The sequence below is a fragment of the Myotis yumanensis genome, unplaced genomic scaffold (assembly GCF_028538775.1).
Source record: "Myotis yumanensis isolate MYYU_CA2020_CCGP unplaced genomic scaffold, mMyoYum1.0.hap1 SCAF_1, whole genome shotgun sequence".
In the NCBI taxonomy this organism is placed as follows: domain Eukaryota; kingdom Metazoa; phylum Chordata; class Mammalia; order Chiroptera; family Vespertilionidae; genus Myotis; species Myotis yumanensis.
The window spans coordinates 207,427,087-207,571,265 of record NW_027223752.1 but is presented as its reverse complement, the minus strand read 5'-3'; the positions used below and the strand labels follow the sequence as shown (position 1 = coordinate 207,571,265).

The following is a 144,179-nucleotide window of genomic DNA, read 5'->3' as shown; positions in this document are numbered from 1 at the left end:
AACAGCAGCCAATACTTCTTTCCTCTTCCCAGGGACCTCTGAGGTAACACCTTCTATTATTAACTCCAGCCTGTTTCAAAAGGATTGTGAATATTAAATGAGATGGTGTGTACAAGCATGTAGCACACTGATCTGCCCAATAAGTGCAATTAATAGTTGGCATTAATAGAAGTAACTGGATCTGGCATTCAGAAGGCTCTGGTGACTGTAAGGGTGATAGACATGAGGAAGGGCTACCACAGACTGCAATGGATTGAGAAGTGACTGGGAGATAAAAAAAAAAAAAAGAGGAGTATAGACTACTCCACAGAAAAGTTTGGTGCTGTGACCTTGTTCCTAAGTACAGTGTTTATGCACAGCTGTAGGCCCCAAATAAATAGTAGGATGGAGGAGGACATATGGAAGCTTAGGAACTAGACTGGAAGTAGCACACAGCCCTTCTGCACCACTCCCATTGGCCGGAGTTCAGTCACGTGGGCACAGGAGATGATGAGAAATGAAGTCAGCTTTGAAATAAGGAAAGAGAAGAAAGACATTATGGAGAACAGATCCTTCGACTGTCATCCTCCCGTAAACGTATAAAGCATGGGGATGTAAGACATTAGCTTCTCCAATTGTCACTGTGTGGATAAAATAGAAAGACATGACAATTGGGTTCATTGGTATCTTCTTCACTTCCAGAGTTTCTGATAGGCTGGTTTGTACTTAGGATCAAAACTGATAAATGCTGATAGTTAATTTAGAGTTCTCCTCCAAATCTTTACGGGTTCCAATTGACCTTTCTCCTTCCCCTCAAATTTATGATTGAAAGATAGGTGCTGAAAACTAGATAGCCTATTGGTGTAACAGACAGAGGTTTGGGTCCAAACTCTTTCACTTCCTCACTCTATGGCCTGGGGCAAGTCAGTTAACCTCTTGGAGCCCCAGTGACTGATTCTTAATTATAAATTAAAAATGCACATATCAACTCCACTGGGACATCTATCCCCAGAAAAGTATAAGTCATTTCCTACACACAGTCATATTAGGACCCTCCCAGGAGGATTCATTTCAGAGCTGAATTCACATTGTTTACACAGGTTGACAGTGTTCTGTTTGGGGGCTGGAGGTGAGGAGGAAGGAAGGCTAACTCAAACAGGCCATCGAAGCGTCACACTTGAATAGGGCCATTTCAGTGAGCCATCTATCTTACCTAAAAGTTGATAGAAAGACCAATGTACCTACAAACTTAGTATTTTTTCACAATTTCCAAGCTACTGGTAGTCTGTCTAAATTTGTACTCATTTTGTGTTTGAGTCAGTTCTTAAATTAAGGTGCAAGACAGGGCATAGATTTGGAGAACTGGATTATGTACAGAAAAAAATCAGTGACACTAGTGAAATATGAACTTGGGGTATATTTGTATTTTCCAAGATAGCAAGTTCAGTGATTATTTTTTTTTTGGCATTAATGATATAGCACTGATTTAATAAGAATGTAAATAAATACTTTAAATATTTTTTTTTATTTCCTTAATCATTCTGCATATTGAGAGCAAAGGGTGTGGTAAAATTGCCACACTACTACAGTTCTTTTCTCCCAAGAGATTCTAACATTGTGCTAATAATGCAATTTGTCCTGGACAAAGTGAGGTGATACCCAAAACATCCCAATTTAATAACTGAAAACACTGAGGCCAGGAGGGGTACATTCCCAGCTTGTCAAATATTAGGTACAAATATTAGCTAGATCAGGCCGACTAGGATTTTCTGACTTCCATCCTGTAGTTTCATGTATTCATTTACACACTCATTCATTCACTTGCTCTTTCATTCATTCAGAGAACACGAAGGATATAGCAGTCCTAGGGGCTGTGGAGAACACCAAAGAAATGGAAGACAATTGTCAGAGTCAAAGATCATAATCAGGTTGAAGAGACAAAATCAATTCAGCAAAAGCAAAAAGCAACAAAACCTAGTCCAAATGATTAAGTGCCTGGGACCTTAGTCAGAGAAGTGCTCCCAGAGCTCAGAGGGCATCCACTTCAGTGTGAGGTGATCTGTCAAGGGAGGTTTTGCAAAGAAGGTGGAACTTGATCTCGGAAGTGAAGACACGTTTGGTTTTGTTCCTCACTGGGTGGGGGCTGAGGATGAAGTGGGTAGGGGTAATAGTGGTTAAGCTTGTCAAAGAGGAAAATTATGAGCAAAATAGCAGGAAGGCAGAAATGAACACAATTTATTCCATTTTTATTATTTTTTTGTTAATCCTCACCCAAGGATATTTTTTTCCACTGATTTTTTTAGAAAGAATGGAAAGGAGGGTGAGAGATGGAAAAGGAGAGGAACATCGACTGGTTGCCTCTCACACCGACTGGTGCTGGGGATCGAGCCTGCAACTGAGGTACATGACCTTGACCGAAATCAAACCCGCAACCCTTCACTCGGCGGGCCGATGCTTTAACCATTGAACAAACTGTCTAGGACTGAACACAAGTTATTAAGAGACAATGAGAACTGGTTTGATTAATGAACATGTCTTTTGTAAAGGAAGTAGATAGGAAAAGGGAAAGAAAATCTAGGAGAAAGGAGATGAGGGTCTGTTGCACAGCCACTCAGGTGGCATTCAGGACCCATTTCTATTGCCTCCCAGTATATATGTGCACTGCAGAAGCCAGAAAGCACGGAGGTGGGGTTGTGGGTGATAATTGGGTTCCTCCACCAGCTGGGCCAGCTTCTGGGCACGCAACCCGTGCAGTTGCATAGGGCCCCTGGCTCAGAAGGATGCCAGGCTTGGTTGAATGCTCTGCTGTTATGGCCTTGAAATCCTGAGTAATTTTAGCTGTGAACTTGTGTTTTATAAATAAAGGCCAATGGAATGATGGAGCATGTGTATGAGCAGCGTAGATACACACAATATGGGTGTCCTCACTGTTTCTTGCTGCTTTGTCCCATGAACACAGAATCTGGAGGACCTGCAATGTGTGGGAGTTCAAGGAAACTCAAACTATCACACAGTGTCTGACCTACACAACTGAATAAGCAGGGCTGCTCTCAGCCCCGAGAGGCCACACTTGCCACTAGAGACAGAACTTCCTTAGAACACAGAAGGTCAAGGCATTCTAAGAAACATAAAGCACCAAGCATCCTTATCATATCTCCTCTCTCCTGTCATTAGCCAACCACTTATGCTGAAAATAAAGGTGTAGAAGGGAAGGCAACCCAAAGTTCCTTTTCTTTTCTGTTCTTTCTTACTCATCAGTAAGCTGAAGGCACAGAATTTTAGTGGGATGTGTGCATGTCAAAAAGTGAAATAAAAACAGCTGAGTTAGTTGTGTGCAGTATTTTCATTGTTCTGATAAGAACAAAATGCATATGCATGCACAAGCTACGAAATACAAAGTGTGTGATTTTGGTGATTCTACATGCAAATTAAATGCTGTTATATTTGTATTTGAAACTGGCATTCCACAATGTAAAATGGTAAAACTCGTGCTAATAATTTAAATTTTTAATTTTGCCTTTCTGAGAAAGATATTAAGTAGCAAATAAAAAAATACTGAAAGTTGAGAGAAGGACTGCAGAAGAAAGGAAAGGGCTTTATATTTTAGTACCTTTAGCTGCACTTTTTTCCTTCTTTCTGAACAAGACCCCGCATTTTCACTTTGCCCTGAGTCCCACATATTATATAGCAGGCCCTACCCACCACTGTGATTCCCTGGTGTGAGGTCTGGAAGGCAAAACTGTTATAGAGGCCATCTTCCTTCAGCCTCCTGCTTTCACGACTTACCTGCCACTGCCCGAGGCCAGCCATGGCTGGCAGTTTGTGTTACTGAAGGATAAAGAAGTACAAATTGGTTGTTACACCATAGTCATGGGGATGTAAAGTACAGCATAGGGAGTATAGTCAATAACATCATAGTAACCATGTACGGTGCCAGGTGGGTACTGGAAATACAGGGGGAAACACTATGCAAAGTATATGATTGTCTAACCGCTATGCTGTAAGCCTGAAACTAACACAGAATAATATTAAATGAAAACTATAATTGAACAATAAAAATATTTTTAAAGGCTAATAGTAATAATAATAGGAATCTTAGAATAAGGTTTAAATTATATGTGGTTCCTTACCTATTTCAAAGGTAATTCAAGGTATTGAGTTCAATTTTTATTGAGGTTAATAGTTTAGTATAATTTAACATTTCAAATAGTGTATGCCTTTTATTTTATTTTGTTAATGCTCACTCTGATTTGAGAGAGAGAGAGAGAGAGAGAGAGAGAGAAGAGACATCCATGTGAGAGAGAAACATCCATATGAGAGAAACATCAATTGGTTGCCTCCGTACACACCTGACCAGGAATCAAACATGCCACCTAGGTATGTGCCCTGATGGGGAATGAAACCCACAACCATTTTGGTGCACGGGACAACACTCTAACCAACCGAGCCACCTGGCCAGGGCTAGTGTGTGCTTCTTAAAATGAAGATATAATCACACGCCATAAAATTCACCCGTGCAAAGTGAATCTTCCAGGAGTTTTTAGTATATTCACAAGGTTGTACAACCATTACCAGAATATTTTCATCATTCCAAAAGGAAACTCTACAGCTCTTGGCAGTTACTCCACATTTCCTCCCCCTCCAATCCTCTGGCAACCGTTAATCTATTTCCTCTCTATGGATTTGCCTATTCTGGACATTTTATAGAAATGGAAACACACAATATATGCTCTTTTGTGACTGACTTCTTTTACTTAGCATAATGTTTTCAAGGGTCATTCTTTTTTTAAAAAAAAATATTAAAGTACAGTTAAAAAACAATATTGTCTGAGTTTCAGGTATACAATGTAGTTATTCAACATTTGTATATCAAGGCTCATTCTTTTTGTAGCAGGTATTAATTCTTTATTCTTTTTTAGGCTGAATAAGATTCCATTGTATGGCTATACCACATTTTGTTTATTCATTTATCCATTGACGTATAAAGTTTAAATGAAAAGAATAATCCCTTTCTCCATTCTCTTCTTCTCCACCCCCACTCCTTTTCTCCCCAGAAGCCACTTTCTACTCTTTTACTTATTTCTCCTGCTATGTACCTCCCTGTTTCCATATATCATCTTTATACTGCTATTTATATATACTTTTTAGATATTTATTATATTCCTACTTTAGAAGATAATCATGTGTCATTTTGACACCTCCACACATACCTATTCTTTCTCCTTCCTTTTTTTTTTAAAATATACTAGTAGTTACATGGACAATTTTTGGTTAAATCAACATTTAGCAGTTAGATTGCTGTGACCATGTACATTACTGTTCACTGCTGAGCCAAGAGTTATATCATCATTACTCTTGCTATTCTGAACCAGGAGAATCAACTCTCTTCTTGGTCTCTGTTGTGCCCAGATTTCAAGATTCCCAAGAAACCACATCAGGGAGCCAATTCGACGCAAAAGCATAAGAATCTGTATTTCAAGCTAGCTTGGGCTCCCCATCCACCAGGCTCACCGACATCAAGGCAAACCAAATGGCTGAGCGAGCGAACCCCGCCTGAAGACCGGTTATATAGGGGGGGTTGAAGTAAGGGGAGGAGAAAGAACTGTGCTCTGCCGCCTGGGTGTGGCTAGCAGAGTAGGACGTAGCCCCTACCCTGGGGCAACCTAGCCCTCGCCCTTTCATTCCCCCCTTTGTCTTGGAACTTCCGGCTCAATCATGAGACGGACTGATTCCACCGTTGCTAGAGGCCCGTAATGGGCATATTTTAACAAATGGTCTGGTGGAGGGGAAAGAAACCATTTTAGCTTTAACAATTTCTATTGAAATAGGATTTTTCTTCTTAAAATTCCTCCATGGCTATCAAAAAGCCAAATCAAGATTAATTTATCTACTGTCCTGATGTTTGCATAAACACAACAAGAATGGTAACTGACTACCTTTGCTGGAATCTCATGGTTGAATCTTAATGTGCCCCGTAGGGCCAGGAAGCCACGCCACCCAGCTGCCATCAGGCCCTCCTGCAGTATCTGCTGAGTTAGGTGAATCCTTCACCTGTAGCAATTCCACCTGAGCCCACGCTCCAGGCTTTAAGCCCATCTCAGTAGCTCTCCTACTTGTTGCGGCCCAGAGCATGTGGGGGCTCCGCAAGAACGCAGAGGCATCCCTACTGCTCCCCTTCTACTCTTACCAACCGCCAGTGATGGTAGGGCATCGGCCTGACACTCCAGCGCCAGCCATCTTCAGGGCTTCCAAGCAGAATACCAGGCTTTCTTCGTGGCATTTTTACTGGCTTCAAGTCTTATAGAGCTCAGACAGGGCTCTTTAAAACATGATACTCCAGTCAAAGTTTTCCGTTAATAAAACCACTATTAGGAACCGGTCTTATTGAATCTATGCAAAGAAACCTATTGCCATGTTAGCATTGCCAAATTTTGGAGGAATTACATAAGAAGAAAGACATACTGATCTACTCTAAGATTTTCTGACTTTCCTTGCCAATTCCTTTTAATTGTTGGCATTAAACTTTCTTTCTATGTATAATCATGCCTCAGACCTTCTATTCTAAACAGGCTTTTTTCAGACTACCCCTGACATGGGCATGGTCACAAAGGCCTGCAAGACAGTATTACAGGCTGCCAACTGTTAGCTGTCTCTCAACAGAGACCAAAACCTGATGGGCACCATTCCTGCCCATTTGGGCACCTGTCCTCTTGGCAGCTAGGCACCCTTTACTTTTGGGGGTCAACCCATATAGTTCCCTTCCAGGAAAGCCAACATACATTCAAACCTGCAAGAGAACTAAAGGTCAATATAACATATCAATACAATGAAACATAATATTGGCATTATGGCCGCTTCAGGCAGCCACATCTTCTGCTACTAAACATGTGATACTAAAGTCTATTTTTGACCTTTCTATGAATTGTCCTTGTCTTTTTGGAGCCATGTCCATGAAGATGCAGGCATTATCTAAGTCTATTCAATGTTACCAGCATCAGGCAGGTCGAGCACGCCGTAGCTTGCTGCTGACCAGACGTGGATGTGATGGACCCAGGTCGCGACGCCATCTATCTTGAGAGAGGTGGGGGTCATCAGCACCACGGAGTTGGGTGTAGGGAGACCCAATCTCCTGGTCTGTGCTGATGAGGAGTTGGGGTTGGGCCAGTCTCCTGGGTAGCGCCGAGGCGCAGCCAAATGTCCTCGTGTGCCCTCTGGAGCCCTCTCAAGAAAAGAGACAATTCTTGCAGCAAGAAAGTCAGGAATGATAGGGGGTGGGGCCTGCCAAACATGATAGGAGAGCCACCCATTCCCCGCCAGTTTCCATGACCAAACCCTTTCAGTACATTAGACCAGCTTCCTATCTTTACAGATTCCAAGGCCCATTGTCTTTCTTAATCAGTACTGGCCTGTTTTATCTAATTCAGCACAGGCAGGGGGAAGGGCCCATTAAATCTTTGCCTTGAGGAACTGTGAGCTCCATCCTTAAATGTACAAATACCTTTTAAGTTTACTCCAGAATTCCAAAATCCCAACCCAGCACAGAATATCATATAGCAAATTCCCAGCAAACAAACAGATAGAGATGTTTACTAGTTAGGCGGGCCGATTCCACCTCTGGCAGAGAGCAAGCGCCCTTGGAGAAAGATCCCAGCGGCCGCTCAGGGTGCTTTGCTATCGGTCAGAGCACTCAGCCTTAAGAAGTCAAGCGTGTGCTTTTCTTTTTTTTTTTTTCAGACTTTCATATGTATATGAACAAACAATTATATCCAAGTAGATATACAAATATTAAATAAATATTTATATTTACATTCTTTCAGTGAACAAGTCCTTGACCTATGTTTTATCCAGATAGAAACGGCATTCATCACAAATAAATAAACAAACAAATCCAAAACCAAAACCCAAGAAAACCAAGGCCAGAAGTACCCTCTGACATTTCAGGGGTACCAAGGGAGGAGAAGTTAGGCCACGTCCAGTCCTTCTCACAATCCACCAGTGACCAGTCCCAGCTCATTGGCTTATCATTTATTCATACCAAAGCCATGCCTTCCAGTTAGAACTCTTGGCCTTAATTTTTAGGTGTCATGTAAATAATGAACATTTCTCAGATTAGTAATACATTCAAAATTTTTAAGAGACACAGAAATTTTACTAGTTATATATATTTAAGCAATAAGGACAGATCAATTTACAGAAACCAGTTTCTACCTGAAATAATCGTACTTTAGAAATTGGATTACTGCTATCAGTTCCTTTTAAAGACTTGGCTATAACCTTTAATTGTCTTTAGCTTAAGGAAAGCAGGGTTTTCTAGATTTAAGAGATTAGTTTAAAAATAAATCCACGAAGCAAGCACGCTTGCAGCTCCATAAAACTCCACCTTAAAACTCCACCCCTGACTAAATCAGAGGGAGGGGCCTTTGCTGTTTCAAGATGGCGGCCCCCAGGGGAGAGGCAAACCATGCGGCCAACGTGGCGGCTGCTAAGTCACGCAGCTCAGCATTGTGGCTGTCTAAACTGTTCTCTGACAGAAAAGATGATTTCTTTATTCTCACAATAAACAAGGGAAGAGCAAACCAAAATCCCTAAAAGATAGATGGCCAACATTATATTGTAGACAAACAGAAATCTTATTAACTGTTTATACCTTTTATAATTGTAAATTTAAACTGGTTTTTGTATTAAAAATTCAGTTGAGATCTTAAAATTAATTCCCTTTTTTTTTTTAATCAGACCAATGGGTAACATATTTTGACCTTCAGAGCCCACAAGTCAAATATTAGCAGTTTTTTTGACTTTAAACCTGTTCTTTAGATTTCTCATGAGGCAAATTAGAGTAAACTGCTTGCTTTTTTTTTTTTTTTTTTACTTCCAATGGGCTCTGGAAAACCACATTTGAGCCCTGCAAACAGATTCTGGCCTTCCTGGTCTTTTCAGATGTAAATTGACCACATTCTTTAGGACCATCTTTTTTCCCTTGGAAAAACTGTTCAACTTCCTGGTGGTATTTGCCTAGGGCGGGAAATTTTAAAAGAGCTATTTTCCTGCATTTCTTTGTCAAGTTCTTCTCTGCCACTTTTTAAGGCCAAAACAGTCTCGGGTTTTTATTTTGTACACAGCAAAAGGTCAGGTTCAGCTCAAAACTATGCGCACTCGTTTTTAAACTGGCCTTTTCCCTTTACATGTGCACAGAAATCCCGGATGCATTTTAAAACTTTTACATTTAACTTCTATGGGGCGACCTCCTCCCGAACCCGACGCCGCCGGGGAGGGCCTCGCCGCTCCCGCCTCCCGTAAGCGACGCACCGGCCCCGCCCCCCCGCGCTCCACCGGGCTCCACTCGCTCGCCACATGCCCAGGGGCCGCTGCCCGCCTGCCGCTGCCGCCAAGCCACCTGGGCCCGCGGCGCAGCCGGGCTCCGGGGCCAGGGCTGCGCTCCTGCACACCTGCCCCCGGGCGCCCGCCCCTACTGCGCAGCAAGCAGCCTTGGTGCGCTGGCCTCAGCCTCTGCGCGCCGGCTTCAGCCTCCGAATCCAGGCGCATCTTTCCTCTCCTGCGGCCCGAGGCACAGTGATTCCCAGCTCACCTTCCCTGTCTGGGATGCGCTCGGGTGGGCGGGGATCTCTCCCCTGCCTTTACATTCACATACTTTTACCAGACATTCATTCAGAGTTTAAACAATCCATTCAATTCCTAACAACTTCCCAATTCCTGAGGGAGCTCTAAAGCCTCCCGCAATCTCCTTGAACTGATCAATCACAATACCCAAAAGAGCAGTCTGAGTCCATTCCATAATGTCCGTCCAGTAAGTTCACAGAAAGAAACATACAAACATAGAAAACTAAATCGGCCCGAAAATACAGCCTTCTAATTCTATGGAAGCAGATGGCGTTATGCCAACCCGGTGGGCGCTGCCCACCTCGTCTCAGATTGGGGTTTCTACAGACCTCCCGACTCGGCAGAAGCAAAATTACACCCCTACAGATACAGATGGAGGATCGAGGCATCCCCCGACTCCTCCCGCCCTTTGACCCCCATGTGCGTCCACGGTCAATGTGGGCGAATACAGATTTCAGAAGTGAGCTCACACAGAACAGATAAAGCACACAGAACAGACAAACACAATACACAGACACTTACCGCGGCCATGCAGATTCTACGAATTGGGGGAGTCCCTACATGGTCTTGGGAATCCCGGACGAGCCCCCAAATGTTGTGCCCAGATTTCAAGATTCCCAAGAAACCACATCAGGGAGCCAATTCGATGCAATAGCATAAGAATCTGTATTTCAAGCTAGCTTGGGCTCCCCATCCACCAGGCTCACCGACATCAAGGCAAACCAAATGGCTGAGCGAGTGAACCCCGCCTGAAGACCGGTTATATAGGGGGGGTTGGAGTAAGGGGAGGAGAAAGAACTGTGCTCTGCCGCCTGGGTGTGGCTAGCAGAGTAGGACGTAGCCCCTACCCTGGGGCAACCTAGCCCTCGCCCTTTCAGTCTCCACATGGAGTGCCACAGGGCCCAGGCCTTGCACCACTTCTTTTCTCTATTTATACTCACACTCTAGCCATCCCAGTGGTTTTAAATATTATCCAAATGCTATGGCTCCCAAACACATATTGCCATCCTCGTCTTTACTTGAATTTCAGACTCATGTTGCCCATTGCTTACTTGACATTTCCACTTGGTTGTCCAATGGGCCCCATATACTTAACTTGTCCAAAATAGAACTCCTACTTCCCTTACCCTGGAGCCACAACCTTCCCATCTCAGGAAATAGCACTCCATTCCTCCGGTGGGTTAGGCCCCAAAACTTGGAATTATCCCTCTCTTTCCTTTTTTCTTTCATACCTTATACCCAAACCACAGAAGATTCCGTGAACTCTACCATCACAACATATCCATAATCCAACCACTTCTCACCACCTCTGCTTCTACCATCTCACATCCAGGACACCATCATCTGTCACCTGTACTATTGCAATAGCATCTTGACTGGTTTCCCTACTGCCATCATTGCCCCATTACAGATAATTGTTCACAGAATCATCATTTTAAAACATAAATCATATCCCATCAGTCCTCTGCTCAAATCGCGCTAATGGTTTCCTGTCTCACTCAGATAAAAGGTGCTGTAAGATCTGGCCCTGCAGTGTTTTTGACCTCTCCTTCAACTCTCCCCTGCTTACTCTGTTCCGTCAGCATTGGACCCCTTGCTCTATATGGAACTCTTTAAGTTCCTTCCAACCTCAGGGCCCTTGTAATTGCTATTTCATTACCCAGAATGCTTTGTCTCTTCTATAGCAGTAAGGCTTACTCCATTCTTGTAGGAGGCATGCTTCCATGATTTCATCTTCATAAAAAAGAAACAGCATGTGGCCAGTTGGTTTCTGAATTTCCCCTAGGCAAACAGGATGTAGGGAGGGTGGGGATGGGTCAAGGGTATGAGAACTGTGCATGTGACTAGTAGCACATTTTCCAGGAAGATTCCCCTAGGCAAAGGGAGGTGAAGACAACTAGAAAAGGCCTTAGCCCATTTTTTTTAGATAATCCAATAGGAGACCATAGACCTAGTCGACGTATGGGATAAAATGTAAACGCCATAGTACTCAGCCAATGAGGAACTGGAGGAGGGACTCCCGTGCAATAGGATAAATATTGCCTGTGCTAACTAATTCAGGAGTGCCTGTACCAATGGACACCCACTCTCGAGAACGTGTTAAAAATCTCCTTTTCGCCATACTTCTGTCTCCAAGTCCATTATTTGAATTCGGACAGGTGAGCATTTCTCACAATTCTCTAATGACTTCCCTGCTCAAATGTCACATTATTGGATTGGCTGTTCCTGACTAGTCCTTATAAATTAACATCCTGCTATGACTCTCTCTACACACCTTGTCTTGCTTTATTTCTCCTCACAGTATTATCTTCACCTGTCACATTATATATTTCCTTGTTTATTGTCTATTGTTTTCCCCTAGAAGGCAGGGATTGTCTGTATCTCCTCTGCCTAAAATGTGCTTGGAATAAGGAGGCATTCAATAAATATTTGATGAGTGAATTAATTAATTAAAAACTCAATAAATGCATGTATTCAATCTACAGGTTGAATTTGGAAGCAGAACTTTATATTCTGCATTTAAAATTTGCCAAAACCGGTTTGGCTCAGTGGATAGAGCGTCGGCCTGCGGACTGAGGGGTCCCGGGTTCGATTCCAGTCAAGGGCATGTACCTGGGTTGCGGGCACATCCCCAGTAGGAGATGTGCAGGAGGCAGCTGATCGATGTTTCTCTCTCATCGATGTTTCTAACTCTCTATCTCTCTCCCTTCCTCTCTGTAAAAAATCAATAAAATATATTTTAAAAATATAAATAAATAAATAAATAAATAAATAAAATTTTATGTAATTTTCTCTCATAAATGTTTCCCTAGTTGGTAGAACTCTATGTTTAAGCCTCATTCTCTTCCACTAGACTGAAGGTCTTCAGAGGAATTCTCTGGAAAAGGGGTTAAATGAATAAATAGATGAATGAGGTTGTAGAATCTTCTGTCATTGGTGTATTGTATCTGAGAGATGAGCAACACATCACCTGGATGAGTAGCTATCCCCAGTAGTGACATGTTGCTCATTGCTCAGATACAGTACACCAATGACAGAAGATTCTACAACCTCATTCATCTATTTATTCATTTATTCATTTAACCATTTGATCTAATAAGTATTGGGCACCATCTCTGTGAAGGTTTCTAGTTCCTAAATACTTTCTTTTCTTGTATCTAAACTACCTGCCCTCCCACTTACTAATCTAAAATGTTCTTTCTTGTTCTGACCTCAGTGGAGCTGACAAACAGCTGAGTACCAGCATCTTTATAATCACCCTCATCCCTTGGCAAATATTAAGACATTCCAAGACGCTCTTTGCTGATGTCTCTCAAATTTAAAATGGGGGCACTTGGGTATTCAAAATAGAGGCCCTTGACATTTAGAATACAATAGTTTCCCTTATCTGTAAGGGATACATTCCAAGATCTCCACTGGGCCTAAAATTGCTGATAGAATCAAACCTTATATATACTGTTTTGTTTTTTTTTTCCTATACATACACACCTTTTCAATTAGAGGAAGAACTTTACGGCTTCTCTTTGGAATATTCAAATTGCCAGCATCACTACTCTTGCATTTAGGGTCATTATTAAATAAAATGAGAGTTATGTAAATACAAGTATAGTAGGAACTTAGAGAGACATGAACAGAGCAAGGATGATAGGCCAGGTACAAAAAGTCACCAGAGTGGAAAGCCCTGGTTACCTAGCAAGCTTGGGACCTCACCGTTAGGGTGACCTTTCCTCCCCTGGCATATCACTGGTCATGCAGTTTGGACCCCCTGACCTTTCCTTCCTAGAGATCACATATAGGCCCCAGTTGTATTTCAACTCCAGGTCCAGAAAAGCAGCAAATCCAAATACTGTAATACCAAGGCTGACCTCAGGACCAACTGCATTGGATAATGACCCCTGCCCTGGTGCTGACCAATCAATCAGTGGAGGCCTAGACCCTGAAAAGATACACCTGGAAAACTACTGAATAGTCTATTGCAGTGGTTCTCAACTTTCCTAATGCCGCGACCCTTTAATACAGTTCTTCCTGTTGTGGTGACCCCCAACCATAAAATTATTTTCATTGCTACTTCATAACTGTAATTTTGCTACTGTTATGAATCCTAATGTAAATATCTGATATGCAGGATGTATTTCCATTGTTACAAATTGAACATAATTAAAGCATAGTGATTAATCACAAAAACAATATGTCATTATATATGTGTTTTCCAATGGTCTTAGGCGACCCCTGTGAAAAGGTCATTTGACCCCCAAAGGGGTCTCGACCCACAGGTTGAGAACCGCTGGTCTATTGAACTCTTCCCCAAGGACCTCCCCTAAAATCTCCACCCTTAAAACTCTTAGGATGGAGAGCCCAAGGCGCTCTCCCTCCCAGGAGCACAGATATGCCTTCCCCTTTCCCTCCTCCCAGAAGCATTACCGTTACCTTCCTTACTCTCAAGCTCCAAGGGCCCTTCCCTTAGATCTATAACTTGTTTCCTAAGCCCATTTCTTCTACAGATTACTTCTATCTCTGTGATTTTTCAAATAAATGTTCTCTTATAGTTTGAGACTTGGCTTTGAATTCTTTCTTAGCCAGAACTCAAGTGCCGAGGTTGCTGAACCCAGGTCCTGTCTCAGGGTAGGGCAGGATGGTGACAGATTTCATTCATACAGCTCAGAACGATGCACAATTTAAAACATGAATTGTTAGTTCTTTAACTTTCCATTTAATATTTTCTGATGGCTGTTTATCGTGGAAAATGAAGCAGCAGGGAGTAGAGGAACATGGCACCTTCCCCACCATTTTCTTTGTGAGCAAAACACCTGGTTGTTGGCTTTAGGGTCAGGAATGGGCCAGCCATCCTTCTACAGGGCTGAAGTTTGGATTGGTGGACTGATTTTTGTAGACAATGGGCACGTTTTTATAAGTCATGACACCAGAAGAAACCCACATACTTGGAAGCAATGTGTGGTAGTGTGATAAAAGAGGGGTAATATTTTATGTAGAGAATTTGAATTCTATTCAGCTGGTAGGGAGCAATTTTAAAAATGTGGGGAAAGAGATGAGGCCAAGTTGGAAACAATGCCCCCAAGTCATACAGAGGGTGCTTTGTAGTCAGGTCTTTAGAATTTTCTACAGACTCACTGGGCTCACTCTACATCCTTCCAAACTCCTTGCTTTAGTTGGAATGAAAAGGTGTCCTTGGAATGAGTTTCCTGAAACTCTGCTCTGTTGTGTAAACAAGCCTGTTTTATAACAAAGCCTCTTAGATGCCTTTTACCACAAGGCCTTGTTTTTATAGGTCAGAGGTCAAAAAAGGAAGCCAGGTACCAATCAACATTATTGTTTTGCAACAATTATTCACTATTTTTGTAAGCATCATTTTTATTTCCCAAAGTAAAGTACTTGCAGAGTAAAGGTATGTTTTACTTCAACAAACAGGCAGAAATTCATTTTTAGAAAAACACACACATAAACAAGAAAAAAACTGAACCTAATTTTTTATCCCAAGCAGGGAGCCTTTGAAACTGTAAACTCTCCTATTGTATTTAAATGATTCAGTTTGCACATGCAGGTGTTACATACATACCCTGTCATCTACAATTTGATTTGCAACCAGCTTTTTTGTTGTTGTTGTTGTTTTGTTTTGCAGGCTGTTTCTGAGCTGTTATGTGAAAGGAAACTCTAGCCACCCATTTGCAGGTGGGGTCTTAGAAGGGGAAATGGGCTCATCTGTCTGGAAAGTGAGCAGGGACTTAGGATACAAGACTGATTGTGACAGATTCCTATCCGGTGCATTTGCCTGTGAAGTGACCCATTCAGCTGTAATGAGGTGAGTTACTGCCTGTGGCCAGATTGTTGGAAGATCTCCCTGGAGTCACTCTGGACACAGGTGGGGTGAGGGTGGGGTTGGTTCCTGGTACAGCTCCTGGGTTAGACTAGGGCTTCCTTTGTTTTCCTCTGGGAGAGTGGCTTAAGCCTCCAGAACCTGTTTGTGGCTGGTTCTCCTGCCAGGTGATTCGTCCTTGGGAAGGTCTGGGCCCTGAACACAGGGACAGCTCAGGACCTACACGATTGTAACTTTTAGCTGATGCTGCATTTCTCCAGATAGGCATAGCCTTTCTTAAAAATCATGTTCTAAAAAAGAAAAAAAAAATCATGTTCTCCCCTCAACATTGTCCTTAGAATTTACTTCTCTCTCTCTCTCTCTCTCTTTCTCCTTCCCTCCCTCCCTCCCTCCGTCCCTTCCTCCCTCTCTCAGGTATTTTCAGAATTCTGTGTTCATTAACCTAAATTCTCTGTTTCCTACCTTACCCATAAGCCCCATATCCGAGCATTCCACCCACCTCATGCCCTCAAATTTCCACATGAGCCACATGTCTTCTTAGCAAAGATGGATGCAGGTTTGGGAATCTTCCAGATCGACTCCCTCAAAGTAGGTGTGCAGTCAAGTCACCCATTGATGCCAGCTCAACAAGCACTATGTTGGTTTTTGATGGAGATAAATGATCAGGAATAGAAAAGAATCAGCTTCAAGAAGTTAAGTAACAGATAGGTGGCTGAAAATTCCTTTCTTAATTCTACCATCAACTTCCTGTCTGACCTTGAGTTTCTAAGACTTATCATAAATACAGAGAACCTCTTAGATAACTTCCCAGGGCTATTTTGAGCAATACACATTAATTAGTTAAGTAATTCAGTGATAACAAATCATTTTGTAAATGCAAAGCTTTATTTATACTAAATAATTCTCTGCATGACTTACTAAATGACTGGAGTAGAAACAACAGAGAAAAGTAAATTATTTCTATAATAATACAGGAATTGGCAAAAGTAGGTCTACAGTTGTCCATATGGAAAATAAAACAATAAATAATAATGCAAGAATCAACTCTGTTTCATGTTCTCACAATTTTAAACCTACTTTTGCCCATCCCAGATATATATAATATATAACATATCTTCTTATATAATAACTAGAGGCCCGGTGTACAAAAATTTGTGCACTCGGGGGGTGGGGAGGGGGGTCCCCCAGCCTGGCCTGTGCCCTCTCGCAGTCTGGGACCCCTCAGGAGGTAACGACCTGCTGGCTTAGGCCTGCTCCCGGGTGGCAGAGGGCAGGCCCAATCCCTAGGTGCAGCCCCTGGTCAGGCTCAGAGCAGGGCCGATTGGGGAGATGGGGACGCCCCGTCATGCACAGAGCAGGGCAGATCGGGAGGTTGCAATGCCACCCTCAGTCACGCTCAGGGTAGGGCCGATCGGGGGGTTGGGGCACCGCCCCCTGTCACACTCAAGGCAGGGTCGATGGAGAGGTTGCAACACCACCCCCTGTCACGCACAGAGCAGGGCGGATCAGGGGGTTGGGGCGCTGCACCCTGTCACACTCAGGGCAGGGCCAATGGGGAGGTTATGGCTCTACCCTGTCACACACAGAGCAAGGCCCATGGAGGGGGGTTGGGGCGCCACCCTCTATCACCCACAGAGCAGGGCCGATCAGGGGGTTGGGGCACTGCCACTGTCACACTCGGGGCAGGGCCGATGGAGAGGTTATGGCTCTACCTATCACACACAGAGCAGGGCCCATGGGGGGGGGTGTTGGGGCGCCGCACCCTGTCACGCTGATCCTGATGCCAGGAGCCTCGCTGCTCTGCTGATCCCGGTGCTGGGAGGCATATTACCCTTTTACTATATAGGATAGAGGCCTGGTGCATGGGTCGGGGCTGGCTGGTTTGCCCTGAAGGGTGTCCTGGATCAGGGTGGGGGTCCCCACTGGGGTGCCTGGCCAGTCTGGGTGAGGGGCTGAGGGCTGTTTTCCGGAAGCGGGTGACTGAAGCTCCCAACCGCTCCTTTTTTTTTTTTTTTTTTTTTTTTTATTCTGGGCCAGCTTTAGCTCTGAGGCCTCGCTGCTGAAAACATCGATACAATGTTGCGGTCAGGCTGGATGAATCCCGGCTGAATGAAAGCCGGTTTCTGGGGTTTTGTTTAGCTTCTTATTTGCAACATAGTACATAGTTGCTTAGACTTGCAGCTGAGAGACTGGCAAGTTAGGCGGGGAATGTTGGAGTCTGCAGTCACTGGAGTAAGGAAGCCTCCCTGCTTGCTTCAGTGCATGGCTGCCGGCCGCCATCTTGGCTGACAGTTAATTTGCATAAGGATATGCTGATTAGCCAATGGGAAGGGTAGCGGTCGTACACTAATTACCATGTTTCTCTTTTATTAGTGTAGATAAGAGCTAACAAATATTAAGCTTTTATGTACCAGGTGCTGAACTCAGATTATCTTGTTTAATTTTCCCAACAACCCTTACTGGTCAATACATTTTAGGGTTGAGGTCATTGAGGCACAAGAAAGTTAAATAATTTCCCAATCTGACAGCCAGAAAGAGCCAGAACTAGAGCATGAACTCCAACAATTCATTTCTGTGACTGCTCTTACCCACTCTGCTGTAATTCCCACCTATGTCTAAAAGTCTCAAACCACAGTAGAAGATCTTGGTCATTCTGTTTCATTAGAATCTTCAGTCATTGGATGACATAATAATGAATAATTAATACTTGTGGAACATTGACTCTGTATAATTATACATATTAAACCATTTAACTCTCACACCAACCCTATGAAGTTGGTACTGATATTATCCCCAGTTTATGGGTGAAGCACAGAGAGGATAAGAAACTTGTCCCTGGTCACACAGTTAGCAGATGGCTGAGGCTGGCTTTGACCCTAGGAAAGCTGGACCCAGAGTTGTGCTCTTTATCAATGAGTAACCCAGTCAATGACTGAAAGTGTAGAGCAGCAGGTAGAATCCTGTTATTAATTCAAAAGACTAGACTTGTTCACTAAACTAACTGTGTGATCTTGGGCCTCAGTTTCTTCATCTGTAAAATAGGCATTTTCCAATGAACCTGCCAGCTCTGTGATTCTGTACTTTAGCATGTCTGGAGAATAATCATTGCAGCCTCAGGAACAAGTGGGTAGCAAACATAAAGATTTTAGGAATTTGAAGAGACAGAAAGTTGACCCAAGTTTGGAGTTTCGTTCAGCAGCCCTGGGACACTTGAATCCAGAGGAGCTAGGGAGACTTTCGGGAGGCAAGAGAATGGTGTGGTGATTCCAGGGCGAGTGAGAACTGGTGTAGGGTCTAGAGCAGGGCTCCTCAAACTACGGCCCGCGGGCCACATGCAAATACAAATATTGTATTTGTTCCCGTTTTGTTTTTTTACTTCAAAATAAGATATGTGCAGTGTGCATAGGAATTTGTTCATGGTTGTTTTTTTTAACTATAGTCCGGCCCTCCAACGGTCTGAGGGACAGTGAACTGGCCCCCTGTTTAAAAAGTTTGAGGACTCCTGGTCTAGAGACATGGTAGAGGGGGAGGGGCCTTGGAGGACTCACCTAGAGTAGAAGGTAGAAATAGGTGGGGATTTTAAGTACAAACTGGCATTGCATTTGTGAATTTGGAAATGACGTTGGAAATGGAAGAGAAGTCAGAATTTTACCACTCTTCAACACCAGTCTTATAGTAAGGGCAGCTCGTAAGGAAAGAGCCCAAGGGCATGGGGATGGGACAGATTCGGGTTTGCTTCTCACGGCTGCCACTTTTCAGCCAGTCCTCAGTAAGTGCCTTGATTTCCTTCTTGGTAAAACAGGGGTCACACTAACACCGAGTAGAGACTCAGTAAATGCTGCTTTCTATTCCAGCAGGCCAGGAGTGCTCTTCCCACCTCCACCCCAAACCTAAGAAAGTCAATACCCAATTAATTCGTAGCAGTGATGAAAAGCTTTGATCTTAAAGAGGGATGAAGATGTTATATCTGTCCCTGATTTTTCTTTCAAGTTGCTTTAGACTTCTCAAAGAGCTTGACCCTGATCTCCGAGACAGAGGAAAGGGAACACAGGGATAAGGAGCAAAACAAGCAACTCCAAAGTATAGGAGATCAACTTGCTCCCAAAGGTAAAAACACAGTAGGGTTCTGCTAAAAAAAGTCCTAATAGGAGTTTCCCCCTCTAAGTCCTGACTGACTTCACTAAAGAGAGAGCTAGTCAGAGGAGGAGACTTCATTATACCTCTCAAGGTCCCAACCGGCGGAAAGAGCAGCCTTAATGTCACTCCACGGGGAAAGTGGGAACAGGCAAGGGTATCACATGCCTAGATTCAAAAGAGCCTCCTGTATTATTTCCTGTTAATTCTGTAACAAATTACCTTGAGCAATGGGTTAAAATAACACAAATTATTACCCGATGGCTCCGGAGGTCAGAAATCTAAATGGGCTAGCAGGCCAGCCTTCCTTCTGGAGGCTCTGTGGGGGGAGAGAGGGGGAGAACTCATTTTCTTGCCTTTTCCAGCTTCTAGAAGCTACAGGTTTCTTGGCTCTTGGTTTTAGATTAATCCTCTCTCTTCTTCTATCTTCACATCCCTCTTAAAGGCCTCCTGTGATTACGCTGGGCCCACCTGGATAACCCGGGCTACCTCCCTATGTCAAGGCTCTTAATTTAATCACATCTGCGAAGTCCCTTTTGCCATGTAAGAGAACATGTTCAAAGGTTCTGGAGATTAGGACATAGGCATCTTTAGTGCACACCATTCTTCAATCTACCAAGTTGCCTAAGCTTTGGTATCCAGGAATCTGCCTTATCTCCTTATTAACTCTGTAACTTTGAACAACTCACTCTTCTCTAAGCCTTGCTGTCCACACGTGTAAAATGGAAGTAGCAATAATTTACATGATTCCTTTAGGGCTCATAGAAGTCATCTCTATCAGATGTGAGGGCTCACAGTGTTAATCTAGGTAAGATGAGGGCTCATGGGGTAATCCACTGTGCCTGGTGTGGTGTAAGGGCACAGTAAATGTTAGTTTCCCTCCCCCCTCTCTTGTACATGATGAATAGGCATGATGGAGTTAAGGATTGGGCGAGGGCACTGGGATGCTTGGCAGCTGTAGTGGAATAAATTCCTGGGAAAACAGATTTTTGAGATTGAGATTTGCATGCAGGAAGCTTAGGGGGGAGTGGTCTTAGGATCAACACCTGTGAGGTGTATGGGAAGCAGAGGGAGAAGGTGGGCTGCAATGAAGATGCAACAAAGGCCTCAATCTATCCAATGGGGGAACTCAGAGTTGACCAAGTTAGGATGAGGGCTGAGCTTTTATATCTCTGCATCTAGTCATGATATGTGGGTTGCCCTGGGGAGGAGCATGATGTTGACTAAGGTAGCTCACTCCCACCAAGGGTATCCCTGGTTAGCACTTCCATCAGCTGGGGGATGCATGCCGCAGCCCTACAGCAGGGACCTAAGGAGTGCACCACGGCATCCATTACAGCAGCCAACCCTCTTGCTTTACTGAGTGAGGACTGGAGAGAAAACAGATGGCAAGAGTCCTAGCAGGCTGTGGAGCTCACAGGCTCAGAGGCTCGGAGCTTGTGCTTCCAAGCAGGTAAGACTGCTTTTATTCAAATCTTAATTCTATTTCTTCCTGTTGTATGATTTGGGGAATTCACTTAACCTCTCTGTGTCTCAGCTTCCTCATTTCTAAATTAGGGGGCAATAGCATTTCTCTCTTAGAATTGTTGTAAGGGTTAAACAGATAGTCAGCGTAGAATTCTCAGCACAGTGCCTGACATCTGGTGGGCCCTATATATGTTAGATTTTGTGGTTAATACTATTCTCACAATCCCTTTCCTATTTTATCCTTTTGACCCAAATCCAAATGTTTAACATGTGAGCTGGAAAGGAGAGGGGAAAATCCTACAAGAATACTCATGATGGCTTAAGACATATCAGTAAAGCCAGGGGCGGGACCTGGGATTGGGGCTTAGAGGGTGGAAGGAAGGGCGTTAACAGCACAATCCCAGAACTAGGTGCCTCAGTGAGACTCCGTGCCACCACCTAGCTGGATGACCTTGAAGGGTCATGGTGAGAACTAAATGGACAATGCGAGTAACCTTCTAGGGACACTCACTGCCTGACACATAGTAGGCACCATATGTATTTGCTATTATCATTCTGATACTATGACACATACACAAAGGCATCATTAAGGGAGAAGCCCTTGATTCAGACCTTGCAGGTTTCCCAAGAAGTTTAAAACACTTGATACATCAGACTGAATTCCTGAATTGGCCACAAACCCTCTGTTTCCTCTGTTACTAGGTTAACCCTTCACTACCACAGATCTCTTGGGTTAAGTTCAGTCATTTCAAGTTGTAACAGGGTAGTCAAAGGGGGTGTTGTCTTTAGTGTGAGGTGGGATTGGATGGAGAACAGAGGTTTAGGAAAAAGGATTCTAAGAGAATGGATGTGCTTTGAGAATCAAGGTAAAATAAGTTGTGGTAAGGTAGACGAAACTCTTTATGCATTATATGACCTTTTCTCAATTCGTTTTTCACCTGGGAAGTTAAAGCTTGAGGAACTTGAAACAACCCAACCCTAATAAATTGGCTATTTTCTCTTGTATTAGAAGTTCTCCAATTTTCATTCTCCCAGTACCAGCCCATGCTGGAGAGGGTTTCAGAAGATGTGAATGATCGGAGTAAAGTGGGGAGCACACTGTTTGGATTGGGAGACAGAGAGAGTGGGTTTAAGAGAACAAACTCCCTGCAGATGGCCCAGGCTCCAGGCTGGGAGATCCTGCCCCCTTCTCTGCTCTCCTCTCCTTGCTCCAATCTCTGTATCATGTTGAAAAAACATCAGATATTTACTTTGATTTTCCTCTTCAAATGTGCTTGGTTCTCAAGCCCAGCTTGTTGGAGACACTGCCCCACTGGGCCCAGGCTGGCATCACTGGGTTTCTACCATATGGAGTAAAAAAAAAATAAGCCACAGGAATCTCAAGTCACAGAGCAAGTGACTTTGTTGGACTCATTTAAACTTTCTCCAAGACTAATGCCTCGTGAGTTTTATTTGGTTAAGCGTTGCCATAAAGTTGCTTCTGCAATGATGGTGTCAGGGTTTTTTGTTTTGTTTTTTTAGCAAGTAAGCAATAAAACAAACACGCAAAGTATTTTGATAAGAGGAGCAGTCGTGCTGTTCGTATCTTTCAGAATCCAAAGAATTCCAAGTTTTTGGCATTAAGGCAGACACTTAGCAGACAGGATTGTGCCCTTGATTTTTATCTTTGTGGACATGAAATCACTGAAAGTCGGTTCACAAAAATGTTATTACTAGGCCAGAATCGTCTGTGCATTTCCTGCACTGACTTTTCATATCCGAAGGCCTAGCGGACTCTAACCTTGTGTTTTTATTCCCCAGAAAGAAAAAAAAAAAGAAGAATAGGCAAACAAGGAAAGCCTGGGACTTGAGGACAAACCCCCTAGACAAAATATATCTGAAATCCATGCCCTTCTTCCATCTCCAATGTCACTATCCTTGGGCAGTCAACCATTACCCTAATTTATCTCCCTGTGTCAATGCTTGCCTGACTTCTGTGTGTTTTTTGCACGCACAATGGCCAGGGTGATTTTCAAAAGTGTAAATCAGTTCCTGTCACTCCCCTGCCTAAAACTCTCTGGTGACTTCCCCTGCAAGTAGGATAGATCTGAAGTTTTTACTAAGCAGAGTTTTCACTGTGGACCCGTGGCCCTGTTTGTCTCCAGACTCTACCCACTGTCCTCTTGTCCCACTAGAATTCAATTCTGTAAAGTAAGCTCTTTCAGGCCTCAGGACCTTTGCACATGCTGTTTCCTCTATTTAGAAATCTTTCCTCTACCCTATCCCCTTCTCTCAAGTGACTCTCTCTTTTCATTCTTTCGACTTCACCTTAAATGTCACTTCCTCAGGCAGAAGTTCCCTGACTACCCTATTTAAACCAGGTTTCTCATTCTGGTCATTAGTCTCTATGTTATTTTTACATAACATTGATCATGATTTGTCATTATTTTTATTTTATTTTTTAAAAAATATTTACTGTAGCCTTAACTGGTTTGGCTCGGTGGATATAGAGCATCGGCCTGCAGACTGAAGGGTCTCAGGTTTGATTCTGGTCAAGGGCATGTACCTTGGTTGCGGGCACATCCCTAGTAGGGGTTGTGCAGGAGGCAGCTGATCAATGTTTCTCTCTCATCGATGTTTCTAACTCTCTATCCCTCTCCCTTTCTCTCTGTAAAAAAATCAATAAAATACATTTTTTTAAAAAACCTTTATTGTTGAAAGTATTACATATGCCCCGTGTTTCCCCACATTGACCCCTTCTAGCCTGCCCTGGCCTCCACCCCAGGCCTTCACCACCCCATTATCTGTGTCCCTGGGTTATGCATATATGCATACAAGGTCTATTTTTTCCAGTTTATTTTGTTTCTTACACTTGAATGCAAAGGGCTAAAATTATGTTTTTCTTGCTCACCATTGTATCCTTTCCGTCTAGCAAGGCACTTTGGCACAAAGTAGGGCCTCAACAAATATCTGTTAAGAAGAAACACTTTATTCTTCTGGAGGGGGGGCGAGTTTAAACACAGCTGCATTTTCCATGAAGTAATCTGCTTTTAAAGTTTTCATCGTATTAAACTCTATATGACTTGCTAAAGAGTCTGTTAAAATCATCGAGTCCTAAATTTCTTTGAGATTGTTCCCATCCCCTAATTCCTCGCATTTTCTTATTTCACCCTTTGTAAATTCCGTGAATATAAGTGGATGCTAGAATGCAAGCATCATTTTGTGTTTTATTCAATGCTGAATCTCCTATATGTGCGTGGCACATAGTAAGCATTGTGCACTGCTGTTACATAAAAGCTATTCAAGGTGAAATTTCTAAAGTGACTGAGCACTAAAGACTATACACCCACAGAGCGATGATTCTTATAATATTGATTTTGCCAACTGGCAATGTGTTAGCCAGCAGAGTCCCACAGAAGTGTATTGTTTGACCTGCGTAGTATTTTAAATCAATTGCCTATGTTTAAAAATTGGGATTTCATATAAAAATCCTGACACCAACTTTTCTTGCAAAGCCAGAAGATCTAGTCACACCTGGTCCTCCATCACGTGGCATAGTGGGCTGTAGCTGGGTAGCACCTGTCCCTTTTGGAGGTCCATGTCCTCTCTGTTTGCTTTTTTTAACAGTCTGTGTTGACCCAAGAACCCTTCCCCATACAGTCATCCTGAAAACAAAAGTTGGGGCTTTTAAAACTAGTTAAATAAAGAATTTCATCAGAAAACCCATCAGAAATGAAGAACCAACTCAGGGAATATTTGTGCAAGACTGAAATGGAATTAGGCCTGATTAGTCCTTCAGAGAGTTGTTCAAAGCTCTTCGCAAGTGGTGCAGTAGGTGGTGGCTGGAATAAAAATTATTTACCCTGGAGATTTTCTGTGTTGTTAAATTCTGGGCATGGAGTAAGAAGCTAAACTAATTTCTCCCCCTTAGGACCAAGCTAACTAAGCTCATAAAAATTAGTCAGGGGTACCATGTCCCCAACTTCTAAAGAAGGGAGAGGCATTATTTAAATATGTTGCTGGGCCATAGGCCTTGAACATTGGCAAACAACTACCTGACAAGACAAGTAAGTCTAAGTACTTATTCTTTCAACTGGTGATGAGTGAGCACCAGTTGAAATCTGAGTTTTCATCAGGTCATTTGAAAATAAGTTAAGCCCCCAAACAATGTAATCAGCTGTTTGAATTTGATAAAAAGAGGCTCCAGATACATTGGATCAGGAAATACTTTGGCCATGTCTGTAATAAGGGTCAAAATAACAAGTGGTTCATGAGATCTAGATATGAGTTATTGGCCTCAGGAAATCTGGGCTGATTTCAGAATGATAATTGTTTACTATAAGCATTTTGCATTTAGAATTTTATTTTTTGTCACTCTTCCCTTATTGTTTTGGTCACAGTGGAAAAAACTAGGCCTGATGTGCGTAAAAAAATCCAAGTACTGCAGAGTTAGATTTAGCCTCATAATTAGATACATATTTGGAAGTGCTACTAATTGTCCCTTAAAATAAACTGGAATGTTATGAAAATGGATGCCAGAGTCTAAAATTACTCATCTATTTTGAGATTTAATTCATAGCTTCCCCTTAAATGTTTACTGATTACAGTACAAAAATAAGAACTATTAAAATTATAAGATATTTAAGGATAATTTATAAGGAATTTATCATTCATGATTTAATTAACTAATTCATTGCAACTGTTAAGTTTCATACCTGAATAAAAATATCTCACACCCAGCCCAGCCAGCTTGGCTCTGTGCTTGAGTATTGATCTATGAATCAGGAGATCACAGTTTGATTCCCAGTCAGGGCATATGCCCCGATTGTGGGCTTGATTGATCCCCAGTGTGTGGCATACGAGAGGCAGCCAATCAATGATTCTCTCCCTTCCTCTCTAAAATTAACAAAAATAAAAAAAATCTCACACCCAGCAGTACTACTGAAAACCAAAAGTTTACCACAACAGAACTAGCCTTTCTTCTTTTTCCCCCCTAAAAGTGTGAGAAAACAAGAATGTAGGAAATTGGAAAAGAACACTTTTTAAAATGTGTAGTCACTCGCTGGAAGGGTGTAATGCTCCATCTATCTTGGAAGGGGGTTGATCTTGAATTCCTGGTCTGGTCCACATTGGCCCCCTGCTAGGGAAGCTGTGTTTTAGAATTCTCGAGGATCAGCAGTGGGGCTTATTAAAATACTAGTAGCCCGGTGCACAAAAATTTGTGCACTCAGGGGTGAGGGTGAGGGAGCCCGACCTGCACCCTCTGTCATGTTCTGGGACCCCGGCCACTCCTGGCCTAGGCACAGGCCTACAGGCTTGGGGCGGCCTGGCTCCTTAGGCTCCATTTTATCAAGAGAACAAAGTCGGCGTTAGTTACAGCCCTCACCGAACCCAGTACACTGCATCTGTACATACAACTGCCTCGTTCATGTGCCTGCTTCGCCCTACTGAATTACTAACATCTTGAGGACATAGCTCTGTCTTATCCTCCTTCACCTTCAGTGCCTGGCCTTGTGCCAGGGACCTGAGAGGGTTTGCTGAGTGAGTGAATGAGTGAATGAATGAGCGAGTGAATGAGTGAATGAATGAGCAAGTAAGTGAATGAGCAAGCAGCTACGGTACGGGAACTTCTCCCACGTTGCCATGGCAACACGGCAGAAGTTCAGGCCCCACTCCTGGCTGCCTGAAGCCCACCCCAGGAAAGTTCCCGCCCTGCTCCCAGCTCCTGGCGCCCCTCTCCTGGCTGCATACTGAATTACTAACATCTTGAGGACATAGCTCTGTCTTATCCTGCTTCAACTTCAGTGCCTGGCCTGGTGCCAGGGACCTGAGAGGGTTTGCTGAGTGAGTGAATGAGTGAATGAATGAGCAAGTAAGTGAATGAGCAAGCAGCTACCGGTCGGGATAGTTCGCACTCCGCTCTGGGCTGTCTGACGCAAACCCCGGGCAGTTCCGCCCTGCTCCCAGCGTCCCCACTCCCCTCTCCCAGCTGCATAGTTTGCGCAGGGCAAAGGCGGCCCGGATGTGCGTGTTGGCAGATCGGTGCATTAGCACCTGCCAGCCTCGGATCCCCACGGGAGGGCCATTTGTGGGCATGGCCAGTGGTGGATCTGTGCTTAGCACCCGCCAGACCGGGATCCCCACGGGAGGGCCGTTTGTGGGCACGGTGGGTGGCAGATCGGTGCATTAGCACCCGCCAACCCAGGATCCCCTCGGGAGGGCCGTTTGTGGGCATGGCCGGTGACAGATCACTGTGGTCCCACCCGCCACCCCTGGGTCGGGTCCTATACCGGCTGCCTGCCGCCCAGGTCGCAGATAGCAGGCCTGGATGGCAGCAGGGTAGGCGGGATGGTGCTGTCCCGCCCTGCCTGCAGTATGCAAATTAGCCGCCATCTTTGTTGGCGGTTAACCGCCATCTTGGTTGGCAGTTAATTTGCATATCATCTTGATTAGCCAATGGGAAGCGTATTGGAGGTACAGTTAATTACCCTATTTGTCTTTTATTAGATAGGATACATGTCCCTGGAGCTTTGGGTTGCTTAGTTCTAGGCTAGAACCTGGAAACCTGTAGTTTGTAAGGTGTCCTGGATACACCCAATGGTTACCATGTTAAGAAGTCCTGGTCTCGTTCTAGAGGATTTGAGAGTCACCATAGGGACCAGAAATGGACCTGACATCCTGTTGTCCCTCAAACTCAAGTGGGCCTGGAAACTCATGTTCTGAACCAGGTACTTTGGTCCCTACCTCCCAATGGTCTGTTTCAAATGTGTGATCTGAGGTGAATGATGACAAGGAAATTGGCAGTCAGAGGATTTGGGTTCTAGTCCTCTTTTTGCTTCCAACCAGTTGTGTGAAATCAATTTCACCTGCAGCATCACCATCTGTAAAAAGAGGTGGGCCCCGAATTGAAGATTGCAAACTAGTGGCCCCAGGCCACATCCATCCGACAGATTGATTTTTCTTGGATCTATATGATGTCTGAAAATGAATTTCAATTAGTTTCCCATTGGGAGATTTACCCCACTAAATCTAGATTTTCAGCTTTATTGGAAAATTTGAAATTCTGGACAACCGTGGGTCCCTCATCCTTACCCAGCAACTATCGCCTTGGGAGAGTAGGATTAATTCCTTGTAATAAGGGTCATGAACTCTTATATTCCAACACTAGCCAAATTTCTCACCCACCAGCCTATACATGGTGGAGCTGGTAACTCCTGCCCCAAGGCCATTTTCAATGCCAACACCCCTTGATTCTCTAGATTGCTGACTCGGGGCGGATCCTTTAATCAGGCCCGTGCCTGTCCGTTAACCTCAGCAGTTGCTCATTTCTTCTTAATTTTGAGTCAGGAAAGACATTTCTGCTGTCCCCTTTTCAAGGCCTAGGGAATCTTGAAGGAAGAAGCAATCTCTAGGAGCCTGAAGGAATGTGATGGCTGCTGCGTCATCAAGATACAAATGTCTATGTTTATAAATTCCTAAGCACAATGTGCCCAAGTGGGCCTTCCCAGTATTTAGGTTGAAGGTTTGTAACACCAGTTTATGTGCAGTTCCACCAAGAATAAAGGCATTGCTAAATTGCCGGGTTTTTGCAAATTATAATGAAAATTGTATGTCACTGACTCCAAAATCCTTGTACAAATATAATAATTACTGTGTGACTGGCATTACAGCAAGGAAGTGGTTTTTCTGGGAAAACAAAAGTGGGAAAAATTCTTTTAGCTTTTCCCGAAGCATCTTCAGCCTGAGGTGGGACGATAAGGATTGAGGAACTTGGAAATGCTATTGAACTGATATAAACCTGCTAATGAATTCATCAAATCTCACAGTTATTGGAGGGATTGACCTATTCAGAATATGTTTTGCACACCACGTCCACCTAAATTCCCTTCAAAATACATCAAATGTAAAGAGTGGACAGGGTAGATATTAATCTCAACTTCCCAAGGCACATAGGGGTCAAAAGCATACTTCCTTTGATCACTTAATTCAATGAAACATTTTTTAGCCTCCATGGTCCTGACTTCATTATAAGAGATGGATAAAATTTGAGCCCAGAAGCTAGTGTATGTTACAGATACCTATTCAAGTGATAAAAATACCCTTTGGTTGTTTCCATTGTTGAGAAATGAACAACCTGCTATGGGACAGGGAGGAGGGTGTCACTTAGGCTCGATCTAGGATAGTCTGAATTGGGTGAAGTGAGAAGGAGCATTTAGGCAAAGGGCCTGACAATAGCAACACGTGTTTGGGGAACCCTGAGTGGTCTGCTCTCACAGGATTGAAGCTTCTTGAATGAAGAGAGAAATAAAATGGAGTGAGAATTGGCAAGGCTAAGGCTAGAAAGCTAAATTACAGCCAAATCGAAAAGGCCATGCTAAGGCATTGGCACATTATTTTTAGGTAATGGTGAAAGCCACAGAAGCTTTTTGCGACAGGCATGAGATTTTCATACTTTTATTTTAGAAAAATAATTCTCCCTGTGGTGTGCAGCAAGGATTAGAGAGGTGGTGTGGGGAAGAGGTAGATTTATTTTAAGGTTTCTTACTTGGGTTTGTTGTGATCTTCTTCTGCCTTAAAAGATAAAACGTCTATTAGTTTATATTTTGTTCAGTGGTGTAGTTTAATGTTCATTTAATGTTATATTTGAATAACAGCCATCCTATTAAATTGAATTATTTTCCTAAAGTACATAGATATCATTTTATTCTAATATACTCTTTCATTAAAAGGTAGTATAAATAAAAAATAATCACAGTTCAATTATTTAAGAATTTCCCCCTCCTCTTCATGACTTTCCTGGGCCTTTTCCTCTTTTTTTCCTCTTTCACTGTATTTTAAGCTGTTTTGCAGTAACTTTGGAGCAGTATTACAAAGTCTGGGTATGGAAGCTGGGATGCTAATTCCTCAGATACAGTTTGGGGGTCTGCATGACCCTCAATATCCCTGTTCTCTTTTGCTACAGACAGCCGAGAGTGCCGTAAGACATACGGGATGGAAACTATCAAGTCAAATGTGATAATAAGCCAGTAAACAAGAAATCTGATTATGTCAAGATGTAGGAATGAAAAAAGCATAACCCACTGAGAAGGGGACAAAACATAGCATACATATTAATGCTTCTAGTATGCTTTACATTGGTCCATTATATGTAGACCTGTTTCAGCCTCATGGAAAATAGATGCTTTCCAATAGAGTCTACTAATGACAGGCCTTTGGGGATTTTGAAGGGAAAAGGAAACCCTTATGTATAAAATACAATTACAGCCATGTGAAATATCTTATCGCTGGTTCTGGTATTATTGCTCTACACTGGTGGAGACATGCTTAAATGTTCAATTCTCGTAAAATATGGAAAATGACAGCTGATAAGGAATATAAGGCTTTCCATGAATTTCACATAACTTGGGACACATTCTGCCCATTGGTATGCGCGGCTGAAGAAAAAATCCACAGAATGAGGAAAGGCTGGATTTAATAGTTTTATTATTTGGCTAGTACTTTTATTATTTTGGAGAGCTATTCACAAACTGCTTTATTAATGTTTCTATTGAATATTATTTTTACTAATTATAACTCAATATCATCTTAATAAAAATACTACAGTCTCAGAGTGTTTTGGCTGTTACGATGGCAAAGAGCAGTAAGTACACTCACAGAATTCACATTTTGAGCAAAGAGAAGAAGAGGCGGAGCTGAGGTTACCTACCTGCAAGTTCCTACACGGTGTTGGTGACGGAGGCAAGGGTCCTACTGCAGTACGTCTCTGTTACGGAACCAGAAATCCACAACTAACCCACGGTTATCTGCTCCTTTCCTATCCACACACTGTAGTCAAGGTGAAGACCTCCAGAGTCAGACAGGCTTGGGTTGGAAAGCTGCTCTGCTATCGAACCTTTCCTTGCCTCTGTGTCCTCATCTGTAAAATGGAGACAATCGCTTAGGGTTGTTAGGAGTGTTCATCGAGATGATGCATGGGGAGCAGGGTTTATCAAACTTGGCACCATTTCTATTTTGGGCTGAATAATTCTTTGCTGTGGGAGGGTTGCCCTGTGCACTGTAGGATGTGTAGCAGCCTCTCTGGCCTCCATCTGCCAAATGCCAGTTATCACCTCCCCATGCTCACCTCTCTGTAAGTCGTGACAATTGAAAACAACATCTCCAGTTATTGCCAAATGTCCCCTGCTCTCCCATCCTCAACCACCAATCTTAGTAAGGTACTTGGCGCATGGTAAGTGCTCAAAATATATTATTATTATTATTATTATTATTATTATTTTGAATTGCTAATTAAGGAGCAGAAACTTTGTGCTTCAAATTCTCCATGTTTCTTTCCTTGGCCTTCATAAGAATGTGCAGATACATGGTCAGATGGGAGGAGTAGGAAAGGATGAGCCACAAACTGTATAATCAGCTCCTGACAGTTTTGTTAAATGGGGTAATTTTTTTTCCTCTGTCACCAGGGAGAAGAAAGTGACCCAACCCTTGGATCTTTCCTGCTATTTTTCAGATTTTGCCAGGCTCTGCAGATGCCCGAGTAAAGAGAATATTGTCACTTGACCAGGCCTGCGGTAAGAGAAAAGGGGGAAAGAGAACATGGTTAAATCATTCTCATGCTATTATACATGTTGCGCTCTGGTGAGCCAAGCTGTCTCTAAAAGTAATTTCCTTGTATTTCCTCACCTCTCACCTTCCACCATCGCTATTACTTAACCCACTGACCCAGATAGCTGCTTATTAACATTTAATACATGTCCAAGTGTTAGTGGGGTTTGAACAAAACATAAAGAAGTTTCTGACTTGCTTTTAGCTCTTTGCCCTTGAACCATTACATGAGTAATTCTTTAAAGCTCTGCACTGCCATTGCTATTCCCATGGCATGTCTTTTCTTTAAGATGAAAACGGACAATTCATGAGAAGAGTTGGTCCCCCGAATGCATGCAAGCGTTCACTCATTTTGCAAATGTTGATGAGCTCCTATTGTGCTGTACATTCTATGCTAGGGAGGCTCAGGGAGCAGACATGGTGGTTGTTTTCTAGTAGCTTGTGGTGGGGGAGAGCAAGGGAGGCTGGGGGGCGGGGGGAAAGACAGGTAAATGGGCGATTACAATACAGCCGCGTGCTGCTTAATGATAGGGATACATTCTGAGAAATACATCGGTAGGAGATTTTGTAATTGTGCGAACATCATAGAGTGTACTTACAAAAACGTAGGCTGTAGGGTATCGTCTACACACCTGAGCTGTATGGTATAGCCTCTTGCTCCAAGGTTACAAGCACATTACTGTACAAAACAGCACGAGATTAAATCGAGCACAAGAGAAAGTGAAGATAAACATGAGATGTATGAGGCTGCTGCAGGCGTAACAACAGTTTCACAGCAAACTTTTTTTTTATAAGTAGGAAGAGTAAAACAAGGATAAAAAGTATGGCATAGTAAATACATAAATCAGTAACACAGTCCTCTATTATCAAGTATCCTGTACCGTACATAGTTGAGTGTTCTGGCAGCACAATAGATTTGTTTACACCAGCACCACCTCAAACACGTGAGTGAAGTGTTGCGCTAGGACATCACTAGGTGGTAAGGGTTTTTTCGGCTCCAGCATAATATCATGGGACCACACAGTCATGTATGCGGTCCACTGCTGATGGATACATAGTTATGCAGCATGACTGTACAGAGTGAGAAGTGCTAAGCCACAGGGGGTGTGTCAGCTGTCACGCCACTTAACATACATGGTGGAGCCCTGAGCTCCGTCTTTGGGGCTTAGAAATGTTGCTTCTATTTAAAAATAAATGAAAAGAAAATGATGGTCACTACACTACCCTCGCTCACTTCCTAAACAAACAAATAATGTCACACTGATGAGAAAAAAATTCAATCAAGGGGGGACCCTGGACCTTTGTGACATCTGACGTGCGTAGCCCTGGTACTAGTCTATGCCAAATGCAAAAGTATCCAGGACAGGAAAGTTTAATTTGATGATAAATGAATATTTATTCATTTCTAAGTGCATACCAGAAAATACTTGACAAAGCTAAACTTGGCAAATAGCCACTTTTTTGTTTCTAGTTTTTAAATTATGAAAGTAATACATGAACATAGTTGAATCAAAGTTCAAATAGCGCAGAAAGAAAAAAAGGAAGAAGTGAACTCCTCTATTTACACATCCCTTCCCCAAGTCCACCCCCTTGCCTAAGATGAATAGTGACCAGTTGAGAGATGTAGTTATATATTTGGTGAAACCATGTAAAATTACCGTTTTTGTTGGTCAAAATTAATTAAGTTATTAGCACCTTTGTATAATGCCACTTATTTATTTAACACACATTATTCTGTGACTTCCTCTGTTTCATTAACAACTTATCTCTAAATTCTGTGAACACATAGAGATCACTTTTATTTCTTTGGAACATGACAACTCTAAATGGATTATTTAAAAAAAATAATCTTGCAATGATAGATTCATACCACAAGGAAGAGGAGAGACGAAAGATGGTAAGGCTGCTGGAAAAATTACTCACACTATGCTAACATTTGAAACATAAACTGGCTGCCTGAGGCCAGCGTTCCCAGAGGGCCCAGTTCTTTCTAAGGGGTCCAGTGTGAATGGGTAAGAAGCTTTGCAGTTTGCAAACAAAAGCACGCCCCCACCCTTGTCACTGTGCGGGGCTGGCTCTCGCTGCCTCATATAATTTACCTTTCAGCCACCCAGCAATCTCCGACTGCTCTGTGCTGGGCTCCACGCTGTCTGGGAGAGAGGCTGGCTGGCTCCAAGACCCAGAGGCCTTAGTCTGCAACTCAGACTAAGTTTTTTTGTGTTAACAGCAAATGTTAACTTCGTTTCTGATGACTGCTGGAGTCTTAGGATAGTAACTAATTCTTCTAGATTGTTGTCTAGTATAATTCTTCATCATTGCAATTTTTCACAATAATGTCCCCAGTGGAAGCAGCCCTGATTTATGGTCAGAAAACTTGCCTTTAAATGCCTGCTCCATTGTTTATTAAAACTGATAGACGTTAGCTAAATCACTTCTCACTGAACCACAATTAGTTTCAGTAGCTATAAAATTAAGATAGTAAAAAAAAATCTATCATTTATTGTGTGTTTACTATATGTCAGGTACTGCTTTTCGCACTTTACATATATTAACTGATGTAATTGTCATCATAGTCCTATGAGATGGTTGTGACCCTATTCACACCCCATTTTACAGATGAGGAAACTGAGGTGCAGAGAGAGATCACATAGCTTGGGGGTTGAAGAAATGAAGGCAAGAGCTGTAATGCTTGGAGAAGGGTAAAGAAGAAATATGAAAGGTTTTGGCATCTTTTTGGCTACCAGGGCAAAGAGTTGGTGATGTCCCCTCTCCCCCTTCAAGTATTGAAAGGAGTTAAAGTAGAATTAGGTAGTTAGGGTGAGGGTTGGAAGAAGGAGGAATGGTGGAGCTAGCTGAAATAAACAACGAATGTGTTTTGTAGGAAATAATATGTTTTTTTTTCCTTGGGAGTGAAAGAGAACAATCTTGCAGAAAGGCCAGGAACCAATCAGAGAGCGGCACAGGTACACAGAGAGCAGGCCTTTAGCAGGTATATGGGGAAGAGCAGAATGCTTGGGGGCAACCCACTTGAATCTCCCTTGGGAATGGGGAGCCTGTGTTTGTTTACAATAAACTCCTGCCTTGTTTGAACACCTCTAGTCCTCGGCTTCATTCTTCCACCCCAGGAAAAATTCCTGCAAATCTGTTCCGGTATCAGTATTGCCCCTAAATCAGAGAATCATAAGCTTGTAGAACTGGGTGGAACCTGAGAGACTCTCAAGGGCAAACCTCTTGTTTTAAGAGAGGAAGATGCTGGGTCCACAGCCTTTAAGGGACTTGGGCAAGGGACAAGCTTGCTGATGGGTGGGGGGTGGGCACATAGATTTTGCTACTCATGGCCCTCAGGCATTCCCATGTTTTTTCCCATTTGGTTAAATACTGTAAACAACTTTAAAAAACTGTTTATTGTGGAGAAAGTTAAACTTCTACAATAGTATAATGGAACCCCATGTCCCACCACCACCCAGCTTCAACAATCATCGACCACTTGGCCAGTCTGGCTTCATCTAGATTTCCACCCACTCCCCACTTCCCAGCCCCCACTGGATAATTTTGCAGGAATCCCGGGCATCTTGCATTTTATCATTAACACTGCATATATCTCTGAACTATCAGGACTCTGTTTTTAACAGTAGTACAATAGGATTACCACACCTTACAATAAAAGTAGTACTTAATAACACTTTTTTTTAATAGTTGGTTTGCAGCAAGCAAGTTTTGAACTTTCAACAAGTGCAGAGCACTGTGGAGGACCCAGGGATGGTGAAAAGCAGTCTCTCCCCTTTGGTTCTGAACAGTCCGGTATGACGTTGAAAGCCTGCTGTTGAAGTGGTGCAGAGGGAGGCGCTTGCTCCCTGGATGCCTGGGTTCTAAGCCTACCGCACCCACTACCCAGTGACCTCAAGTAAGTCACTTGAACTATCAGTGCCTTTCTCTGCTTATGTGCAAGATGGGCTAATAATAGGCCGACCTCAAAGGGTTGTTTGCAGAAGAAATGGGATAATATAGGCAAACACTTAAATCAGCACATGAAGCATCATAGTTACTCAATAAACATTACCTATTATTGTGATATCTCAACATGGTCATGACCCGTTACTAAGTCATAAAGGCACTTCATAGGAGAAAGGTGGGTAGTTCTGGTTATTATGTCACTAATAATAATACATAATAATACTTATTATGGATGATGATGATGATTTTGGTCAGGATTTATTTTTTTAATGTGCAAGTCAATTAAAATTAATTGACTTTAATTGTTCATTATAATTAATGTGCAAGTGTTTTTGCACTCATTCTCGTGCGCTCTCTCTCTCACTCTCTCGCTTTCTCTCCCTCTACTCACACCCACCTCCAAACTGAGTTTGGAAGGACTCAATTCCAGCAGCATATGTTCAAGGTATTTCTTTCCTAAAAGACCTAAGGTATACAAGAGATCTGATTCCTAATTGACATGGGATAGCAACAGAGCGGTTACTATAATCTCCATGCTCAGGAGAACCATTCATCCTGGATTGCTTGGTTCATGCCTGTTGTCCCCTTTCGCTCCCCAAAGTATCCCAGTTTGGATGATAAATTATATGATCACCCTACTATACCCAACTCAAGACATCAGGCATGGTTAAAAACATTTATCTCTTGCCTACCCCACTCGCCCCTCCCACCCCACTGCCACCTCTGCCCCCCTTCCACCAACCATCCCAGCCCTCCTCTTCTGTGCTTTCATCTCCACAGTCAGTCTAACTGCTGGAAGCCAGTGGATACGCTATGACTAGAGCTACGTCTGTTGCTGGGAATGGTTTACGCTACAGCACTGGTGTAACAAGGGCCATGCTCATGTTGTTACCCTTGCCACTGTGGAAATAGTTTCTATCAATCAAGAGTGGGGGGCGGGTCCCTAATCTGAGCCCGTTTTGTTGCAAATTTTAAGAACTGCACATAGATTAAACAATTCTACTCCCTCCCTCCACCAATCAGGGTGCCTGATTTATCTGTACTCTTTTTGTGTTAAATACATTTTACCCCTTGTATTTATTCAACCACTTAATACTTTTAATCTTAAGGCAAGTTTTTCTTATCCCTGCAATGTGACTTTACCAGATTCTAAGGAAAATGTAAGAAGGTGAAAAGGTCATGGCACTCAGCATGAGATTAAAACAGATTTGGATTATACAAATTTATGACAACAATAATAATTTTCAAAACAAACAAAAAAGAAACTGCATTTCTTGAGCCCAAAACGAATCCTGATAAAAATAAAAGTCATAGGAAAAAGCAACCAGATGCACGGCTTGTCAGTAATTTCATTTTGCAGACATGCGGTACCTACTGTATACATGGCTGTGTCTGGGGCAAGCCCTTCCGTTGAATTACAGCACAGTTTCTTCAAAGAATATTTAGTGGAGAGGCTATGACAGGGTTACAAATAATTCCACTATAAGGCAATGAGAGATATATGACCTCAGAGATGTCAGCCCTGTGCTGTGGGATTTATGGAACACCAACGTGACTCTGAAGTTTAGAAATATTCCTAAATTCTGGGAAGTAGCATGGATTTAGATAAGAGGCCCTATCAAGTTGTTATTTATTTATTTTTGTACAGTGCCCCAGGCATGGGAAGTTCTCAGCAATGGTTGTTGATAATTATGACAAAGTAATCTTTTAGCGTCTTATTTTAGCTCCAGGGTTTTTAGATGAACCCCATACACTTCTTCCATTTCTCACTGGACTGTCCCTGTTGTTTTCTCTTGTCCACTCCTCCACCTTGGTTTTAGACTGTGTTTCCATTTCCCCTTTTCAACCCTCCTCTGCCACCAGCTGGGCCTTCTGACTCTCCCTCTTCTGGTGCTTCCACTTCATCCTACAAACGGCTCAGGGCTCCGCAATCTCCCCGTGGTCTCTTGCCTCACCCCCTCCTTTCTTATTCCACTAAATTGCTTGAAAACTTATCAAACAATAAATTCTTGGATTCACCTCTTCACTTGTAAGGTATTGCTCAACCCATGGCAGCCTGAATTCTGGGCCTACAAACTGTGTGTGTGTGTGTGTGTGTGTGTGTGTGTGTATGTGTCTGGGTATGAGATTGTGTGTTTAGTCACCAAAGATCTCCAGGTCAGCTAGGTAAGTGAGTTATTACGGTAATTAAGCACAGGGGCTATGCAGTCAGCCTGCCAAGGGTTTGAATCCTGACGTAAATTTGTTCAAGTTACCTAACTTCCTCATGCCTCAGTTCAAATTGGGAGACTAAGAGTACCTCCTAGGTAGGATTATAGTGAGGATTAAATGAGTTAGTGTATATAAGGGATTTAGAACTGGTTAGGTGCTGTCTGTTTTTAATCATGATTACAAACTCCAATCAATGCATTTCCATCCTTATCTTATTTGACCTCCCTAAGAAATAGGATACAAGGGAAGACTATTTTTAAAAATATATATTTTATTGATTTTTTTACAGAGAAGAAGGAAGAGGGATAGAGAGTTAGAAACATCGATGAGAGAGAAACATTGATCAGCTGCCTCCTGCACACCCCCTACCGGGGTTGTGCTCTCAACCAAGGTACATGCCCTTGACCGGAATCAAACCTGGGACCCTCAGTCCGCAGACCAAAGCTCTATCCACTGAGCCAAACCGGTTAGGGCAAAGGGAAGACTATTACTTTCCTGAAAATCTTTTGCCACAGTCCTCTTGGGTTCCACCTTTCTGAGTCTGACTTATCAGGATCCTTTGTGAGATCTTTTTTCTCCTGCTTGTCCATTAAATGAGGTTGTTTCTCTAGGTACTGATTAGCCCTCTGCTTTTCTCATGGTGTACTCTCTCACTCTGGGTGACCTCATCCAAATCCTACAGCCACCTTCCTCTTGCCTGGCCCTCTGCTGAGCTCTAGGCCTGTGTGTCTAGCTTTGGAGAAGTTCATGAGCACCTCAAACCCAACAGACTCAACTCCAAATCCTTCCCCTTCCACTACAAACCTAGCTGCACGTCTTGCTGAAGGGACACACATTGCACCAGAGATTGGTGCACCATGCTAGAGTCCCTCTTCCCAGTCACCTTCCCCAATACTGTTAGTGATGAAGGCCTCCTTAGCATACTCTCATTCACCCCTCTCACCATTCTCACCACCACAGACTTAATTCCGTTCACATTCTCCCAGGGATCACTACATTAGGCTTTTTATTTTCTTCCTGCCTCAAGTTTTGACCCCTTTCAATTCATCCTTCACTGAGCTTCTCACATCTGGCCAGCAGCCCAAAGTCCCCTAGTGACTCTTCATAGCTCAGGAGGTGAAGTTCAAGTTTCTTGGCCTGAGTGGCTCTTGTTTATCTCTGTGGTCTCCACTCTCCCCGTCCACGACAGGCCCTGTTTTTCCCTAACTGTGTCACACTCCTGTGGTGCTTCCTCTTCCCCAGGCTTCTCAAGCCTCTCACCCTTGGCATGTGTGCTTCCTACTCTGGAACATTCTCCTCCCCGCGTTGCCTTCCTCTCCTCCTGATCCCTCGGAATCTAACTGCCACCTCTTTGGGGAGCCTTATGGAGTCACAGTACAATCACTTAATGCTCCTCTGTGTTCAAACATTACCCTGAACATAGAGCGTTCTTAGAGGATGTATAACAATGTAATCTTTGACTCCCTGTGTGTGTCTCTTTTTTGTCTGCAAATCCCATAAGGGCAGCATTTGTATTTTGCCTAACTTTGCACTCCCTGCACCTATGGGAGCATATCTGGCACAGAGATGTTCAATAAACACTAAATAAAAGCTTGAACTAAGAGCATACATCACCTTTCAGCTTCACAAACTGTGAGAAGGTTGTTTGTATAGTCTATTCACTTCTCCCATTGTATGGACAAAACACTTTCAAATGGTTACTGGGAAAGCAAGGACTATTGAGTAGCAATCTTGACAAGGATTATACCTTTGGCATAGTAATTTCACTTCTAGAAATCTATCCTAAATAAATAATCAGAGGCAGGAACATTTTATTCAACAAGATGTTCATCACCAAGTGATTTATGTAGACAAAAAAACTGGAAAAAATAGAGAAATTAAACATTCAGAATTACGGTGCATTCAATTGGACATTATACTGCTGTTATATGTTATGTTTTCCAAAGTATTTTTAATAGTTTGGGACAATGCTTATGTCTTGTTTAATAAAAAAGCTGGGTAGAGGAGGAGGCTCAGGTGCAACTTTCTTCGGTCCTCCTGAATCTGGGTTCATCAAACACCAGCCGACTCCACCATGCTACCGACATTTGACCCCAATGAGATCAAACTCATATACCTGAGGTGCACCGGGGGGAGGAGGGAGGAGGGTGGGTGTCACATCTTCCCTGGCCTCCAAGATCGGGCCCCCCGGGCCTGTCTCCCAAAAAGTTGGTGATGACATCACCAAAGCAACTGGTGGTTGGAAAGGTCTGAGGATTACAGTGAAACTGACCATTCAGAACAGACAGGCCCTGAATGAGGTAGTGCTGTCTGCCTCTGCCCTGATCAGCAAAGCCCTCAAAGAACCGCCAAGAGACAGAAAGAGGCAAAAAAACCCAAAAAAACCCAAAAACAAACAAACAAAAAAACATTAAGCACAGCGAAAATACCACTTTTGGTAAGATTGTCAGCATTGCCCGACAGATGCAGCACCGATCTCTAGCTAGAGAACTCTCTGGAACCATTGAAGAGATCCTGGGACTGCCCTGTCTGTGGGCTGCAGAGTTGATGGCCGCCACCCTCATGATATCACAGATAACATCAACGGTGGTGCTGTGCAATGCCTGGCTAGTTAAGAACTACAAAGGAAAATGTTTCAATTAAAGATTATTTGACAACCAAAATAAAATAAAATTAAATTAAAAAGCTGGGTAGAAAAGTAGCAAATATTATAGAATCTTAAATTATGTAGAGAAAAAAATCCCCTTAGAAAAAAGAAAAAGACTTGAAAGAAACATAACAAAATGAATTCTTCAGTAATTATATCTTGGTGATTTTGTTTTGCTTCATTATCATTTTCAGTATTTACTAAATTTTCTAAAATGATCATTTTATTTTTACAGTCAGAAATATAAAAAAAAAATTAGAGATTCGGGCTGTGTGAGACTATAATGAACATCTTTTGTTCTATTTGTGTAGCACCATCCCTCCTCCTTCCAGTGAGAGTACATCAATTTTGGGGCACACATCCCTCTCCATTAAGAATGGCCTCATGATGTGGACAAAGTAGACCCCAATCCTGGCTCCAGGGGTGGGTATGTCACTTGGCCAATCATCATATTCTATCTGGCTTTAATAACTGGTTCCAGATGGGCATGTCACTTAAGCCAAGTCAGTATTTTTATAGGAAATGTTCAGAAAGGCAGAAGAGCTTTGCTTACATTGGTACTAATCCTATATAATAAAAGCTTAATATGCATATCGACCAGTCGGCAAGGGGGCGGGGCCGGCTAGTGGGTGGTGTGATGCCAGCCACGGTGGGTGCCAGCGGGCAGAGGGAGGGGACCATGATCAAGGGGCAGCGGCAACTGGTGGCAGCAAAGGGGCAACCGGGGGGGGGGGGGGGGGCAGGGCCAGCTGCTCACCAGCTGGTGCCGGCCCCCAATTGGCCTGCTGGTCGCCTCCCGCAGAGGGAGGCCAGACTGAAGCTTAGTCCCGCTTCCCCTGGGTAGTGGGCCTAAGCCATCAGTTGGACATCCCCTGAGGGCTCCCAGATTGCAAGAGGGAGCAGGCAGGGCTGAGGGACACCCCCCCACCATGTGCACGAATTTTTGTGCACCAGGCCTCTAATATGTATATCTATGTGTGTGTGTGTGTGTGTGTGTATAAATAAAAGGCTAATATGCTAAATGTCCCTCCCTCCATCCCACTGGTTGCTATGATGCGCACTGACCACCAAGGGGCAGACGCTCAACGCAGGAGCTTCTGAGCTGCAGTGACTCGGCAGTGGCACTTCTTGGGTGATGCACCCCCAAACCAGAGAGGAAAAAGTCTGATTGCTCACAGGCCACACGATTCCATCTTTGGCCATGGGTTATGTTGTCGCTGGGGCACCGTTGGCCCGAATCTGGTTTACTGCACACTTGCATTTGCATTCCACACCCTATACTACAGCAACTTTGTGGAGAGCCAGTTTCAGGCCAAGCTGAGGGATCCGGCAGGTGGGATCCCTCAGATGCCTTTTGAGCCATGGTGTCACCCCAGGTGCAGCTGGCCCAGGAGGGACTGTGGGAGTTTGGCTCCAGGGCATGTTTGGCCTGTCTCACCCAGGCCCGCCCCACCCTCCACCTTCTAATTAATTTCCTTTCAATGTGCACGAATCCATGCACTGGGTCACTAGTGAGCTATAAGCCTAGAGCTGCTTGAGTGTACACAAGTATAGGGAAGCAATACAGGAAAGTACAGAGATTGTTCACCAACAATGCATGTGCGCACACACACACACACACACACACACGCACACACACCACCTTTCAAGGCCTGATGACCTTGAGTTCCTGAATCTAGGGAAGTCTGGAACACTATCATTCCTGGACTTTCCAGTTATAAGAGCCGACACATTTTAGGTTTCTTGTTTGTTTGCTTAAGTCAGTTTGAGCTAGGTTTCTACAAGTTCCAATCAAGAGTTAATACAATTAGCCATGGCCGGTTTGACTCAGTGGATAGAACATTGGCCTGTGGACTGAAGGGTCCCCGTTTGGATTCTGGTCAAGGACGCATCCCTGGGTTGCAGGCTCCATTCCCAGTAGGAGGCATGCGGAAGGCAGCCAATCAGTGATTCTCTCTGGTCACTGATGTTTCTATCTCTCCCTCTCCCTTCCTCTCTGAAATAAAAAAATATATATATATATTTAAAAAGTTGTTTTTAAAAAAGAATACAATTATGAAAATAAAAAATATAAGGTATAATTCATGAAAGGGTCCAGGGCTATTACAAAACAGGGTACAGAACTGGGCCCACGCACCCTACCTGAGATAAAACATTTCCATCATTGCAAATGTTTCTGTTGGACATGATCTAAAATATTTCATTCCCATAGCAGTTAACTCATAGTGCCTTCTAGATGCCTTCTTTAGTACATAGTGGCAGGGAGTATTATTAAAAATAGCTAATAACCCTAAAGGCACAGGGACTGGAAGCCCTCTCCTGGACCTGGCATTAAACCTTTATGGCTCTGAGGAGATTTGGGGTATCTCAAGAAAGGGGTTGGAGTGAGGGGACACTTAGATATTAGGGGAATGGCATTTTTCTAATAAGTGCCCAAGGACTTTAATATTCTAACTGATATGGCTAACTTGGTGTGTACTGGCTGCATCCAAGTCCTGTTAGCAGATATTATAGTTTCTTGTTTGGGTATCTGCCCCCCCCCCCCCCCCGGATGATTGTTGTAGGTCTTGTGCCTACCTAGGTGTTCAATAGAGGTTTATTGAATGGTGAATATGAAAGACAGTCCAGCATTGTTTAATTCCCTATTCTGGTATTTTTTTCTGATAGTTTCCTGCCTGAAATTAAATTGCAATATGGTCTCTTTTCACCCACTTTTCTGAAAAGACTTTTTATCCTTTCCAATATCAGTTGATTGAAGAAGAAAATTGTAAATTTTCTCTCTCAGGCATATTGTTGATATTTTAACTCACAGTGATTTTTTTTTCTCACTACAAAATGGATTTTAGAAATAAATCAAGATCCCAGAAACTTGTGATTGCTTTGAGTGGTAGCTTTTATCTCTGCCATCCTAAGAGATACGGTCCAATGGCCCAGAACACAAACAGAGAACTTTGAATTTCAGTTCTCCCACAGCTGTATGATTTGAACCATTTGCTAGGACATTGAGGTGTGGGTTCCCACACTTGACTGTAAAGACTGTGGTAGGGCCCACATCTATCTATTGACAATGGTATTTTCAGTGCCTAGTGCCTCCTTGTTCACAGTAGAAACTGAAATACTTATTGAATAAATAAATTTATATAGAAGCAATCATACATATTGACCGATTAGGGATAATTTTTAAGCGATTAGCTTTAAAAATCATTTCTCTTAAACCACACAGGAGAGCTTTCAATATTAAAGTGGGGGGGCTGGTTATTTATAATTTTTGGATGCTACTTTAGAGGAGAATTTAGGTGTATCGAAATTATTCAATTGCTTTTTCAGATGGCACCTCCCATTTATTTTCCATTCTTAAGTTCTCTGAAGGGATGTTTTACTTGTTTATTCGACTGCATTGGGAAAGCTCATCAGACCTGAAGTCAGTCTTAAAATGTCTGGGTTTCCCCTCTATTAGCTGTGGGGTCACTTTTGGAACTAAAATAATAAACGTATCTGCTCTACTTCACAAAGCTGCCACAAGCATGAAATAATATTCAGCATAAGAAGGAACTAGAAAACCCTATACAGATACTGTTGTCGCCTTGGATAAAACACTTCCTAGGCAGTGGAACCTGGCTTAAGAGAATCATTTTAATGAGAATATTAAGAGAATAATTTTGCTCTTGGTACAGCTGAGAGGAAGCCTGAGATCCCCACCCCTCTAACAGTCGCAGTCAAATAGAGAGGCAAAGAAACTGGAAGGCGAGGGGAGGGAGGGAGGGAGGGAGAGAGAGAGAGAGAGAGAGAGAGAGAGAGAGAGAGAGAGAGAGACACGCCCAGAGGGCTTAGCAAAGACTTTAGTGCAAAAGGGTTTAAAAACTCAGGCTCCCAGAGCGAACTTCACAAGGCACCCCTCCCCCACGCTAAACCCCGTCCCAAAAAAGGCTCAGCAGGAGCTTGTTGGGCGGAGGCCACGCAGACCAATAGAAACCAACTGTGCTCGTACAGGTTACGGAGCAGGTGGAGAAACTGAGCATAAAGAATCACATACGCTCAGGCTCAGCCTTTCACCGCGATGCCAGGTGTCCTCTTGGTCCCCTTCGGCTAACAGGAATGAAGAACATCGAGGCCCAATCCCACCCCCTTCCCCAATCCAATCTGATCCCTGCACCACCTTCGCCGCCTGCAGCAAACAACCTGGAGCACGTTCGAGGGCCGGGCGGCCGACCTTTATTGTCTGGGGAGCACCTGCCAGGTGGCGGGCCCGTGTCCTCATGTGAGCTGGGTGCCCAGCTTCACAAAGCGAGCCGGCAGCACCCCCTCGCCCGGGCACCGCCTCCGGCGGCCGGAGCGCAGCACAGGGGAGAGAGGTGGAGAGAAGGGGCTGGGGATCGGGAGCGGGAAGCACATGCCGGCTTGCTACCCTCCTCCCCGCGGCCTCAGCCCCCGGGGATTAAACGGGTCGAGAGAACTGGGGCCAGAAGCGGACCGAGGGAGCGAGATCTGGGCGCGAGGGAGGGCCGCGGGAAGGGCAGGCGAGGAGGGGCGCCGAGAAGGGGCGTGGCCGGCGCGCAGGGGGAGGGCGCTGGGAGGAGGGGCTGCTCTCCACGCTCGCGGCTCTGGGGGCTCGGCTTTGCCGCGCTCGGTGCACTCGGGCGAGAGCTGGAACCTGGAACGGAGCTCAGGTCCCAGCGCAGCCACCGCGATGAGAGGCGCTCGCGGCGCCTGGGATTTTCTCGGCGTCCTGCTCCTTCTGTTCGGCCTCCAGACAGGTGGGCGAGCGCGGCGGCCACGGGGTCGCGCCCCCTCCGCTGCCTGTGCCCCGGAGAGCTCCAACTCGCTGGGGTGTTTCGGGAGAGGTGGCTCCCGGCTCCCAGTGCCCGTGCGTTACAGCCGCCGGAAAGATTCGAGGCGACCCTGGAACTCTCCTGCGTCCAGCCTCGCTCACCTGCGCGAGGAACCGCCAGCCAGTGGTGGTGGTGGGGGTGCTAAGCTGGGGTCTCCCCGGAATGGGGGCAGCGAGCGGGGGGCTTCGGCGTCAGCGAGGTGCAGGCTGAGGGCGCAGGTTGCGAACTAGTTTGGGGTTTGCTTTTGTGCCCTGGGTGCGCGAGCGGGTCGGGGGTTCGCACCCAGCGTTATCTCCGCCGTGCGAGGCGCGGCCGCCGCTTCCTTTTGTTAAAAGTTGAGCGTGTGTGACCAGCCCACGGGAGCACCGGCCCGCAGGTTCTCAGCCGCGCCGAGGGGAAAGTTGGAGAGCCTTTTCTCTGCTCCGTGTCTGCTGCTTTCTGACCGCGGCCGTTCTTTGTGCCCCAGAGCTGGGGACCGACCCGCTGCCGTCTCTGCTGGCCGCGTCGTCCGTGGACACGGGTCGGAGGCTGCGGTGTCCCCCGGACGCCCTGCTTATGCTTTTGCGCGGGGCGCGCGCGCGACGGGGAGCTCTGGGGCCGGACCCCGCGAACCTGGAGGTGGCGGCTACAAGGACAAGTTGGGCAGGGTGTATAGCAAGCAGCCGCTAGGTTGCAGACTTTGTGCTTTTGGAAATCCCATGCCGGAGGCTCGCCCCTTTCTACGGAGGTGCCGTTTCTTTCTTGCCACGCGCCTCGGAGCGCGGGCCGCCTGCTCTCGGGGCGGGCAGGGCCATAGCGCTGGGACACTTCGGTCCCTGACCCCGGCTGTCTCCGGCGCCCGGCCAGCGTGCCCGGCCAGGTTGGCGGGGCTCTGCGAGCCCCTCGAATCGGTGTCTGCGACCTGTAATTGTAGGTCCGTTTTGTTTGGGGATTTTGAGATTTGCTACACCCCTTCCCACGTGATACCTGTACTTAAGAGTCGCTGGAGGTCGGGGGTGGGGGTGGGAGGTGGAGTGGAACTTTCAGCAAATCTTGGATGTTAAAGCTGTTGTGAAAATCCGGTTATATGCGCTTGGGAACTTGGGTGTTAAGGTGGAGGAGGAGGATTGGCAGGCTCCTGGGAGCCCCCAAGCAGATTCCTGCCCCTTCCCCTTTTCCTGGGTGTCGCTGGTGCGTGAGTCAGTGCAGGTCGCCCTGCCAACCCCAGGAAGACCCGCTCTCTCCCAGGTCACTTTTTTTTTTTTTTTTTTTTTTTAACGTGGAGGCTACTCTGATGATGTAAGGTTAGAAAGTGAGTCTGAGCTGGAATTCAAGGGCTCCAAAGGAAGCATCGCTATGAACTATTGTGGGGCTCCCTGGACTGCTGCTCAGTTTTCCCATAAAGTCTCAAGATGCAGCCTCCTGCTTCCCGATCTTGCAAGAAGGCATTGTGAGGGCTTTCCTGTGGGGGAAGAGGCCTTGCGTCTGGACCCTGGTGAGGTAGGAGGGATCCGGAGCCAGTGCTCAGATTCCTGAGGTATTTGACCGCCTAAGCTTCAAATGACACGTTTGGTCCTGACATCTTTGTGTCTTGGCATTTCAAATTTCAGTTAAGATACGTGAATTGAACCTCCAGGAGGGCACTAGAAAGACAAACCACACAGAATAGTTCCCTTTTTTAAAAAAACGAAATGAATTAATTGCTTCCTTCTTCCTCATAATTAGCCTGCGCCATCCAATAGATTTTGGCAAAGGGAATTTTAAGGTCTGGCTTTGGGGAAGGAGGCGGGGGCCGTGTGGTGTAGTGACAAAGCCTTCTGCTGCCCTCTGGTTTTTCTTTTCTCGGCGAGGTATTGGCTGTGTGCCCTTGGCAGGTTGCTTCAATTCTGGGGAGCCCTCAGAGGACAGGGAGGCAGCCACATCCCAAAGGATTTTTTGGGTCTGGAATTCTCTTCCCGGGTTCTCGGGGTAGACTCTACACCTCTTCTGACCTCTTTCCCTGATTCCTTTGTGCCTCCTTGAAATTCCTCTGCCTCTCCCGGCCACAGGGACCATTTGGTGGTGTCCTAGTCTACCTCTGGCTAAAGCAGGCACATGTGGCTTGTGCTGTCCTCTCCTCAGTCCACATGTGCCCATCTACAGTTTTGCATTGAGGTGCCAAACTCCACAGGACCCTTCATCCTCTCCCCTCCCTCAAGTGTTTACAACTCCTGTGCCCAGCAGGATGAACCTGCAAGGAGTAGTGAATCATGCCTTCCCCTCCCTCCGCTCCTGCAGGTGTAAGACTATAGATCATCCCCAGCAGCTGCACACCTTCTGGATGATTATCCTGTTGGAAATAATATGATGGCCTTATAAAGGGAACCAAATAAGTCATCTATCCCCACTCCGGTCTTTCCCAGTCACCCACACATTTGTTCTTATGGTTTTATAAAGCATGTATGCCCTGTCATTAGTATACTTTTTCTGTGGCGTCTGAAATTCACATTAGGCGTATGGTACATCGTTGTTGATCTACGATTGGAAACGGTGTGCCCAGCTCTGTACTGGGGTCTTTACCTGACACCTCCAGTCCTCTCAACAACAAGCCCAAGAGGCATCCTCCCTACCATTTTACAGCTGGAGGAACTGGCTGGGCATCAGTCAGTTCCCCAGATAATCGGCACTGAGGCCTGAGGTTAGTCCCTCAGAAAGGAAGATAAACTGTCACTAAAATGATGGCATCAGTTTGAACAATTTTCCATCCCCCATGCCAAAAAACAAAAGTGGTCTTAGCGTTCTAAACTTTCGGCATACTTGTGAAAGTGTAAAATCCTCAGTGAGGGGTAACGGGCGTTGTGCCATTTACCCTGAATGAGCAAGATGAGCTGTAAGGGCAGGTTGCCACTCACAGCTTTTATTCTCTAACAAATTCTGTGGGGGAAGGTGCCAAGTGTTTTGTGGCTTCCCTGGGAGCACGTTTATGTACAGATGTTGTTGTGGTGATGGATTTTGCTGCTGTTGTTGACAGCCACTAGAAGTTGCTCGTAGGATTTTGACTCATTTCCTCAAGCCTTCCCCCAGCTGATTAAGGAAGGACAGCAGGAAGTGAGCCGCAGTGTTCCTAAATGGAGTTCTTGAAGCTGGACCTGCAGTGTGGGGACCCCTCAAAGGCAGCGAATTTTCTCCAGGATGAATTTAGTTTTAACAATCGACAGGTTAGGACATGGAAGTGCTTTATTTTGTTGTATTCAGGTGTGGTAACTTTTACAAAAAGGGATTGAAAGACATTTGAAGGAATCTTAAGCAAAATTTCATATGCAATCTCTGTAACTTGGATTTTTTTTTTTTCATGGCTGCAAATCCAGAGTGGGGAGGGGCCTACAAGGGAGTTACCGCAGGTAAAGGTTTGTAGGGTAAATCATTGTTGAAAGGAGAGGGCACTTGTGAGTAAGCTTGGCTTAGCCCCTCTAATTTCTGATACTTTGGACATGAGACAGCTCATCTTTGGACTTTAGACTCTTAATAAATAAAGATAAGTTGTAAGCTGATAGCCCATGGACATGTTTTGTTTGGCCTACATGATGCTTTTTAAGAAAACATTGAGGCAATATTTAAAAAATATGGAGAATTTATATCCAAATCTCTTGGAGAATTGAAAACTGCCCCTTTAGATAAGACCTGTGCTCTTCAGGTTGCTCAAGCATGTCAAACTTGCGGCCGGCTGCTGCTAAACGAGGCATGTAGCTCCCCCCACCCCGCCCCGAGTTTGACATGTTTGCTCTAGGCCAGTGGTCCGAAAACTGCGGCTCTCGAGCCACATGCGGCTCTTGGGCCCCTTGAGTGTGGCTCTTCCACAAAATACCACGTGCGGGCGCGCGTACAGTGTGATTGAAACATCGTGGCCCATGCTCAGAAGTCGGTTTTCGGCCTGGGCGACTCTATTTTGAAGAAGTACTGTTGATATTTGGCTCTGTTGACTAATGAGTTTGCCAACCACTGCTCTAGGCAGTACCGCTCTTTACTGCCAGTCCTTGGGCGTTAAGGCATTTAGCTTGGGCCCTGGTAAGCCCAGGGGTACCACACAGCTACCTAGTAGAAGGAGTACAGGCCCAAGGAGTGAAACAACTTTGAATTAGTCTGCCGGCTCTGCAGCTGCCAGTTTTGTAGCTATAGAACAAGTTGCTTAACCTGCTGAACTTCACTTTTTCATCCTAGTTTTTTAGCTGTGTGACTTTGGGAAAGTTACTTAACCTCTCTGTGCCAGAAATGTGTTGCTACATATGAAATTTTTAGAATGGTGTTGCCCGGCAGGCTCATAGTACAACCTTAATATGTGTCAGCCATAATTATCTGCAAAATAGGAATTATTATTATTCCTAAGATGGGAGTAATGTCTTCACTAATATGATTGCCCTGAAGAATAGAAAGAGATTCTTGTAAAGATGCTTGGCACAGGATCTGGGATAGGATAGGCACCTAACACATGCGTAAACTCCGCTAGTATGTAGAATTTGACTGCTTCTCTTTTTATAATCCTCGTACGCAGGTACCAATAAGTACTAACTTGACAGCTTATAAAACGGGACAAACTTTAATTTTTGCCTTGAGTTTTATACAGCTTTTGACATAACAGTTGGGAAGCACTAGTTTTAGAGATTGAACAGATCTCGGGGTGAGGGAACCAGATTTCTCCAATGAAAACATTTATACCTGGTGATTTTTCCATTCATCTTATGCATACATTTTGGTTATGACACACTTTTGTTAGATCTCTTCCATTGCCTACCTTTCTGTCAGCTAGATTTTCAACAGTTTTGCAAATTTGAAAGTTTAAGTTGAATTGATATTCAGGGCCAGTGGCATTAGAGTTAGTTAACAGCTTGGCTTCTGAAATTGACAACCTGGGATTTTATTCAGTCCCACCACTGGCCGGGTGTGTGATCTGTAAAATGGGCGTGGTGGCACAGGGCTACTGAAAGGAGTAAACGAGTTACGCACATACAGGCGTAGCACAGGGTCCCTCGCAGGGACGGCGCGGTACTGCATCCTGAGGCTGATTTTATGTTCTTCTTTCAGCTTTATCTCTTATTTAAAAAATGGGAATGGTTTAAAACCAGATTATCTAGAAGTATGTTTTGGTATTAAAATGAAGTATATACATTTAATGTCTAGTTTTTTGTTTGTTTGTTTGTTTGTTTTAAGCCGATAGTTCGTAGTAATGCATACTTCTCTCCCTTGCTTTTTATTTAACCTTATTTGACCTGCTTTCTATGAAAGGGGATACAGATTACTAGATACGAGTTTAGGAGGGGAAAGGTCTGTAAATGGTCATTTTCTCAAGGTGAATAAGTAAGTGTAGCTTTCCTGGGTTCCACGAGCCCTATTAACCTTGAAAGCTCCTTGAGGCCGGCTTTTCTGTGACTGCCTTCCCTAGGAGTGAGGGGCCACGCTGAACTTGTCCGTTGCTCCAGGCTGGACACTGAGTGGTGCTCAGTAAATATTGGTTTAACATCTCTCCATTTCTGCAGCTCTTGCAGAGCACTTTGAATGCAATAAATGCTCAGTAAACATTTCGGATTCAGTTTAACAAAGATTTATCAGTCTCTATGCCTTGGTCCTTGCAGGGACAACAGGAACTGGCTAGGGATGGGAGAGGGACAGGTAAGAACACAGCCATGATTCAAAGTAGAATTGGTGTCTTAAGAAGTGGAAGGAAGGGGGAGGCAGGGGAAGGTGGAGGTGAGCCAAGGCAGGGAGGAGGCCTCCTGCAATAATGTCAACATTAAAACCATTTTAATGAAAAAAATAATAAAATAAAATATAAACAAGTGCAAAGTGCTTGGGCAAGATTTAAGAGGGGAGGTATTTCTGTCTTGGTGGGTGGGTGCTAGAGATCAGGGATCAGTAAAAGTGTCCATTTGGGAGATAACATTTCAGATTAATTTCTAAACCTTAAAAGAGAGAGGGCAGAGTGTCTGTAGTTGAGACTTCAATTGGAAAAAGCTACAGAAATAGAGAGCAAGACATTAAGATCTTATTTGCGGCTTGTCCAGTCTTTCTCTCGGTGTGATGGTTGGGGTAGGAGTTGGAGGGGTAGACTCTGGTTTAGCTTCAGGGAACATTTAATGTTGAGTTCGGTCCAGATTCTAAAACAAGGTTTGAGGTCCAGGCCAGGGTGGAGGTGACTCAGTAGTGGTCCTCGGCCTGTGTTATTGGTACCGGGCTGCTCGCTCCATCATTCCGTCCAGGTAAGCCCTCTCCGCAAATGTTCCGAAAACTTGGACACCCCCAGTGGGCAGCTGAGACTAAGGAAGGGATGTGTGTTTAAACTTTAGTAAAATAAACATAATATAAAGCTTACCATCTTAATCATTTCTAGGTGTCCTGCTCAGTAGTGTTAAGTACATTCACATAGTTGTGCAGCCAGTCTCTGGAACACTTCAGCTTGCAAAACTGAAACTCTGTACCCATTACTCCCTGTTCTCTCCCTCCCCCAGCCCCTGGCAACCATCATTCTACTTTCTGTCTGTGAATTTGGATACTCTGGGAACCTCATATAAGTGGAATCATTCAGCATTTGTCTTGGTGACTGGCTTATTGCATTTAGCACAGTGATTTTCAATTGGTATGCCGCAAGAGGCATGCTGGTGTGCCACAAGAATTTTTAAAATATGCAATACCTGACTAGTCAGGGGCACTGACCTCTTTTTCCTTAGGTTGTCAAATAAAAAAATGACAACTTCTAACACAACAAGAGCCATCCGGTGTGAATAAATCAAAATTATACCCCCCCTTTTTTTTAATCAGATTGGCAAAAAATGTGTTTTTTGGTGTGCTGCAGAATTTTAGTAATTGGTTTGTGTACCATGAGATGAAAAAGCTTGAAAATCGCTGACTTAGTACCATGTCCTCATGGTTCATTCATGTTGTAGCCTGCTGTATGTAGATGTATGTGTATGTATATATCCCATTTTACCCATTCATCCATCTAGGGACACTTGGTTGCCTCCCACTTTTGGTTATAATGAATAATACTGCTGTGAACTGGAACGTACAAATACCCAAGGGAGAGTTTCTTTTCTGAGGGGCCTCTTTTAGGGTGGTGGAGCTCATGGCCAAGGCAATGAGTTGGTGGGGAACTGGGCCCAGGGATGACCAGACTCTTTAGGTGAAGGAGTGAGGGCCTGGGTGTGTGAGGGTGCGGGCCCTGGAAAGGAGACAGCACATAAGGGATGGGAGAAAGATAAAGGTGGCAGACTTAATTCAGTTGGCATATTACAGGCACCTTGGATGTGTCAGGCACTAAATTTTAGTGACTAAAGAGATCAAGGGAAGGGGAACGGGAGTTATTGCAGGGTGGAAACTGGGAGAACTGGTGGTGAGGTGGAATTAATGGAAATAAACAAACAAAAAACAGGAGGAGGGAGCAGCCCTGTGGTGGTGGAAGGATTTGACATTGGACTCTGCTGTTTTTTCATTGGTTATGTACAGGCTGCATGGACTTGAAACTCAGTACTGCAGGTGGTAGACACGCGTGAAATTCTTCCTAGGGTCAGGTCCATGAAAAAATAAAAGCTAAACCCCAGAGGTATGGAACATGGCTCTTTGGTAGGATTTAGGGATTATAAAGAATTGTATGTTAAAAAATAAAAGAAAAGCAACAAAAGAATTGTGTGTTGTGCAGCAGTGATATAATAAAAAGTGAATTTTCATGAAAAGAATACATATCAGGAAGATATAACTCTGCCTGTATTCTCTGCGTTAGGCCATTTAAAAATTATGTTTATAGGTTTCCTCAGATAATAAAATGGACATTCTGGATATAGAACAGGACATAGAGTTAATTAAAGCTTTGGGAAATAGTTGCCTTTGAAGGCAACTTAAAGAAATTGGATTTATTAAGCCTGGAGTAGATAAGGTGAAGGAAGGTTTAGTGAATGACAGTCTTCAAATATTTATAGTATGTGAGTGAAGAGTGGGACAAAATGAGAGTAGTTTAAACTGCCCCAGAAGACAAGATTTTTTAAAGGAAAATTCTTTGATTAGAAGGGTTGCCATCTGTGATGCGATGTGTGGTAGTTGTAATGTGGTCAATTGGTAGCTTACTCAGAAACAACTTTAAAAGATCATACTTTTGCATGTTTTACCTAGATTATATGCTCAATTCAAATCCAGAGCAGGTTCCAGATTATGTACTTTGTGTTACTTTTAAGTTTAGGACGAATTACAGTGCCCACCCTGCCTACCCCTTCACTCCCAGCTGAAATAACAGGTTTTGTAGATTCAACATCTGATAGTGGCAATAGATCAGTGGTTCTCAACCTTGGCTGCACAGTAGAATCACCTGGGAATCTTTTTAAAATCCTGGTTTCTGGGCCTCATCCTTCGGAAGTTCTGTTTCTTTGTTACTAATGTGGCCTCACCCCATAACAAGGTTGAGAACCACTGCAATAGATGATCTTTGACTCTACTTATTAACAGATTTTAAATATTTATATAAATGATAAGCGGGGTATGTAGCAGTCTGCATAAATTCATTTGCTAAAGACACACACACACACACACACACACACACCACCACCAAAACTAAGCCAGCAACAAGCAAAACTCCCAACCCTTGATAAAGGCCCTGTGTGGTTTAGGACGTCTTAAGACTCTATCCTGGGTTCACAAAGGCTTGCATTAGGAAGTAATTAGGGACACTGGTTACTGCTCACAGCTAAGAGGCTGGGGGAGGCACAAGCCTATCATTTCAAGAAAAGGTGTGAGTGATGATGACACTTGCCAAGGAAAACCTTGCTCACAATCAAGGGGGAAAAATAATAAGGAAAATGAACCAAGGAGAAACCATTACTCCTTTTCTAATTTTCTAGTGAGGTGATGTCAGAGGGTGTTAAAACTTCAAACAACCCAGGGCCGCCAGTAATTTACATATAATGGCCTTTGTAGAGCCTTAAGCAGAGGAATTACTTAGCAGAGGTAGAACAATGGAGGTGTTATCACAAAGAACTTTGGAAATGATTTGGTGTCTCTTTATTGGAAGGAAGTATTTATAGAGAAGGATCTAACATAGATTTGGCTTCTGGGGAAAACTGGTGGATTTTAAAATTGTGATAGGTGGATGGTGGCATTATTTATTTGTTATTTGGCTAGTGAGTGTTTTTTTTTAAAAAATATATTTTTATTGGTTTCAGAGAGGAAGGGAAAAGGAGAGATAGAAACATCAATGATGAGAGAGAATCATTGATGGACTGCCTCCTGCAGGCCCCCTACTGGGGACCGACTCCGTAACCCAGGAATTTGCCCTTGCCCGGAATCGAACCCAGGACCCTTCAGTCCGCAGGCCGACATTCTGTCCACTGAGCCAAACCGGCTAGGGCTAGTGAGTGTTTTTAAGAAAACAAGGCTTAATGTTTTAAAAAAGTTCAGGAGTAGTCCATTTTGAAAGACTATGGGTACTTGTAGAGTGATAATAATTTTCAGCTTGTAAAATGTTTTAGATGTGTTTCCAGTGTAATTTTCACAATGTAGATTTCTCTCTCTCTTTTTTTAATAGCTGATGTTGAATATGTTCCTTGGGAAGATTTTCACTTTAAGAAATGGGCTGGTAAAGCCACACGGGTCTGCCTTTAGGCTTTTTTGTCATTAAATTAAAGCAGGCTTCTTAATCCAAAATATGTCTTTAGAATAGCCACTTGAAAATGGTTAATTGGGATGTTTAAATGTTTTTCTACTTATTTTAGTGTAGTCGGTATATTTACTGCAGGGAAATAGACACATTTTTAGCTTGACTAAAATGCACGAGTTTCATAAAAAAGAACCACCTCCCCTCCTGCTTTTTAAAATAAACTAGCATATGTAGAAGGACTTATGCATTTTTTTAGTAGATCTGAATGTGTAGCCTAATTTACATGCCAGCATTTTGAAGGGACATTATTTAGAACGATCACCTCAGTTTCAGAATGACTGCCTTCTACAGAGAGGCTGGCCCAGGAGTGGACGTATGGATGGGGAAGTGTGCCTGCCATCAGGTGAGGCAAGCCCAAGGCAGGGCCCCCAGCTTCTCTGTGTCCTTACCAGAGACCTGGAGCAGCGCTGGCCATGCATCTGTAGTGCTTAAGATTCACAGCTTCACTCCGTGGTCCCTTGTCCCTTTTAAACTGACCCAATACCAGGAATTCATCGATGGGTTCACAAATACTTACTGAAACATCAAGGAGGCTATAGCAGCGAGCACACCAGGCAAACATCCTTGTCCTCTTGGGGCTTATGGTTTAGTGAATTCCTTTCCTTTCATAAGCCCAGGCCCACAAAGAGCCCAGAAAGGGAGGGCGGGGGAGCAGTGGTTCTCAACTTGTGGGTTGTGACCATCGGAAAACACATACAGCATATCAGATATTTACATTACGATTCATAACACTAGCAAAATTACAGTTATGAAGTAGCAACGAAAATAATTTTATGGTTGGGGGTCACCACAACATGAGGAACTGCATTAAAGGGTCGTGGCATTAGGAAGGTTGGGAACCACTGCTCTAGGGTCTCATAGAAAGCAGCTTAATTTAGCTTTATTTCAGTTCTGTATTATGGTTAATGAAGGAAGGGAGCTGAGAAAGGCTAGGTTTCTCAGGCTCAGGAGGGACTGGGTTCAAGATGGGAAAGAAGGGCCAGAGAAGGCAAACCAGGAGCAACATGGATGGGAGAGAGATGGGCAGGGACTCAGCAGGAGCTTTTGAGGTTTAAGTCTCTCTGCCATGAATCCTGCCCTGGGAAAGGCTGGGCATTCTCCCTCTGCTCAGCTGTCCTGCTCCAGCCTTTGCAGCTCCTTAGCAGGTGTTCTGATGGAGGATCCCCCAGAGGCGGTTGGGTAGTGTGTGCAATCAGGAGCACAGACAGGTGTCTTCACTTTCAGGACGTCATGGAGCCTTGAATGTCACGTGCCCGAGTGGTGTGTTTGGAACCATTTTCCTCAGAAAATACCAGAATGCCTCTTTCCAGCTGAGAGAGATGCTTCAGGGGTCCAGGCTGCATGCTCTTCAGTATGTCTCCAAGGGCTGGAGGGTCTGCACCTCCTTTTTAAATGGTTTCATCTTTGTCTTGTTAATATCTGACCATCTTTGGTTTTAATAATGGGTTCAACCCATAACACTTTGTGTCTGACACAGTGACATTCAGCCACCGCCAGTCACACTCTGCGTCACGTGTCACCTCTCCTCTGTCACTAACTGGCCCAGGTTGACGTCATCTGACTTTTTACATTTTAGCCTCAGGGTAGCCTTTGTGGGGCCCATGAATGATAAGCTCTTCAGTTTCAAATCAAGGACTGACTCCCCAAATAACAGTTGGCACTTGAATTACTCAGGACTGGAAAGGTCCTTGTCTGTCAGTTGTTGGGCATGCAGTTAGGACTCTTGCTGCCTTGAGTACTGTTAGGAAGGAACTGAGATGAAGAACATTCAGGACAGAATAGAAGGACAGCTTGGGAGAAGGCCTTAGGCGGATTCCTCACCTGCAAGGGATGATGATGTCAATTAAGGATTTTGAAGAAGCTTCCAGCTTTAGTTATGCAAGTAGGGGTGCTTAAGAAATAACATCAGTTGCTTGAAAGTACTTGCTCTAGGGTTGAGGAAAGGCTAATGTTTCTAAGCCAGAGTGTTTTTTGTGTGTGTGTGTGTGTTTTAAATCTAGTGTAATCATCATTGATAGTCATTGGTTAGCACCTATTGTTTGGGGTGAGACTTTGGGGGGGTGCTAAATTTAAATAGGCTTTGTTTAAGTTTGCTATCAGTTGAGACTAGGCGCAGGGGTGGGCAGGGGTGGGTGAGGGCCACAATGGGTTCTTAAACTGGACCGGAGGGCCGGAACAAAAGCATGGATGGAGTGTTTGTGTGAACTAATATAAATTCAAAGTAAACATCATTACAGGCCGTGCTGGACTAGGGAATAGTAAAAAAAGAAAAAAAAAAAAAAGAAAAAAGTAGGGGACCTATAACTTCTAGGCTATTCCCTGCATTGTTTGAAAACCTATTACCAGGCATTATTTTTCAAGATGGAGGAATTGAACTTCACATTAACTTAAATATATATATATATTTATGATGGGAACATTTCACACATAGAGAATAGTGCAACAAACCCTTATATAGTCATCATTCAGCTTCACCAGTTGGATCAACAACAAATGTTTGTGCTTTACCTCTGTCTACTTCATCCTCTCATTATTTTTGTCATCCTCTCATTATTTTGAAGCATTATCTCGAAAGCATCATCAAAATTTTATCTGTAAATATTTTCAGCATGTAACTCTACAATACAGAGACTCGCACCCCTAAAATAACGATAATGCTAATGTCACACCCTCCCAAATCAGTATAACTCCACAGTGTCACTGAGTATTCAACATTCACGTTTTCCCTACTAAAGTAAATATAAAATATATACAAACATATAAATATTTGATATATACAAAAAAGACCCACGTATAGCAATTGGTTGATAGGGCCTTTAAGTCGTTTTGTCTTTATGGGTTCTATTCCCCTATTTTTTATTGAAGAAACTTCTTATTTGTCCTGTGCAGTTTTTTAGTCTGAATTCTGCTGATTGCATTTCCCTGTTCTCTGTATTTCCTATAAATTGGTGATTTAGAGTTTTGATCACAAATTTTTTTTATTCACACAGCATACAGTTAACCTTTTTTTTTTTAAAAAAAATTTTTTATTGATTTCAGAGAGGGAGAGGGAGAGAGAGATAGAAACATCAATGATCAGAGAGAATCATTGATCGACTGCCTCCTGCACTCGCCCTACTGGGGATCGAGCCCGCAACCCAGGCATGTGCCCTTGACCGGAATTGAACCTGGGACCCTTCAGTCCGCAATCGGACACTCTATCCTTTGAGCCAAACCAGCTAGGGCCAGTTAAGCATTTTTAAATTAACACAGTTTTACTCATTTCCCACACTCCATCCCTTTGGCAACCATCAGTTTATTCTGTGTACTACGGGTCTTTTTCCGATTTGTTTTGTTTTTTTTAGATTCCACATATCACATATATGATTTTTTTAAATCAAGACTACTTAATAGATGGTGTGTTCTATTCAATTTTTTTTCTCTCCCCCCTTTTTTGTATACCTTGGGGACTTAGATTTGTATTTTGTTTTTGTATTTTGTTCTACTGGTTGACTTTATATAGATGCCTTTATATAATACCCTTGGTTGCTCTTTGGAGGATGGTGGTTATTTTCTATTAATTTTATACCCCGAGTAACATTTAAATTAGCTAGTAGCTTGTTTTTCCTCTTTTCTTCCTCTTGCTATGATTCGAAGATCCTTTTACTCCCAGTTACTATCTATAAGGCAATCAGCAAGTATATTATGTTTTTCAGGTATGTACTCCTTCCTCCTCAAATTTTTCTGATAGCTGTACTATAATTATTTTATCAACATATATAGCAATCACATGCTCTACTATTTCTTTGTTACCACCATTTAATCTTCATTCTATAGGTAAATATATATTTAATGCTTGCCCTTAGTCCTTAGGTCTTGTTCTTGACATTTTGTTTTTCTGAAGCACATCCTCTAACAGATGTCTTAGGAAGCCTTCATGGGATGTATTTTATGAATTATACTAGGAGCCCAGCGCGCGATTCGAAATCGTGTGGCGCCGCACACCTTCCAGTCGCCAGTCCGGCCCTCCCTCGCTCCCCAGCCCCGCAGCAGCCATGGCCACTGCCGGTGCAGCCCTGCCTCCCTCTCCAGCCCTTGAAGCAGCTGCTGCCACTGCTGATCAGGCCCTCCCCCAGCCCAGGTGGGCGGAGGCTCCTGCCGCCCCGCCCCTGATGCTGCACAGGCAACCTCCTCCTGTCCAGTCTATCCTTTTCCAGCTTCCCGGTTAATTAGCATATTTCTCTATTTTATTTTTATAGATGTTTACAACAAATTGTCCAAAGCCTTTACGCTTAAAAGTTAGGTTGACTGATAGATAAATCCTTGCAATCTTTTCTTTGCTCAAGTCTCTTTAATAATTTTACTGTATTGGTTTTTGCCATAAAGTGTTGTCAAAGTCAGCTGACAATCTGATTTTCCTTCCCTCCCATTAAACTTGGTTTGTTTGCCCAGATACCCAAAGGAATGTTTTTTACCTTCATTTTTTGAAGTCCAGTAGGTTTATAAAAGTGTTGCTTGCTCTGAGTTGATTTTTTTCCCCCAGTGGCATGATGTGCCAATTTAATATCTAATTTCAAGTGTACTTTTCTAGTAAAGTTTTTTTGTAGTATAGCTTTTGCTATTCTATTCTTTGTTGACTTTAGGAACTCCCATTATGTGTATGTTAGATCTTCTTTGCCTGTCTTCTATATTAATCACTTTTCTAAATCCTTTTAACATCTTCATAATTTGTTTGAATTTAAGTTTTTCCCTCCTTTACTTCTTGTAAGACACTATTTTATTTTCTCTTTTCTAAAATATATATTTTTATTGATTTCAGAGAGGAAGGGAAAGAGAGAGAGAGAGAGAGAGAGAGAGAAACATCAATGATGAGAGAGAATAATTGATTGGCTGCCTCCTGCACACCTCCCACTGGGGATCAAGCCCGCAACCTGGGCATGTGCCCTTCACTGGAATCGAACCTGGGACCCTTCAACCCACAGGCCTATCCTCTATCCACTGAGCCTACCAGCTAGGGCTATTTGCTCTTGTTTTCTTTTTATTTAACATTCATTTCTAAGATGACTTTTTTCCTAATTATTTACCTCCATTTTCAAATATTTATCTTCTCCAACTTATTTCTGATTTACTCTGTCCTTTTATAGCTTTTCGAATTTATTGAATTTCTTTGAGCTCATTTTGAAATGTTATGTTATAGTTTTCATTTGTTTTGTGTCTTTCTGGCATGATTTTATTGTCTATACTAGGGATGTCATTCTGTTTCTTATTTTTTCTTTAAATAACACTTTGGAATTCAGCTGTGATTCTATTCTGTTGTTTACTGTGAGTTTTCCTATATTTTTAGTAGGGCCAGTACAGCTTTTCTACCTTCACAGTTCTAGAGTGCCCACTTGCATTGTTTTCACAAAGTGGTAGAGAAGATGGATTCTACTTTTCTACACCCTAAGATCTTATTCTGTGTCCATTTTCACCACCCCCACCCCCAACCCCTCTTGAACCTTCCCTTTGTCCCTATTTTGCTCATCTTAGCCTCATCCGCAGCAGTTTCTCCTCAGTATGGAACTGTCCTAGTTTTAGTTCATAGGGATCAGAACTCCCCTACCCCGGCACATTCCAGCACCTTAGACATACATGGGTAAGATCCCCTCTGCACTCGCTAGTGAAACTGAAACCTGCCAGGTCCCCTGCCAGTTTCTGTGGGTCTTCTCAGCAGGCCCTCTGGGCTCTCCTGCGAGTATTTACTGGCAATTCTTGAAGCTGTTGGTAGCATGTCCCTACCTCCTCATACATAGGGTTCATGGGAATACCTTATCACCTCATCTTGTAGATTGTGTCCTTTTTGGTTCCGCTCTATTTGTGTGTTTTAAGGTTGGGTGGGGGTTGGGTTCGGGAGATTCAATAATTAATGCTGCCACTACCATCTTGCCAAAATCTATATGGACTTTTTAACATAAAATTTAGTAATCTCTGAGCCTATCAAATGGGGACCAGTGTAGCAAAGTCTTGACACATTAAATCACTGGTAGTTGCCTTTAAAAATAATTTTCTTTCAAAATAGTTATTAAAAATGTGTTGTAGAGAGAAAAGTCAGTGGTCATAACTATCTGAAAATGGAAATTGAATATTGTGGCCTATGCAGCACTAGCTTCCAAGCTGATTATTTATGACAAAAGGTTGAAATCATCTGAATGCAAGGGAGCTTATATCTGAGCTAGTGTTACTGAGGAAAATGTATAAAAAGTGACAGATTTTTGCCATTGTTTGTTTGGTGTGATATTCCTTGTGTTCTGAAAGATAATAGTTTAAAAGCTTTAAACTAGAACTATTTTACTTTGAAAGCTTTAAACCTCATTTATATTTTTAATACCATCTATTAAAGATAAAATCATTACTTAATTAGGTGGGTGCATTTTTTTCCTTTTAGCTTTTTCCCCCCAGTGAAAAATTTGCATATCTGTAATTATAGTGATTTGGAAAAAAGTGCTGCCAGGGTTTGACATAATATTAATTTAGATTTCCAAAAATACTAAATTTCCTTCCTCCAACTTGCGTTTCCTCCAATTGGCCATTGATTTAAATTACATACTAAAAGGTTACAATTTTAGGATAGGTCTCTTTCCACCACCCCCCCCCTTTTTTTTAGGGATAGCCATTATTCTAGAGCCATATAAGGACGAAGTAAAACTTTCTCAATGGACATATTGGAAACTTTTTTTTTTAATTCTGGAAAATACAGCAAGATCATTTTAAGACATTCGTCTTTCTTGAGTGAGAAGAAATCATCTCAAACATGGGGCTGGTCAATTAGGAATTCTTTGCAGAAGGGTAGCAGGCTTAATGTATCGCTCTAAGTGAATGTCACCCACGAAAAATTAAGGGAAAAGTGAACACTCATTAAGCAAATTGACCAACAAGTGTTCTAATGAATGTTACAACAAATTTGAATAAACTAATTTTGTCCATTAGTGTGCTTTTAGACCAATGTGATTGTTTCGGTCTAATTATTTTTTATTTTGTTTATTCAAATGTGGAATGGATGCAGAATTAACTGTTGCTGCATTTATCTGATTAGCAATTTAGGAAATTGGCGAAAGGTATGGGACTATTCACCAAGGAATGCCGGGTATTCGATGGGGCTGTGTGCAGGCGCACTGACAGTATAGGAGAGGCCTGTGCTGTTTTCTCTGTCTCACCCACTGCACGTGGGACTCCGGCCCTCACTGGATTAGCACGGGCTGTGGACGTGGGCTCTGGGTGCTCAGACGCAGTGTACCAGATTGAGGTCTGATGTGCTGCAGGAGTTGTCTTTGCCACCCGGTGTCACTCTTCTAGAGTCCCGTCGCTGTGGCTGGTGAATTCTGCAACATTTCCCACTTCTAAAGCTTGGGGATTCGAGAAATCTGTGCCCGGGTGGCTGCCAAAGCTTGTCAGGGGGACCCAGTGCGAGGCCGATTTCTAGGTGTAAAAGCCAGGCAGATTTGTTCACTCAAGACAATCTGTTTTTGCAGGTTTGCTTTGATTTCCAAGACACAGATACTGGTTAAAAATATTTTCTGAGGCACTAATGCCATGGATTTCTTCTGGCAGCTGCCTGTCTTGTGGGGAGGGGGGCCCCTGGTTATCCATGTGGGGCCTGCAGCAGCCTCATCACTAGCATCACCTTGGACTCATCAGAAGTGCACGCTCCCTCCGCACCCCAGAGCTAGTGAAATCGGAGATTCTGGAGCAGGACCCAGCAGTCCATTTTGACAAGCCCTCCAGGTGATTCCTGGACCAGCCAAAGTTGGAGGGCCACCCGTCCAGAGTGTGAAAATGGCTGAGCTTTGTCTCAGCAGTGGGCTGTGAGCATTACAAAGTTAAAGCTCCTGTGGTCTCTCGGAGCGTCAGTGGAGGGTGCAACTCTCAGTTCTCCTTCTGCTGCACCAAGAAGATAGAGTTTCAGTTAGTCCAGACAGGAAAACAGACAACTGCAGTACCGTGGGAGAAGCCTTCAGAAAACGTGTGTGTGCGCCTGGGAGAGGGGACAGGAAGGCCCCGCTAGAGGTGGTTTTTAGAAAGGACAAATATGATTGAGGCTCCTTCTGATTAAAACCCAGCACTCTCAGAATAAAATGTGTGCACGCGGATCCAATTCAGGGCCTTCCGTGTTTCCTTTTGATCTCCATTTTGCACCCACGACCTGCCTTATCGATTGGTCTCAGTGCTTCTTCTTACTCCTTAAAGGCGTCCTGCTCCATCCAGCACTGCAAGGGGCACCACGTTCCCCCCGGTCTCCTAGTGCACTTCTGATCCCAGCTTATGTTTCCTTTCGACCCCCCAGGGTAGGTCAGGTCAGCTCTCCTTGTGCAGTGCACGCCTGTGTACTCATCACGTTGTAATTATATAATTACTAGTTTATTTCTCGTGTGGGGGAGAGACGTTGCCTTGTTCAGCTCTAGCAGGAGAGCCCAGCACACAGCAAGCATTCAGGAAATATTTTCAGATGAGTGAATGAATGATGGAGAGGGGGTGGGCAGTCCCATCTTTCTCCCTATGCTATGGGGCTGGTTAATGTATGAAATTTTGATAGAGATGTCACCTAATGAGTTTTATTTGCAGGAGCAATTGCCACCACTATGCAGTCCAATCACATTTGAAAGGCAAGTTCCTTGCACAGTGGCAGCAACATTTCATAACTTGGTTCTAATTTGGGGTCTGGCCTCTGGGATACCCCAGAGAAGTTCTTGAGTAATATTATTCCAAGGATGTGAGAAAAGAGAGAAAGCCTCTGATCTTGGAAATGTTCATAGTGCATGGACCAGAAGCCGGCAGCCAGGGTGGTAAAGGCGGCACCTGCGAAGTTTTCAAGGAAATGACTTGTCCAAAAAGAGCTGCTGCTTGCAACTCACAAAGTTGATGTTGGGGCATCATATTCTTCCCACCCACTTCTAATAGAGGAGCAGATGCACTTCTTTGCCTTACTGTGGTTCCTTTGTTTTGGCTTGGAGAAAGCTAGAGCTTTTCATTCCTGTTCTACGTGAAAGCATGGGGTTAGCCTTCCAGAGGCAGCAGCTTCAAGGTGGGGCATCTGCCTCGAATAAGACACTGAGTAAGCCTTGTTGATATTTAGTAGAAGGATTGCCAATAACAAACACATGTGTAATTTATAAAATTCATATATTTAGAGTGAGGGAGGACTCAACTTTTTTTTAAAGATAGGGGTTTCAATGGGAATATTGCTTTCAATAGAGGAACTGATGATCATCTGTTGACTAATGTGTTAAATTAGTTGATTGTTGTGGGATTTTGTTTGTTTGTTTTACATTTGAGGTTCAACATAGTCTTTTAGACCTATTGTAAACTCCTTTTAGAATAAGTGAATGTGATAAACACAGTAAATGTTGGAACTAAAGTCCTAAACACAACTTCAGATGAGAGAATGAATGATGGAGAGGGGGTGGGCAGTCCCATCTTTCAGTGTCACAACAGCTATAATCTGCTGAGTTGGCTAGAAGTGTTGATGGCATGAATGGCTATAATTTTATGTTTTAGTGCCTATGCCTTTATTTTATTTATCTTTATTAGATGCCATATTCCCTCATACTTCAGTCATTCCACATTCCTCCCTCCACCCCTCTGCCTTCCCACCCATCCTGGATCCCAGTGTGGCTCTCATCCTTTCTCTGGTACTCTCTTACCTACCTTTGTTACTATCGAGCACGGTAATTATAGCAGTAGTAATAACAGGACTGTTTATTGATTGCAGGCTACATAAAGGATTTAGAGATGATGTAAGAATCCTGAAATATTTTAACCCCAATTTATAGGTGTCAGACTGAAGCTTGGAGAGGTCAAGTAACCTTCCTGAAGCTCATAGCTTAGATTGGAATCCATGGTTGTCTGGCTCCAAACCCCGCACCAGTTTTTCTATATTCCTATTGCTTTAGCAGCACCGTCTTCTCCAGACTCTGAGCTTGCCCGCAGGCTGAAAAATGCTGCTAAATAAAGTTACAAAAGTTGCAAGAGTAGTACAGAGAACTCCAGAATGCTTTCACCTAGACTCACTGATGGTTAACATTTTACTTTGTCTATGTATATGCATGTTATTTTTTCTGAACCATTTTGAGAGTAAGTTGCTAACCTCCCCTTCCCCCCAAGACCAATGCCAAGGAAACTCAGCTTTGTATTTTGTGAGAGCATTGAGGCCAACCAGAATGAGTTTCCTCTTCTGCCCTCCACCCGAGTGTGGCTTTCCCCCCTCCAGGGTCGAGCCCCCTCCTGGGAGGTACACTCTGAGCCTCGCGCTCTTCTCCTCAATCTTAGCCCTAGTCCTTTTAATTCAACTCAGACCCTAAAACTCATCCACTGCGGTCTTGGAAATTGGCTCTCTCTAGACTCTATAAAAGCGGAACCTCTTCTCTGGCAAAGTAACACAAAGGCGAATACATAAAAAAGGGCTCCCTGTAGGTTTCTACCTGTTCTGCGAAAAGAGGGGCAAAGGGGCCCTTGCCTCGGCCTGTTATCCGGAGCTGCAGCCAAACTGTTTTGCTCCAGCTCATGCAAGTCTGTCTGCAAGACAGTTATCAATGCTGCTAACCTTTTCTCTGGCAACTGCCTCAGATAAAATTCCTTTGTATTATTACTGCTATTGATACTTTTGTTCTTACTTTTACTGTCTCGTGGCTATAAAATGAAAGTGTAAGTAGAAGGAAAACAAGCATTCTGTCCGTTCTCTGTATGGAATGGAGGAGAAGATGCAATTATCTGACAGGTCAATTAAAAGCTGGGTTTAGAGTATACCCACCAGTAACATGTATTGATTTACCCATTATGGTGAGAATTAGCTTAAATATCTGTTTAAGCCAAGTAGGATTCCTAGCGTCTTTCAGAACTAGAAAATCAGAGAGGCCTTTCAGCAGTGTAGATCACATTTGAAGACAGATTTTAAAAAATAAAAGGCCTCAGGCAAACAACCCAGATGTCAGAATGAATGGGTAAATAAAGATGTGGTGTATACATACAATGGAATATTATTCAGCTTTCAAAAGGAAACTCTGACACATGCTGCAGATAAACCTTGGAGATATTATTTGAGTTACATAAGCAAGACACAAAAGGACGACTATTGAACGGTTCCACTTATATGAGATCCCCAGTTTAGTCAAGTAGATGGTGGTTGCTGGGGGGTGGGGGTGGGGGCCAGGGGTGGCAGAGTGGGGAGTTATTGTTGAATGGGCAGTTTCACCTTGGGATGATGAAAAAGTTCTGGAGATGGATTGTGGTAATGTTTGCACAACATTGTGAATGTACTTAATGCCACTCAACTGTACAATTAAAAATGGTCAAAATGGTAGACTTTATGTTAGGTATATTTTACCACATGAAAATAATTCAGTGCCTAGTTGGCATATATTTATGTTTGTGTCTGTAAATGCTGACTACCTAGCCCTTAACTTTAGGGTATTTCATTGGATGTCATTAGAATGCGATGCTGCAGAATTAGAGCGAGAGCTTATGGAGTCAGGTATTTTTACGTCTTAAGGTTTTCATTTGCCGCTAGCACAACCTCATTTCCTGCCAGCACAACCTCATTTTTCCTCCTGAGCCTGGGAATTGACATTTTGAGCAATTCTCAGTTTCCTGGTAGGAGGAAATGGTAGGGTGATTAGTTAGTATTGGAGTGCTGCCCACACTCTCCACACGTGTGCAGGACAATGCTAATGTGAAGGCAGCTTACACCGGCAGGTCCTTCTGTACTATCTTGTGAGGATCCGGCTGTAGCCCTCCTCTCTGGAGTGTGCAGCCAGGAGGGTCTTCTTGGAGGTGAGACATGCACACACAAAGATTTTCCTTGGTGCCCTGGCTGGTTTGGCTCAGTGGATAGAGCGTCGGCCTGCAGACCGAAAGGTCCCAGGTTCGATTCCGGTCAAGGGCATGTATCTTAGTTGTGGGCACATCCCCAGTGGGGAGTGTGCAGGAGGCGGCTGATCGATGTTTCTCTCTCATCGATGTTTCTAACTCTCTATCCCTCTCCCTTCCTCTCTGTAAAAAATCAATAAAATATATTTTTTTAAAAAAAGATCTTCCTTGGTGCTTGGTAGGTAGGTCTCAGGGGAAAGCTGGCCTTTGACTAGCATAGCTGACCTTGGCCATGCTCATCTTGCTTTTTTTTTTTTTTTAAATCCTCACCCGAGGATATTTTTTCCATTGATTTTTAGAGAGCTAGAAGGGAGAGGGAGAGACAGAGAGAAACACTGATGTGAGAGAGACACATCGATTGGTTGCCTTCCGCATGTCCCCCGGCCAGGGCCGGGAGCCTGCAACCGAGGTATGTGCCCTTGACCGAAATCGAACCCGGGGCCCTTCAGTCCGCAGGCCGATGCTCTATCCACCCAGCCAAACCCACAAGGGCTCATCTTGCCTTTTTACTTTGTTCTTTAGTCCTTCTGTAAGTTAAGGAAGTTAAGGTTGAAAGAAGTCAAGAGCTCCCCGACCTGCACCCCTAACTTCATAGAGAGTGTGGGTCTTGTTCTGGTGTTGACTGGACTTGAATCCTAGTGCTGCTTATCTGGTTCAGGTTTCAGTAAGTGCTTCCCAGAGCTCAAAACATGGAAACCTCCATATTCACAACAGGACCTGTTCTGGGCTATTGGGAAAAACCCACTGGAAATGAGAAAGTTCCTCTTTGCTGCAGGGATGGATCCTAATATATTGTGCTTGTCAAATCCAGTCCTTATCTGACTCCCCAAAGACCGACTTCATAATGGCAGATAAAGGTTTTCCTGTCGGTACATATCTTTGGCTGAGATCAAAAGGGGAAGTCCTGCTTCCTCAAACATGGGGCTGTATTTTTCTTCGGATGAGTGAGTAGGAAATATATTAAGTAGCCTTTGGTGCTGGCGATGTGTGCATGTCTAGAAGACATTTTGCAAGATAATATACTGAAGGGGGTCCTTTCCGTGTTGAATGATATGTTTGTCACAGTTGTTCACTTTATAAGCTGTAAGAGCCAGGGATCAAATTCCATGTTTAGGTCTTTATTCTGTGTTCAAGCAGCAGTTTAAAAACAAATAGGTGGTTAGTTATATTATTGATGCCATGAAAGAATCACTGCTATTCATTCTCACCACAAATAGTTCAGTACCTTTCATGTCCTGCCACTGGATCTTTATAAGGGGCTTTCTCTTGACCCTTTTATGGCCTACGTGTTTGATTACAGATCCTAGAATCTTCCCGCTTTTGATGGCTTTTACTGGGCTCTTTGTAGTTTTTCAGAAGGGGAAACCATGGCCCAGAGGACCTAAGTGACTTGCCCAAGATTTAGAATCCTGAACTTCTCCATGGCCCGCCCCATCATTGCATTTCTTTCCTTATGCCTTCCACTAGCTACTTTAGAGTGAAAACATGCAGTTACACATTTCATCTAAAGTGTACAAATATTAGATATCTCGGCAGACACCAAACAATCACTAATTTTTCCCTCCTTCACCCGGAGGAAAGCTGTGACAGTTGTCACACCTTTAGAAGACATTGATTGGCAGCTTGAAGTTCTGCTGTCCAGTCCTCTAGTAAGTTTCCTTTAGAGGCATGTAGAACGTTTAACACCCCCTTGATCTTGGGTGTCCTTTTCAAAAGGCAAAGCAGCCAGAGGGCGTCTTCTCTTGCCACCAGATGGCATGCTTGTGAATCCGGAGGAAGTAGGAGGAAAGCATGGAGGGTTCAACTGCAGAGAAGACCCCGTGGGCCAATGTGGAGGGATCTGAGGTGGGAAAATGCTTTATAGCAGAGCCTGAGGTCTGCATGATTTTCCCAGGGATCTCAGTAACCGCCAGAAAAGCTGCAAATGCAAATGCTACAGGAAAGGTGTGCTCAACACAGGTGATTTATTAGCATTGGGTTTGTCCATGTGGTTAAAGCAGAAAATAGAGGGCCTGACTTGGTCCCCAGGAGGAAACCACTCTCAGTAGCAGAGGCAGGAAGGGCCCAAACCACAGGTGAATCCACCCAAGCTGAAAACCCACAGAAAGGTGAGCAGGCGAGAAGGTGGGGTGGGGGTGGCGCCGCCTGACCCTGCCTCCCCCGAGGAGGGCACCCCATTTGCTGTGGGACATCCCTTTCTAGTACCAGGGAGTCTGGTGCACCCACTCTTCCTCCAGTGTCCGTGGGAAATGTGGTTCCCCTAGCTGCTTTGTGCCACTCATGCTTTCCTGAAAAGAGTAGGTCCAAAGAAGGAGGGCCTTAAAAAATGGTATCCCCCCCGCCCCGCCCCGCCAGCCTTTGATGCCTTTGAGCCAAATGGGGTCATGGACCTCATGGCCACATTCATCAGACCTTAGGAGCTTCCAGGCAGGCCTGCTTCGCAGCCTTCTCTGCCAGTCACCTCTCTGTCCCCGCTTCCCGTTCCTTTCTTCTTTATTGTTCTCCCTGGCTGCCTGCCTCTGTGGATGTTCATCTCCCAACTCTTCATCCGAGCCCCTGTGTGCACCACCCGTGTCTTCCCCTCTGCCATTAGCCACAGCCTTCCTTGATCACTGATTCCAAGACACTCCCCCTTCCTCCTCCTCCTCCTCCTCCACTCCACTCTCCTCCCCTCCTCCTGTTCCCCACAACTCGCCCGGAAGTTGCTGTCTCCAACAGTACATGTAGTCAAGCTCCTCTCCCACATCCTACAACTTGCAATACCATCAGAGGTTCTGCTGTGGTTGGTGTGGGGCGGGGTGGGGTGGGGCGGGGCATGGCTGGGACATTGGCCATTCTAGTGTGCAACCAGGGATGCGAGTGAGAGATGTCAGTTACCTGACTGTCCCTCCTCACTACTGTCAGTGACAACCCTCCTGTGTGCTTAAGACTTTGGGGATGGTTTTCTGTCCGTTTCTGCTCCCCTGCCTGCTGCCACGTCTTCAGAGGTTCCGCAGTCCATGTAAAAGGCCCTCTGCACCATCTAGCCTGGAATCTCCTGGTTCTCATTGCCATCTCTACCCTACTCTAGCCACCTTGGGCCGTGTCTTTTCCTTCTCTGCCCCTTTATCCTTCATATTCTTCACTCCCTCCCTGAGTGACTTCATGGAGAGCCCCCATTACCACCCCCTGTGAGTATGTCTGTGGTCCTGGCCTCCCTTGTACCGCCTTCTCCCCCCAGCCCTAGCAACTCCCAGCACCTGACAGTTGCCATCCGCTGGTTCACATGTCTCTACATTTGTTTTTCCTCCTCCAATCTGTTGGCACTCATCTCCCCATCACATAAGCAAAAAAACAAGGATCTCTTTCCTCCTCCTCCTTTCTTCTTCATTGCCAAGATCCAGCCCATCCCTAGGCCCCCTATTCACCTAGTAAACACCCATCTCTGCTCTCGGTCTCCACACCTCTGGCTTATGCTGTCATTCGCTCTTGTCTGGATCTAGCTGTCCTTGTCTCTCGTTCAGCCTGTCAGTACTGTCCTTCACTGCTTCCAGAGGGCCTCCCCACAACATACATCAGTAGATCCCAGCCAGAGAGGTTCACCCCCTTACATGACAGAGGAAGTGCCACTGTGGTCCTGCCCTTAGTCCCTCCTAACCTCACACCTCTGTGCTGTCGCCATTCTGAGGGATGCTGGGACCTTAGAGTGCTGTGTTAGTAGCTCTTGTGGTCCTCCCATCCAACAGACCTTTCTCTCCCTCTGCTCCAAGCTTGGCAGGTCACACCATTTTCTACTTTGAGCTCTAGGAATGCTTTTCTGACCCCCCTTCCTGCCCACCACCTCTGCTTCATTGTGTGATCATTATCTGTGCCATGATCTCCCCCGCTGGGCTGGGAGCCCCAGCTCTGTATTCCTGGTCCCAGCTCCACCCAGGCTAAATGGTAGGAGCTCGATTACCATGTCATCAATGAAGACCCTTTCAGAAATGCTTGCTTTGTTACCAAGCCATCTCTCTCTGCCACTAATGACTAATGCTCCAGCTTTTATTTCTCTGTCCTTCCCTTTGCTTCTGTCAATTAGTTCATAGTCTTTACACCAACACTGCAATGTGCGTAAGGAGCTGCTTTTTCAAATACTTTTCTGCAGTGAAGTCTTTGTTATTTTGTGATTTTTTTTTTTAAACTGACTTTCAAATGGCAGATCATTTATAATGGTATATTGCTTGAAACCGTAAACTGTCTCAAATATGGACATGGATTTTGTATGATCATTAAATATCTGTACCTAATATCCTTATGAGACCTGGCATGCAGATAGAACATTTCTTTCTTTTTGAAACACTAACTACAAATTGGTGTTGTACCAGGGAATTGTTCTCTTCAGGCCCCATCACCGGAGTATTGCAGTGGGAGACTTAAAATGCAGTGAGGAAATCATGTCAAATACCTATTATTTACCTCCTGTCTAAATTTGAGTAGATTTTAATGAGTTCTACCCAGATAAGAACTTTAATCTCTGTATTGCAAGATTAAAGATACATCTGAACTCTCTCTTACCCAGAATCCTCTGGATATAGAATTATGAATCCAGATTCACATGATTCATTTAGGCTGTTCTCAAACTTGTCCATGGAGGCAGTGTTCAAGGCTGGAGGCAGTCGGGAGGTGGGTGGTGTGTTTGAGAGTATGTGGTTGTAAGGTAGGTCAAGTTCTTTGAAAGATCATGGGTGTCCCCCCGTCCCCCCCACCTCCGCCGCCGAAAAATGCATTTGATTTTACTTTCTATTTTATGCTATATAGTGTAATATAAAAGAATGTTTAAAATTATTTGCCACTGACTGAAACTGACCTTTAAGAAAGTGAGTTAGAAACACTGTAGATCAGAGAAGCATGCTCTGTAAGATGATGTCCCAGATGATCTTCCCCTATCCTGTACCGCACATTTCCTAGATGTAGTCATTCCCTCATGGAGCTCTTACTGGGCATACTCTGTATTCCTGGTGTGTGAGGATTTGAGACTAGAGACGGATACAGACCTTGCTTTGGGTTATGAGAGCTCACAGTTGTGTGTGTGTGTGTGTGTGTGTGTGTGTATGTGTGTTGTTGTTTTGGTTTTTTTTTGGGGGGGTGGTCCTTATAGTACCTGCTTTTCCTGAATCACTTACACCTTCTGAGAACTTTGCCTTTGCCTCTCCTGTCCTTGATTATACCTGCCAATAGGACACACGCAAACACAAAGTCTTCAGGCTCAGCTTTCATAGCCTCTCCCCTGGAGCTTTTTATGGTCCTTTCAGGCAGAATAATCGCTGTCCCTTTGAGTCCTGGGGACATATTCATCAACTTTCAGCATTTTTATTTCATTTGCATTGGATTTGTCTTCTACACAAGGCTGCCCATCAGTGTCTAGTTCACTGCTGCAATAGATGCATGTTGAAGTGACAGACTTGCATGGCCGTGGTGGCCATCTGGGGGTCTCCACAGCATGGCTTCCTGCAGTGTGTGTGGGTGATCCAGAGTGGATTTGCACCTCCCTGCTACTGGGCAAGAGCATTTTAAGGACATGAGTAGTTTTCACTGAGCTCATAATGCTGCTCCCCCAGCTTTATTCTATTTCCAGTATCATCTACTGTTGGAAAGCCTCATGGGTGTTGTGGGCAATTAGTAGGACCCTTCCATCTTGCTTTTTTATCTAGTTTATTCCTATGGGGGTATAGAAGTATGTCAGAAACAGCAGGGTATACAAATCATTAGCTTTTTTATTACAAATTGTGGTTAAACAGTACATGAACCAAAGAGTAGTTGAACTCCAGTGGAGTTTACAGCTCCGCCTTAGTCACAGTTCTTGCTCTACTTCCCCAAAACTAGAGGAGGCCTCTCTATGTGGGTTTTCCTCCCCACCGTTATTTTGCTTGATTCCTTATATTTGTGTCCCAAGGACAAAAGGTTTTGAAATGACTTCCTTACTTTTAAACTCAGTTGTAAATCAGTCTTTGCAGCTTTAGGCATTTGTGAAGGGTGTGAAGACTGTGGGGGGACTGCGGAGACTCTAGATTGCAGTAGTAGTTGGCATGGCCCAGCCCCTACTGGAGGCGACTGGGGAGCATCGGTGCTCAAGCAGGTCGCTCCCACTTACACACGTCAGAGAACCTTCGACGGTCAGAAGCCCAGGCTGGGCTATCAATTTGTCATTTAATCCACAGATCACACACAGAAACAAACAAACACAGGCATACCTTGAATACTTTATTTTCACTTAAGAAAAGACAGATGAATGGCTGCGTTCTTTTTGATGGAGAAGTAAAACCTTTTCTTTGAGTTTTGGTTGTCTGAGTTTGGCTTTGACTGATGGGAGTTGTGAGCTGCCATCCTCACCATACACCACACCCAAAATGCAAGGTCTGCAGTTTCTAATTTCAGTTTCCATAAATGCAGTGCTCTTGAAACAGTTGGAAGGTAGGCTCCCCGTGTTTGTGAATTGGAGGCCCTCCCATAATCCTCTAATGTTTTACTCACATTTAATTGACAGTTGTCTTTTTTTTTTTTTTTTCAGTTGAGCCATCTTATAAAGTGTTTCTGAGTTATCAGAGACTTCACAGCTCTCCCCAATGCACACAGTCATATTTCATCAATATTTAAAACATGTACTTAATTCATACTAGAATATAGTAGTGCCAAGTCGAACTTCCATAAACGGGTTTGAGAATAGAACGCAATGACTCAGATAGTGTGAGTAGAAAAGCAAAAGTGTAAAAAAGAGAACCTGATAGCCTTGAACGTTCAAATTTTCCCGGACAGTAGTGGCCAGTGTGGTTTAAAACTTAGGTTATTGAGTTCAGCGGGTTAACAGCTCCTGCTAGAAATGGCGACTTTGTAGAAGGCGATGGAGAGATGAGAATGAAGATGTCATTCATGCCCCCTCAGAACTGCGTGGAACAAATAAAAATGATGACAAATTAAAGTTTTACATGAGATGGTTTAAAACAAAGTTAGGGGCTCACAGAGCTGATACTGGAGGACAGAGTGATCCAATGAGAAAGAGCCAAGATAGCTGAGAACGTTTGAGGCTTCACATGGGCCTTGAATTTTAAAAAGCATTGGATTTTAAAATTTTGGCTTTTCAAAATTATGCTAAAATCTCCAAAATATAAAAAGTACCATTTTAAGTGTCCAAGTCAGTGTCATTAAGTACATTCATGGTGTTGTGCAACTGTCACCACTATTCATTTCCAGAACTTTTCTTGTCATTCCAAACAGAGACTCTGTACCCTGTAAACTCTCTGTGCCTCCCTACCCCTAGCTCTTGGTAATCTCGATTCTATTTTCTGTTTCTGTTCATTTGCCTTCATATAAATTCCACTTCATATATGTGGAATCATACAATATTTGTCCTTGTGAGTCTGACTTATTTCACTTAGCATAATGTCTTCAAAGTGTATTCATGTTGTAGCATATGTCAGACTGTAATTCCTTTTTATGGCTGAATAATATTCTGGTGTATGCATATCCCTTGTTTAGTTTATCCATTCATCTGTCTGTGGAACTTGGGTTGTTTCTACCTTTTGGCTACTGTGAATAATCCTATATAATAAAAGCATAGTATGCAAATTGTCCCCTTGACTGGGAGTTCTTCTGGGAGTTTGACCAGGGGGTGGGGCCAGCCGGGGAAATGGAGGGAGCTAGGACCCTACCAGTGCACGAATTTTGTGCACTGGGCCTCTAGTACTGCTATAAATATGGGTGTGCAAATACTTGTTGGCATTCCTGCTTTCAATTCTTTTGGGTATGGTTGAATTTTATACTTGCGAAAGGCTCTGGAGGGTATGTCGGCCTATAGCTTGAACTCTTATTAAAATTTTGCATTGTTGACTGGTCACAAGTGCCCCTTTCCTGCCTTGTTTTTGCTCTTTGAGTACAAGGACTGTCTTCTAGGTTCAGCACTGAGGAAGGTACCTGGATAAGTACTTGCTGAGTAGTTCCTGGAGTTCCTAGCTCAGAGCCGTCATTGACTAGAGCTGGTCCCCAGAATGGTGGTGTTGTTTTGTTTTGCTCATTAATTAATGTGTTCAGGGAACAGAAAACAACTTTTAGTATTAGCCTTAGCCAAACATAATTAGGGAAGTACATTTTCTAATGCAGAGTCCTGAGGTAGGTAAAACCCAGTTTAACAAACATCTGTTGAGAACTTGCTGTACACCAGACACATTTCAAAATGTGTAATTTCAGAGCAATTTCAAAACTCAGCTGGAATGCCTTATTGGTATTGAATTTTAAATATAATGAAGGTAGAAAGGTAAGTCTGTGTGTACACACACATACACACACACACCTTTTAACATGAATCTCCATAGTCTTTTTTTTTTTTATTGTGAGAACATTATAACAATATTGAAGATAGTTTGGAAAAAAGAGAATAAATAATACCCACAGTCCCTCTTTAACATAAGCTCTATTTTCATTTAAATAGTGTGAGTTTGAGGGTTGAACTTATACATAATTTATTTGGAAAATAAAACTATGAATGCTTATGGTGGTAATGATTTTAAAAAATTTATTTTTAAAAACCCTAGGCATAAAGCATAAACTAGTGAGCTCAAATTTGGAAGCTCTTTTTTTGCAGGTATCCATGGTAGTATTGGTGGATGAATTCATCCAGTCCCTTTGCTCAGTGAAGGTGCAGAGTTGACCTCTGTCCTCTTTTGGGGCTAGGCCACTGGACAGTGGACATCTGTTACAGGGGCTGGGTGTTTAGGAACCTGACCTCCCTCAGTCTTCCAAATGTCAGGGATTGAAGGGAGTGTTTTTATGACTATGCGAAAGAGAGAAAGTACAATTTCGAATTCTTACTCTGAGGGCTCTAAGACCTGGGAGTAGGTAGATAAAGACAACTGTTGAGCATCAGTGCAAACCTTGTGGTTGATGGGGCTGGACATGGCGGTGGGATTTAGTGAGGACAGGTGATTGTGACCTGAAGTGGTGAGGGGACAACATCCATGAAGACTGGGCTATTCCAGATGACAGGGAGGTGAATTGGTAGAGCAGGCATTTCCTCGGGCACAGGCAGGAAAATGAGCATGCCAAGAATAAGGAATGTTTGCAGGATCCGTAGCCAGCATCCTAAGGGTCTGTCTTATTAGAGAGGCAGGTTGGATCCAGAGGGAACAGCTAGCAATGAATTTCAAGACAGTGCTTTGTAGGCTGTACCCGATGTCAGTGTTAGCTGCTGTCTCTGGTAGGGTTTTTGAGACTGGGAGTGGGGTTGTTGAAAAGGTGGTGTTTTTAGCTGGTGGATCTCAGGGTTATGAAATAGAATGAGTTGGGGGTGGGGTAAGCAAGAGGCTGGAGTCATGGAGACCTTCTAGGAGAGGATGTTATCTCTCTGTGAGGAGGTCCGTGAATGGCTACTGTGGGGTGGGGCAGCAGGGGTAGAAAGGATGTGTGGTAGACATTTCAAAGGAAAGCTTGCTGGGATTTGCTGCCAAGGAAGGTGGAAGTCAGGCAGGAATCCATTTGGGAAATGATGGAACCGTGCACATCCATAGGAAGTGAGTAAGTCAGGACTGATTGGAGGGATATTAAGAGGTTCTGTTTTCAGAATAATTGTGCCAAATATTAATCATGTGTTTTCTATGTGCCCAAGCACAGCTCCAGGTGCTTTACACAACAGCCTTATGAAATAGGTGCTATTACTGCCCCTACTTTACAGATGAGGAAACTGAGCTAGAATTGATTAGTAACTTGCCCAAGTATTACATACGTAGTGGCAGAGCCAGGATGCAAATCTAGACAGTCTTAATTCAAGAGCCACGCTCTTACCTAGTATGCTTTATTGCTTCTCTATAACAGCTAGCACTTACTAAAAACTGCTCAGTCCTGTGTCAAGCTCCTTGTATGTATTTACTGCTTTTGGCTCCCATAATAATTCCCAGGAGATGAAGGTATTTTTATCATCATTTTTCAGATGCGGAAACTTGGACACAGAGATGTTGAGTGACCTACCTTAAGTCACACAGCTAGGCATATAAATTGCTCTTCCCCTCTCTCGTCAATCCATGTTTGTGGTCTTTAAGATAACTTGTTATGTAAAATTATTTATTTATCTAAGATGCACCTACACTGAATTTATCTGAAAAATAAAGTCGATATTAAGAAAAAAATTGTAAATGGAAGATTATAAGAGAGGGTTTCGTGTGCCAGCAAAAGTTACTGGCGTGCCATGTTTGGCACGCGTGCCAGGGGTTGCCCACTCCTGACCTAGAACCATGAATGTGTTCTTCCTCTGACACAATCTATAGCACTTCTCATGTTGTTGGTGCTTAATAACATTTTTTATTATAATTGACCTTATTGCTATCTTCTACAAATCAAGGCTGCTGAGTGTCTTCTGATGTGGGGTGTACTTTGCTTGACCTCATGGTTGAAAAGCACCCAAATGAAATATTTGTCTGGATAACAAACTGGACTTGAGACTGGTCATCTGTAGATACCTGCAGGGGACAGTTTCAGCCCTTTAGAGCACATTCCGTCTGTCCCTCTTCACGGATCTTACTTTTTACCTCCAAATGTCAACAGATCTTTGATGTTCTTTCAGTTTTAGCCTCTGACTACAGACCTGTTTCTCTGCTTCCTCTTGCTGTAGCTCTCCAAGGAGAGGTCTGTACTTGCAGCCTTTAACCTTGGAGCAAACAAATTCCCACTCAACTGAAATTGTACTCTTGGATTTCCTGTGGTCTCTTCTAACCAAATTTAGGGACTTTTGTTCATGTTCGTTCCCTTTCATCTTGTTCAGCATCTGTCCTAGACCCACCTTTTCTTTGAAACCTCTTATCTGTTGCCTTCCTTGCATCTTTAGCCTTTCCCCTTTCTTTCTGGTGGTCTTTTTTTTTTTTTTTTGGTCTCTCTTGACTCTTTTCTAACCCTCTTAGCTGGAAGCGCTCTCTAAGATTGATACTCAGTGTGTTTCTCTTTGTTCCACAAACGCTTTTCCTTGATTATCTGGCCCTAGTCTTCTAACTTTACACATTATTGCTCTGCTTCCACCACCTGAATTTCAAGTCGTCAAGTGAGAAGTCTATCTACTGCCCAGGTAGCGCCTGGGAACAGGTCTCTTGCCTCTCCTGTCCCAGTCCCTTTCTGACTGTGTCTCCATCTCCCTGCCCCAGCCATCCTGAACTTGCAGAGGGTTTCCTGGTATGGCTTCCTCTTGCTGCCTTTACCTTCCTCCAGCCCCTTTCTCCACCTTAGACTTGGATGGCTTTAACTCCTCCTTCAGAGCTCTGGTTGGTTGTCTCCAGCCTTGTATGTGTGTGGAGGGGACACACATACTCTGCACATGAGCCATTTCCTCCAAGAACCTGCAGAAGTGATGAAAGCCCTTCCCCGCCCCCAGGGTGTTCTGTTTTTCTCTTGCCTAGCCCACCACACCCAGGGGCCTTTTCTTCTCTCTCCCTCATCCAGGTCACCCATGACTCAACCTTTTGTGTTTTTAATTGCACTAGAACCATGAATGTGTTCTCCTCTGACAGTATATTTCATCTTCCTCTTGAGTCTTAAATCGTTAATGTAGGTCCTTATCGCTTTTGCCTCCCTGAGGACCAGAGCTTTCCACCGATCTCCTTGAATCGAGGTGATGTTTGATATCTCCCTGTGCATGTCATTTATCTACTGAGAAACCTGTGGGGACTCTACATGGTCTCTGAGGTACATTCCACGTGTATATACCAGATGTCCAGAGCTCTGGATGATCTGGTTCCATCCTACTTAGCCGGCTTAATCTTACCTCACATGGTCTCCACTGTGTTCTCTTCTGCCTCCTCTTGATATTGTCAAGGTCCAGCCCATTTCTTACTTTTTCTTCAGCTTATAGCTATGTTTCACTTATTCTGACACTTGAGCAGTGTGTTGAAGCACTGGAGTTAGGCCCACCTGTAGGGACCACATGTCACACTTCCATGGACTTTGTCCCAGCACCTGGCACGGTGCTTCTGCAGATCACGAGAGCACAATTAATGAACAGATGTTTGCATTTATGCAACAGGTGCATGAATGGATGAGTGAATCGGCTGCTGTGAATTTTCTAAGGTTCAGGCTTCATGTTCAGAGTCTGAAGTTTCCATCTTTAAACTACTTTCCTACCAAAGAAACCTATCTAGACATTAGGTTGATTTAGTCTGCAACCCAACATTTGCCATGAAATATCTCACGGTCTGATCTTTAAAATGGCATTTTTATTTTCTGCCTTATTGTTTCAAACTTGTAAACGGTTCTCCTTTTGATGACTATCACCATATAAGGGGAACTACATAGAAATAACTGAATTCACAGAGCTTTAAGAAAAAGCCAAGCTATGTCATGGTCATGTGCATTTTGCCAAAAAGAGTGACAAGCCAATGGTTGCTTGTTTACAGTGTGGGATTTTGTTTTTTGTTGTTCAGCCGGGGATCCGAGTGTTAGCATCATTGCAGTGGCCCATATTCAGAAAGGAAACTTGACCCAGCTGTATGTTTGACCCAGAGAAGGTCTTGGCATCCAGCAAGTCTTGGCTTGTAACACCAAGTGTTACCTCAGGATTAATTGAGGGTTGCAGAAAATAACTTAATTTTCTAGAGGAACTTAAACTTTAAACAGAACTCTTTCTGCCTATAAATAGCAGGGCAGCTTTGTCCTATTTTTATTGTACACAGAAGATGAAAATCAATATTGGAAGAGATGCTTTATTTCGCCAAGGGAAAAAAATCATACTCAACACAATTCCCATTTTTCTTGGCAGGCTCTTCTCAACCATCTGTGAGTCCAGGGGAACTGTCTGCACCATCCATCCATCCAGCAAAATCAGAGTTAATAGTCAGTGTTGGCGACGAGATTAGGCTGCTCTGCACCGATCCAGGATTTGTCAAATGGACTTTTGAGACCCTGGGTCAGCTGAGTGAGAAAACACACAATGAATGGGTCACGGAGAAAGCAGAGGCCACCAATACAGGCAACTACACTTGCACCAACGAGGATGGCTTAAGCAGTTCCATTTATGTGTTTGTTAGAGGTAAATGCTCAGCTTTCTTTGATGCTGTGCTTCAGAGAACTTAATATCCTGTTCTTAATTATGGATGACATATCGATGACTAAGCTGTGGGTAAAACATTACTGGCTGGATCGAGGAAGCCTAAACCAAATTTTTCTTTGCTAGTTTCTCCATCTTTTGATACCTAGTGGCTTTGGATATGATTCCAGCTGGAGGTCTGCAAGGCTGTGACACTCTTCCTAATGAGATTACAATATGGTCAGCCCGTTTGTCCCGGTGCTCTGGGTAAACCCTGAGAATAAATTAGGCCCTTTGGGAAGGCTGCATTTTAATGCCTTGAGATCACAGATACTCCCACTTAGTAAAAAACGCTTCAGGGAACTAAAGGTCTCCAAAGGCCTCCACAAGACCAACACTTGAAGAGAACTGACCCACTTTTAAGCGATAAACTCAGAAAAATAACTCAGTCAGCACAGCACCCCATGTCCTTCCTCGGTTCTTAATAGATGTCAGTTGATTCATTTGAAAAATGGTGACCTCTTAGAAACAAAAGAAAAATATGTTCATGGGTTTTCTGTAACTCATTTCCTGCGATGAAGTCAGTGATTCAGCTGTGTGTCTTTGTCAAAAGGAGGTTTGGGGGAGTGAGGGTGGGGGTGGAGGTGAGTACCTTTTTGTGTTGATGTAAAAACTGCAGCACTTGAAGCTTAAGAGAGACAGCCAGGTTATAAAGAGACATACAGGCCCACTTCTAGTCCTGGGCTGTACCTGGAGTGGGGCTATCATTGAAACAGGCCTGAGGAGGAGGCCTCATCCATGATATTGTGGAAGAATAATGAATACATTTATCCCAAATCATAAACCTGAGCAACCTCAAGAGTCTCAGTTCCTCCCTGCAACATTTAATAAGATCACCTACTCCAGGGGTCGGCAAACCGTGGCTCGCGAGCCACATGTGGCTCTTTGGCCCCTTGAGTGTGGCTCTTCCACAAAATACCACGTGCGGGCGCGCACATACAATGCAGTTGAAACTTTGTGGCCCAAGCGCAGAAGTTGGTTTTCGGCCTGGGCGAAACAAGTATACAAGACGAGTGTGGATGGGAGAGTTGGAAGGGGTCGACCTCAGCGAACGTACTTCAATCAGATTGAGGATGTTCTTAGCAAAGGCCAGCTTAGGAGTACCCTAATTAAGTTAATAACAATGTACCTACCTATATAGTTTAAGTTTAAAAAGTTTGGCTCTCCCGGTGTGGTAGGGACAACCCCAGTGAGGTTGAAACGGCCCCCGTGAGGTAGGGACGACCCCGGTGAGGTTGAAACAGCCCCCGTGAGGTAGGGACGACCCCAGTCAGGTCGAAACAGCCCCGGTGTGGTAGGGACGACCCCGGTGAGGTTGAAACGGCCCCCGTGAGGTAGGGACGACCCTGGTCAGGTCGAAACGGCCCCGGTGTGGTAGGGACAACCCCGGTCAGGTTGAAACAGCCCCGGTGTGGTAGGGACAACCCCAGTGAGGTTGATACGGCCCCCGTGAGGTAGGGACGACCCCGGTGAGGTTGAAACGGCCCCCGTGAGGTAGGGACGACCCCGGTGAGGTTGAAACGGCCCCCGTGAGGTAGAGACAACCCTGGTCAGGTTGAAACGGCCCCGGTGTGGTAGGAACAACCCCGGTGAGGTTGAAACGGCCCCGGTGTGGTAGGGACAACCCCGGTGAGGTTGAAACGGCCCCCGTGAGGTAGGGACGACCCCGGTGAGGTTGAAATGGCCACCGTGAGGTAGGGACGGCCCCGGTGAGGTTGAAACGGCCCTGGTGAGGCTCAGACGGCCCTGGTGAGGTGGAGATTACTCCAGTGAGGTTGGGACAAATAAAGGGGACCAGTATGGACTGATGAACAGGGGTAGATACAGAAGCAGAGCAACATTGAACAGAATGTTAAACTACAGTGGGAAGCCTGGGGAGGGCTGGGGGGGGGATTAAGAGACCAACTGAAGGACTTATATGCATGCATATAAGATTAACCAATGGACACAAGACACGGGGCGGGGGGGGGCGGGGGGTAGGGGCCGGGGGAATGTCAAGGGAGGGAAAAAAGGAGTCATATGTAATACTCTTTGTAATACTTTAAGAAATAAAAATTATGAAAATATTAAAAAAAAAAAAAAAGTTTGGCTCTCAAAAGAAATTTCAGTCGTTGTACTATTGATATTTGGCTCTGTTGACTAATGAGTTTGCCGATCACTGACCTACTCTGTCTTCTTTACCTAATTGTCATTAGGGAGACAGAATCGTGCACATTCTAGCTTTATCAGGGTTAAATAAGATGACTCACATGGTCGCCATAAAGGGTGCCATGAAATTGACTCTGCCTCCCCTTAGTTTGTATGTTGTCTTTCCTAGTTGGATGGCTGAACGGAGTCCACACTGATAGGCCACAGCTCGGCCTCAGGACACAGCTCCATGGCTGTTGAGCCCAACCTGTGCCCTGTTCTTTGACAGAGGTTCTCTGTGTTTTCCAGGTGGTAATAAGCATTCTGCTTACTAATAGGATGGGTAGACAACTGACTAAAAGGGGAAAACTGCTGAGTTAGTCAAATCAGTCTCACAGAACTCACCAATTTTCTGTACGGGGGAAGTTGTCCTCCATAACTTAGAACTAGACTTAATTATTACTGACTTAAGAAGTTTGGATACTTACATAATCGAGGTCACAGCAATGTAGAAAATCGGGGCACTGTTGTAAGGACCAGACTCAAGCAGCTGAGAAAGAGTAGATGGAAAAATGACCAACTCTGGCCTTAGACCATTGTTCACCCACCATGAAGTAATTTATTCACAAAATAAGTGAAAGGCTGAGAGCTACATAATTCATCTTAGGAAACTCTTTTTCAAAATTGGTCAAAATTAAATGGTAAGACGTATATTTCAGTTATATTAAATTGATTTTTGTGGACCATCTAATTTCCAGATTGGAAAGATAATAAAACACAAATCTGTTGGCCCGACCATGTATCTATATTATCTGTACACGGCAAAGGGTGGCAGCATATGGTGGATACAGAATGAGGTTTGTCTTTGCTTGTAGGGGGTCCCAGTCTGCCTGAGGCTTTCCCAGTCCATCCGACCCCCTTTCACTCATAAGGGTTCTGATTTAGACAGTAAAGTATTTGCTACAGTATTCCTGAAACACTCCCCTTGTGTGTTTGAAATTATTTTATTTCCAAAAGTTATACTTAACTTAAGGAGTTTGAATTGAGTGAGGCCCCCATGTTATTGGTACCCGGGTGGTCGGCTGGTAGTTTTCTAGATTCTATTCAGAAGCCAAAAGATCCTGGAGACTGGGAATCTGGAAAGGGCCCTCCCAGATGGGTTAGAGGAAGGACACCTTCCCCTGACCCTAATGGGTGTTAACAGACAGCTTGCAGAGAAAGAGTGATGGTTATGATAAAATATCAGTGCACACATTTTGGTCTCGGTCAGAGCTGGGTTTGACTTCTGCCCAGCCATTTCCAGGCCACAACATTTTAGGAGAATCACTTTTTTGAGCCTTTAGTTTCTTCATCTATAAAAGGGGGATAATGATAGTGCCCATCATTTAGGGGTATTTTGAGAGTTAAATGAAATTATGGTGTGTAATGGTCCAAGCTTAGTGTCCTACACATGGAAAGTGTTTAATAAACATTAACTCTTACTTGTTAGTGTTATTTGGGTAAATCCTACTTTTGCCTGCAAAGAAAAAAATTCAGCAGCCATTTGATCCACTGGGAATGGTTGTTAGGAAAGGTAATGTTTTCGATCTTTGAAAAGTGTTTTTCGGTGCCTGTGACCAGATTCACTGATTTTTTTTTTTATGTCACAGATCCTGCAAAGCTTTTCCTGATGGGCTTGTCCCTATATGGGAAAGAAGGCAATGACACACTGGTCCGCTGCCCTCTGACTGACCCGGATGTGACCAATTACTCCCTCACGGGCTGCGAGGGGAAACCTCTTCCCAAGGACTTGACGTTCGTCGCTGATCCCAAGGCTGGCATCACCATCAGAAACGTGAAGCGCGAGTACCACCGGCTCTGCTTGCACTGCTCTGCGGACAGGGAGGGAAAGTCAGTGTTGTCGAAGAAATTCACCCTGAAAGTGAGGGCAGGTACGGGCCCTTGATGACTTCCTTCTGGGAGCCGGAGCACCCGTTGATCGAAAGAGGACTTCTCTCTTCTCAGTGGTCCATCTTAGCATAGTCAGTCTGGCAGCTGGCTCTTTAATTCCCCCAACTTGAAGTAATGTCAGCGGCTTGTGAATTCTTTATTCCCCAGGGGACCAGCCCATGACTGCCTCCAGCCGGGTGTGTCTCCCAGAGATTGGCATTTAGACCATACTGGGGACAGTCATAAAACCTATTGACTTTAGGACATGCCAATTTCATAATTGCGTGAAGTGTTCTTTCCAGGAGAAACCCACTGGGAAGCTTTAGTTACACTGTTCGAAAAGATTAGCGTACACATTTTTCACTCCCTTCTTTACTATTGATATATGGGCCAGCTTTCTCCTCAGCTATTTAACGTTAATGCATTCTCAAACTATTCCTAATCCGAGAAGGAAAGTACCAACTAACTATGGACCCTCATTCTCATTGTGACATTAGATACATTATTTTGGTTGCAGGTAGAGATCTAGATTTTTGTATTTCAGAGGCCATCTCACTCAACACCAGTTGGCAATCAGCTCTTGAATAGTTTTTATTAAGGCTTTTGAAAAAGTATGCTCACTGTGGGATTAAGGGAAAATTTGATTATTTAAGACCTGGGATTTTCACAAACGAGCAAGGTACTATTTTTACAACACATGGGAAAGATGCCTGTTTGGCTAGAAGCATATAATTAGTTGTAGGTCACATCCTCATGAAACCGTCAGGGTTGTGTGAGATGAAGATGAAAGCTGTGTCACCTCGCCTGGGCTTCTACCTGTTTCGAAGTAACATTGACCAGGAGCGGTATGATCTCAGAGTAGACACTTCTGTTTTCCCCACTCAATATAAATAAAGGATGATGCGTGGTTACATTGTTGATGTCTTTAGATATGCAAGTAATATAGATCAGTTAGCACCATACTTCATATTTTTACTTCAAAGATGCCAAAAGAAGCTGTGTGCATTTGAGGAAAAATGGTAAGTAAAAATGCCACGTTCTGATAGGACGCATTATTTGAGGGCCATGTCTCTTTTCATTCTAGCCATCAGAGCTGTACCAGTTGTGACAGTGTCCAAATCAAGCTATCTTCTTAGGGAAGGGGAAGAATTCACAGTGACCTGCTCCATAAAGGATGTGTCTAGTTCCGTGGACTCAATGTGGATAAAGGAAAACAGCCAGGTGAGTGAATTGTTTCCTTCATTTTTCTCAATATATCATTCTCTGCATGTGAGAGATTTTCACGGTTTTTTTAAAGTCTATTAATTGTCCTGGGGGATGGCTCAGCTGGCGTGTCTGTCTGAGGCGGGGACTGTCTGGGAGTGTGTGCAGATGCATATCTTCCCCTTTCATAACACCATATGTGGCTGTGTGCATTTATTATTGGTAAAAAGTACATGTCATTTTGTACATTTGTTTTAGATCATCTACAAGATAACTTCAGGATTATGTTATTGCTTCATGCTGTTTCTTTGAATAACTTTAGTCAGGGAAAGTAAAAAACACACAAAACTAATGGTTAACTGCATAAATACCTTGATTTTCAAGGCTGTGATTGATACTCTTCAGGCCAGATTATTTAAAACATTGGGAAGAGCTGCCAGTTTTTTTCCCTTCCATATTTAAAAAGAATAATTCATCTCAGATATTTACCAGGAAGCTCTTCTCTCCCTCGCAAAGTGGCTTATCCATTTGAGAGATGGGTTTCTTTTTGTATGGCTCTGATTTCCTCCTTTGAGGCTGGTTACCTGAGATCAAGTTGCTAATGGTTTTCTATTTGTTTTAGTTGCTATTAATAAAATGGTTATCTTTAATCTGAAACATTTGAACAGGTTTAAGTTCTCATTCATTTAACAAATGCATATTGAATGTCTACTATATGTCAGATTACTATGTTAGGTATAACTTAAAATGAAATAAATTTTAGCCAGTTATATTTGAAGTTTTTTCCCCCCTCTCTAAATACTCATATTAATAGCAGGGTCTTTAAAATGTCTAATTTCCCTAATATTTTGTTTACAGTTTTCATTGACCGAGTTTTCAGTAATTTTTGTTTGAATAATCTTGGCCGTCTAGGTAGTTAGTTGTCACAGTGATTTTTTTCCCCCCCAGAACCTATGTATGCATCATATTGGAAAAAAGAAAGGCTACATGTTTCTCCTGTTTCTCTTCTTCCTCATTATGCCCTGTATTCAACAATGGCAATTTTATGCCTTTTAAAAGAATTCTTTGCTAAACAAGTAACCATGGTGATTAGCATAATGCAGAGCATCATGATGGTATTCATGTGGACCTGTGATGGATGGTACCTTGCTAAATGAAGCCTGCCATAGACTAGAAGAGTGGATTGTCCTGTGGACTTGGTTTTTCAAACCAGTGGCTCAGAGAAATAAGTTTTAGTTTCCATATCATGTAATTTAATAAAAACAATAGCTTATGTATGGACTTTCGACTAACCTTCCTGAACACAATCCTCTATTAATTGGCTTTTTATAATTCTTGATTTCAGATGAGAGAACAGTTTAGACTGTGTGTGTATTTGAGCTTCAGCATAACTTGAAAATTAGCCTTTTTGAGAGGAGAAATTAAATCGCCCCAGGCAGTTTTGCTCTGAACCATTTTTCCCAGAGGCCCTGCATGCCTTTCCCAATTAATCCACTGGCACTGGTAGATAAGCCTTCAGTGTTGGGAGCTCTTTGGGGAAATCCCAGTGTGCGCACCTCCAAGGGTTAAGGAAAACCAAATCACGTGCCAGCAATATGTAATGTGTGACTTGCAGATGGGGCTCATGGCTCTGTGCCAAGGTTCATCTATGAATCTTTTATTGATATCCTTCGGCTTAATTTGGAATACTTAGCACTGTTGGCGCTATCAAATTTTCTTTAAAATCTATAGTATTTGATTAACCATTTAGAGTACGTTTAGCTTGCAATGAAATTTAGGGTAAACGGTTTTAGAGTTTTTGCAGTTGTTTTGTTTTAAAATGTGAGAGACTCTGAAGTTTATTCAGCACTTGTAAATCTTGGTTAGCTTTTCTAATGCTTGCAAATCCTTGTATTTTTACTTGCTTTTGATTATGATCTTCGACAGTATCCACAATTATGGATACTGTCGCAGATCATACTTTGGGGTATGTGATGACATGCATCTTTTATGTCCAAGTCATTCCTTCTGGCACTCACATGTTCAGTGTCCCTCTGTAGCTCCCAAAGGCAGACTCTTGGGCTCTTGTAAGAACTACAAGGAAGATACCTGAAATCTGGAACATGGTATATTATCTGTCCATTGTCACTCTGCCTTTGCAGAGGAGAAGACTGTGACATGATGGACTGGGAAAGGTTAGAGAAAATGTCACTTCACCTTGCTATTGCATTTTCTTAACAACTGATCTTACGCAGTGAAGTGGCAGATGTCTGCCAATTAATTACCAGAAGAATCTCTTGGAAGGGAGTATTTTTAAATCTACCCAGTGCTCCTAACTAGAGAGGCCTTTAAAAACCCTTGTTCCCTCAGTCCCTTTTAGAAACAAAGGACTGGTGCTATTCTGGACTTGTCCAGGATCTCACAATTTGTTAACAAAAAGGTTTCTTTTCTTTTTACTCAAAACATTCAACGTTGGCAGTCAGCATTTATGTGTGCTTATTTTAATGTAAGAAACTTTCCAGAACTACCCTAACATGAGAAAGAGAAATAGGTATAATGCCACCATTGTATATAGTAGTGCTGTGCCATGGAAATACAATGGGAGCCTCCGGTGTAATTTTAAATTTTCTAGGAGGCACATGACAAAGAGTAAAAAAGTAAAATTAATGATTTTAATAATATATTTTATTAGACCCAATATATTGAAAATATTTTTATCATGTTATTAACATAAAATTACTAATGGGCTATTTTACATTATTTTTTTCATATTGGCTTCAACATTATTTTATATTTTAGACACAACTCAATTTGGATGATTTCTTTTGAAGTGTTCAGTATTCCAAATTGGCTAGTTCTTATAAAATGCTATATTGCCTGCATTTTTTGTATTTCTTTTCTTTCTGTCCCCACACATATGTATTATCATATGGTTGCAGTTTTAAGTTACACTCAATTTATGTTTTTTAAGTGATGGAAACATTTTCTTGTTTTCACGTATTCATAACTTTTATGCCTGGTATACACTTAGTTCATCTGAGTTTTTACTACAGTAAACATCTTGGAGCTTTTGGTTTTTGTTCAGTTATTTCCTTGAGATAAATTTGCTGGAGTGATCAGGGGGTATGAACATGCTGCCAAGTTGCTTGCCAGAGGGTCGTTCTGATTTACAGGACTGTCAGAATGGTCAGATGCTGAGCGCTTCACTGGGGCCTGGCCAGCGAATCACCCTTGATCTCCTTCCATGTCAATATCAGCTCCTATTTACTTTCTATTTTAGTTGTTGTTATTTTTTCCATTGTAATAGGAATGTGTCACATTTCAGGAAATTTGGGAAGGCAGAAAGCTATATGCTGCTCCTTTTAATCTTTTCAGAGAACGGCTATAGTTTGTTTTTTTCCCACGACATTTCCCACACAAGAAATCTCCCCATGTCTTGTCTTCAGACTAATAGTAAGAGTGGGATGGTGATATCACAAGGGTAAATTCACATTTTCTCTTCAGCTAATGCTTAAATAAGTTGGGGCGTGGTCTTATGTGTATTACGTACCTCAGATCTCCCTTTGATGAGAGTTGCCAAAATTCTGCTTGGTAAAAATTGTAGGGTGAATTTTCAAGTTAGTTGTAGACATTGTGGTTCTCTTTTTATGCATGAACATAACCTACATGCTAATAAAACAGAACGTTATTTTTATTAGCAATCTGTTTCTTTCAATCACTGGAATATAGAATAAAAAATACATAATAGGAAATATCGACATAAGTATGCTGACTCAATATACAATATCAGTATCCTGCAATATTTCTTATATGGTGACTTCTAAGATTTGGCACTGTTAAAAATATTTAGCACTGCAGAGAATTTGGAATGATGTAGGCTGTGGTTATTAAGAAATGAATTTTCATGTTTTTCCCAATCATTAATAATGACTATCTCTCAATATAATCCTGTAATATGAAGTGTTCCAATGACAGACTTGTCATGATGCTTTATTATTCTTACTTAAGTAGTGTATAATGAATGCTAATATGGAGAAGTTAATTGCTGCTATTTTTAATTTATCTAGGAGAGATCCTGAATATAAAGTTTATGGTAATCTTTGATTTTTTTTTTTCTCTCCTTCTGAAACCAGCAGACTAAAGCACAGGTAAAGAGCAATAGCTGGCATCAGGGTGACTTCAATTTTGTACGTCAGGATAGGCTGACTATCAGCTCAGCAAGAGTGAATGATTCTGGAGTGTTCATGTGTTACGCCAATAATACTTTTGGATCAGCAAATGTCACAACAACCTTGGAAGTAGTAGGTGAGTGTCTCTATGGGAATGTATAAATTACTGGCAGTAGTGAAAGAAGAAATTACTGATTTCCTTTTTATGTAAATGGAATGTTGAACAGATTCTTAGAAATTCTCATCATTACTGAATGAATGAATGATGAATGAATGAAAATGATCATGGTAGCCTCTTCCAACTAGAGCAAAAAAGCAAATTCTACCTGTTTAGTAGAGGGAAGTGGAAAGCTGTAACTGAAGTTGTTCAAACCTTTCATTCTCTGTGCTACCCACCCCTCCCCCCAAAAAACAAATGAAGTATAAACTGAGCTTTTTCAAAAATTCTTGTCCTTGCTGAATGACTTGAGTTTGGAAATGGAGGTAGAATTTCTCTGTCGAGGAATGAAAATGCTTAAAACAAAGTTTTTTTTTTCTCAGAATCTTTTGGTAGAACTCCTCAGCCTTTTGGTTTATTGTTTTATCACTCATGGCTCTAGCTCAGTGGTTGCCAAACTCATTAGTCAGCAAAGCCAAATATCAACAGTACAACGATTGAAATTTCTTTTGAGAGCCAAATTTTTTTAACTTAAACTATATAGGTAGGTACATTGTTATTAACTTAATTAGGGCACTCCTAAGGCTTAGGAAGAGCCACACTCAAGGGGCCAAAGAGCCGCATGTGGCTCGAGAGCCGCAGTTTGCCGACCACGGCTCTAGCTCATTTGTAGCAGGAAGGGATGAATTGGGCTTCTCCTTCCCACCCCACCCCACCCCACCTTACCTCACCTCACCCTATTCTCCATCCTTAGCGGCTGTTGCATGAACCCTCAGAAAGGAGGTCACAGGGACATGGGTCACTGGTTCTACAGAGCATAAACTGGAACATGGTAACCTGTTCCCCTAACCCCATCATATCTGATACACACATTGGTTTAGCCTTTTCTTCCCTACCCTAGAAATCTCAGTAAATATGTATTTTTCCAAGCATCTACTTAAAGAGAACAGAGTGTAGTGAAGTATTTGATGTTTTGATTTATGGAAAATAATAATTATTGTAAAATTACCTCATTTACACATTTTTTGTCTTTTGAGTATTGTTTGAATTTAATCTATTTTCTTGTCTTTTTAATGCAACTTTTTTTTAGTGCTTGACTTTGATGAAGTACTTGTAGCGTGGAGACATTCTTCATCCAGCAGTAATAAAACGATGCCATATCTGTTTTCATTTTTTTCCTTTCTCCCCATATTTCTTCAATAACTTATGTAGCAATGGTAGAAGTCTGTGATTTGTCCCACAATGATCTCATATAATTTTGGTATTTCTGCCCATGTTGTAATTGAAAGGGTTTCTCCAGACTGAACATGGAAAAGACACTTGGGTTGCAATTATATAGAGTCAGCACAGAGAAAGAGTACTACTCTGTCCCTAAGTGTGATTGTGAACCATTTATTAATTTGAATAGAAGGCTATGCTTTTAAAATATTAAACTCAGTAAGTGCTAATTTGCTAAGTTGATTAGGGAGCATGTTGATATATCAGCTTCAGCCCCAGAAAGCAATTAGTAAGGATGTTTTGAGCATATTGTTGTATGTAATCAGATTTTTAAAAATCCATTCATCAATTTCCAAGAATATAACTGTATAACTGGAAAGACTTGTGGCTGAGAAATTTGAATCTGGCTTTGGAGTGGGTTTGGGTGGGACAAGAACAGGAAGAGACAAAGAGAAAAGGAATTTCTCCAGGGGCTGAAGTTGAATAGGATTTGGAATACAATGTGGAGTGGTAGAGAGAACAGGGCTATGTGATGGTCCAAACTTGGTTTTGATTTGGGGCTCTGCCACTTAACTTTCTAATGTACCCTACTTTCCCTCTGCCTGCATTGTCTCTTCTGAGAAACACAGGTATAAATCCCAAGCTGTGGGAAGGAGAAGAGGCAGTAGATTTTATAGAAGTACCTGGCACAGTGTTTGCTCTTGATTAAATATTAATGCATTATCAGTTTCTTAATGTAGATGTACTTGAAAAAAAAATCATACTTTTATGTTATAACAACCCGGGTGGAGTTCTTTGATTCTAATAATTCCTACACTGAATTTCCAGCTCTATTCCAAAATAGGACATAAAACTATATTGAGCAAACCAGACTATAGAAAAACTTGGAGGGGATTTCAAGACAAGTATTTTATACATAATGATTGTGAGAGATACTTTTGTGCAATATTGTCTATAAAGTTTGAATATTTTTTTCCCCATTGTGTGGTTTGAATTTATAACCTTGAAAACCTGAAAATGTAGTGTAGCAATCAGAGGAAACATTTATTCCTTCAAAATTAATCTAAATTAGCTGAAAGAATGGCAGAGGATATCATTTATGATTCAGGAATTAGAAAAAGGCGATGCTTTGCATAGCCAAATTCATTTGGATGATTTTCCATTCTCACCTGAAAAATCCTTTTTCAATTGGTTCATAGAACAGTTGGACTCTATTTTTTATTCTGAATCTGTAGAAACTAAAGGGCACTAGATACTATTTTGGCCATGTCATGTGGGACTTCAAAACATTTAACCAAATAGCACCAAAAATAATGATAAAATTCCATAATTAATTTTTGAAAACAATCAGAAAATTAAAAATTCTTTCATAATTCCACTGACTTGATATAACCATTAAGATTTGTTATATTTATATTTTTGTATGCAACAGGGTTTTATTTATACATATAACTCATTCTGTCTCCCTCTCTCATTCTCTTTCTCTCTTACTCTCTCAATGAAAGTAGACACCCTAGGGCCGTGGCCTGCAAACTGTGGCTCTCGAGCCACATGCGGCTCTTTGGCCCCTTGAGTGTGGCTCTTCCTAAGCCTTAGGAGTACCCTAATTAAGTTAATAACAATGTACCTACCTATATAGTTTAAGTTAAAAAAATTTGGCTCTCAAAAGAAATTTCAATCGTTGTACTATTGATATTTGGTTCTGTTGACTAATGAGTTTGCCGACCACTGCCCTAGGGTATGCTGGAGTAAGAAGAGGTCAGCCTTCGCTTCTCATAGACCTGTATTCAAATCTGGGCTCTCCCATTGGATAGCTATCCATATGGCTTTCCAGGACTTGATATTTTCCATCTATCAATTAGGGGTTATAAGGTTTCTCTTTCAGCATTGTAAGATTAGATATTTGTTATAATTATTAAATAAAATGTATGCTAAAGTAATTAGGGCAGTTCTTGGCACATAGTAAGTATCCTATAAATGGTAGCTATAAAAAATAATATTGGCAGTTATTTTATTGTGTTATTTTTCAAGCTCTTCTAATATTACTATTATATAGTTATATCTAAGGGCTATTTTATTTAACCAGTTTCTTATTTTTAAAATTATTATGACGAATGTAAATAGCACTTCTTTTGTATGTAGCCATTCACCTCACTAAGAACTCTCAAATGGAAACTACAGGGTTAAATTGAAGAATAATTTTTTAAAAAATCTACATTGCTAAGTGCTTTCTAAGAGTTGTGTCAGTTCACAGTGTGTCACCCAGTCTGTCACTTTTCCCACACTTGCAAAATTATTTATTTCAAATTAGTTTTGCTATTTTTCTTTCAATAGGATGGATATACTTTATTTTTTGAAGCAGCTTTATTGCAGTTTTGCTATTTGTAATAAGTGAAAATGATTCCTTATTTTAATTACTAGTTTAACTAAATGTTTTTCCTTCTATATTTTTATGTTCTCTTTTTCCTGTTACCTTAATTCATTTTACTGTATAGACATTTAAAAAATTTTTATGTATTCAGATTTGTCTTTTATGATTTTTTTCTTCTGTTGCTTCTAAAAAACCGAGAAAACTGCCCCCACCCCACCCTGTAGATGTTTGATGGGAGTCAGTTCTGTTGTTTAGTTAAAAACATGATTTGTTAAGATGCTGTCCTTGGTTCATCTGTAATATATGATAGATGAGATGACCAGAGTTTATTTTTCAAATGCAGCATTTTTTTTTTTATTGAGCATTGAGGCTGTCTGTGCCTTCTTGATTTATGTCACCTTCTTATCAAATAAACACTTATATTGAGTCTGGGTATGGGCTATTTAGTCCTATAAATACTTTTTAACCTAATAAGCATCAAGACTAGTACTAGAAGATTTATAAGATGGTGATAGGCCTTGAAATAAGAGAATTGCTGAAGAGGTAGAGACGGGTGAATAAACATTTCACATGTGTGTCCTTTCTTCCTTCATGACAGTGATTCTGCCAGAGCCAAGTGAATGCCAAATGGCTAGTTTAAGTCCTCTTACTCGTTACTGCCAGTTCATGTTGGAAATCAGTCAGTTATGTTTGTAATCCAAGGATGAAGTTGTGTTTTTTTGTTGGGTAGTTGGAGGTAACGGTTTCTTTCTGTTTTATTTCATCACGATTAGATAAAGGATTCATTAATATCATCCCTGTGGCGAATACTACAATATTTGTAAACGACGGAGAAAACGTAGATCTGACTGTTGAATACGAGGCTTACCCAAAACCTGAACACCAGCAGTGGATATATATGAACAAGACCTCCACTGATAAATGGGAGAATTATCCCAAGCCTGAGAACGAAAGCAGTATCAGGTGAGAAAGGGGCCTTGCTTTGGGGATTTCCATTCCCCTCTTCCACTGGCTTACCAGGTCCCATTACTGTGACCCAGGGATGTATGACAGGCCATCTGGCAAAGAAGGAACGTCCGGGGTGCGTCCTGAAGCCTTCATCCCAACATTTCATTTTGCCCTGTGTTTAGAGCGCAGAAAAAAAAGCCTGTGCCTCAGTTTTCTCATTTGTAAAACAGAGGATTGTTCTTCCCCAGAGTTCTGAGGATGCTTCAAAGCAGTGACTTCCATGTACGGGACCCACTTCAGAGAAAGGGGAAAGTTAGCACCTTTAATCATTTTTTTTAAAACGATAAGAAGCTAAGAATCATTGAGTAGCTCTGGGCTGGGCAGTGAACCTGAGCTCTTTTACATCGTATCTCTCGTTTGATTCTCAAAACAATTACAACAGAAATAGCAGCAGTAGTAACGTTATATGTAAGCTGCGTGCGCCTTTTTCGACCTTATGCTGTTCTAAGTACCTTTCATATGTTAACTCAATAATTTTAGTCCTCACAAACCTATGAGTAGGCACTCTTATTTCCCTCATTTCTAGAGAAGAAACTAGGTTAAGTAATTTGACTCAGATCAAAGGGCCAGTAAGAGGTAAGTGCCTAGATAGAGTTTGTGTATTCATCCAGAGTTTGTGTATTTATCCAGTCAGGAGCTGTTGGCTGTTGTAAGAACGTGGGTGAGAGATACTGCTGTTCTGGCCCAAGGCTTAAGGCTTGGAGGGAAAAGGATGGATTTGGGAGGTGTTCAGGCTACTTCCTTAACAACACTGGGTGATTGAGGGGATAGGAGAGAGAGGAAGGATCTGAAGGAGCCCTGTAGGATCCGTCAGCCAGGTTGGAGGGTGAGAGGCATTCTCATTCAAGGAGATGAGGGGGCTAAGGGCTTGGGGTTTCTTGAATTTGCAATTGACCATGGCATCGAGAGGTGATGTTAAGGTGAGAAGTATCTAGGTCAGGTTCCCTAGAAGCAGAGCCGGGGGCAGGGGTTCTTAAGCAAGGGCTTCATTAAGGGAGACAGAGACCCGCCAGGGAGAGGGGGAGCGAGGTGGGAGGGGAAAGGAGGAATGAGAGGATGTGGGTGAGGTGAAGCTGAGGCACAGTCTGACCCCAGGGGTCAGTCACTCATGGGCTGTAGACATGGAAGGCAGTCAATTTTCAAGGGCATCTAACTGCCCAAGGGCAAGTCGGGGGAGAAGGTTGCAGGTGTGTGGGTCCTTATACCTGCACCTACGCAGGGGAGATGGTGGCATAAAAATACTCTGTAGAGGAGGCATAGGCCAGGGAAGTCTGGACTAGAGGGAAAGGTCTGAGACTGAGCAAACAGCAAGCAGTTCAGTGCAAGAGTGGATTGCCCAGGGAGCATGTGCAGTGTGAGAGGAGTCTGAACACACCACTGCTCGTGTCCAGGTGGTTGTGTGGGTCCAGGGCTGCCAGGGCGCCCCATCTACACTGGAGCCCATGTTAGTGACTCCCCCAACAGCCCTATGTGCTCAGTTGACACAGCCATATCTGGCGGCCCTGCAGTAAAACAGAAGCTTGAATAGCAAATATGCAAAGGATGCCCAGAAGAAGTGGGGTAGGAGGAACACTGGGAGATTGTGGTGTTGCAAGAAGGAAGGTGAGGGCAACCGCATTGACCTTGCCTCAAGGGCCCTGCAGCGACTGCATGAAGACAGCCTGCCCCTCTGGGGTTTATCCGGGCCAGTCTCCTTAAAGCAAAGCAGGGCAGGCTCGTTTAGGACATTGGTGGGAAGGTGGCCATGAGGACAGCTCAGGAGGCGGGAGAGGCTGCCGTGCCTGGGATTGCCTTTATGCTGAGAAAGCGTCTGTATTCTCACACAGCAGGCACTTGTCCCAAATTAAAAATGTGTGTGTGTTTGTACTTGTTAATGTGGATCTTGTTAATACTGAGCTAAGTGAGCTGTTTCTCCCCAGATAGACACTGAAAAGACATGTACTCAGGGCGGCAGCCCACAGCGACTGACTGACTGTCCTCTCTTTGTAGATATGTAAGTGAACTTCACCTAACCAGATTGAAAGGGACCGAAGGCGGCACTTACACGTTTCTAGTGTCCAATTCTGATGTCAATTCTTCGGTGACATTTAATGTTTACGTGAACAGTGAGTACAGCTAATAGCTCCTTATCTTTTTACATTTTTATTGTTTCGAGTTGTGGCTCGTGTTTGTAACAGCTGCGGAATCGAGCTCACTGTGTACTATGTAAATAATGTTTCATGATAATTTTGACCTTAACAAAGACCCTGTGGTTTAGTGGTTGGGTGAAGGTTGGGCGAATGTGTACGAAAACCCAATTCCTTGTTCTAAATTTCACTGACCCCGGGACCCTGTTGCTCAAATTCTTGGTGCTGCCTTTGAAGTGAGCAGAGGAACCAAAGAAGTTAAAAATAACAGTTCTTTGGCCCCAGTCAGTTACTCAGTGGTTAGAGCATCGGCCCACAGACTGAAGGGTCTTGGCTTCAATTCCTGTCAAGAGCACATACCTTGGTTGCAGGCTCCATCCCCAGCCCCGGGTCAGGGCGAAAGCACAAGACAACCAATACATGTGTCTCTCTCACATTGTTGTTTCTCTGTCTTTCCCACTCCCTTCCACTCTCTAAAAAAATAATAATAATAATAAATAATAATAATAATAACAGTTCTTTTGAGGGAACATTGTTGATTGTTGAAATGAGGATTCAGAGGTTGAATAGGAGCTGGACTGACATGATGTCTTTGTTATGATGCTTTCTGGTTTGGGGTTGTGACATTTTTTGTGTTGAGATTGTCTTCCACTAAGATGATGCAATATTGATCCAGCCCAGCGGGTCCCCACCGAGAACCACGTGGGTACGGTGGGAGAGGGGAGCATGATGTGGACGTGGGAACCTGAACTCCTGCATCTTGCCCTGCTGTGGGCTGCACCCCCTGTAGCAGAAGTGTCTCTGCACAGAGGTTGAGGCCAAGGGAACGCATCACCAGCTGGTTTTTTTCCAAGTGCAGGGCTTCCTCCTGGCTCTCCTCTGCGGCTTGTCTACAAATCCAGGTACCTGCCACAACACACCAGCCAGGGGCCCAGAGGATGGGAGGCCTGCAAAGACACGGAATTCTAAGGGGGTGGCCCACAGAATGAGCCATCCTGGGTTTGGGGGGTGATGACACAACCTGGAACATTCCCTAGAGAACAACTTAGTAACTGCTGAGCACTTTGTGTGTGTTGGGCTGCAGGATGGGAGCCAGTTCCTTGCCCTCAAGGAGCTGGATGAAGTGTTTTTAATGTCACTTTCTCATTGGTGCTCAGTGGTATGGGGGCTGGGTGGCCTGATCCCTGTACAAATGACAGCAAACAGCTAGTGAGTAATCCTTGGGGCATTTCTGATGGCTGCTCTGGAGTCTTTTGACTACGCCAGTGTTTCCAAAATTGTGTTTTCTGAACAAGATACGTGTTTAGATAAAGAGTCGCATCTGTGCACTTAAACACTTTCCTTAATTATAGGCCTTCCCTGAATCCTTAATATGCTAAGGTGTGTTATGACTTCCCAGGAGGGGGCTGTGGGAGGGAGCTGATATCCCAAACTTGTTTGACCACAGAATTTCCTTTTTCCAAGGGAATCGTGTTAAGTAGTATCTCAGTTCTTTGGAACAGTTTTGATTACTATGGTATCTCATTAGCCCACAATTCAAATACCTCTCAATTAATTCAGATGTTAATCAGAGGAGCTGAGTGTAGTGTAGTACACACGAGCACAATTATCTGCTTCTGAAAAATCTTAATATTCAAGTAACTGAAGAGACGATTGCAGGAAAATCAGTATCCTTGCAGTCATAATATGCATACTTTCCACCAAAACTTTATTTTGGGTGCTTTAGTGAGTTAATTAACACATCCATCACCTCACATATTTATCCGCTTTGTTTTGTTTTTTGTGTGTGTTACATTTTAGTTTGGTGAATACATTTAAGTTCTGTCTTCGCAAATTTCCATTATGCACTACAGTGTGATCAACTGTAGGCACCACATTATGCATTAGATCCTCAGGCCTTATGCATCTTAGAACGGAGAGTTTGAATCCCTTTGCCAACCTCTCCCTATTCCCCCACCCCTATCCCCTGGCAACCACTTTTCTGCTCTGTTTCTGTGAATTTAACATTTTTTTTTAAGATGACACATTAAGTAATGCCATGCACTATGTGTCTTTCTCCATATGGCTTATTTCACTTAGCATAATACCTCCAGTTTCATTTATCTTGTCACAAAAGACAGGATCTTCTACTCTTTTAAGGGTGAATAATATTCCGTTGTGTACATATACCACATCTTCTTGATCCACTTACCCATTGATGGACACAGGTTGTTTTTATACCTTGGGTATTGTGAATAACTGCAAGATAATGGTTTTGTTTCCTTGATATACCCATAAGTGGGATTGTGGGATTCTATCTATGGTAGTGCTGTTTTTAATTTCTTGAGTAATGTCCATAATGTGTTCCATAGCGGCTGCACCATAGTGTACAAGCATTCCCTCTTCTCCATATCTGTGACAGCGTTTATCTCTTATCTTTTAGATAACAGCCATTTTAACAGGTGATCTCATTGTGGTTTTGATCTGGTAGCATTTCCAGATATGTATTATGAATTTTGGCAGGTGATGTCTAGGCAATCTAGATTATAAATAGACCTCTCTCCAATCTTAAAGTTCTATCCTTTAATCACAAACCTACCAGTCAAGTGAGAGGGCTATGGTACTCGGGCGGTGGTGACAGGCACACAGGCAGGACAAGTAAGGCATAAAGAGCTAAAGGGCTCCTTGCATTGTTGGGCTTACACAGAACACGTGAAATGTTCAGTTAAATTGGATAGCCAGCTGACTGCTGAACTGCACCAAATTAACTCTCAGAAGTCACCAATTTCACTCTGTTTACGGCAGTGTTAACAAGGGTTTGAAACAATTTAAGGAAATGCTAAATAATGTTTTATTTCTAAGTCACTGCATTATATAATTTGCATGCTGTCCGGTATGAGCGATTATTCATAGATAATACAGTATACCCAACTCAAAGTAGTAAATCACCCCGAATGAGGCCTCTTGATGAGAAAGTTTCCCTTTGACCGCATTTGCAGAATCTGGGCTGCCTTATATGGATTATCGGTCATAGTGAATTTCAGTTATGGGTGGCTAGACTGTCCTCCTTCTGGGGAGAAGCCACTGTAAGCCTAACGCCTTGCAAATAAAGCACATGCCCAGCCTGCCATCTGGCAAAGGTGAGGACAGACCTGTCAGTCCGGCCATGCAGATAGATGGCTCTGGACTGCTTGCCAGCCAGCCATCTGGGTCACCCACCTGGTTGGAGGTCTCAGGGACCTTTTGTTACCAACCCTTCTGGGTCAGGGACCAAACCGAGGTCCTTCTGCTCAGCGGCATTCGCACCAATGGATTAAGAACTGAGTTTGGCAAAGCAGAGCAGAAACAAATTTTATTTTTTTGATCAAAGGATGGAGAAGGGTGAGCTCACACTCTGATGGCACCTTCTCTGGATGGGGAAGGAGCCTTCTGTATGTATAGGCTGTGGTGTGGAGTGATTAATTCCTTTAGGCCTGTGTAATTAGTCTTCTGTCGCACTCAGCCCTTGTGCACACGTTGTTTTGCACACTGTGCCCTGGCACCATCTTGGTCTTTGCCTTCATCACCTTGATCTTTGCCCTCATCACCTTGATCTTTGTGCTCAACACTTTAATCTTTGTGCTCAGCACCTTGGTCTTTGTGCTCTGCCCTTTTTATTTTGTGGTCGGGAGTCTTTTTCAGTTCCTGTAAGCAGGCATAGCTCGTGACACAGTTTAGGTATTGAGAAACATTAGGGTCTTTTGGATGACAGCCTGGTGACACTTTTCCCAGGTTAAAATAATAAAGGTGGGTTTGCCTTTAAGGACTACTCGGTTTTGGGGCTTTGAGGGGGCTGTGCCTTTCCAGATTCTCACAAACTGAGCGAAGTTACTAGAACTTTACCTCTTTGGAAGGTGGAAATGTTTTCCTACCTGTTAACCTCTCAGCCTTTCTATTTCCATTTTTTAAAGATGACAGGACCTTCTAAACATTGGGGTGTCCAAACCATACTTGGGTTAGAGGCTAAAAGCTTTAAGACTCGCTGCTGACACACTTACTACCTATTGAGTTTTGAGTTTTGCTGGAGGGGCTTTGTTTTCTTAGTGTATCTCCCTCTTTAGGTGGCTTCTAGTAGACCTACTCCTGTATTAAACTACTGGAATTCTTACACATTAAGTAAAGCTAGTGCTAAGTACAACTCCTTTTTGGTTTATTTACTGTCCTTTGAGAATTTGCTGTAGGGCTACCACAGTAACTGGAATGTAGCTTGGTTTGTGCAAACATTTGTATACTTGTGTTTTTAAATTAAAACATTTTTTAAATCATATAAATATTATGTGAAGGATAGAAAATAAGCAAAAATAAAAATCAAGCCAGTTTTAAAATATCCCCATTGCAGTATATTTTTTGAGACCATTAATTTTTTTTTTTTTTTTTTTTTTTTTTTACAAAGGTGAGGTTCTATCTCTTTGTAACTATGTGTTTTGGGCATCTTTCCACATCATAAACTAGTTTTCTACAGCATCATTGTGGGATCTCAGTGCATGGATAGCTTGTCATCTCTAACCCATGTCTGGTGCAGTTTTGAGACATTGTGCAGTGGGAGGGGGAACCCTGAAATGATGTGACCGAGTCTGAAAAGGAAACCCATCTGACAATTAAAGTTTATAATTATCTTGTTGAATCTCAAATGAGCGACCCTGCCTAAGTGCCCAGAAGTCGATAAGGTTATCACCTGTCAAGATCTCCCGTGCGGCTGTGTCTGTAACGTGTGTCATGCAAGGTGCACTGTGCTCGCGTGCAGGACAGCTCTAAATTAAGGAGTACCTTTCAGAGCTTCTTAAGGGGGAAGTTAATCTGTGTACAAATAGCTGTTTGTCTTCCTACATTAATATTTTTGCATGTTCACTGCTGATAACTGACAGTGTCTAAACTCTGTTTTTATTTTCTGTTCCTGAACTTGAAATGAGTTTTTGTCCTTAAATTGCTTGGGACTTACGGGTGTTGTTTTTGACGTGACATTTTAATATCTCCTTCTTATGAAGAGGATCTCTGTGGATGCAAGAATTGCTATAGACATTTAAATTGGAGAAAAGGGGATTTCGTGGCAGCCTACTCTTAAAGTAGAATTTGGTTCTCTTCTGAAAAAAAATTTGAGGAAATGTGGCTCTGAACTAAAGAGTCTCATCCTCCCCCCTCCCCCGTTCTCCCACCTTGAGCCCCTTCAGTGTTGATATCATTATTTTTATTTCATGGGTCGTAACAAAGTTGGTCTGGTAGGGTATGTTGCTAATTTGGAGGACCTATTTAAAGACTACACCTTTTAGAAAATCATTAGATCCTTTGTTGGTGTGACCTGGTCTTTTTTTCATGTTTATGGTGAAAAAGAGCAATAAATGGGTTTAGGTATGTAACCGTGTCAGTTTATGTTACAATTGACCCTGAACTTGGGACCTATTTTTCTAAAAGCAGGTCTTTTATATTAGTGGAACTTCTGTATGGAATTTTTTTCCAGTTGAGCCACATGTGTTTTTACATAAAATTAGTCTCCTTCATTTACAAATGTAAACAGAGTCACCTATAAGTTAGTGGAAATTTATATAAATCTAAGAATAGGTACATAATCTTTCCATGGGCATTGTGTCAATAACCCTTCTTTTCCACTTCTGGATTATGTGGTAAAATGAAGTCACTATTTTTAGAATTGTATTGTAATGTGTGCTCACATCTCCCCTCCCTGTGCCTGGGACACACGACCATGGTGCTCCTGCACCATGGTTCTGGCTGAGGGGGGCCCTCTCCAAGCACTTTCATGATTTTTTGGATTTGTTTTAACTTTATCTTAGAATTAGGCAATTATTTTGATTGCTCTTTAGAACCAGGGTTGTCAAACTATAGGCCAGATTCAGTCTGCTCCTGAATAGCCTATAAGCTAAGAATTTGTTTGAAAGGCTCAAAAATAATCAGAAGATATTTATGAGACATGAAAATAAAATTAAAATGTCAGTGTCCCCAAGTCAAGTTGTGTTGGAACACAGATGTGCACATTTGTTCACACGTCTACAGCTTTATTTGTGGTACAATGGCAGAATTATTTGTAAGAGAGAGACCCTATGACCCACAAAGCCTAAAATATTTACTGCCCCACCCTTTACATTAAAAGCTTGCTTAGCACTAGTTTAAAACATCACTTCCTTAGGAGAATGATTTTTTTAGATGATAGACATTCTGTTAAAGATGGCTAGATACACAGAAGATTATAGTTGACATTTTGTTTTGTGTGTTAAACAAGCTTTTGTTAAAGTGTCCATATGCCAGTCTCTGGCTATCTTTAAGAATGCATGAAACAAAATATATTTTCAAGATATCTATTCTGGAGTTTTAAAAAAGTATAATATTCCTTTTATAAGTAAAAGTTAATCTGAGTTTTTCAATACTCCTCTTGTAGCTGATTTAACTTTCTTTATTATAATGGTACTAGAGGCCCGGTGCACAAAATTTGTGAACTTGGAGAGGGTGCCCTCTCGCAGTCCGGGAGCCCTTGGGGGATGTCTGACTGACAGCCATCAGTGGGACATCCTTAGCACTGCTGCAGAGGTGGGAGAGGCTCCCACCACCGCTTCTGTGCTCACCAACTATGAGCCCAGCTCAGGGCTTCTGGCTGAGCAGCGCTCCCCCTGTGGGAGCGCACTGACCACCAGGGGGCAGCTCCTGCATTGAGCGTCTGCCCCCTAGTGGTCAGTGCACATCATAGCGACCAGTCGGCCCACCGTTCAGTCGATTTGCATATTAGCTTTTTATTATATAGGATTGCAGCAGGAATGTAGATTTGACTTAGACCCAAACCAGGATAGTGACAGATTGCTACCAAGCACTGCTGTATTGCCATTCAACACCAGCAGACCTACAATCAGAAAACCAAATTCATCCCAGAAAACAACCAAAATGTTCATCTATGGATGCATGGATAAAGAAAATGTGGTGTATGCATATAATGGAATATTATTCAGTCGTGAAAGAGAATGAAATCTTGCCATTTGTGACAGTATGGATGGACCTGGAGAGGATTATGCTAAGTGAAAATAGCCAATTAGAGAAAGATAAATAACCTTATGATCTCACCTGCATATGGAATATATTTTTAAAATGAACTCAGACTGGTGATTGCCAGGAGGGTGTGTGAGTGAGGGTGGGCAAAATGGATGGAGTGGGTGGTGGTTAAAAGGTTTAAACTTCCAGTTATAAAATATATAGGTCATGGGATGTGTAATGTACAGTGTGGTGACTATAGTTAATACTGTACTGCATGTTTGAAAGTTGCTAAGAAAGCAGATCTTAAAAGCCCTCATCACAAGGAAAAAATTAGTTGTAACTCTTGATGATGGATGTTAACTAGACTTAGTGTGGTGGCCATTTTTACATTATATACAAATACCAAATTTTTATTTTGTACACCTGAAACTAATATAATGTTATGTGTTAATTAAACCTCGATAAAAATTCATCTTTATGATTCCTTTTCATGTAATCTTTTATTATTTGGAGACTTAAGTCTGTGGGGTAAATCAGCGAATGATTAGGATTTTTAATTGCATGAGCAATAAATTCTCAGTAGAAATTATAAGTACTCTGACAGCTGCCTAGAAGCCAATCAGTGTCGTTGGAGACACCAGAATGGCTCAGGTCCACAGTGCTTTGAAAGGAGAAAGGGGACTATTTTTATCTTCCCAGGAAACACATAACTTATACACTTCTTAGGCTTATCTAAACCTCCAACTTGGGAGGAATTAGGCAAAGTGTCATTTGGTTTCCTGGTGGTTGCAGAATATGTAAGAATCCATAGCTTAGATTTAACCTGGAGAATTATAGAAGGTTATGTGTCTTTAAGAGTAAAATGTATATTTAATGCCTTTCACAGTGCTTTGAGACACTTACAAAAATGCAGATGAGCCCAGATTTTCATTTTTTAGGAATCAGATTTGTACCTAGCTTATTCTGTATGCATTAAACATTTTCATAGTGCAGCTTATCACGTACAGCCCAAACTGTAATCATGCAACTTAGCCTTTTCAGAATGAGGTCTCTCATCACCAGCACTGGGGACAGGGCTAGGATTAGGGTGAGGCAAGAGAAGGCACCTCGGGCGCAAAATTCAAGGAACTACTCACTCATGGTGCCAATCCTGCACTTGCAAGACATCTAGACCGAGTGCCTTCTTAAATTCTGCATTCAGAGTGTTTTCCTGGCCTCACCCTAGTCCCAGCCTGATCAAGGGTCCCTTGAGGGTACTTTTAAAAAGCGAATTGCTAGGTTAGATCCAAAACCTATGCAAAAAAAATCTCTGTGGGTGGGGGCCAGGAATCTGCATTTTTACCTTTAGTACTTTTTTTTTTTTAATATATTTTATTGATTTTTTACAGAGAGGAAGGGAGAGAGATAGAGAGTTAGAAACATCGATGAGAGAGAAACATCGACCAGCTGCCTCCTGCACATCTCCCACTGGGGATGTGCCCGCAACCAAGGTACATGCCCCTGACCGGAATCGATCCTGGGACTCTTCAGTCCGCAGGCAAACGCTCTATCCACTGAGCCAAACCGGTTTCGGCTCCTTTAGTACTTTTAATGCACACTGATGTTTGAGGACCCTCTGAGCTTGGTTGGCAAACCTAAGGCCCAACAGGAAAAATGCTGCTCCTCTAGCTTCAGGTTATGACTGGGACAGTAGTTGAAAAGTCTGCCTAATTAACCAGCACACGGAGCAAGTAGGCCAGCCCTGGCCGTTGTATAACTTCTACCAGGTGTCACGCTGGAAGGCTTGGACCGGGCAGCACTTATAACCAAAGCTAAATATGATTGATTATGTAATTTTGAGCTGTTCCAATTTTTTAATTAAAAAAATGTTTTATAGGTTCATTATTAGCTACATATTCATTGTAAACAAAAACATTTTAAAAATAATTTTAAAAGAATAAAATAGAAATGATCCATAACCCTATTACCCAGAGATAACCATTGTTAACATCTTAAGTATCCTTTCAGCCTTTTTTTTCCTTCCTGTTGAGTCAATTGCACTAAAAGTCATCATGTGGCATTAGGAAGGGTGAGTGACAAAAGGAATATTGGTATGAGGAGATCTGTCTTATGAACGCAGGCACATTTGAGTCCTGTCTAGTTATCTTTGCTGTCTATGTGGTGTGGCTCCTCCTCTCTCAACATTAATCTCAGCATTAAAAGGAATTCACATGTCCCGGTATGTATGTGAGTTTCTTAACTCTGCAAAAGTAGTAGAAATAGTGCCCCTACACAGGAAAGTTGACCTTAGGCTATTTTTCCAGGTCCCTTCTTGTGACTCTAATTGAATTCCTATGGAATAGGAGGGACTTGTTCCTTTGGGGGAGACGCAATCATTCAACAGCTCTTTCTGTGGGTCCACCACAGGTCAGACTCTGCTAGGGGTCAGGGGTACACACAGACGGAGGAAGTGCAGCCTGGTGGAGGAGTGTCCGGGGATCTAAAGTCCCGCAGGAACGGGGAGGAGGGACCAACCACCTTGGCTTTGGAGAGTTGAGCATGGCTTGGAAAGGAGGTGACACTGGACTTGAGTCCAGAGAGACCCACCGAAGGCTACCTGCAGTCTCCAGCAAATAGCTCGGTTCTAAAGCTCCACTTTTTTTGTGTTATGTCCTACTTTCCAGTTTGATCACACAGTTGCCCATGATAATTAAACGAAGCTTGCCAGATGGATGCTTTCGCAAGGCGATGGCTCGTTTTCTTGCTCTATTTGTGAAAGCTGGCATTGGGTCCCAAGTCTCAAGGATGCCCCTACCTTGAGATTGCTTTGGAGTGTCGCTCTCTTGGGTGTCTAGCCAAATGGCCAGCCCATCAGCAGGGCCAGGTTGAGTGACAGGTGGGTGTGCCATGCATGTGGACACTCTGATCCCTGCCAAGCTGTTTTGCCTGCAAGGAGTTGAGGTGCTGAGAGGTTGTTCTGCAAAGATGTCATTTATCAGTGGTACCTTCCTTTGAGGAAATAAGCTCCCTAAGCCTCTGACCCGTCAGTCTTTCCTTCTCACCAGAGTTTTCCGATCAGCTGCAACATAATTGATGTCAAATTCCCAATTTATGAGATTAAAATACATACACATTTTCACACTTTCTTAAAGAAGCAATTTTTAGGTCATGGAAGAGAACATTTAGAGTGGCAAATGTGGTGAACTTAATTGGTAGCAAACTTGATTAACCAAGGAGGGTGGGCACTCTGAACAGAAAAGAATAACTGAATCATTAATAATTGTTTCATTTCTGCAAATTGTTCTTAGTTTTTTATTCATTTCTGTGAATCATTCTTGTCCTCCGTCTCATTTAATTGTCATACGATCCCTATGAAATGGGTACTATTTAATTAGGGAGACATATCGATTGGTTGCCTTCCTCACACACTCTGACCCAATTCCAGGGATCAAACCTGCAACCCAGGTATGTGCCCTTGACCAGGATTAGAACCCAAGACCGTTGGTGTGAGGGTTGACGCTCTAACATTGAGCATAGCAGCCATGGCGTAATTAATGACCCATTTTACCCATGAGGAGACTTGATGGAGGCGCCCAGAACTGGTGAGTGTCGGAGCCGGTGTGCAGGGCTGTCTACCACACATGTGGCCTCCCGAGTCCTGTACTTACCTGGGCACTCGATGCTGCACCAGGGATCCAGGGTGAGCACATCACCGTCCTTGCCATTCAGATGTTATAGTTTAGCTTGCTCATTCTCAAAGAGTTAAAATGCTTCAAATATATTTCTAATAGAACAACTGAGCATAAGTTCATCCCCTTCCACTTTAGAAATAATCTGGAGAATTTGCTTTAGGGCACCCTTGATTGAATATCCGTTGATTATTGTAGTTACACAGAAATGTCAAATTAGAGCATTCCTGCTGATATAATTTACTCTTTTGGTGATTGTACTCAGGTTTAGATAAATGTATGAATAAAACTCTGGGGCTGGTTTCCTCCTCTAATTTTGTATTTTGCATCTGAAGTAAAAATTTGGAGTTAAAAGCCCATATTGTATTTTAGTCTTATGTTTTGGGTTTTCTGTGAATAGGGTGATCCAGCTCTTTATCTATACCACTTCTTCACCTCCCCCTCTAGAAAAGAGGGAATTCTTGAGAGAGAGGCGGGGGGGGGGCTTTGCTTTTCCTGTATTTATTCATTCCAGTCCCCACAGTAACTTGAAATCCCGATGTCGGAAATTTTCACCTTTAGAATAATCGGGAAGTGTTACTCTCTTCATTAGAAGCAGTCTTTCAGCTTCCCACTCCCTGGAAACGGAACCCCTGCCAGGTGGTCCTGCCCTCCGCTTCAGCCATCCCCGGATCAGAGTTCTTAGAGACCCGACATCTGCAGGGTGCGCTGTTCTAACTGTGGAAGCCTTTCCTGGGCTGACCTTCACAGCCCCCCTCCCTGGACCTTCCATGCACTGGTTTGGATTCTTCCCTCGAGTAACGTGTTCCCTCAAGGTCGTCTCCAGCCTCACGAAGGTTCTGAGGGTTCTGGGTGGAGTGAGTCTCGGGGATGTTCTCCAGCAGTTTGACGTGTGGCTACTTCTCTTTTCCTGCAGCAAAGCCAGAGATCTTGACTTCTGAGAGGCTCACAAATGGCATGCTCCAGTGCGTGGCAGCAGGATTCCCGGAGCCCACAATAGATTGGTACTTTTGTCCAGGGACGGAGCAGAGGTGAGATGATTATTTTTGTTACCACTTGACATGCAGAAGGGAAGGACTGCACTTTGGCTGAATTTCAACTACGTTTTCAGATTTTTTTCCTCCCCCAAAAGCTTTGTTTCGAGGATTCTATTTTTCTGTCCGTGTGGCTTTTTGAGACAGCATAATTGCTATATTTTTCTCGGTAGACATTAATTTTGTTTGCTGAAAATGATTACTGAATGACTTCTCTATTTTGATGGTTATCTTTTTGGATTTATCATGCAGTTCTAGCCCGCAGGTAGATAAAGCAATTTTCCAGGACAGAGTAATTAGATTTCCATTCTATACACAGGAGGTAATGTGTGTGGGAAATGTGGCTGTAGTTATTGTGAAAAAAATTACCTCGGAAGTTAATTGCCAAGTTACCAAAAAGTAATGATCGTGCGGTTATAACGTGCATATGGCGTTTGTCAGCTCCGAGTTCTGAAGCGGTTTTCTCGGTGATTAGGTGCCCAGCCCCTGAGCAGAGCACATCTGGCTTTGTGCTTCCTCTCCCCGAGAATCCACACTTAAGCCTTAAATCGTCCTTTCATATTACCTGAAGATGAAAATGGGGTGAACCTTGCTGTTTTTATCCAGCAAGTGGTATTTTATGCTCGGGCTTTAAAAGCCCAGTGTAACATCACAATTGAATAGTGCGGATAATAACAGAAATTTTATTTTTCATGGAATAGACCTTTTTATCACCAGTAGGAAGAGGTTACATAGGATTGTGGTTTTCAGCCGAGTTTGAGTGGAATGTTTTCTTTGGGGAAGACCATATCAATCATGATTTTAAGTCTATTCCGTCATTGGCCATGTCACTTCTGGTAATATCTATATTGCAATAATAGGGTTGGTTCAAGACCCCTGAAAAGTCTGCCCATAGCAGAAGAAACCCAAGTAATGATAGTCGGCCATTTAGCAATTATTTATGGTGCGCCAACTGTATGCCCGACACTGGTCTAGGGAACAAAATACACCCAAGTCCTGGCTTTGTGAGCTCATGTTTAAAGGGTGGAGATGGACAAAGAAAATAAAGAGCTAATGCAGGCAGATATTAAGAGCTAAGGAGGAAGACAGAGCAAGGTAAGGAATGGAACACTGCTAGGCACGTGGGAGTGGGGTGGAGAGGGATAATTTAAGTAGACTCATCAGGGTCTGGCTCTTCATGGTCTTTGCCACCTGGAGTGCATCCTGGCTGGACAGCCTGCACCTCCTGGCATAGAACCTCCAGTGGGTCCTCACAGCTGGGGTTCTGGGGGTTGCCTGTGGTCATCATGTTGACACAATGCTTTCTTGCTCCATGCTTTTCCTCTTCAACCTTTCACTATTAGTTTATTTAAGGGTATTTAAGTCATTTCTGTTTAATAAAGACCATTATAAACTGATGAACAAAAATAGATACAGAGGCAGAGAAGCATGAACAGACTATCAAACTACAGCGGGAAGGCTGGGGAGGGTTGGGGGGCGGGAGGGGGGGTAAGAGATCAACCGAAGGACTTGTATGCATGCATATAAGCATAACCAATGGACACAAGACATTGGGGTGGGGGGGGGTAGGGGAGGCCGGGGGATTGTCAAGGGGGGCAGGAAGGAGACATATGTAATAGTCTTTGTAATACTTTAAGCAATAAAACAAAATTAAAAAACAAAACAAAAACAATACAGGGTGAGTCTTATCATTCCAATGGTACAGCTGTAGGAACTGAGTTCTGTAGATTTGGAAGTAACTTGTCAGGAGTCAACAGAATAGGTATTTGAGTCACGATTCAAACCCATGCCTCACTCCGAAACCTCTCTCCGTCTTCTCTTCGTGGTGCTTTCCCCTCCCTGTGCCACGGAAGAGCGCACTTGTCCTCAGACACATCCGGTTGTCAGAGGAAATTTCCAGTTATGAACCCCTAACTTAGTTTGAAAAGAATGCCAAACCCAGGGTGTTTGAGTGAGGGTGTTCCTGGAGTAAGTCTGGGCTGTTGTTTGCTCCCCCCTAGATGTTCTGTTCCTGTTGGGCCAGTGAATGTGCAGATACAGAACTCCTCTGTGAACCCGTTTGGAAAGCTGGTGGTTCAGAGTTCCATCGATGACAGTGCCTTCAAACTCAACGGCACGTTCGAGTGCAGGGCTTACAACGATGTGGGCAAGAGTTCTGCCTTTTTTAACTTTGCATTTAAAGGTAACAGCAAAGGTATATTTCTTTTTAATCCAATTTAAGGGGATGTTTAGGCTCTGCTACCATTATCAATCATGATTTTAAGTCCATTCCATCATTGGCCATGTCATTTCTGGTAATATCTACATTGCACTGTACTGTCATCAAACTCACTAAGTTTCATTTCATACTAGTCTGTTAATAAAATGTATGCGGTAATTTTACCCATGTTACTATATGGATCTTACACATGTGTGTGCACATATCTATGTATGTATGCATGCATGCATGTGTGTATACATATAATGCATCATAAAGTTCATGCAATAATTGTTTTTATTTAAAAGGAGTAGAGAAGGAAAATGGGGGAATATATTTTCCTTATATCAACACAGAAACAGAATTAGGATATTCTGAATTTAAACATTTATATTCCATTTAAAATCAGTTATTTTAACACATTGCCAGATACTATATCAGAAAGTTAACATTGCCTTTTATGAAGTCATGTTAGTGAGCTATTTCTTTAACATCTTTAAAATTTGATTCATGAGTGACTGGCTCTCCTAACAGAAGTTAAATGATCCTTGTGGACACATTGATGAATTGGCGTGACATTAGAAGACAAAGAAACTGAGCACCTACATTCTTAGGGCTCACTTTTTGTTTTCCTGAGTTGGCAAAGGCGAGTGCCAAAAGTGGTGTATTTTCAGTTTTTGAGTAATGAGGGGAAGAATTCTTACATTGTTCTGCACCATAGATTTTTTTTTCAGACGGGGCAATAAAAAGAACACTTTAAAAGTGTTTTTCTCAGTGTAGGAAACTTGGAAAACACAAGAAAGCATAAAGAAGAAAATAGAAACCACCCATAAAGGACATTTCTTAAAAGTTGTCGAAGGAAGGAATTTGGTTGAAGTACAAAGTTCATTCAGATGTTGCTTTTCATTGACCAACGGCGTAAAATTACTTTTGTGCTATAGGAATCTCAGGCTCTCTTCCCACAGTATCTAGTTCAAAATTATTTTTAAAAGATTCCCTTGAGTAACGGAGTAAGATGATAACCAAGGCAAGCGGCTGGGATGTGCACGGCTTCGAATGGCGCCATGGGCTGTGAGATGGGAGGCGGGCGGTTTGGGGTAGATGGTGTGGTGAAGACCCAGTCCTGCGGCTAGGTTGTGAGTCCACGCTCCTCTTTCATTTTAGAGAAAATTCATGCCCACACCCTGTTCACGCCTTTGCTGATCGGTTTTGTGATTGCGGCCGGCATGATGTGCATTATTGTGATGATTCTTACCTACAAATACTTACAGGTAACTATTCGTTTGTTCTCTGCTCTGAGTGCTATAATGATTGACACGTTGATCATTAAAAGAAAATACATCTTTTCCTTTCTCCCCCCACCAGAAGCCCATGTATGAAGTACAGTGGAAGGTTGTTGAGGAGATCAATGGAAACAATTATGTGTACATAGACCCAACGCAACTTCCTTATGATCACAAGTGGGAGTTTCCCAGAAACAGGCTGAGTTTTGGTCAGTATGAAACAGGGGCTTTCCAAGGAGCCTTTTTGTGTTCACATAACAATGACTTTAGGGAACCCCAACAGCTTCCCTTGTTTTCTCCCACCTGAGGCAATAAATGTTTTCTGTGCAAAGTCACCATCTTTGAAAGATTTGGCATCAAGCACGTAGGGAAATGTATCTAAACACTTGTTCTTAATTCCATTGTTAAAATCACACAGATGGCCCTTTGGTCCCACCAACTTACTTGGTTGTCTTCCTTTCTGCAGGGAAAACCTTGGGGGCCGGCGCCTTCGGCAAAGTTGTAGAGGCCACAGCGTATGGCTTGATTAAGTCGGATGCAGCCATGACTGTTGCTGTGAAGATGCTCAAGCGTAAGTTTCTTCAGGCTACTGCCTGTATTCAACGCCAGTTTGTCAATTTTTTTATTTTTTATTTTTGCTAAAATAAGGTGTTTCTCATTTTAGCGAGTGCCCATTTAACAGAACGAGAAGCCCTCATGTCTGAACTCAAGGTCTTGAGCTACCTCGGCAATCATATGAATATTGTGAATCTTCTGGGAGCGTGCACCATTGGAGGTAAAGCCGCCACCAACTGGTCTTTGATGATCTGTCAGTGACTCCCCTCTCCCAGTTATTGTTCTGAAGACTGTATATTTTAGTTTTATCATCAAGGGTGGGGCAGCCCAGGACACACCTTAGTTACTGCCCTGTATGTGTCCTCATCAGTGACCTCTTGCATATCTCAAGAATGATGTCTCATCTTGCCCAGAAAGCTTTTCTTTTTATCTTGTAGGATTTATATTTTGCTGCCTCATATTTAGTCACTCAAGGGTTAAGATTCATTTTCATACTATAATTAAATGGAGGCCTTTAAGCCTACCAGCTCTCAAATATACACCAAATGAGGCAAACACTTCACTTTTGTTAAAAATAAGTTTCCAATTCTGAAGCCTCAGTTGAGCCTCCCATCCCGGGTTTCATTTTGGACGAAAGGAACAAAGCCGTGTGAAAGGAACTGTTCCCGGAGATCTGGAGAGCTCCACGGTCAAGTTGACAACTTTATATAATTTCTTAAAACAGGCCCCATAACCGTTGCTTCACCACATCATGAATTGTTCATGAGAAACTTCTGCCCATGTTAATTAGTTGCCTGTTAACTTCAGAGCTGCCGTGTTAGGCATTCACAACACCAAGAAAATGTTCGACTTAGGAGCGCTCAGAACACAGGTGATGGTGATGCCCTGTCATTTCAGGGCTTCACCCGTTTCCTAATGGGTCTCAGCTGGCTTTTCCATGCGGTTGGCTTTCCTATTATGCTGCAGCGCGTGCCATCATTTCCATGACAATTTTACCGAGAGGGTGTGAGCCCCACTGTGTGTAAACAGAAGTGAGTCCGAGGACTCAAATAGGAAGTTTGATAATAGTATAACCAGAAGTCACACCTGCCCCTAACCATTCACACACATGTAGGTTAAAAGGGGCTTGCTTGTTTAGTTTTATTCACATAAGGCTGCTTTTTGGTAAGCAATGCTGTTTTTTTTAAAAAAATATATATATTTTTATTGATTTCAGAGAGGAAAGGAGAGGGAGAGAGAGATAGAAACATCAATGATGAGAGAGAATCACTGATTGGCTGCCTCCTGCACGCCCCCTACTGGGGATCCAGCCCGCAACCCAGGCATGTGCCCTTAACCAGAATCAAACCTGGGACCCTTCAGTCCACAGGCCAGTACTCTACCCACTGAGCCAAACCAGCTGGAATGATAAGCAATATTAATAATTGGATTGTGTTGGTACTCAGTAAGCTTGTCTGTTGAAACGGATTGTTCCTGGCTTGGATCACCATTGGGCATTTTTCTGGGAGGCAGGATTTGCCTATATAGCTCAGCTCTTTCTAACCTTTCCTTTTTTGCTTATAGGGCCCACACTGGTCATTACAGAATATTGTTGCTATGGTGATCTTTTGAATTTTTTGAGGAGAAAACGTGATTCATTTATTTGCTCGAAGCAGGAAGATCATGCAGAAGCGGCACTTTATAAGAACCTTCTGCATTCAAAGGAGTCTTCCTGGTAAGACTGATTTACATAAACAGTCAGCTGTTGACAGGCAGTTCTGGGGTCATAAGGGTTTGCAATCAAGGCTGATTCTTTAAAAAAAAGTGAACTGAGGTACTTTGAGGTGCAAAATCAGAATTATTAAATCATTTAAATGTGATTAACGGTTTGCAGAGTTTAAATCATGCTTTTAAAGATTCAGGTAGTCTTAAACTTAGATTTTTGCTGACATTTTTCTTTAATGCATATTTAGTTTTTTCCTAAGCTTTTGTTCTGCTCAACAGAATGAACTCTATACCTGTTTCTCTTATTATGGCTCTGCTCTTGTGTGTCAGTCCATTTATCCTGTGGCGCTGGTACTGTATGCATCTTTACAGTGAGACACCGTTTATAGGAAAATGCACAAGCTTGTCAAGTCGTCACAGTAAATTCCTTTAAAGCCTTTATCAGAATGGCAGAAAGCTCTGAACCTAACTGCTTGTAGGTTTCTCGCCATCTACCTCTAAATTATTTCTATATACCTAACCCTTCAAAAAAACAAAATCAAAACCTCATTATGCTATAAAAAGGCACATTTAAAGAAATTCTGCACCTTATTTTCATCTCTTTCATCATTGGTAACATTCTGAATGTAAATGATGTGTAAAGAGCTTCAGGTTCTCCTCAGGAGAATTAGTGTGGTTTACAACCAGAATAGAAATCGTCTCTGCCATGCCTGCCTCTTTTTCCCAAATGTTAAGTTACGCCACTAAAGAAGGTTTCCTGGATTCACTCAGCCCAACAGAAATCCTGCTTCTCATGCCCAGCCCCTTATTCTTTATATTTCTGCATTTGTGCAGTGGGTTTCTCCTCTCCTTTTTATACTGTTGCCCCTGTATTTAGCGATGGCAAATCTATCTCCTAACCAAGCATGTCAAACTCGCGGCTGGTAGGCTGCATGCCAAACAAGCTGCCGACCGCGAGTTTGACATGCTTGTTAACCTGTTAACTCCAGACCCTTAAGGAGACCTCAGTAAACTTTACTGATGAGCAGTTACCTCTTCAAGCCCTTTTATGTACCCGTGGATAAGGTTTTAAACCCCAGGTGAAGCTTTTTACTTTTTTAAAAAAATCCTTTAAACTTGAGTACCATCGAGTGGTAGTAAAACACGATACCAACCACCTTTTGTTAGTTCCTCCAGAGCAAATGCTCCTTCTATGAGTAAAGGAGCCTTATTTCTAAAGCTTTGATCCCAGATGTATTTTTTATTTTTTAACTTTCTGAAATAATGGCCTAAATTGTTCAGTCCTGTGTGGTGGTGTTCTTTGTGCTTTGGGATCCCATATGGGACTGAACCATCCACACATTCTGAGGGAGATAGTTGTCATGGTGTTTCTATGCTAATCACAAGCAGGAAGTACTAGAAATCTTGAAGACTCTCCAGCCAAATGTTGGAGATTCAAGAGGTCCAGATGGTTCAGAAAATCATCCAAATTATTGGTGTTTATCTGAACCAAACTTGGTTTTTTTAAACCTTCTTCCATCAGTTGCTATATGTTAATGATCCCTGTCTTCTCCCCCATAACACATCACAGAAGCTCTGGTTTCTTTGTCTCTTTCATCTTGTCTCTTGGGGCTAATTTAGAGAGTTTGAAGTAATGTGGAATGATGCCTTTTTTTGGCTCTGTTTCCCATTAAATCTCCAGTGGCAAGGGATGGGAAATTCCTAAACTGAATACCGTCTATGATTGAACACACAAAAAAAGCCATCTAATTCCTAGGGATTGGACCCTAATGTTGACTGTTAAAAATTCACCTCTTCACTGAACAAGGTTTTCTTCATTCAAATCTGGCAATATTTTTTTGAATAAAATCAGCCTGTTATGTAAAAAGGGATGGGGAGATAGAACCTGTCCCTTCGGTGTTCCCCCCATTTCCCATTTTATTCGATCATGATGTGATGGATGTTTTATCTCTCCCAGTAATGACAGTACTAATGAGTACATGGACATGAAACCCGGAGTTTCTTATGTTGTACCAACCAAGTCAGACAAAAGGCGATCGGCAAGAATAGGTGGGTACCCATCAAGTAATGAAATCAACTTCATTTACAGAGGATTTCTCAGACCACTGTGGAATACAACACCATTCCTGGTACTGACCAGTTCTCCTGTATAGTAGGGTCCAGTAGCAATGCCATTCGTGGTCAGTGACAGTTAAGGTTTTTAAGAGGGTCTACAAGGCCACAACCTGGGTTATTGTATCGAAGCATCTTAATGCATCTGTGAAAATATATGCATATCAAATATGTATTTTGCATATTGAAATAAATCACATACGTATTTTGCATGTGAAAATACGGGATTTTTGTACTAATCCACCATCCTTCTCCCCTGATGATTGTGTAACCTTGCCCAGGATTGTGAATATTACTTTGTGATTCAGTATGGACCCGTCCTCAACACTGGGGAGGTCATTGGCCTGCAAGTTCACATCAATTCATTTGTTACCTTTGGTGTGACCTTTGTCACCGTCTTTTGTTTTCCTCACCTTTAAGGTTTCAGTTGCTCAGAAAATCCTTCTCCTCTCAACAGGCTCGTACATAGAAAGAGATGTGACACCTGCCATCATGGAAGATGACGAGTTGGCCCTGGACCTGGAAGACCTGTTGAGCTTTTCTTACCAGGTGGCTAAGGGCATGGCCTTCCTGGCCTCGAAGAACGTAAGTGGGAGTGGTTTTCAGAAGAGTCTCTCCTTCCAGAACGAAGCATTTTACAGCCGTAGTTAGAATGCTGAGTGTCATTTTGAAGTGTGGTAACCAAAGCAGAGGAAATGTAGTTTCTTCATGTTCCAACTGCTGTCTGTTTAGAATTCCTGCTCTCATTTATAAGACTTAAAGTGTAATTCTGTCTAAATGAGCTTTCTATGAATATTTTTTATATGCAATGAATTCATTTAAACCTTTTGGCTTTTAAGATATAGAAGCTATTCTTAGAGAATAGATAGCTATTTTACCAGCAAAAGCGAGGGGAAGTGCCTTACGTAGTTGCAGTGCTTGGAGGGCATATACCTGGGTTTTACTGAAGTTAGACTACTAACATTGCATGTATGGTTTATAAACTGTCGGGGGAATAGGGATCAGAGAGAATAATAAAAATTTGGGAAAAGACTGGGGATAGGAAGAGAATGAGGGAACCAAAACGAGGAACATGGTCTCTGTAAGGGTGAGAGGAATTCCCTAGGAAGTGGAATGGCCAGAATAGCATAAGGTCACAGATCCGACTTTTATGTGTCAATGGTGACATTTCCAAACAATTACCAAACTAAAAGGGGATATGGGGTGGCTGAAATAAAGAGCTTCTCCCTGTGTCCTTGGGAGATGTCAAGTTGAAGTTGCAAAGACATGTTAGAAACTCCTATCAAAGAACATTCACAGAGAAGCATGCAAAATGAGTTTTCTTTGTAAAAAAAAATAGGATACGATTATTTAATGTATTTTCCTATGAATGAAAGCGGCCCCAAGAAAGCATTTATTCAAGTTGGTTTTGGAAAGTGATTATAGTAATTAAGGTCCTAATGATGTGAAACACAAATTTTGAGCATCATTCAAGGCATAATTTAGAACACTTATTTTTGGTGCACTGAGTAGTTTAAATGTAAAGCAAAAGTATTGGATGTGTATAACATATGCAGCACTCTAGTATTAAACATAGTTTTCACTCTTTAAAAGTTTAAAATAAATTTAAATGGCTTCTCCCCTCCCCCCTCCCCCTTTCTCTCCTGATAGTGTATTCACAGAGACTTGGCAGCCAGAAATATTCTTCTTACCCATGGTCGAATCACAAAGATTTGCGATTTTGGTCTAGCCAGAGACATCAAGAATGACTCTAATTATGTGGTCAAAGGAAATGTGAGTATCCACTCTCTCCTTGACAGTCCAGTGAAGATTTTAGTTTCAAGTTTTTATAAGAATTGTTTTTTATGATTTTCATAATGCAAATCCTACCTTTGAGGGACCATGCATTTTAGCCGTCACATTAAGTGTACTTCAGCAAAATTTGCATGGTATGCTGAACAGCACAACTAACATTCCGATAATAGAATTCCTAATTCTAATTGTGTAATTATGGGGCATGTGAAGGAAGCAGAAATAGCCTTAATTTTCATTGTAGCCTGAGAATAGCAATGAACTCAATTTTGCTCCAGTGAAACAAACGTGGACCTGAAGGTCACAGCAGGAGAATTTTATTTTGAGATTGACATGCCATGTGAAAAAGATTGAAATCGAAGGTAATGTACAGAGTTAGGTATGAAGAATGTTGGGTCTGACAATCAATAGAGAGCTTATTAAATAGGTTCATAAGTTATAATTGGTTTATAGAACATAGTGATTTTATTTCAAAGTGCTTTATTTCATTGCCGTTTTCATTGTATCGCAAACCCTTGGCATTAGAATGCAGTGTCTTCACATTTTAAGAGTTGCAGTGTATTTTAGTGATGTTTGTCTGAGATACACTGGTTGTTAGAGTCTGAAACCAGAGTGCTTGATTTCCAGAGCAGTATCCCATTAGTATGGGAAGTCATGTAGTGCTGTGTCTATATTCTTCTGCATCTATTTTCCCAGACCCATTTCTATAGTCCGGATTTATTCCTAGAGGTAGCTTATGATAAGGTAATATTTTCTCCTTCATCGTTATGGCATCTCTGTGGATTGGCTACACTTGACTTGGGTTTGTAGAGTGCTAGGTTTAACTTCTAATCAAAGCATTTCTTCCCTCCCTCAAACCCTCCCTTCCTCTTCCCCTCCCTCCCTCCCTCCCTCCCTCCGTGTCTGTCTCTCTCTCTCTCTCTCTCTCTCCTTTTTTAAAATAATTGATTTAAGAGAGAGAGGAATAGAGAGAGAGAAAGAAAGAGAGAGAGAGAGAGAGAGAGAGAACGAGTGACATTGATTTGTTGTTCCACTTATTTATACATTCATCGGTTGCTTCTTATATCTGCCTTGACTGGGGATCGAGCCTGCAACCTGGGCATATTGGGATGACACTCTAACCAACTGAACTATCTGGCCAGGGTCAACACATGCATTTTAAATTAGTCTCTTCTGAGGCTAGAATTCATCATTAGGAGCGTTAATAAAACCGTGTTCTCTCCATCCTGGTGCACTGCTGAAAGGAAGAATGTGAGGTGGTTCTCTATCTAGGCCTCTCAATAGTGACAGAAGGACAAAAGGAAGAAGGCTGCAGCTTCTGGCCCCAGTCTCTCCGGGCTCAAATCTGGTCCATCATTTAGTGGCTGTGTAATATTTGGCAACAATTATCCGACACTTATGAACATTGATTTTTCTCCTCTTGGGAATGATACTGTCAGCTGCCTCATAAAGTTGCAAGGAGGATTAAATCAATTAATATATATAAAACGCTTAGAATAGAGTCAGGCGCATTGTGGCTAATACTTATATGGCACTTATTATTTCATAGCTGTCTTACTTGAAATATAAATAATCATGACAATGGTGATGTTGCAGTTCCTTACTGCTTGTATTGGTTGGAATAACAAGGATGGGTTGGTTCCCACCAGCTTCCATATTGTGGGCTCCAGCTCAAGCCAGGTGAACTAACCAATCACAGATGTCACTTTCACCAGGCTACTGAATAAGGAAAATTTGCAGACAGGTTAAAAGTAATGAAACTCACATAGCATGTTATTACCCCCAAATTTACGTCCTCATCATCTGAGCTCTCCTTGTTGTGTCAGTTTCCCTGGAAATCCTTTCATTTTGCATGGGTTCTCCTTAAATGTTTGTGCCAGGGTTTCCTACCCTGGAAAATCCTATGGATCTTTTGTCAGAACATTGTTTTAAATGCACAGAATAAAATAAGGAGGATAACCAAGAAACGCAGTTAAACTGATCAAAATATTAAAAAGTAAATTTGTGATATGACAATACATGTGCTTTGTGACATAGAATAACATATTCTAAAAACTACTATAATTTCAAAGTGGTGATGAATGTAAATACTGTACTATGATGACGATCTCCATGATTATATTGGTGACAAAGTCACAGGTCCTGCTCAGTCTACTGTGCTTTATTGCCTTCATTCATAATTTAAGGAAATACTGAACTTCATTTAGAAGTTAGTGTAAACAAGAATGCAATCTCTTCCCTTCCAAGTTCACAGGCACCTGGATTCAAGATATTTGTAGATTGCAGGTTAAGAGCCCCCATAGGAGTTTTAGCACAACATTTCAAGGGCAGGGGAGATATTGGAAGAATTTTCCCCACTCCTATGGACTAAAATAACTAAAAGACTATAAGAAATTGTCTTCTTAACTTTAAACTCTAAATGAATTAAGAGGAGGGTTGATTTAGTTTTCTATGGTAGATTAAGATCCAGGAATCCAGCACGTCTTTAAGAGGAACAGTCACAAAAAGTTTGGCTCGGTTTTAGCAGAAAGGGTTCAGGATGTGAAATTCAGCTGTTGAATTTCAGCCCTGAATCTGCCCCTTACCTTCTTGGAATAGTCCTAATCATCATCAACCACTGCTATTTATTGAGTGATCGCTTATGCAAGACCATTTCTCAGCTGTTAGGGCACGCTGACCCACATTATCGCATTTAAGCCACAAAACAACTCGTGACATTTGAAGTATTTTTGTTTTATAGAAGAAGCTTAGTTACAGATGTTTAAGTGACTTGCCCAATCCATAGTTTCAGTTGCATATTAAAGAAAAAGAAATATAGGAGTACGGGGCCAAGCCTGTTAAGAGGCCCTGTGAAATACTCAGGGACCAAATCTCTCCCCTTTCTGTATTTTTTTTTTTTTTAGTTTACCTAATTGTGGAACATACATCTTTATTGATTTCAGAGAAGAAGGGAGAGGGATAGAAACATCGATGATGATGATGATGATGATAATGATAGAAACATCAATGATGAGAGAATCATTTATTGGCTGCCTCCTGCACACCCCCTACTGGGGATTGAGCCTGCATCCCTGGGCATGTGCCCTGACCGGGAATCAACCCAGGACCTCCTGGTTCATGGATTGATGCTCAACCATTGAGCAACACCAGCTGGGCCCTTTTCCGTTTTTACCAACCCTGGGTGTAGCCCTAGCTTCGTAGTCCAAGATGACCACTACTAGCCAGACACACCACATCCAGAAGGCAAGGTAGAGGAAAGGGCAGAAGGACATGCCAACCGTATTTTAAACTTTTTCCTAAAGCTTCCATACAACAGTTATAACTCATTGTCCCAAACTGAGCCACATGACTACACCTCACTGCAAAGGAGCTGGGAAATGTAGTCCTTACTGTGGGAAGCCATGCTTCTAGTATTAAGGAAATAGGGGGAAACCTAGTTGGTGAACAAGTCTGTGTCACTCAAGGGCAGTGGTGGAGTCAGGATTAGAACCCAGGGCTGTCTGGCTCTGGTGCCTGTGCTCTTACCCACCACGCTATAGCATCTCAGAGTCCCCATCTTGAAAATAGCGATGGTATTCTTGTGAGCCACCTATTTTGGAGGTAATTGGGGTTCATCTGAAGTCACAGGGATAAAAGGCTTTTTGGGAGAGGCAGTCAAGTTCTCACCCCCAGCTCTCTGCAGGAGCCACGTCTATCAGAATAATTTGCTATTTAGCTTTTTGGAGCTTCTTAATTTACATCGCTGAATCTGTTGTGCTTCCGTTACAGGCTCGGCTGCCTGTGAAGTGGATGGCGCCTGAAAGCATTTTCAACTGTGTGTACACATTCGAAAGCGATGTCTGGTCCTATGGGATTTTTCTGTGGGAGCTGTTCTCTTTAGGTAAAATGATTCTTGCCAAAGGCACCTTCATAGGCTCAGAGCATCTCTTAAGGTTTTTCCAGTGTCCTGCTTTCTTAGGATTAACACTGATTTGCAAACCATTTGTGCCTCAGGAAGCAGCCCCTACCCTGGAATGCCAGTCGATTCCAAGTTCTACAAGATGATCAAGGAGGGTTTCCGGATGCTGAGCCCTGAGCACGCACCTGCTGAAATGTAAGGGCCCGGGCACTTTCCTGCAGATTATGTTTCCCCTTTCATTTTTATTTTTAAAGACAGAAACCCAGATGTTGAGGGTTTTCGAGTAGGCCAGTTTGAAATGTCACTTGGTTCCTGTTTAAGGGCATCCTGGTCAAATGTCATTTCTGTAGCTTATTTTTATAATCTGTTGTCACCAAATACACAGAACGTTTTGGCAGCATCTCATACACAGAGTATGCCATGCAGTCTGTCCAGTTGCCCAGCCTGGAATCATTTTTGAAACAATTGCACGGCAGACGCCTGAAGCCAGGTGAAGGGCACTGAGGAGTGACGGCAAACGGAACCTCGTTTTGCAGGTATGACATAATGAAGACTTGCTGGGATGCTGATCCCCTGAAAAGGCCGACATTCAAGCAGATCGTTCAGCTGATTGAGAAGCAGATTTCAGACAGCAGCAACCATGTGAGTACAGGCCCAGGTCTCCCCTCTCTGTCCCAGGGTGTCCTCCTCCTCTGGCTCTGGGGGTGAGGACGCCCCTTCCCACCCCTTCTCTCCTTGGCTTAGGTTGTAAATAGGGCTTTGGATGGGAAAGTAAAGATAACGAAACAAGTTCTTTCTGCCTAACCCCCTGCTCTGAGCCAAAGAAGGATGTGAGATGGGGCGGGAAGAGAGTGAGGGCTTCGCATTCAGAAGTGTGGAAGTGGAAGTTTCCGTAAGGATTTTCCACCTGTCCTCCCCCACCCAAATGCTGGTCATGGGGTCTGCATGGGCTCTCACATGTCAGGGCCATTCAGCCTTTGGAGGGTTGGGCTCATGTGAACTAGAATAAAAGCGCGGAAAAGACAGCTTGTTGGCGCAGTGGGATGAGCTTCTGCTCAAACAAGCATAACCGGAAAATGGCACAGAGCTGTGCGCCCACAAGCCGTATAGGATGCAGAGTTGTCTGAAGTTGGGAGATCCTCCCAGCGATTTAGGGAGGCAGGAAGTTAAAGCCCAAATCCATATTTCTTCTGATTTTAAGAAAGACAGTGATCCTTACTTTGACTCGGATTTTTTTTTTTAAGTTGCTTTTGTTTCTGGATTTGGGCTTGGAGCTATCTTTCTTTTTTTCTAAGCGTACACCACTGGTATTTTTGGGTGAAAGCTTGCTCTTCTGGGTGGCAAAGTGTATTTCAAATTAAACAGCATTTTCCACCCAAGTGCTTGATTCTCAATGGAAGGGCCACCGCTTTCTCAGTAAATTACATCGGCTGTTGGGTTGTAGTTAGCTACCTAGATTTATAAACCTTTTAAATAGGTTAGGTAGTGCCTGTTCTAAAAAGTGTCCCAACAGAAAAGCACTTTTTTTTGCCATCACTTCCTACATCATCAGGCCTTGGGGGAAAGGAGGGGTAAACAAACTTGCATTTTCTTTTGTCAGTATGATTTGGGCTGCGAATGCCTTTAAACTCTCTGTGTAAGAGTCCTCCTCAAGTTATCTGGCATTCTGAAGCTACCACAGTGCCCCTTCGCCACTGTGTTCGGGGTGAGGATTAGTGTATTGACTGTGGACTTGTTTTCCTCAGATTTATTCCAACTTAGCCAACTGGAGCCCCAACCAGGAGAACATCGTGGTGGACCACTCTGTGCGGATCAACTCCGTGGGCAGCAGCACCTCGTCCACCCAGCCCCTGCTTGTTCACGACGACGCCTGAAGCAGAGCACATGCCTGGGGTCTCCCCGACACAGTGATCCCCATTCTTCTGGTTTCTGTGACTGTTTTTGTTTGACTTGCATCCTACTCCCAGAAAATGGACACCCCACTGTAATCCCGTCTTTATGAGCACACTTTAGTGGCCGATGCTTTTTGTCATCCGCCCTCATCCCCTTGCCAGGCCAGGGTTCAAACTGCATATATTCCCAATAGCAGAGTAGCTCCTGGTAACAACAACAACACATCTGAGTTGGAGAAAGGGAGTGTGAAATGGGCTTTAGGCACCTTGAGTCCTTTCTGAGCCTTCTCTAGTTTCTGTTCGAAAAGTCTGGTTGGTAGTGTATTTAAATAAATGGCAGTAGTCACCTTCAGCCCTTGTAGCCATCCATAATGACATGATGGTGCAGTGAGATTAGAAGCTGAAACCTAAGCCCCTGATGTGGAAAATAGAGCATGACTGGGACAAAGGTCAGAAGTCTATGAATGTCTGGGCTTAAGAAATCTCCTACTTCATGATGGGAATGAGATGTCGACCATGAAAAAAACGCTCCCTGAGCCTGAATGGAGACTTGCTGCTGAGCCGTGAGCCTGTGTCCTGCTGACCTGCTTTCTGGCCAGTTAGCTGTCAGGGCGCTGGATTGGAGAGAGGGCCACCCCCATTCACGTTGTATATACTCATCCTGCAATTGTACATGTTCATATACCTGAGGGAGGAAAACCCACAAGGTGTCTTTTCTGGATACGACTCTGCTCAAGTCTGCTGTATGTAGGAATAGATACAGAGCCAGGCAAGTGTGAAGGACACAGTTAGTGCTTTTTTTTTATTTTTTAAAGAAAAACCATAATTGTTAAGCACAATCTTAAGAACAATCTTCTTATGTAGCCAAGGAACTTGCTGTACAGATTCCCCAGAACACGCCTATTAGCTTCAGAATTCACTGCATGACTCCGGCAGGAGTGAGAAAACAGTGCTGTCTTGGTTTGGATGCTTCTGTAGCAGGAAAGAAAATTTAGATTCAGGCTCCTTTGTAGACATGTCTTGGACGCTGGGCCAGTATCTATATAAAGTGTGTATGTGTGCGTGCATGTGTGTGCTTATAGACACATCTTTTGGGCGCTATTTTTGCCCTGAGCCCAAGAGGGTCCTTAGTACCCAAGAAGTAGCTTGGCTTTCATTGTCCATATACTGCTCTTTATTCCCTTCACCTTGCTGTCCTGAGAAGCTTACCAAAAGCTCACATAGAGGCATGTAGGAAGCCGAGTGCCTAAAGTACCTATTTATTTGCAATCCACCGCCACTTAAGGCACTGCGTTATTTATACTGGACATACTGTACTCGTTCCTTAGACCTTATTAATGCTACTCTCCCACTGGAATGTATTTAAATTTTACCCTTTAGGTTGTAGCCTGGATATTATTCTTAGTTTACCTTCTCTTTCATCACTGCCCAACTACAAGAGGTCCATGTGGTACACGGCAAGGCTTCTGTGTTGTCTTGCAAGATGCAGGTCTGCTGCCTTCACGGTTCCCCCTTCCTAGTCCCTTAGGTGACATGTAGAGAACTGTGGCCATTTATCTGGAAGTAACCATTTGCACTGGAGTTCTATGCTCTCGCACCTTTCCAAAGGTAACCGGTTTCGGGGTTTTGTTGTCAACGTAAGAGATTGTCGCTGTTTGCCATACTTGGAAAATTTCCTTTACGTTGCTGTTGACTTCAATTAGAGTAAGAAAAGTGGTTAACTGTAGATGTCTAGGTACTTCAGGGGCACTTCACTGAGAGTTTTGTCTTGGATATTCTTGAAAGTTTATATTTTTATAATTTTTTTTGGTTGTTACATCAGATGTTTCTTTGCAGTGGCTTAATGTTTGAAATTATTTTGTGGCTTTTTTTTTTGTTTGTAAATATTGAAATGTAGCAATAATGTCTTTTGAATATCCCCAAGCCCATGAGTCCTTGAAAATATTTTTTATATATACAGTAACTTTATGTGTAAATATGGAAACAGTGCAAGTTTAAAGGATGTTGGTGTTCTATGTGTTTTTTTCCTGATATGTTGTCCAACTGTTGACAGTTCTGAAGAATTCTAATAAAAATGTAAATATATAAATCAAGTAAATTGTTTGATTATTTCAAGCTGAAATTAAACTTTAAAGTGGTGAGGTGCACTCACCTGGACATTAGGAAGTTTTGTTCCCAGTGTGCACAGGATCCATGCCAGACTCAGATCACTGGGATTTACATACTTGAAAATTTAAGACATTTATTAAGGATTTGATATGTGCTATATTTTCTTATCCTATTCTTAAAATTCATGGTCTTCATTTACATTGAAAAATACAGAAAATGTTTGGAGAATTCTACACATCACTATGATTATTGTTAGGTTGACTCATGTGGAATGACCATTTTTGTGGGCAAAATAATGGTCAGATAGTAACAGTTTTATGTGACTTCAGCTAATATAACTAACACATTTCCTCCTACAAGAGACTAAAACATGAATTCGCAAGGTTGACATGAGGAGTCTCCCACACAAGTGGTTTGTATTCTCGTTGCTTGGGTTTTGAAGAGAAGCCTGTTCAACTTGGGATGTTCCTGCCCCACCTTTCAATCCTCACTTGCTTCTAGAACTGAGCTAAGTTCTAGCACTCGCTTGGAGGGAGGTACTTCTGCCTGTGAGCTCAGGGCCACCTAGGGCTGGAGCATCCTGGGTGATCAGGAGGTCTTGTCCAGAGCAGCGGATCCTGCATACAGCCTGTGAATTCTCCCAGCTTGAAACCAAGAACCACCCTGAACACGTAATCCTATTAAGATTGTGTTAGGCACACAAAACACCATCAGTCTCGATTTCCTTTATTGACATGGCATCTACCCCTGCAGAAGTGTCTCCTGGGGGAAAGGGAAGGGGGAAAGGTGACCTGTAATGAAGAGGAATCTTTTTGAGGGAGGGAATTATGTGGCCATGAACATGTCAATAATCAGTGAAACACTGACCACAGTTCAGTCAGGTGATTTTCATTATTTCAGACAGGAATGAATGCTAACTGACCACAAAACAAGTCATTTCTGAGTGTTTCCAGTGCCATTTGGATTTTTTCATGTGAGCGAAATCTTGAGTTAGAAGCAGTCCACTGCCCCTGTACTTTTAGTCTGTAGCTATGTCCCTCCCTAGCCCAGCTTTCAATAGCAAAGTGTAGTCCAGGCTCAAATTGGGTTCAAATATTTTTGCTACTCCTGTCTACCACTTGCTGCTGTGTGATATTGGGCAGATTAGCTCTTGAAATCTCAGTTCCCGTAATAGTGGTATCTACTTTGATGTACTAATATGAAGCTGTCAAGACTGCCTTGTTTGTATACATACATAGTGCTCAAAATTGTAACTTTGGTCATGGCTGATTAGTCTTAGGAGGAAGCAAGAAGATACCCCTATACCCATGGTCGGCAAAACACGGCTCGTGAGCCACATGCGGCTCTTTGGCCCCTTGAGTGTGGCTCTTCGGCCCCTTGAGTGTGGCTCTTCCACAAAATACCACATGCGGGCGCAGAAACTTTGAGCCCATGCGCAGAAGTCGGTATTTTGTGGAAGAACCACACTCAAGGGGCCAAAGAGCCGCATGTGGCTCGAGAGCCGCAGTTTGCCGACCACTGCCCTATACCAGCATAACTCAGTTGTTACCCCATAAAGAATTATGCAGTTGCCCTGGCTAGTGTGGCACAGTTGGAGTGTCATCCTGTATACTGAAAGGTGATGGGTTCAATTCCCAGTCAGGGCAAATACCTAGGTTGTGGGTTTGGTCCTGTTTGGGTTGCATACTACGGAGGACAATCAATGAATGTTCTCTCTCTCTCTCTCTCTCTCTCTCTTTCTCTCTCTCTCTCTCTCTCTTCCTCCTTCCCTTCCTGCACTCTCTAAAATCAATAGACCTACCCTCGGGTGAGGAATAAAAAGGATGATACAGTCTAAAATTTTCTTGTTTTTCTCTTCCATGCAAATGATGTTGTATTAGTTTGCTTTGAAACTTGACTCATAGAGAGTTCTGTTTTATTAAAATCCCAACGTTTTGGCTAGGAATTTAAGGCTCTCTGTTCTTGTCCCAGCCTTCCTTCTGGTCTTTTTCCCCAGAAGGAAAAAGTGCCCATTAATATACCCCACTCTTCTGATTCCACCCTCAGACTTCACATTTTGTTCTTTCCCAACAGCCCCCCGCTTTCTCAACTCCTGGAAACTGCTCTGAGTTGCCATGGTGCTCCATACTCCTTACAATCTATTCTGCCTGGCAATGTAATTATTTGGGTTCTGATCTTATCTCCTTACCCCACAGTATCCAGACTTAAAAAAAATCCAATCGACACAAATACCTATATGTTCTAGAGTCATTGGCTTTATTATTTACTTGTTAAAATATTTAATTATCCAGAAACTCAGAGGTTCAACTGCTCTGAGGTCATAAGAGGTTACAACTTGCTAACTCAAGTTCACTTACTAGTACCCAGAGCCAGAATCTGAATCCAGATCTGAGTCTCTGTACTTCAGTGATGGCACATATCTGGTCTTCCCATGCTGGCAGGCCCCCTCCCTTGTCCATGCAGCCATCTCTCATCTCTCAGTACTCTCCCATGGGCCTGGAGTCTCAATCTCCAGGAAGCCCAGAGGAATCAACTGGAATTGGTCTACGGGCAAACGTACCTCTCACCTTTAAATCATTGTCAAGTTTCAGTTTTCTTGAGGCACAGGTGTTCTCTATCTCAGCCGCTCCTGAAGCTGCTAGCACAGTGCTTCGTGCATGGTTAATTAATACACTCTGAATGAATAATTAAACATTCCATCGTCTTGGAGTAAGGAAAAGCCATCTGGGAGGAAATGGGTCCAGAAAAGATAGGAAATAGAAGAAAACACAACTTTCCCCCAGAGTGGGACCTAGAAAGACCGCTCCATTTCACACTAGGCATGAGGCTTTGAGGAGAAGGGAAAGGGGAACCGGGAAAGTTCTTTGGGCAGCCATACAGCTGCTGTGTGGGAAGGAGAAGTAAAGGAGGACTGGGGTGCATGGGGAAGGGTGGAGGGGAAGGGAAAGTAGCAGAAATTCTCTTCCTTATTCAGAAGGTGAGGAAGGCCTTGAAGGTAACAAGAAGAAGTCTTGGGCTAGAAGCTGAAGACTGAGGAGACCTCCCCGACTCCAGGCTTGACCCTAAGAGAGGTGCCTCAGGGCCAGCATCTCCACCGGGAAACGCCCCCCAGGAGAGGTCTTGGGATCAGCTGGGCAGCCTTCCTTCAGGTTAATTTTTCTAAAGGAAGGATGTCAGCTTGCTAAGGCTGCTGTAACAAAGGACCACAAACTGGGTGTCTTAAAAACACTTACTCTCTCAGTTCTGGAGGCTGAAGTCCAAGATCAGGGTGTTGGCAGGGTTGGTGCCTTCTGAGGGCTGTGAGAGCACCTGGATTGCCGCTCAGCTTCTGGTGGTTTTCTGGTAATCTACAGTGTTCTTCGGCTTGTAGGTCTCTGCCTTCTGTACATGCTGTTCTTCCTTAGTGTGTGTATCTATATCTAAATTCTCTTTTTATATAAGAACACCTGTCATGTTGGATTATAAGCCCACCCTATTCTAGCATGACCTCATCTTAACTATATCTGCGGTGACCTTATTCCCAGATAAGCTCACCTTCTGAAATACTGGGGGTTACAGTTATGACTTCAATATATTAATTTGGTGGGACTCAATTTAATCCATAATAGAAAAGTCTCAAAACTCTCTTCATTGTAGCAGGTGACTGTAGTCCTGAAATTGGCTCTGTAAAAACTCTAAGAAACTTCAACAATGATCTCCAAGGTGTCAATTTCAGGGCACTCTTTTAGATTATTATATAAAAGTGTCTAGAATAGTAGCAGATGCTCAATACTTACTGAAGGAATGAAACTTCATGCAATGGGGACCCCTCTTCCCTGGAACTTGCCTCCTTGCCTGCCCTCCCTCCTCGTCTCTCAGTTTTCCTCGGTCACCTCTTTACAGGGCAGAATTCCAGGTGGGTCCTTTATGGTCTTCTTTCATCTGACATGCTCTCACTAAGTTCTGGTCTATCTCATCTAATCTCTGGGATGTGGCTGTTACCTACCCACTGACAATTTTCAACTATGTCTCTGATATTTTCCCATTATGGAGACTGGTATTGCCAGGTAAAATAGGACACCCAGAAAATGTCTCATGCAATATTTGGGACACATCTGAAATTGAAACTTGACTGAAATTGAAATTTAACTGGGTATTCTTGCTAAATCTAAAAACCCTCGTCTTGATTTTGGGTCTCTTCAGGTTAAGGACTACACCAATAAACCATTGAATATTCCAGGTTTAGCAAGGGGAAGAAAGGTAGAGTTTCAGTGATTGTAAAGAATGTAGGAAGAGCCCTACTCGGTTTGGCTCAGTGGATAGAGCGTCAGCCTGTGGACTGAAGGGTTGTGGGTTTGATTCCGATCAAGGGTACATACCTTGGTTGCAGGCTTGATCCCTGGCCCTGATTGGGGCAGGTGTGGGAGGCAACCAATCAATATGTCTCTCTCACATCGATGTGTCTCTCTGTCTCTTCCCCTTTCCTCTACTCTGTCTCTCTCTCTGTCTCAAAAAAAGGAGGAACTTTGTTTTTCGAAGATTTGTAGGTGGCAAATCTTAGATTTGCTGACTAAATTATTTCACCTTCATTCTTGAAAAATATTTTCACTGTATATAGAGCTCAATGATGGCAATTATATTTTTCTGCAGGGTTATTTCCACCCTCTGGTTTCCATTGCTGCTGCTGAAAAGTTAGATCAGTCTGTTCTTTTAAAGATAGTCATCTATCTGTTTTCCTTTATTGCTCCCAACATTTTCTTTGGTCTTTATAGTTTCACTATGATATGTCTAAGCTTGAATTTCTTTCTATTTGTCCTTATCTGTGGTTCTCTGGTCTTCTTGAATTTATGGATTGATGTTTTTCATCAATACTGCAAAATTATCATCCCTTTTTAAGTTGCCTCTGCCCAGCCTGTTTCTCTTCTACCTCTTGGATTCAATTCAATGCATCTTACAGCATCTCACTTTATCTTCCATATCTCTTAATCTTTCTTTCATATTTTTGTTCTTTTTGTCTTTCTACACTGTATGCAAGGTAATCCTCCTTCAGCTCCTGTCCATGGAGAATAATTTTAGCATCTTTATTGAGGTATAATCTACTCATAAGTGTATAAATCAGTGATTTTATTAAATTTATAGTTTTGTAACCATGATGCAATTTTCGAGTATTGCTATGATCCTCAACGTTTCCCTCATTCCTCTTTGCAGTTAATAGGTGTCCAAATGATTTTAACAAACTAGTTTCCAGTGATTCTTGACTTGTAAGATGACACCACATATTTGACCCTCTTGTAGTCTGCACTCATTCATTGAGCCATTTATTTGCTCTGGGATCTTTCTAAATGCTTTGGTCATATAAATGACAGTGATAATTGGTAGGTTGCTTTGTTTGGATGATTATCAGTGATGATGACAATGGTGACACGATGATGATGATAGCTACCATTTGTTTAATGCTTACATATCACTTTATTTAAGACTCACAATAACACTAGGAGGTAGATATTATTTTTCTGCATTTACAGGTGAGAAAACCTTGTCTCTGAGTGGCTCACATCTTTCCCTAAACCTCATGGCTATGGGCAGTGAAGTTGAGAAGCAAGCTCTAGTTTGTCTGATCTCTGAATCCCAGGATTTTGAACAGCAGTGTCACCAATCCAGTTGGATAGGAGCATGCCCTTTATTGGGTTTCTCCGGGCTTTGTATGACCTTTTAGCCATTTCATTTCAAAAACACAAAGTATAGGGAAGGGAAAATCAAGTAAATCACTCTGCTACTCATTATTACCAGCTTCTCTAAATTCTGGAGAGAATGGCAGTTGAAGGAAAAGTTAATGTGAGGCTTTGGAATTCGCTGTTGATTTCACAGGTTCATGATCTGCCCACTCCCTTATGCACCATGTGAACTTCCCCATATCCTCCAAGAACATTTTTCTCTTCATGTTTCAAAGAACAGTCTTGTTCACTTGAGCTTCGTGCGAAAGAAATGTGTTTGCAGAGGGGGGTTGTGGTCTGAAGTGTAGAGCGGAGCATTAGAGAGAGAGAGAGTAAATCAAGAATTTCAGATCAGTGAGAATGTGGGTGAAAATACCACCTTTTCTTTGCTTCAACAGTTGTTATTGTTGGTTAGAAATTAACAAGCTGTTGCCCATATGTCTCCTTCACTATTGATTCCACTTTTGTTGGTTAAATGTAGTTCTTATGATGTGGGTTCTTCTATGAGGGGTTTAACCTCACACGTGCTGGGGTCCTCAGGGTAGATGCTCCTAGGTGAAATAAATGATCTCGAGTGGCTCACCTGTGTGTCTCTGTCTGTGCTTGGCTTTGAAGTAAGGGTGCTTTTTCAAGCACGGCAGCAGGACTGTGGTGCATTTTATGAGACTGACCTTTTTCTTTGTGGTCTGTGGCTTAGCAGACACTCTTGTTCTATAACAAATGAAGAATGAGGACAGGCAAAAGGATGTCTTCATGGCTGCTGGTCTCAGGATGCATTCGAGGGCAGCTGAAAACATTCGTGTCCACACAACAGGCCACCCAGCCTGAGTGCCAAATCTCCTGTATAGGGCATCACTTGCCTCTCATCGGGATGCATTTTACTCTTGTGGAATGTTTGGTGTAGAAAATCGGAGTGGGTGAACTGACTTTACTGCTTACATCCACATATTTCAGTTGACATTATACATTAATATGGTGTGGAAATAAATTTCTTGTTTTTAATTTTTCAATTACATTTTACATTCAATCTCATTTTGTATTAGTTTAAGGTGTTCAGCATAGTGGTTAGATAATCATATACTTTACAGGGTGTTCCCCTGATAGCTCCAGTACCCACCTGGCACCATACATAGTTATTACAATGTTATTGACTATATTCCCTATACTGTACTTTACATCCCTGTGATTATTTCGGAACTACCAATTTGTACTTCTTAATCCCTTCACCTTTTTCACCCAGTCCCCCAAACCCCCTCTCCTCTGGCAACCATCAGTCTGTTCTCTATATCTGAGTCTATTTAAATTTTTTTTGTTAATTTATTTTGTTCTTTAGATTCCACCTATAAGTGAAATCATGTAGTATTTGTATGACTTATTTCACTTAACATAGTTCCTTCTAGGTCAGAGGTGGGGAACATCCAGCCTTCAGGCCATGTAAGGCCCAATAAATCATTTGGTCTGGCCCTGCCAAGACATTAGTGGTGAGTTAATTAAATGTTTGACCAATTATAGCAGGCTATTTTTTAAACTGATAATTTTGTATGGTCTATAAATGATGTTATAAATATCCAAATGGCCCTTGGCAGATAAAAGGCTCCCTATCCCTGCTCTAGATCCATCCATGCTGTCCCAATTGCAAAATTTCATTATTTTTATGACTTAGTAATATTCCATTGTATTTATGTCATACCACTTTTAAAACCACTTGTCTGTTGATGAGTACTTGGGTTAGTTCCATATCTTGGCTATTGTAAGTAATGCTGCAGTTAACAAAGGGGTGCATATATTCTTTCAAATAAGTGTTTTGGGTTTCTTCAGAAAAATACTCAAAAGTGGAATCGCTGGGTCATAAGGCAGTTCTATTTTTAATTTTTTAGGAACCTTCATACTGTTTTCCATAGTGGCTGCACCAATCTGTATTACTAGTAAGTGTGGAAATAGTTTTCATTTGCTGAGCTATCCAATAAGCAACTGCATGGAGTGACTTTGTTGAGAAGGATACAGAGTCCCCAAACAGACTCAGTGAAAAAGAATTCTGTCATTGATTAGTTATGTCTGCCTGGTCATAGCAATGGTGAATACAGCGCATGTGCTAACTCATATAGCACCTAAGTGCTTTACATACATAGTTAATACTATCTGATCTTCTAAACAACCATATGCAATTGTTATTATTTTATAGGCATAAGAATCTTATATAATAAAAGGCTAATATGCAAATTGTCCCCTCAACTGGAAGTTGGACAGGGAGTTCAACCGGGAGTTTGACCACGGGATGGGGCTGGCCAGCCAATCACCCGCAGCCCCGCCCCCCATCAGTGTGGGCCAGCTGGACCCCACCCGTGCACGAATTCATGCGCCGAGTCTTTAGTAAAAAATAATTATATCTTAAGGCATAGACAGGTCAAGTAACTTGACCAAGGTTAACTAGCTAGTATGGGACTGAGGCAGGATTTGAATCCAGGGAGTCTAGCTTCAGAGTTTGGGTTTTGAGCCACTGTGTCAAACTGTCTCTATGTATCTGTTATCCTATTGTGATCAAGGTTGACTACCTGGGTCAGCCTGGTTCAGGAAAGGCCTCACATTTTTCCTGGCCTGGGATACAAGGATGGGTCTTCTTCACTGTGATGCTTACTAACCATGAGCTTCATGGGTGTCTATTGCCCTTCTTTCTTCCTGGCTGACAAGGACTTAGGTTCCTGACCTTGAAAAATGAGATGCCTTCCTCAAACAGAGAAAGAGGAAGTCCCATGGGTGAGTAGATGCTCCTAGCATATGTGGGTGACAATTTAACCCAGGTCTCTGAAATGCATAGTGTCTGGAGGTGACAGGGAACGTTGAAGACCATGGACTAGTGTAAGGTGTTCCAAACCTGTCACTTGCCCTACCTGTGCCTCTATTTACCACTTAGGTGACCTTTTTTTTTTCTCTTAAGTGACCACTTATTAAGCGCTAAGCCCTTAACTGTATGATTTCATTGTTTCCTCACAACAGCCCTGCGTCACACAGATGAGGAAACTTAGACTCAGGGAGATTAAATACATTTTGTTTGACTTCAAAGTCCCTCTCAATGCAATCAGAAATGTTCACCATTTTTAGTGGTGTTGATGCTGAATCCAAGTTAAGTAGAAATTGCAAGATGTAAAACAGACAGCGGCACAAGAGTCCCTTGTTTGCCAGGGACTCACCCCTCTTTCCTATAGCTACCCCAGACTCTCTGGTCCTTCGCAGACCACATTTGGGAAACCATTGAAAGCCCCTGCAGTTTAGCAGAGTGAAATCCCGCCTTGCCTCGGTGTGGTGTGGTTGACTGTGCTGCCCTCCTCTTGCTGGAAGGTTTCCTGTCCTGTGGTGCGCTGGGGGCATTCCCCGGCCTCTTACAGACAGACTCCCCTTTTGACTCACCATGAAGACGAGGAAGGAAGTACACCTTCCGTCTGCAAGTTTTCCAGACTTCTCCAGCGACATTTTGTTTTCAAATTTCTGTTTAATTTGTATATAACATACTATTTTTGAAAGATTTGTTCGACTTATTGGTATTCCCCCTTAAGTAATTAATGTTAACTTTGATTTTCTTTTTTACAACTATATACACACGTATTTTTCCCTGTTATTTAAAGAAAGGAGATCACTATATATTCAGCAACAAGCATTTTTAACTTCCACGGTATCATAATTATCACTCCAGATCACCCCATAAAAATTAGACATAATTTCCCACAGTATGGACATACCAAAACCCTGATGTTTTTAGATAAGAATTTGTCACATTAGCTATTAGAAGTCAAAGGTCTTATATTTTTGGTTCACTTCTAACAAATGTGTGGCATGCATGTATTCATTTGGGTTAAAAGCTAAGTTAGGGGAAGTATGTGATAATATTTTTTGGTCCGTTTATTAAATAAAGACGCGTGATGTGAGGGTCTAAGAGTATGTCCGGCAAGGTGCACATGCTTACTAAACGTTAAGCCTGAATGTATAATATCCTTTTGTAAGTAAAAATGGTGCAAGAAAGTACAAGGAATTGATTTTTATTCAATGTATTTTAAAAGTAAGATTATTAGTTTTTCTTAGGTGTCTAAAGGAAATTGGGAGAAAAGGAGTTATTTTCCAATCAAACGCATGCTTCTATGGTTCAGTTGCCTATGATTAAAATACAGCCAAACCACAGCAGGGTTACATTAGATATTCACTGTTCAGATAACAATAGGTTATCACTTTCTCTCTGAACTGCTCTCCAATGATTGCAACTCCCCTACCCCCAAGAATGTCAATCTTTACCCCTGTTTGGGCTGATTAGTAAAGCCGTAGTCTGCTTTTAACCGACAATGGAAATAGCTACACTCCAGGTACTTGTCAGGCAGCATAACCTCCAACTCCCTAACATCCAGAACTCATCAAAAGCCCAGTTGATGGAAACAATGCATATGCACAATGTCTAAAGAGTAATCAGTTCATCTCCCCCTCTCCTTTGAAGTTCAAGTTCTGTCCAGGAACATAAGAAAGCTGTGTGCACGGACTAGTTTCTATAGTGCTGTAACCCCAGAAATGCTTTTCTGAATTCTACATTGGGTTATCCCATCAGCTTCCACCTTAGATTAAGGAAATTCTAAAATATCGTGATTGTGATTATTGTTTGGTGTTTGGAGTTGAAAAGACCTGAGTTTTAATCCCAACCCTGCCATCTATTAACAGTAAGACTTTAGGTGAGTTACTTTCTCTGAGCTATGTAATATTGTGTACCAACTATACTTAAATTTATATGCATATACCCAGGAAAAAGAAAATGAAGAGCAGCTCCTAAATCATAGGCTGTTTGTAGAATTAAATGAGAGAATCTTTGTTAAGTTCTGGCAGTTGAGTACTGAATTCATGTCTTCCTGGAGTAGCTATTATTTACCCAGAGCCCTCTAGGCCCCCTGCAAATCATAAAGACTTATATTCACACCCATGAACTGTGGGCAAGTTTTATTCTCTAGTTTGTCCATCCCCTTAGGCTCACACCAGCCAAGTTGTATGCTTACCAAAGTCAATGGTTTTGTTCCAAAATATATTGTCAGTTGAATTTATCATAATGATGTATTTTGATATTTATATTAAAATGTTCCAAAACATATGACTGGAATCTACACTAATAAAAGAGAAACATGGTAATTAGCGTACAACCGCTACCCTTCCCATTGGCTAATCAACATATCCTTATGCAAATTAACTGTCAGCCAAGATGGCGGCTGGCAGCCATGCACTGAAGCCAGCAGGGAGGCTTGCTTGCTTCAGTGACGGCGAACTCCAACGTTCCCCGCCTGCCGCTGCCGGCCTCTAAGCTGCAACTCTAAGCAACTATGTACTATGTATTCAGCCAGGCTTCAGCCAGCCAGACTGCAACATTGTATCAATGTTTTCAGCAGCTAGGCCTCAGAGCTAAAGCTGGCCCAGAAAAAAGAAAAAAAGGAGCGGTTGGGAGCTTCAGTCACCCGCTTCCAGAAAACAGCCCTCAGCCCCTCACCCAGACTGGCCAGGCACCCCAGTGGGGACCCCCACCCTGATCCAGGGCACCCTTCAGGGCAAACCAGCCAGCCCCTACCCATGCACCAGGCCTCTATCCTATATAGTAAAAGGGTAATATGCCTCCCGGCACCAGGATCAGCGGAGCAGCAAGGCTCCCGGCACCGGGATCAGTGTGAAAGGGGGGCAGCGCCCAAACCCCCTGATCAGCCCTGCTCTGTGCCTGATGGGGGGAGCTCCCCAATCCCCTGATAGGTCCTGCTCTGTGCGTGACAGGGGAAGGTGCCCCAACCCCCTGATCAGCCCTGCTTTGTGCCTGATGGGGGGAGCTCCCCAATCCCCTGATCGGCCCTGCTCTGTGCATGACAGGGGGTGGCGCCGCAACCTCCCCATCGACCCTGCCTTGAGTGTGACAGGGGGTGGTGCCCCAACCCCCCAATCGGCCCTACCCTGAGCGTGACTGAGGGTGGCATCGCAACCTCCCGATCCACCCTGCTCTGTGCATGACAGGGGGCAGCGCCCCAACTCCCCAATCGGCCCTGCTCTGAGCCTGACCAGGGGCTGCACCTAGGGATTGGGCCTGCCCTCTGCCACCCGGGAGCAGGCCTAAGCCAGCAGGTCGTTATCTCCCGAGGGGTCCCAGACTGCGAGAGGGCAAAGGCCGGGCTGGGGAACCCCGCCCCCGAGTGCACAAATTTTTGTGCACTGGGCCTCTAGTTATTTCAATAAAAATCAAGGGACATATTTGGAAAGACTTCATAAAGGTGAATGGCCAAGAAAAGTTGCTGTTAGAGTAGAAAGGCTATAAAAAATCTAGAAGAAGTACATACTCAAAAGGCTATACAAATTGTCTAATTTAACACTCCAATTTATCTCCATATTATAAATGATGTATTGTGAATGTGACTTATAGAAGAATGATGGCACAATAACTCAAATCAAGGAAAGGGCATTGCCCTACAAGGAAAGATTGGGGAATAAAGGTATATTCATAGGGTTAATTTAAATAAAAAGTGTAAGGTATGTTTGTATCATGATGTTTTTGTATCACAATTCCTCTACTTTAAACAGTGTTGCTTTTTGTTTTTAAATCAACCAATGAGTTACTGTGCTCAGATCACTTCTGCTATACTAATATCATGAACAGCATTTTTAAGACCCACAAGAGAAATCTCTTTCCAACTCCAGAACAAGGGCTTTTCCATGAAAAGAAATGTTTTCACCACATGGATTTTGTGAATCAAATCATTGTTTTTCCTCTTTGTAGTCACTTCTAGAAAGGTTAGAACCAAATGAGTGATCTGCCCTTTACAAACGGAGACAATTTGATGTTAAGCACTTTGTACTAATCTCACAAGGAGCTTGTCTCCTGGTTTCCCCTGACTTAATTTTGCCATAGATAATTTTAAGGTTTATGTGATTTTATACTAGAGGCCCGGTGCATGAAAATTTGTGCACTTGGGGTGGGGGGAGGTCTCTCAGCCCAGTCTGCACACTCTCATAATCTGGGACCCCTCGGGTAGGGTCCAGTCCCATCACAGCATGGCTCTGGTTCTCTGGGCCTGCGGGCCAGGAGGGAGGGACCAAGAGGCCAGTTCGATCACAGCATGGCTCTGGTTCCCTGGAGCCTATGGAAGAGGGGAGGGACCAATATTCCCAGATCGAAGCATAGCTCTGGTTCCCCAGAGCCTGCAGACTTGGGGAGGGACCCAGAGGCCAGTCTGATGGCAGCATGGCTCCGTTCCCACAGCTCCCTCCCACCACTGCACTGCGGGCAGCTGGGACCCAGGACTGACTCCCGTCGTGGGCCGCTGGGACCCAGGACTGACTCCTGCTGCGCCGGCCAGGACCCTAGCCTGGTGTTTGGTCGTCTGTCTGGACGTTTAGGTCGTGACGGACCCTAGCTCTTTATATATTAGTATAACTTAATGTATCACACTGTCTCGCTTCCCCAAATACCCCCTTAGCCTCCCTACAGGTCCCCGCTTGCCCCATCACTGGCTCTGGGGAAACTTAGCCTAATGCTTCCCTGAACTCAGGCTTTGGAAAATGAAGGCTGCAAAAGGGAGGCGATGTTGTCTTCTGGAAACGTTTGCCTGTCACACAAGTGAATCTCTCAACAAACTGTACTGCCACATCTGGAAAAGAGTTTTCAGCCTGGCAAGCATTAGCCAGTGCACAGAATATAACTCGGGGCTTCACAGTTTGTCTCATCTGGCTGGAGACTGGTCCTAACAAGTAGCAGCATTTCAGCTGCAGGTTTCCGAGAGCGCCCCGATTACACACCAGAAAACACAGAGCACCACTTCATCGTTGTGGCTAGTGGACTGGTATTTATTACAAAGGAGGCGGAGGGACACAATGGAGGGAACTCTTCTTCAGACCTGTTGGATCCACCCCTACATGCTGCTCAGCACCGACATGACCAAGTAGGGTCATCTCAGCTCCGTGGGGTTGGGTGCGGCATCTTTGAAACGAGGCGGTCATGACATATCAGTGATTTTCAAAATATTCAGTGAGCATGAGGATGGGAGTGGGTGGGACTTGCTTTAACCAGAGCGACCTGACTTTTATCTGGTTTTGTATATCTTGTTAGAAGAAAAAGTTCTACTCGAAGCAAGAAAAAGGTCTTAAAAACTTCTGGATTGGTTGATTTCTAGGGTTTCTGACTCTGTGACTGCAGCCAAATCTACTGAGAGCAAGCGACGACCTTTCTCTTGATTGTTGTCCTCACAAGGCCTCTCTTAGATGTGAGCACATGGTAGCAGCAGCCCCAGCCAAGGGCTTTGAACCTAGAGAAGCAACATCAAGACTGAACCCTCCTGGGAGGTGCACAGCTCCTTGGGAAATATGAGCTGCTGGTGCAAGCTTCCTACCCTGGCTTTGGCCGTCGCTCTCCCCTGCCCCTTCTCAATAAATGCTTATTGAATGACTAGAGGCTCAGTGCATGAAATTTGTCCACTCAGGGGGTTCCCTCAGTCCGGCCTGTGCCCTCTCGCAGTCTGGGAGCCCTTGGGAGATGTCCAACTGACAGCTTAGGCCCTCTCCCTGCTGCGCTTGCCAGCTGTGAGCCTGGCTCAGGCTTCTTGCTGAGTGGCGCTCCCCCTATGGGAGCGCATTGACCACCAGGGGGCAGCTCCTGCATTGAGCGTCTGCCCCCTGGTGGTCAGTGTGCGTCATAAAGACCAGTTGTTCTGCTGTTTGGTTGATTTGCATATTAGCCTCTTATTATATAGGATTGCTTATTGAGAAGATAGACCCTGGAATCAGACTGCCTGGAATTGAATCCCCAGCTCTATCACTTTATCAAATGTGTGACTTTGGGCAAGTTACTTAACTTCTCTGAATCTCAGTTTTTCCATCTGAAAAATGGGGCTAATAGTACTGAGCTCATCTCATAGTGTTGTTATGAAGATTAAGAGGTAATACAGGTAAAGTCCTTAACACAGTGTTTGGCACGTGGCAAATACACTGTAGGGGCTTGCTGATTAGCTTGGGTATTGCTAATCAGAAATTTGCAGGGTAGAGAAAGAAGGGAAAGAGAGTTCAGGGATCCATATTAAAAACATAGGCTTTCCTTTCAGTAACTCAATGAGGGAATTTGCTTTTATTGGAATTCAAAAGAAAAAAAAGTGGTGTATAAGCCGCAGTTCCGTGCACTTGTCTTTCTCCCCTGGGTCTCATACTCTCTTCTTTCTGTATCCCTCCCTTTCCTTTTATTTTTTTTTGGTGTGTGTGTGTGTCCTTCTTCTGATTCTTCTCTTTTTCCATCCTCAGCTCATGTTCTCCTCCCTGCTCCATCTTCTCCTCTCTCCATCTCTCCTCAGCCCTTTGAGACCTGCTCTTTCCACCTCCTCCCTATTTCCCTGCATCCCTATTCCTCCGCCCCTTTCCCACCCAGCCAAGCTGGCCCTATATATATTTCTTCAAAGCCTGAAAGACCAGGCCCTCCTCTTCTCTGCACTCTGCTTCCTCTAGCATGAAATATAGTGACAGGATTAAGTCAGAGCAGAACGAAGAAATAAATCTTTTCTTTTGTTATTGTTGCTTCTCAGTGAAATGTGCCAGTGAATGCCCTTTGTTGCCAACACAGCCAGGGCTCTCTGACAGCATTTGTAGCTTGAGGTGATTGTGGCTTTTGGCCTTCTCACTTTTCACTGTCCAACACTCTAGCAGTTTTCAGAGTTTAAATGGCAGTAAATGACATGAACAGAACCATTCCTCCTGACACCCTGAGGGGGCTAAAGCCTGGATCCTCAGAAAGACAAAGTTCATCAGTTTACTACACTCAGAAACTAATGCTCAGGCGTAAAGGGTGAGCCCTGGAGCCAGGGCAGAGGGCCTCAGAGAAGTCTGGCCTGGGCACCTCCCTAGAGGGGCCTTCATTTTTTTTCTATTCTGCAAATGGCTCCTGAAGATGATTGTGTGCCTGACACCATTGGAGGTTCTGGGGATGCAGCACTGAACAAGACAGAAAAGGTCCCTGCTCTCCTGCGATAACTTCTAATGAGAGAGGTAGACCATAAACAAGTAAAAACACGAACTGGATAGTTTCAGATAGTTACAAGTACTATAAAGAAAAGAAGAGGGTAATTAATAAAGGAGTGCATGTCTGATGTATTCTTGAGTGGAAGGAACAGTTCTCCACCCATCAAAAGTCAAAAGTCAGGGAATTTCCCAAATATAGAAAGTGGGTTAGGATTCTGGATAACCAAAGAAATGACAGATGTCCATGCTATCAAGGCAAGAGTTAGCTTCTTATTCAAGTGCAATAGGGAGTCATTGGAGGACTTTAAACAGGAAGTAATTTATATATATAAAAGCCTAAGCGACCATTATGACCGAACAACTGGAATGACTGGTCGATGAGTCACTATGATGTGCACTGACCACAAGGGGGCAGATGCTCAATGCAGGAGCTGCCCCCTGGTGGTCAGTGCGCTCCCACAGCCAACCTCCCGTGTCCCCTCCTCGTGGCTGGCCAACCTCCCATGCCCCACCCCCCACCCCCTGCCAGGCCAACCTCCCTCAGTCCCTCCCCCCTGCTGGCCGGCTTCCCGGATGGGCCCCGATTGCAGGCTAGGCCGAGGGACCCCACCTATGCACAAATTCATATACCGGGCCTCTACTAACATATTTCTGATTGCTAGATGGAGATTTCAATATAGTCTAATAATATATTATTGTTTTCTTTGTGATTACTACTCTTTGTTTTCTGTTTAGAAAATAGCTTCCTCTTTTATGACCATGAAGATATTTTCACATTTTATCTTCCAGAAACTCTCTTTACTCTTTTCTTTACCGTTCTCATTAAAGCTATAATCCACCTACAATAGATTTTTGTGTATGGCAGGAGATAAGAGTCAAGTAGCACTTTTTCCATATGGATATTCAGTTGACATGGTCCTATTTATTTACTTATTTATTTTAAAATATATTTTTATTGATTTCAGAGAGGAAGGGAAGGAGAGAGAGAGAGAGAGAAACATCAATGATGAGAGAGTCATTGATCAGCTGCCTCCTGCACACCCCCCACTGGGGATCCAGCCCAAAACTCAGGCATGTGCCCTGACTGGGAATCGAACCGTGACCTCCTGGTTCATTAGTCAATGCTCAACCACTGAGTCATACCAGCTGGGCCATGGTTCTATTTATTGAAGAGAGCATGCCTTCCCCACTGCTCTACTTTGCCACTTCCATTGTCAATAAAGTATTTGTCTGTGTAGATCTATTTCTGTGCTTGCAGTTATGTTCTTGTGGTTTATTTATACATCCTTGTGCAAACATCATGTTACCTTTATTACCAGGGCTTTATAATAAGTCTAGATGTCTGGCAATCTAAGTTATCTAAGTTCTTCATAATTTTTTTTTGTGGTGCATACTATTCTTGACTTTTTGTACTTTCATATAAAATTTAGAATTGCCTTGTCAACTTTTTAAAAAGTTACCTGCTAGGATTTTGATTGGCATTACATTAAATCTATAGATCAATTTGAGGAGATTGACATCTTTCAATATTGCTCTTCTGGCTCATGAAAAGTGGCATAGCCTCTAATTTATTTATGATTTCTTTCATTTCTCTCAGTAACATTTGATAATTTTCAGTATGTAGATCTTGAACAGTTTTTATTAGCCTCATTCCATATATTGGATTGTTTTGATGCTATTGTACATGATATTAAAAAATGTATTTGCTAATTGTGGCTGGTATATAAAATACAAATAATCTTAGTTGATCTTATATTCAACAATCTTTTTAAATTAACTTATTATTTAGAATAATTTCTTATAATGAAACTTGCATTTGTTTCATTGGGCCCAAAAAATAGAAGTCTGTTTTGTCCAACTCAGAGGATCTATGAGGCACTACCTTATATCTTCCCCAAAGTCTTTCATCTGGATTCTCCCTGAGGCCATTTTAAACTGACAGTGACTTGGGTTTTATTATTGCTAGAGAACATTTCTTAATTCCTCAGAACCTATTCAGGCTACAGAAACTTTGATTTCTTGGATATGGATACAAATTACATCATCTGTAAATATTAACAGTTTTATTTCTTGACTTCCAAAACTTTTACCTTTTATTCCTTTTTACTACATTATTGCATTTATTTCATTATATTGGCTAGAACTTGCAATATAATGTTGAGTAGAAGCAATAATAGGGACATTCTTATCTTTCTCCTGATCTATAGGATTTGTAGAGCAACCCTTCACCAGATTAAGGGAGTGTACTTCTATTTCTAGTTTGCAAGAGTTTTTATTATGCATGGGTGTTAAATTTTGTGAAATGCTTTCTTTGCATCTATTCAGATGATTTATATTACTTCTTCCTTGTTCTATTAATATGGTGAATCTTATCAATTGATTTTCAAATGTTCAATCAACTTGGCTTTCTTGTAATAAATCCAGCTTGGTCCTGATGTATTTTCTTTCTTATATTCAATTTGATAATAATTATCTTGAAATTTTGCATCTATGTTTGTGACACAGTCTGACCTGCATTATAATGTGCTAGTTAGGATTTACCATCAGAGTTTTGTCTGTCTAATAAAACAAGTTTCCTCTTTTTCTATTTTCATGAAGGGTTTGTAGAAAATGGAAGTTGTTTCTTCCTTAAATAACTTAAATATTTGAAAGAATTCATTGATGAAGCCACATGGGTCTGAGTTTTCTTGGCAGGAAGGTTTTTACTACAGATTCAGTGACGTCAACAGATAGATATAGGGTTGTTTAAATCTTTTTTATTTACTCCAGTTTTGGTAGGTCTTCTTTTCCTAGCTATTTGTCTAGTTCATCTACATTTTTAAATTTAGTGGCAAAAATTGATTATAATATCTTTTTTAATATTTTAATGCCTGTAAATATAAGATATAGAGTGAATAATTTTTTTATTCTTGATATTAGTTATTTGAGCACTGTCTCTTTTTTCTTAATCATGTTATCAAGAAGTTTATAAAAATTTTTAGTCTTTTCAAAGATTCCGAGTTTTTTAATCCTTTTATTATGTATTCTCTTTCTTTCACTAATTTCTGCTCATCTTCTTCTTCCTTTTCTTGTACTTTCTTGAGTTTTAATCTGCTCATCTTTTTCAAATCAAATCATGTACT

General features: G+C 42.8%; 1 protein-coding gene and 1 pseudogene across 4 annotated transcripts; both read left to right on the top strand.

Moving 5' to 3' along the window:
* The first annotated feature begins 39,851 nt into the window (after window positions 1–39,851).
* Window positions 39,852–40,392, top strand: LOC139007206 (large ribosomal subunit protein uL11-like; annotated as a pseudogene).
* Window positions 40,393–45,064: 4,672 nt separating this feature from the next.
* KIT (KIT proto-oncogene, receptor tyrosine kinase) lies at window positions 45,065–125,360 on the top strand. 4 transcript variants are annotated; one of them, XM_070396549.1, is made up of 21 exons: window positions 45,065–45,178; window positions 79,525–79,794; window positions 83,628–83,909; window positions 84,992–85,128; window positions 89,226–89,394; window positions 93,778–93,967; window positions 96,002–96,117; window positions 107,713–107,827; window positions 109,831–110,012; window positions 111,192–111,298; window positions 111,393–111,519; window positions 111,777–111,881; window positions 111,975–112,085; window positions 113,429–113,579; window positions 115,527–115,618; window positions 116,139–116,266; window positions 117,332–117,454; window positions 121,241–121,352; window positions 121,466–121,565; window positions 121,907–122,012; window positions 123,116–125,360. In XM_070396549.1, the coding sequence occupies exons 1-21, from the start codon at window positions 45,112–45,114 to the stop codon at window positions 123,242–123,244; spliced, it is 2,919 nt and encodes a 972-aa protein (XP_070252650.1). In that variant the 5' UTR covers window positions 45,065–45,111; the 3' UTR covers window positions 123,245–125,360. The 4 variants fall into 4 exon arrangements, with proteins under 4 accessions (XP_070252650.1, XP_070252633.1, XP_070252641.1 ...); XM_070396532.1 differs by having other exon boundaries at window positions 109,831–110,024; XM_070396540.1 differs by having other exon boundaries at window positions 89,223–89,394.
* The last annotated feature ends 18,819 nt before the right edge of the window (window positions 125,361–144,179 follow it).

Bases quoted from the DNA above. Each gene is read 5' to 3' on its own strand.
- KIT (XM_070396524.1), top strand. From the start codon at position 45,112: ATGAGAGGCGCTCGCGGCGCCTGGGATTTTCTCGGCGTCCTGCTCCTT. The intron at 93,968-96,001 runs GTGAGAAAGGGG...CTCTCTTTGTAG, and splicing joins GAGAACGAAAGCAGTATCAG to ATATGTAAGTGAACTTCACC. The intron at 117,455-121,240 runs GTGAGTATCCAC...CTTCCGTTACAG, and splicing joins ATTATGTGGTCAAAGGAAAT to GCTCGGCTGCCTGTGAAGTG.